This window comes from Notamacropus eugenii, chromosome 2, assembly GCF_028372415.1.
Source record: "Notamacropus eugenii isolate mMacEug1 chromosome 2, mMacEug1.pri_v2, whole genome shotgun sequence".
Taxonomy (NCBI): Eukaryota; Metazoa; Chordata; class Mammalia; order Diprotodontia; family Macropodidae; genus Notamacropus; species Notamacropus eugenii.
Window position 1 is genome coordinate 360506489 of NC_092873.1, and position 141392 is coordinate 360647880.

General features: G+C 45.6%; 4 protein-coding genes across 37 annotated transcripts in view; all 4 read left to right on the plus strand.

Annotated features, from left to right (window-relative positions):
• Nucleotides 1-8653: 8653 nt before the first annotated feature.
• Nucleotides 8654-42874, plus strand: MYCBPAP (MYCBP associated protein). 4 transcript variants are annotated; one of them, XM_072646633.1, is made up of 19 exons: nucleotides 8654-8832; nucleotides 24041-24168; nucleotides 24730-24886; nucleotides 25075-25181; nucleotides 25802-25985; nucleotides 26720-26835; nucleotides 30361-30502; nucleotides 30640-30755; nucleotides 30864-30976; nucleotides 32122-32233; nucleotides 33328-33517; nucleotides 33856-34043; nucleotides 34950-35096; nucleotides 35285-35674; nucleotides 36356-36477; nucleotides 38643-38758; nucleotides 39768-39889; nucleotides 40072-40254; nucleotides 42699-42874. In XM_072646633.1, exons 1-19 carry the CDS (start codon nucleotides 8790-8792, stop codon nucleotides 42819-42821), a joined length of 2799 nt encoding a protein of 932 aa, XP_072502734.1. In that variant the 5' UTR covers nucleotides 8654-8789; the 3' UTR covers nucleotides 42822-42874. The 4 variants fall into 4 exon arrangements, 3 of the variants coding, with proteins under 3 accessions (XP_072502734.1, XP_072502735.1, XP_072502736.1); XM_072646634.1 differs by lacking the exon at nucleotides 33328-33517 and having other exon boundaries at nucleotides 33903-34043; XM_072646635.1 differs by lacking the exons at nucleotides 40072-40254; nucleotides 42699-42874 and adding an exon at nucleotides 39192-39245 and having other exon boundaries at nucleotides 39768-39850.
• A 3147-nt stretch (nucleotides 42875-46021) lies between these two features.
• On the plus strand, nucleotides 46022-66475 carry EPN3 (epsin 3). Of its 15 annotated transcripts, XM_072646643.1 has the most exons (12): nucleotides 46031-46346; nucleotides 46514-46602; nucleotides 48269-48374; nucleotides 50358-51089; nucleotides 58640-58758; nucleotides 60516-60596; nucleotides 60948-61070; nucleotides 62707-62794; nucleotides 63184-63444; nucleotides 63760-63873; nucleotides 64895-65125; nucleotides 65651-66475. In XM_072646643.1, exons 4-12 carry the CDS (start codon nucleotides 50519-50521, stop codon nucleotides 65983-65985), a joined length of 1923 nt encoding a protein of 640 aa, XP_072502744.1. In that variant the 5' UTR covers nucleotides 46031-46346; nucleotides 46514-46602; nucleotides 48269-48374; nucleotides 50358-50518; the 3' UTR covers nucleotides 65986-66475. The 15 variants fall into 15 exon arrangements, with proteins under 15 accessions (XP_072502743.1, XP_072502744.1, XP_072502751.1 ...); XM_072646642.1 differs by lacking the exon at nucleotides 48269-48374 and having other exon boundaries at nucleotides 46022-46346; nucleotides 60513-60596; XM_072646649.1 differs by lacking the exon at nucleotides 48269-48374 and having other exon boundaries at nucleotides 46044-46346; nucleotides 63805-63873.
• Nucleotides 66476-73167: 6692 nt separating this feature from the next.
• SPATA20 (spermatogenesis associated 20) lies at nucleotides 73168-83881 on the plus strand. 2 transcript variants are annotated; one of them, XM_072646636.1, is made up of 16 exons: nucleotides 73168-73448; nucleotides 73639-73794; nucleotides 74187-74251; nucleotides 74935-75089; nucleotides 75190-75333; nucleotides 75580-75781; nucleotides 75973-76103; nucleotides 76187-76291; nucleotides 76600-76674; nucleotides 76783-76992; nucleotides 77881-78073; nucleotides 78971-79139; nucleotides 79719-79930; nucleotides 81783-81982; nucleotides 82659-82739; nucleotides 83467-83881. In XM_072646636.1, the coding sequence occupies exons 1-16, from the start codon at nucleotides 73372-73374 to the stop codon at nucleotides 83635-83637; spliced, it is 2346 nt and encodes a 781-aa protein (XP_072502737.1). In that variant the 5' UTR covers nucleotides 73168-73371; the 3' UTR covers nucleotides 83638-83881. The 2 variants fall into 2 exon arrangements, with proteins under 2 accessions (XP_072502737.1, XP_072502738.1); XM_072646637.1 differs by having other exon boundaries at nucleotides 73301-73448; nucleotides 73650-73794.
• Nucleotides 83882-96288: 12407 nt separating this feature from the next.
• LOC140528648 (voltage-dependent T-type calcium channel subunit alpha-1G-like) overlaps nucleotides 96289-141392 on the plus strand; it is a 107661-nt gene continuing 62557 nt past the window's right edge. For 3 of the 16 annotated variants that reach the window (XM_072646683.1, XM_072646687.1, XM_072646678.1), the window contains exons 1-13: nucleotides 96301-100668; nucleotides 100897-101030; nucleotides 102021-102118; nucleotides 104398-104557; nucleotides 104785-105085; nucleotides 105366-105458; nucleotides 107448-108240; nucleotides 110400-110770; nucleotides 132380-132531; nucleotides 134173-134358; nucleotides 135888-136002; nucleotides 136313-136468; nucleotides 141383-141392. The exon at nucleotides 141383-141392 is cut by the window's right edge and continues 59 nt beyond it. In XM_072646683.1, the coding sequence (XP_072502784.1) occupies nucleotides 100576-100668; nucleotides 100897-101030; nucleotides 102021-102118; nucleotides 104398-104557; nucleotides 104785-105085; nucleotides 105366-105458; nucleotides 107448-108240; nucleotides 110400-110770; nucleotides 132380-132531; nucleotides 134173-134358; nucleotides 135888-136002; nucleotides 136313-136468; nucleotides 141383-141392 (2662 nt within the window). In that variant the 5' untranslated portion in view covers nucleotides 96301-100575. Of the gene's footprint in view, nucleotides 100669-100896; nucleotides 101031-102020; nucleotides 102119-104397; nucleotides 104558-104784; nucleotides 105086-105365; nucleotides 105459-107447; nucleotides 108241-110399; nucleotides 110771-132379; nucleotides 132532-134172; nucleotides 134359-135887; nucleotides 136003-136312; nucleotides 136469-141382 lie in introns of all 16 variants that reach the window. The other 13 variants (XM_072646677.1, XM_072646679.1, XM_072646684.1 and 10 more) reach the window with 10 other exon arrangements.

A 141392-nucleotide genomic window follows, 5' to 3' on the forward strand; every position in this document is an offset into this window, starting at 1 on the left:
CTGTGGTGTTTTACACAGTTTGAGTGGTGGCTTGGGTCCCTGGTCCCTGTCTCCACATGGTGTACCTAGTCCACTTTGGGGAGTATGTCTACCTGTGGAACTAAGAGATGAACAAGGGGTAGGATTAAAAATAAACAAACAGGAAAAACAACAACAAACCTTTGCAAGGGAATTAAGGGTGAGTGTCATAGTATAGAAGACAAAATAGCCAGGCTTGTTGTTACAAAACTGTAATCCTAGTTACCAGGGATCTTTTGAGCTCAGAAACTTCTTAGCTGACATTCTATGCTGATCTGTGTTTGTACTAAGTTCAATATGGTTTAATATGGAGACCCTCCCAGGAAGTAGGGGGCTGCCAGGCTGCCAAAGGAGGAGTGAAATAACCCAAATAGGAAATAGAGTTGATCAAAACTCAAAGAGCGGGATCAGACCTGGCTATAGCCTCTGCACTTCCAACCTGGGCAACACAGGAAGATCCAGTGTTTAAAAAGAAAGAAGGGCAAGGAGAGAGAGACAGAGAGATAGAAAAAGATAGAGAGAAAGAGAGAGGAAGATAAGAAAAGGAAAGAAAGAAAGGAAAGAAAGGTCTAAGCCTGAGATAGTTGTTTACATAGGTACTGAATTGGATTGCTATTTAATCTAATCTAACCTTGTCTAACCCTTTCTAGGAGGATTCTCACTCCCTAACTCTGTTTACCAGGCCTTACCCTTACTCCTCACATCTTTCCCCTTGACAAATCCACACCCACCTATTTGTCAATAGGAACAATGGACTCTTGAAGAACTAATAGAGAAGCTGGGTTGGGAGGGATCATTGTCAGCAGTATATTAATATATCAAACAGCATGGAAGACTCTTGGTGGATGAGAGTCAAAGTAGGATGAAAGAAGAAAAGAAAACTAAAACAAGAGAAAATGCCACACCTTTGCAGCATCCTTAACAATCAGGGTCCTAGCCAAATTCTGATAGTGAAAGATGATTGATGGCAGTGGAGGGTAGTAAATTAAAAAAAGGTTCCCTAAGGCCCCTTGAGAGGTTGTAATGATGATGGACAAGGGCCTGTTGGGAGGACCTATGCTTTATTTAGAGAGTCTGGCATCTGGAAAGTGTCACTGATGTCATGCACAGGTTGTCCCTGGCAGGTGCTGCTGCAAACTGAGCTGTGAAGTAATAATATATGTCAGTATTCTTGGACACTCCAAGCCTTCTGCCAGCCTGGCAGGGCTATACTGCCTGAAGGGGCAATGCAAAGGAGAAAGCTGCTAGAGCTTGGTAATCACAGAACTCTAGAATGTCCAAGTTGGACTCAAAACCATGAGAAAGCACAAATAGATTAGTATATTAAAAATATATAGACAAAAGCAATTTTGGTAGAGGAGGGGACTCTCAATTGGATGGGAGGCTGCTGAGATAAGCTTTGTGTAGAATGGCAGCATGTGACGTGAGCTTTGAAGGAAGCTAGGGTTTCCGCAGGGCAACTAGATAGAATGCCAAGTCTAGTGTCAGGAAGAACTCTTCCTGAGTTCAAATCTGGCTTCAGACACTTCCTAGTGTTGCGATTCTGGACAGTTCACTTAAACCTATTTGCCTTACTTTTCTCCCCTATAAAATGAGCTGGAGAAGGAAATGGCAAACCAACATCTCTGCCAAGAAAATCCCAAATGGAGTCATGGGGAGTTGGACACAATTGAACAACAAGGAGGGTTTCTCTACAAGGAGAGGGCATTCTAGACACGGAGGGGTTTGTTGTAGTAGGAGAATTTCAAATAGGCCACTTTGGTGGAGAATAATAAAGCTTGGAAAGTAAGACTAGAATGAGACTTTGAAGGACTTTAATTGCCAAACAGACAATGGTATTGTATCTATGAGGCAATTAGGACTCACTGGAGCTTCTCGAACCAGGGTCAAATCTGTGCTTTAGGAATTTCACTTTGGTCGCTGTGTGGAGAATGACTCAGAGACGAGACACAGTGGGTACCTGGACTATTGCAATAGGCCAGACAAGAGAGGATGAGTTGAATCCTGGTAGTAAGTCTTTTGGGTAGCTAGGTGGTGCAGTGGATAGAGTGCCAGGCCACCAGTAAGAAAGACAAACCATTCCATTATCTCCTTGAAGAAGATCCCAAATGAGCTCAGGAAGAGTTGGACACAACTGAACAACAGTACAAGTCTTGCTTCTTGTTTCTCCCTCATGGTTTCCTTTGGTGATACTGCCTTTTGTTTCCTCACACTCCAATGCTACAATAAATGTGTGACATCATTAATGGGATACTCAATCTAATAGTGCATATCAAAACTTATCCATGCCTACCAACCTATGTGATTTTTATCCCTTCCCATAAGTTGACCATAGGGATCCTCCCAATGGGCTAGGGGCCTTCCTTGAATTCAGTTGATATTGTGTTCATACTAATAGAGCAAGTGTGCATTTAAGGTCCACTGCTTACCCCTTGCTTTCTTTATATGATCAGTCCATTTTTTTTTTGGCCAGTCATATGCTTCTCTGGTAATATCCTTTATTAAAATGTACTACTTTTCTTGCATGATTTCTTGTTTGTGATGAGTTGCAGCTTATTCACTCCCACCATAGTGCCTCTGAGAGAGTGGGCTAGAGTGTACCATGTTGGAGGAAATTCCACTGTGGTACCCACTGTCCTCATTGGTGGCTGCCCCTCTGAAACCACTATTTCAAGAGAGCCCTAACCACTATGCTTTACTTCACTCCCTATTCTCCTGGCCCACCCAACTCCAGTTCATATTCAAGTAAACTCCTGTATGGAGTGTATCAATTCACTCCTGTATGGCCTTACTACCTTCCCTGAGACTTTCCAGATCAAAATGCCTGGCCCTGGCCACCATTCCCTTAGGTCTGTCATCTCTCTGTTAGAATATAAGCTCCTTGAGGGCAAGGACTGACTTGATTTTGTATTTGTTTCTCCAGTAGATTGTCTTGACTTTTGTCTTACCACTTCGATGCGGTAAGATAACTTTGGAAGAGAGAGCGAAGCTGGTGACTTTGTGTAACTCTGCCTCACTTAAGTCCAAATTCACAAGCAAGTCAAGACATCACTCCTTGATGTCTTTGGTCCTTTTTGAAAATGGAGGATGAACAAATTTGTCTCTCCACGTCTTAGTCTAGTAAGTGCTTAATAAATGCTTATACATTCATTCACTCATTTAGATATTCAGAGATTATAGTATTCTAAGAATTTTGGTGTTAAAACGATAGCCCTTCGTTTCAGGAAGAAGTTTAACATGACAAAAAAATAATGCAATTTCCCCAAAACAATCCAGATCACCATCTCCTTCCTGTTCAATTCTGGGACCACTTTATTGTCCACATGCAGTGTCTGTACTAGAGATATACATGCATACATGTACACACACATATACATACAATGTACCTATACACATGCACATTATGTATGCATATACTTGTGCTTGAGCTGGCTTTAACCTGAATGAGAGGCATTGTTAAATTTTCAGGATGGGCATTTGTAGCTCGGAAATTGGCAAATGCTATAAAGCAAAGCATGATTTATTGTTTTCTTGATCGTCTAGACTTAAGAAAATGATGAAAAAATATTAATGACCTAGACTAAACTTAAAAATAGGTCTTGCCCACATTTTCATAGAGCTGGTTGTTAAACATTTACCAGCACACTACTGCATATACATATATATGCACACAAATACTGATATGTATGTATATTGAGAAAGAAAAATTATTCTGGTTATAAGCTCTAGAGTTGATCCATCTAACTGTATATCACAATCTAGAATATGCATTCTCAAATTCTTTTGAGTGATTATGGATCTCATTCAGAAGACTCCTCAGTGTTCTAGGAGGTGATGCTTTATAAAAAAAAAAAATCTAGTTCTCTGAAGTAGCTCATCAGCATAGCTGATTAGTATTACATTAAATCTATAAATTCACTTGTGCAATTTTGACATTTTAAATTCATTGTATGTTTGCATGAGCTATACTACTGATTATTTAGTTCTTCCTTTTATTTCTGTGAAAATTGTTTTTTTATTATTATTTTGTTTTCAGTGTTCTACAATCACTACCATATAACTTAGATTTTTTTCCCCCTCCCTCCCCCTGCTTTACCCCTCCCTCTCCCCTTGAGATGGCAAGATGGCATACAATTTTATATAGGTTCTACGCATATATTCCTATTAAATACATTTGCACCTTAGTCATGTTCCATAGAAGAATTAAAATGAATGAAATCATAAAACAAACCCAAATGTAATACAGAAGAAAATGATCTGCTACATTCTGCGATCGAATTCCATAGTTCTTTCTCTGAATGTGGAAGGCATTTTGCCTTAAGAGACCATTGGGAATATTTTAAGTCCTTGCATTGCAATGAAGTTCTAAGTCTACCAGAAAAAATCCTTGTGCACTGTGGTTCCTGCTATATATAAAGTTCTCCTGGTTCTGCTCCTTTCACTCAGCATCAGTCCATGTAAGTCTTTCCAGGCCTCTCTGAAGCCTTCCTGTTCATCATTTCTTACAGCAAAATAGTATTCTATTACATTCATATACCAAAATTTATTCAGCCATTCCCCAGTTGATGGGCATCCCCTTGATTTCCAGTTTTTGGCCACCACAAAGAGTGCTGCTATAAATATTTTTGTACATGTAGGATCCTTTCCCATTTTTATGATCTCTTGGGGATACAGTCCTAGAAGCGATATTGCTGGGTCAAAGAGTATGCACATTTTTGTAGCCCTTTGGGCATAGTTCCAAATTGCTCTCCAGAATGGCTGGATCAGCTCACAGTTCCACCAACAATGAATTAGTGTTCCAACTCTCCCACATCTTCTCCAACATTTATCATCATCTTGTTTTGTCGTGTTAGCTAATCTAATAGTGTGATGTGGTATCTCAGAGTGGTTTTGATTCGCAGCTCTGTAATCAATAGTGATTTAGAGCATTTTTTCATATGATAGATAGTTTTGATTTCTTCTTCTGAAAACTGCCTGCTGTGAAAATTGTTTCAGTAGGTTTTTATATATCTTGGTAGGTTAATGCTCATTTGTTATATTTTGTCATTATTATAAAAAAGCATTTATTTATCATTTTTACCTGCTTTTTGTTAGTTATACGTCAAAATGCAGATTATTTTTGTTTTTAATTTTAAGTTTTTATTTTATTTATTTATTTTTTATTAGTATATATATTTATATTTATTATTATATATATAATTTATTATTTTTATTTTAAGTTTTATCTTATATGCCTTCTGAATAGGAGGAAGTGAGCTGGAATGTATTTTGGAAATTGTCCAGTGATTCCAAGTTGCTTCTTGACACAAAAACATATTCTCCTAATGATGCTGAACAGTTGCAAAGATGCCATAATCTCAGAGAAAAAATCATGGACCACTAGAAACTCAATAGTGAGAATACACATTGGGTGCAGCTGGGTTAAAGCATTTTTAAAATTATGACCTATTCTCCAGACACGGTAGGAGATGCATGTGTTGTTGTTGAGTCATCTCAGTCTCTTCGTGACTCCATATGGGGTTTTCTTGGCAAAGATGTAGTTTACCATTTCCTTCTCCAGCTCCTTTAACAGATGAGGAAACTGAGGCAAACAGGGTTAAGTGACTTGCCTAGGGTCACACAGCTAATAAGTATCTGAAGCTGGACTTGTGTTAGGGGGTAAGCTTAGTTTCATGAGGACAGTCTCGGGCAGGTAAAAGTGAGGACCTCTAAACCTCAGAGTTCTCACGAGGCCCCCCCAGGGAACAGCTGGGGATTGAGGCGTGAAACATGGGCTATCTCGTGCATTTCCACCTCTTCTCAGTGGGAAACTTGCTGGGGAGAGCATCCCACCCTTGAGGTTGGTCCGTGGTCTGAGCACACCTGTTGTTAATTAGCTAGGGGCTGAGAGCCCGCACGGTATTCACTATTCACGTGCAAACTATGAGGCGGGAGAGCTTAAGTGGGGACGGGAAAGCCTGAAGGCGTTGTTTGCACTGAGGGGCCCTTAGAGGGCAGAGGGTCCCTCCCCTCTCCCACTCCCATCCTCTTGCTGTACGATCCTTGCCCCTTGGGAGGAGGAGGATTCCTCTCTCCTGGGGAAGAATTCACCCTGCACATGTAACTAAGACCCTGAATAAAGCCTAACCCTTGTTCGACTCTGAAAAGTCTCTTCTCTCAATACGTTTATCCGGTTGGCCACCGAAGACCAGTGAAAAGGTAAGACTCGGGTAGTCCATTGGCCTCTAGGCCAAACAGACTTGAACTCAAGAAGATGTTTTCCTGACTCCAAGCCCAGCCCTCTATCCACTGTGCTGCCTTGCTGCCCCTGATATATGTGTAATAGTGGCCATTTCTTGGAGCATGTGACCACCACCTCCCCTCAGATTCAAATGGAGACCACCTAGGGTCCCTGAGCCATTAGAGCCTTAGGAAGAACAGCTACTCTTCAACTCCAGCCTCAGCAGCTATCATCTAAACAAACCTTTGTGCACATATAATCTGACACCTGAATATGTCAGTATTGCAGCCTCCTGCAGCTGAAGAGGTTATGATAGTGGATAGCCCTACTTGGAAGTTGCTGTTAATGGGCATGGTGGGAATAATTTCTGCCTGTGTTTTCCCATAACATGGAGTAGGCTCACGTCTCCCCCCATCACCTTCCACTGCAACATGGACTAGTTCACTCTGTCCTTCCTGCAACAGGGTCACAAAAATTCTCATCCATGTGGGATCCAGACCTCCAAAACTCGGTGGATGTGTGAGACACAGTACCCTACTTGCTGACAAGATGCTGACAAGAGGCGAAGGAGGCCACATCTATGGAAGGTGGAGCTCAGTGCTCCTAGATCTTTGTTGTGTTAGGGCCAAGTAAACCTCCTTCTGTTCAGTGACATAGGAATGCTTCATTTCCTTTCATAATCGAACTTGAACTAAGAGAGTGCTGGCATGAGGGTATCTTTAACAGTGGGGTATGTCTTTAGTGTTTCTCCATTGTACACGACTCCCTTGTTTTATGAAAAACACAATGGAGGCCTAGAGAGAGTAAGTGAATTGCATAGCTAGCAGATGCCTGGGCCTGGGACTTAGTCCAGAGTTCTAACTGAATGAGAGGATTGGTGAGGGGAACTAGGGAAACCTGGAAAGGTGTTGCTGCCATATGCTAAGGCAGCACTGGTAAGTGTCCTGGGCCTCATTGCCCTAGAGCACAGAAAAGATGGATACAGATGGACATATTTGGAGGACTAGAATTGGCTAGTGTGGAATATGGGGATCCCCCAGAAAACACTGACTGACCCAGCACACAAAAGGTGGACCTGCAGCGGTGCAGTAGAAACATACTAGATATAGAGCTGTTGAGACTCTACCATTTACTGATTGTCCAGCAACGGACAACTTAACTTCTCTGGGCTTCAACTACAAAATTAGGGTTTGGGAGGTTTTTTTTGGTTATTTTTATTTCTTCCAGACCTGAGATTCTATGAAAGAGTACAAACCATTTAACCTCTGTGAGGATGTCATCTACCCCATGGAATTGTTTTGAGTGTTTTGTAGCTCTTGAAGTGATAAATCTTTGTTGAGTACTTCCTGATCGCTAAGCATTTCAGTGCCTTCCTTCTGTTGACTAAGCTAGCATTTACACAGCACCACTTTTTACCAATATTTTCTCACTTGGGCCTCACAACAGTTCTGGAAGATAGGGGCTTTTGTTTTCCCCCATTTTCATAGCTGGGGAAACTGAAGTAGAGATTAAGTGACTTGCCCAGGGTCGTGCAGCTAGCAGGCAAACACCTACCTCCTTGACCCCTGTCCCAGAGCCCCACCTGGTTGCCGTGGTCTCCCCGGCATCCTGTGGGTCACAGGTAGTTGTTTGCGTGCTGTCACCGTTAGACTGAGCTCCTTGATCGAAAGGGACGGTGAAATTAACGCTCTATGTCCCCACCACTTCGCACGTTGCCTGGTACATAGTGGGCGCTTACGAATGTTTATGGACTTAAGGATCATAAAAATGTCAGCTCGTTAATATGCAGATAAGGCAGAGTCCGAGTTCACAGCAAGTTGGATTTGGAGAAGACCTCAGTTCGAATCCCAGTTCTGCCACTTTTGGACTGAAGTCCAAAGGGGAGGGCGGGTTGCCTTTCCCCCAGGATCCCCGAGTTCTGTAAAATGCAGAAGGGTGGGGGTGGGGTGGGACTTGGACGGCCTCGGAGGCGGCCTCGGGGTCCGGGGATGCTGAGGTTCAAGCACCCCACCCAGGCCGGGGCGTCACGTACCCGCCTGGTGACGTCATCACGCACCCCGGCTCGCTGGCCCCCAGGCCATGGGCGCCCCTGCCGGGCAGCGAGTTCTGGGAGCTTCTTGGTGACGGGCCTCGGAGGCCGAGCTGCTACGGGGCGCCGGGGCTGAAGGCTCCGACCTAGGGCTTCTGGGAGGCGAGGTCCTGCTTGTGGGCAGGCTGGGCAGGCCCGCTGGCGGGCCGGGCGGGCCCGCTATTGGGCCGGACTGGGAGCGCGAGGAGGCTCTTGAAATCGTCAGCGTCGCGGCTGTCGGGTGAGGATGGCGTTCTCTCCTTTGGGGCCAGCAGTTGCCATGGAGGCTGCTGTTGCTGTGACGACGGCGGCTTCGGACTAGACTCGCGAACGCTGGCGCGGGCTCGAGCTCTGAGCTAGGTCTCGGCTGGACGTCCGCGTATCGCGCTCTAGTTCTTGGAAGCCAATAAATTAGTACGTGGGCCGGGGTCAGGGTTAAGATTAGGAAAAGGTGGGGGCGGGCTTCTCGGGGATCACGGAGTCATGAAGTCGCACAAGAAGGAACAGCGGACCAAAACTCCCCCGGGTAATACCTGGGGTTCTCTGGGAGGTGTGGTGCTTTAGGTACTTGACCTGGGGATGCACGTTCTGGGGGCCTGAGACTGGACGTGCAGCTCGAGGTTGGGGGTGCACATAGAGGAGAAGCTGAGCTTGAGCTGCAAGGTGCTGGTCTTGCCTGAGACTGGAGGTGTACTTGCGGGTGCACCTACTGGGTATTTGAGCGAAGAGTGGGACAGGTGCTGTAAGTTTCCGAGCCGAGGATGCCCATGCTGGGTGCCCGAGATTTAGGATGCAGATGCTGTAGATGTCTGAGAGGAAATGCACATGATGGGAGGTCTGAGATTAGGAGTACAGGTGCTGTGGATCCCCGACAGGGGCATGTGCGTGCTGGAGGGCTCATGCTGAGTGTATGGAATTGGTGGTGCAGATTCCGGGGAGTGTCTCATGTAGGGATATTCTTTCTGGGAGGACCCTGAGATGGAGGGTTCAGATGGATTTCTGAGCTGAGTATAACCCTGCTAGGTGCGTGAGATTAGAGGTTCAAATGCTGGGTTAGTACGCATGCTAAGGAAGAGGGGCTCAAGATAATAGGGAGCCTGAGTTTGGGGTTGCAGTTTCTGTGTTAGCCTAAGAAAATGCACGTAGGTTGTCTTGGGTAGAGATACTTTGGGAACCTGAGGTTAGAGGTTTAAGGTGCTGAAATTGGGAGTTACAGGTACTAAAGGTTTGTTGAGATTAGGAGACACTGGTTTTTTTAGGTGGTGCAAGTATTATTGGAGAGATAAGTTCATAACTAGTTTAGAGGTATGGTATTGGAGAGAATACTGGGGGAGTTGAGATAGGAAGGTTGTAAGTACTCAGAGGGAGTCTGAAATATGTATAGACTCCTCTCCCACCCCCACCCCCTAAGGTCAGTATTCTCAGGGTAAGGAGAGGGATACGTGACAGCATCTAATTATGTGATGAGTTGTTTGAAAGTGACCTCCTCTGATACAGGAGAATTTAGTGAAGGGCTGGAATAACCAGGAAAACGTTGTTTGGCACTGGACCTCAGAGAGGATGATGGTCAGTGAGAATAGCCTGTGATTCCTAGTTTATGGAGGAGACACTAAATATTCTTTCCTCAGGACCTCTTTCAGAGTTGAGGACAGCTGCATAGAAAGCAGCTCTTCACTAGTTCATTCCAGCCCTTGTTACCTGGTAATCCACATCTAATTACCCACAAATCATGGTTTTCTTCCAAGGCACTGTCCTGGGTCCTCTTCTCTCTTCCCTTTGTACTGTCTTACTCTATAATCTCATCAGCCCTTCTAGGTGTAGTTATAAACTCTATGGAGATGACTCCCAGATCTCTATTACCAACCCAAGTCCCTCTCCTGGGCTCCACTTGCTTTATGGACATCTGGATGTCCCATAGGCATTAAGCATCTCAAGTTCAATATGTCACTATCTTTTTTTGCCCTATGACTTTATCCTTCCATTCACTCAAGCTAGCAACCGTGGTATCATTCTCAACTCCTTACTCTCACCCCATAAACTTAAACTATGGCCCAAACGTGTCATTTTCACATTCACATCTGTCTTATCAGTTCTCTATTCTCTTCACTTGTTCAAAATGGGCTACCACCTCAGTTAGGGCATCTAGGTGCTACAGTGCATAGAGTGCTGAGGACCTTAAATCAGGAAGACCTAAGTTCAAATCTGGTCTTAAACACGAGCTATGTGACTGTGGACAAGTCACTTAACCTCAGTTTCCCCATCTGTAAAATGGGATAATAATAATAGCACCTACTCCCAGGGTTATCATGAGGATCAAATGAGATAATTGTAAAGTATTTAGCATAGTACCTGGCACATAGTAAGCACTATATAAATGCTATTTATTAGTATTTTTATTAAAGCTTTCATCACTTCTCACTTGAACTACTGCAATATTCTCCTTATTGGTATCCTTGCTTCAAGTTTCTCCCCATTACATATCTTTCACTCTGCTGTCAAAGTGATTTTTTTAAAATATAGGTCTGCTCTTGTCACCTCCCTCCCCATAAACCACAATGGTTGCCTGTTACCTCAAGGATAAAATATGTAGTTCTCTGGCATCTAACACCCTTCACAATTTGGTCCCAATTTCCTTCAGGAGACAGCTCAAATCTCTCCTTCTACAGGAGGCCTTTCCTAGTACCCTTACTTGTCAGTGCTTTCCACTCTTTTCCACTTCTTTCACAGGCTTTGTATAGATTTTATATGTCCCTCGTTACTTAAATGCTCTCTTGCCTATTTTAATTTGAAGGCAGGCACAGAGCAGGTTTTTTTTCTTTTCTTTTTTTAACATCTCCAGTGCTTTGCATGGTGCCTGGCACATAGGAAAGGGCTTGATAAATGCTTGTTGACTAACTGTAATAATTTCTTAATTGACCTTTTTGCTTCATCTTTGCCATCACCATCCTTTGCACAGCTACCAGAATAATCCTCATAACACATAAATCTGTCCATGACGCTCCTCTTCTCTAAAATATCCAAGTAAGGACATAGTCTCTAAAATATTTCGCTGAAATATCATATTGCCCTCATGATATTATCCAGGTTTCTTAGCTTGGCTTTGAAGTCACTCTGCAGTCTGGTTCCAGTCCACCTTACCAGGTTTATTTCACTCAGTCCCCTTCATTCATTCTGTGGGTCAGTCAAACAAGACTCCTCGTCATTGTCCTTGTTAACGCATCCTCATCATCAATTGCATTTCTATAACAACTGCTATGTACCAAGCACAGTGCCAAGTGTTTTTTTGCAAAATTTATCTCCTTTGATCCTCCCAAGAGTCCTGGGAGATAGGTGCTATTATTATCATCTCCATTTTACATTGGAGGAAACTGAGGCAATCAGAGGTTAAATGACTTTCCCAAGATCATACAGCTGTTAAGTGTTTGAGGTCACATTTGAACTCGGGTCTTTCTGACTCCAGGCCTAGCACTCTGTCCACTATGTGCCACCTAGCTACCTCATCTTTCACCTAGGTGCCTTTAAATAAGTCAGCCCTATTTTCTGGATTTTACTCTCTCTACACATTGACCTTTCAGATTCCTTCATCTTCCTTCAAGATTTATCTTCACTTTCTCTTTGGAGCCTCCTCTCAGCCCTTGGCCAACAGCATTTTCTTCCTGGTCAAATAGCATCAGCTAAGTGGTCTTGGGAGAGATTGCTAGGACCCGAATCAGGAAGACTTCAGCTCAAATGTGACCTTAGACACTTAATAGCTGTGTGAACTTGGGCAAGTCTCTTGACCACTGTCTGCCTCAATTTCCTTCTCTGTAAAAATAGGGATAATAATAGCACCTACATTAGGGTTTTGTGAGTATCAAATGAGATAATTGTAAAAGCACTTAGCACAGTGCCTGTTACATAGTATGTACAATATAAATGTTATCTGTCATCATCATTATTATTTCTTCCCCCCTTCAAATGTTCTGGGGACATATTGTTTGATCTCTCCTTGGCCCCATCACTTGTACTAAACTTGTCAGGCTACATGTCACCCTTTTTCCCTTACCCTCAAGGAGAACATAAACCCCCCCCCCCTTTTCTTAAATCTTCTGTGCCTTGCATTTTAGTAGGCACATAATATGTTTTTTTAAAATTTGTTGGAAAATTATTGAAATAGATCTCAGTGGGCGCCTGGGTTCTAGGCCTGGCTTAGTCAACAGCTAGCTGAGTAATCTTTGGCAAGCTGCTTTTCCCTTTCTGTGCCTCAGTTTCCTTCTCAATAAAATGAAAAGGTTTCTCTCCAAGTTACCTTATGTTTGCTTCACGTAGGTTTTACACGTTACTATACACATATATGTTGTCTCCCCTCTTAGAATGTAAGTTCCTTGAAGCCAGGGACTGTTTGGATTTTGTCTTTGAATATCTGGTACCTTGCATAGGTATATAATAAGCACTGATTGATTGACTAGTTGACTTTTAAAATCTCTTCTAGCTCTGACTTTACATCTCTGAGGGAGAAGCCCTGAAGTCTCTCTCTTCTCTCTTATTGTCTGTTGGGTTTTGAAAGATGATGAGGATTTAGTTGGGTGGAAGGAAAAAGACCAAGCTTTAACCAATTAGGTGAGTAATAACAGCAAAACAACTAGGTGATGCAGTGGATAGAGTGCCAGGTGGGGATTTGGGAAGACTCATCTCTCTGAGTTCAAATCTGGCCTCAGACACTTACTTCCTAGCTGTGTGACCCTGGGAAAGTCACTTAACCCTGTTTGCTTCGGTTCCCTCAGCTGTAAAATGAGCTGGAGAAGGAAATGGCAAACTACTCCAGTATCTTTGCCAAGAAAACCCCAAAAGGGGTTTTGAAGAGGTGAAAACAAGAAAAATGACTAAATAATGACAACAGAATAGCAAAGCATGCATTCATTCCACAAACATTTATATAAATTCTTACTGTAGGTAAACCACTGTACTAGAAACTAGGAATACAATTATATACGTGTGTATGTATGCATTTATAGAACATATATGTTATATATGATAGATAAAATATATAGAATATATACAATAGATAATATACATATTATCTTATAACTTAGTTATTTTATAATACACAGTATCATATAGTGTATACATTGTAATATAGAAGATATATTATATGTGTATTATATACATTATATATCTGTATATGTATAAATACAAAGTATTACATATTATACAACCAAACATAAAATATATCTTTTATATAAAATAGTTTTTAATATATTAAAAAATCAAACTGAACCCAAAACCTTTCTTCATCAGTCAATCTGTAGGTTCCACTTCCACCATTTTGCTGAAACATTTTTTTCATAGGCCACTGCTGACCAAGTTGTAGTTGTCAGATCCAAGGCAATTTCTCATCTTTTTTACTTCTTCATACCTTTTGACACTACATTTTTCTTGAAATTCCCCACTTCCCTTAGGTTCCCTGATACTCGACCATCACAATTTTCCTCTCTAACTACTCCTGTTTCTCCCAGTCCCTAAATCTAGTCATCTGTTAAGGTTCTGTCTTTAGTACTCTTCTGGCTATATACATTCTTACTCTTGAAGATCATCTATTCCTACATCATCACAACCATTACTTCAGTGTGAATGATTCCTAAATCTATCTCCAGCACTAACTGTTTTCCTTAGCTCCTATCCCATATTTCCAATTTCATGTTAAACATACTTGTGTGTATATCCTACTGGTAGCTCAAGCTCAGTGGGTTTAAGACTGATCTCATACACCCTCCCCCACAAATTTCCTCTTCCTGACATGTCTGTTTCTGTTCATGGCACCATTGATTTCCCATATAAGTTAAAAAATTCCTAGTCATCCTTAACTACTATTTTCCCCTTAGCTTTTATACCCAATTAATTGCTAAATCTTGTCCAACTCCAGACTAGCTTTTAGATGTCATGTATCTGCTTTCTAGTCCCACTGTTATTCCAGCCCTTTTCAGGCCGATTTTGCCCCTCATCTAGAAAAACTACCTCCTCCTAATTCTTTTCCCTAAATCTAGTCTCTTATCTCTGCTCTCCCATCCCCATGGATCTTATGTACAACTGCCATGTTAATTTGATCCCCCAACCTTTGATCATTAATTTGATCATGGGATTTGATTCATTAAATTGATCATTAATTCGATCATAGGGATAATAAATTTAGTGCTGGAAGGGACTTTAGAGTTCAGTTAGTCCAATCCCTCTCATTTTACAGATCAGGAAACCTGAGATACAGAAAAATGACTTGTCCAGGGTCACCCACCTAATGAGTGTACTAAGTGGGTTTTGAACCTGGCTAGGTCTTCCTGTTTCCTAGTTCAGTGTCCTAGCCTCCATACCAGGCACTTTACTGCTTAAAAAACCTTTAATGGTTACTCATTACTGACAGAAAAAAAATCCACTTTCCTTAGCTTGGCATTCAAGACCCTCCATGACTTAACCCCAGCCATTTGTTTCAGATTCTTCATTCATTGTATCCTATACTCCATCCAAACTGGACCACTCATTGTTTCTCCTATGTTATATGTGTCATCTACTTCTCTACCAACATTTCCCTGAAATACCCCTCTGCCCCATCCCTTATCTTTGAAAATAAATTTTTTTATTGATGCTTTTTGTTTATTAAAGCAGTCTTTTTTCAAAATTGTCTTCCCTAGAAGACTCAAAAAAGTTTTAAAATTTAAATTTAACTGTTAATTTAATTAAATTTAAATTTAAAATTTTTTAAAACTATAATAGACATATTTGTCAATGTATCTGTCAGTAAGCCAGTCAACAAGCATTAATTAGGCACTTAATTAGCAAGCGCTTAATAAAGTTCCTACTCTGTATTAGGTACTATCATCTATAATATTTCCACTGGAGAGGAGGAAGCTGTGCTTTATCTTCGCTCCTTGGGAACCAATATTGGTTGCTGAAATTCATCTGAATTTAGCTGCCTTTTAAGGTTCTTTTCCACAAAGTCATTGCTGTCACTTTGTGTATTTGTTTCTTGCTTTGGCTTTCTTTGTTCTTCATCAATTCATACAAGTCTTTCCATGTTTCTCTGAATTTCCCATATTTAGTAATTTTTGAAAGAATATTTATATCTTGTTTATCATCTTCAATTATATCCTTCCCCTTTCACCTCCCCATGGAGTCCTCTTTTTTTTAATAAAGACACAAAATAAAAAATGAGGGAAAAGCCAGATCAGTAAAATCGTGGAACACATAAATCTGTAATCATATGTTATTTCTCCATTCATTATATTCAGATATCACAGTCCGTTCAGTCTTTTTTCAGTAAACGGGCACCCACTTTGTTTCCAAATTTTTGCAGTCACACAACAGGATGCTCTGATTATTTTGGTGAACATGGCACCTTTCTGTCTTTGACCCTCTGGGCATACGAAAGGGTGGATCACTAGGTTAAAGAGTATAAATCTTTTCCTCCCTCTCCCCTTCACCCCATTTGCCCTGCTGAAGCACTCCGTGTGTGCGAAAACCCAGCTCAGGTACCACCTTTTTCCTTTACCTGCATCCCTCAACTGGAAGTAATGGCTTCCGCCTCTGAACTCGTTCCGCACTAAAGGATAACTAGGAATCCCGGCGTTCTAGGCAAATTCAGTTGCGGGGGGGAGGGGAAAGACACCCCTCCCCCCGGACCTCGAGCCCGGAATGTGTCTCTCCCTCTGGGTCCAGGCGGCAGACTGGGAGACAGCCCACTGGCCCAGCGGTGGGGTAAATTGGCCCCCGAGAAGGGCAGCGATGATTTTGGGATCCTCGGAGGAATGGATCGGTCTTGGGGCCAAGCTCGAGGACCAGGAGGTTTTGGCGGGGGCCAGAGGGGTACTCCTATCTGGGCAGTAGGAGAGCTATCCCCCTTTCTCAGTGGCCTGGTGTGACTTCCACAAGATTCGAGGGCCGTGCCCTTCTCCGGAGCCCTGGGGCCGGCACCGGGCTAGTTGCATCTGTGGACACCAGCAATATGTCGCCTCTATTGTTTTGTTGTTTGGTTGGTTTTGTTTTTTGTAAGGGCTTTATTTTATCACCACCCCTCCACCCCTCCACCTCTCCACTCCTCAAGTGGAACGCAAACTTCTGCAGAATAAATTTCAAAGCCTTATCTATGTTTGCATCACCATCCTTGTGTCTTTCACTGGCTTAATAAGTCTTTGTTGAGTGAATGGCAAATATACCTACGTATGTATGCAGATATAGGTGTATATATGTACATGCATGTGTATATGTATATGTGTAAATATGTGTATTTATTTACATATATAGAATATAGACATATACACATAGAATATGCAAAGCAAGTGGGAACACAGTACCCATTTTGATTCAATTAATATTTATCAAACTCCTACTCTATGAACAATACTGCTAGCTTTGGGGCAGGCTGGAGAATCATAATTTAGATAGGAGGGGTCCCTGCCTTCATTGAACTTCTAGTCTAGTGGCTATATGAAAAAAGAGAAAAGGTTAAGTGAGTCAGAATTGAGGTTTGAGGTGGTATTCTTAGAACTAGACTATGACATAGGAGAGTTAATCAACAAGCATTTATTAAATACCAACTGTTTGCCTAGGAGGTGCAAAAATGAAAGTGTCTGCCTTCAAAGAGTTTACATTCTATTAAGGAAGATGACTGACTGTACAACATTACACAAATAAATACATACAAAATATAGCAGTAGAGATATGACTTTTATGATCAGATAAATAATAGTGTAATTTCAACAAAAAACAGCAATAGTAATTTATTTGATCTTTCACCCCTTCCAGACTTACCTGTATATTTATAAAAAAGCTGATTGTCTGCTCTGAGGGAGAGGCCCTGTTGGAATTGTCCCAGTCAATGCCAAAACCCAAATACACTCGGGTGAACTGAGGAAGAAGCTCTAAAGGAAGCTAGAGATTCTAAGGGACAGAGCGAGGAAGGCATTCCAGGCATAGGGAACAATTTATACAAAGATGAGATGGAATGTCAGGTGGGAGAAACAGCAAGAAAGCATTTGTTGCACGCTGCCTGTTGACTTTTGTTGAGTTAGCAGTCCATTCAAATTTCCAGGACTTTTTTCTTCCTTCTTATCTTTTTTTCCAAAAGCTGCTCCTTCTGATTACCCAATTTCTGTCAAGGACACCACCACTGACCTAGCCAAAACTACTTCAAACCTCAGTTTCCAACTTGGACTCTTCTTTTTCCTCACTGTGCCCATCCCAGAAGTTGTGAATGTGTGTCAGATTCTCCTCTTGAGCTCTCTCATCTGACCCCTGCTTTCTGTCCCCTCTGCAGCCTCCCTAGCCCAGGTCCCCATTACCACCTGCCTAGACCATTGTGGAAGTTGACAACTGCACTTTGCATCCCATCTCTTGCCTCCTCTTATCCAGCCTTGACGCTGCTACCAAATTTATCTTTCTTATACATTGATGATCCTCATTTCTTTACTCAAACCATAAAGTTTCTCCCTGATGCCTACCAAATAAAATGGAAATGGCTTAGCTTGATGTTCAAAGCCCTGCACAATCTGGGCCTATTTCTTCCCTTTAGCAATGTCTTGGATCCCTCCTGGTGATCCAGCCATGTCCTGATCAATGTGAACAGTGAATCTGGAAGTCCCACAGGATTCAAATTTGCACCACATATTTCGATTAGACTAGAACCAGTTACTAAACTTCACATTTTTGTCATTTCAAATAGTGCAAATTCAAATACATGCAACTACCTCATAGAATTCCTTTTTTCATACTAATTGGAACTTAGCTATACTGTACATTCCACCATCCAACCAAACTGGACTACACAACCCTCCTTTTCATCTCTTCACGTTGAATTTCTATCCTTTCTTCAAGACTGAGCTCAAAGTCTATTTCCATGAATCCCTCCCAGATCCCCCCAATGGAAAAGATCCTTCCTTTGTCACACCTCGTAGAGAATTTGAATTCCTCTGATTTTAGCAGTTATTTGCCCATGTGTGTTGTCTTCCCTGGCAAGATGGAAGCCCTCCTAGAGCAGAAAGCATGTTTTCATTTTGATATCTGTACTTCCCCTGACACCTGACATAGTGCCTATTGTTTTTTCTACACTTAATAATAAAATATTCAACAATTGTTTAAAATATTTGTATGACTTTTCTCGCATTTTCACATACATTGTCATATTTGATTCTTTCAACAGTCTTTGAGGTAGTTGGGGAAGATTATTATCCCCATTTTATAGATGGTAATGAAATGATTTGCTAATGGTCACAGAGCCAATAAATAGGGGAGCCAGGACTCTTTCAAATCAATGAGTTGATGCTGGAGGCCTGCAAACTCATGACCTGCAAAATTATACAGTTCATCCTGAACCAGATTAAAGTGTAATTGGGAAGTGTTTCACAAAATGTATAAAAATACAATACCGCGTTTGTTGTCATTGTTGTTTAGTTGTTCTGGCTCTGTGTGACCCCGTGATTATTATATCCATGGTGTTTTCTTGACAAAGATGCTGGAGTGGTTTGCCATTTATTTTTCCAGTGTGTTCCCATTTTATAGAAGAGGAACTCAGGTAAATAGGGGCTAAAGGACCTGCCCAGGTTCACGCAGGCAAATTTGAACTTGTCTTCTTGGCTGCAGGCCTGATGCTTTATCCACTGCACCATCAAGCTGCCCCACAGTGGAACATAGATATGTGTTCCCTGAAGGAGTATTTTTTGCCTCTTTTTTTTATCCTCAGAGTTTAGCACAGTGCCTTGCACACAGTAGGTGCTTAATAAATGTTTCTTGACTGACTAACTGGTTTTCTAAGTCACTATGTGGCCTACAGGGATCCATTTCTATTTGGTTATGACACCATTACTCTGCCTTATGCTGCTTTGCTAAATCAAAGCTTTTAAAAAACAAATGAGATTGTGCCTTTATCACTATGAATTCAATCCAACAAGCATTTCTTCATTTGTTACTGCTGAAATGGACTGTATCTGAAATTAACACAGATAGTGAAGTTACTTGATATACCATGAAGGGCTGTCACCATCTTTAGCAAGACATATTAGTCCCTTTCATAACCACCTATTCATTGACATTGCTCTATTGGTCAAAATATCAATGATTTATACTTTAAACTGGACACATTCTTCTCCCTCCACTACCACAACTGCATTGTTTTGGGGAAGTGTAAAATAATTTTTTAAAGGATAAAAAGAAGAAATGTTTCAGGTTTATATTGTCTGCTTCCTCAGTTTTTAATGCTCTGGTCTCCTTCTGTTGCTCAATTTGTACATGCTCAGAGAATGTAAAATGTTTATATTAGTGAAGCAATTTAGTAGAAAAATTGACCACAAATAGAAGTGACTTCTGGATTATCTACACAGCTGTTTTCATCATCACTGAGAAGCAGTGTTCCATAGCATGTAAAGAGAGGAAGTTGGCCTCAAAGTCAAGAAGACCAGGGTTCCAGTGCTGCCTCTGATATATATTGACTGTATGACCCTGGGCAAGTCACCTAAGATCTGAGTGCTCTAGGCAGCTGTCTAAAACTCTGAGATGTAGAGAAGGTGCTGACTTGCAGTAGTAGAATTTCTTCATCTAGGAACCCTAGACTGGTTATCCTTCCTTCTTGAAGAGGACTAAAATGACATCACTATGTTGGGGTCAAAGTACGGTAGCTGATCAGACCAATATGAGCTCAAAAGGCTCTACCACAAGTCAAGCACAAATAGTCTGTATGATCATTTGGAGAGGGACATCTCACATTTCTTTTGGGTTATAGCAATTCTGCTTTGCTCATACAGCACAGCACCTTCTTTGATGCGGGCACACCAAGCTGGGCCAGCCTGTGCCAGTGTCTCCCACGTCTCCCAATTGATTCCAAAGTTCTTCAGAGAGACCTTGAGAATGTCTTTGAATCACTTTTTCTGACTTCCATGTGAATGCCTTCTTTATATGAGTTTTCCATAAAATAATAGTCTTTTAAGCAAACGTATTTTTGGCACTCAAACAATGTAGCCAGCCATTGGATTAATCCTAGATTAATGAAGTAAAGGTCCCATTTCTTTCTTACTTGTGCCTTTCTTACCTTAACATGTTTCTGACCTGTATTCTGCTCTTTTTTTCTATCTGAACAATCTGTGGGGGGGGAATTATGTAATAAACCTTTAAACCTATCTACCTACCTATCTGTCTCCCTATCTGCCTATCTATCTATCTATCTATCTATGTATCTATCTATCTATCTGTCTATCTATCTATTGTTGTTTATTCATTTTTCAGTCACGTCTAACTCTTCCTGACCCCTTTTGGGGTTTTCTTCACAAAGAATCTAGAGTGGTTTGCCATTTCCTTCTCCAACTCATTTGACAGATGGGAAAGGCAAACAGGGTTAAGTGACTCGCCCAGCATCACAGAACTTGGGAGTTTCTGAGGCCAGATTTGAACTCAGGAAGATGAGTCTTCCTGACTCCAGGCCTAACCTGCACCACTTAGCTGCCCTCTAGCTAGCTAGCTTTCTCTATGGAGAGATAGATATCAATACATAGATATAATTTTATTGATGCTCTTTTTTACATCACTCTCATTTCTTAATGACTTTCCATCCTCAGTAGAACCTTTCTTTGTACCAAAGAAGTAGAGTCTACATATTATACTTGCCTGAAAAATGCATGCTGCATGCTGCATTCTGCATCTGTAGTAGCTGAGGCTTGGCTTAATCTTTTGAAGTTGCTATTTGAAGTTGCTATTGGTCAATAAATCTGTTAGGATTCTGTGTCTTTCCATGTTGATTTCCTTCGTATTATTGTGTGATTTTTTTTCTTAATTCTGCTTACTTTACAGAAGTCCATGTAAATATCCCAATTTGTAAGTATCCCACACACTTTATTTACACAAGTTCATATAAGTATCCCCAAATATCCCTCAATTCTTCATAGCTCATTTTGTACTATATAATAACATCCCATTCATTTATATGTTGGAGGCAGCTAGGTGACACAGTGAATAGAGTGCTGGGCTTGGAGTCAGGAAGACCTGAGTTCAAATGGGGCCTCAGACACTTCCTAGATATGTGACCCTGGGTAAGTCACAGTTTCCTCATCTTTCAAATGAGCTGGACAAGGGAATGGCAAACCACTCCAGTATCTTTTCCAAGAAAACCCCAAATGGGATCACAAAGAGTCAGATACAACTGAAACGACTGAACAACATTTATATATCAATATTGCAACAGATTTGTTAAGCCCCTATTTCTGGTATGCATTGGGGATGCAAGGACAAAATAAAAAATAATTCCTATGCTTCATTTCTTTATTCTTCCTTTTCGTACCATTCCACAGAAACTTCTGTTTGCCTGAAAGCTGATCCTACCCTTAGACTTCACATACTGGAAGTAACCTCCACACCCCTTTCTCTGATTGGCCGGTTCCTCCCAGAAACTATATTTTAAAGGATGATACTTAGACCAACTGCATCTTCATTCCTCTCCAGATGGCACACCTGACTTTCTGGACTTTCTTTACCATTTCCTCCCCCAACCTCCTCTCTTCTTCCTCACTTTATCTCTCCCTCCCTCCATTCTTTCAATTTCCTTTTATATATTGTCTTCTCCCCTTAAAGCATGAACTCCTTGAGGGCAGGGACTGTCTTTATTTCTGCTTGTGCTGGTTTTCTCAGCAGTTGGCACAGTGCCTGACACATAGTAGATGTTTCCTAAAAGCTTGTTGATTTAACTTGACCTGCCCTCAAGGAGCTTATATTCTACTTGATTTCATCCTGTTGGATTCAGCTTATCAATACATTTTGGGAGCCAGTTTTGTCATCCAGAGTATTAACCATCTCTCCTCACTTTGTGTCATCCTCTAGTTGAATAAACCCACCATCTATGTTTTTATCCAATTTATTGGTTTAAAAAATTGGAAAGAATACATATATTTTGCTCTGTGTAGTACATGACTTAACACTTCTGTCTGGGCATGCATCTCCTCCCTCCATTTTTAGTTTTAAGCTCTCTTGATCACACCAGCAAGTCTCTGGGCAAATAACTTTCTTCCTAGTGTTCACCTAGGTATCACGTGGACTTGACCAAGTATAGAAAGGAGTAATTGAAGATACCTGAGCAGGAGAGAAACATAGTTAGAGTTGTGCATTAAGAAAATTAAGCAGTGGTTTATAGAATTGGTAAGAGTGAAAACTGGGGCAGAGAAACCATTGTCATAGGTTGCTGCCTTGTTCTCGAAGAAGACCATGACATCAGGAAGTTGATGTCATGACTTGCAAGTGAATTGAATTTAAGTGAGAGGGCTGTGCAAGGTCACCAGCCTCTCTTTCCTTTGGAGCCATCTGGGTCCAGTAGCAAGCTATAGACCAGGACAATTGGAGATGGCTTCCATCGTAATCTAGGCAAGATGATAATGAAGATTTGAATGAGACTGGTGGTGATATTTATATAGAAAGTGTTTTGCATGCATTATTTCCTTTTATCCTAACAATAGCTCTGTGAAATAGGTGCTGACATTTTTCTCCTTTTACAGATGAAGGAACTGAGGCTCTAAAGAGGCTGAGTTGTCCAAGATCACCCAAATAACTAATGTTTGAGGCAAGATTCAAACAAGTCCTTTTGTCTAACACTGTTTTCTCCAACCTCCCTCCTTTAGAAAGGGACAGACGGATTCAAAAGAAATTATGGAGACAAAAGTCATAAGATTTGGGGACAGGATACAGGTGGCAAAGGAGCAGTAAGAACCAAAAATGACGCGAGGTTCTGAATAGGGATTACTAGAAGAACTGTATTGCCACTTACAGAAATTGAAGGCAAGAAGAAGAGCAGGTTTTAGGGGAAAGGTGATAAGTTCAGTTTTAAGCATTTGACACTTTAGACTCCAACAGCGAGTGCAAAGAGAGATTCTGGCACATAGATGGAATCTGGAAAAGAGGTCAAGGCTAATGATATGTTGGGAATCATCTGGATAGAGTTGATAATTAAAGCTATGGGAATAGTCATAGAAAAAGAAAAGGGTTGAGGACAGAACCTTGACAGGGGGGAGGCATGGTTCCCATATCAGAAGAGTCAGAAAGAAGAGATAGCAGAGTGGACAGAGAATTTACTCCAGGAAAAGCCAAGACAGTTCTGTCTCAGAGAAACCAAAATGGTAGTTGGGTTTGCAGCAATATATGTGGCATATGAGGCAGCTAGGTGGCACAGTAGATAGAAGACTCCTCTTTCTGAGTTCAAATCTGGCCTCAGACATGTACTAGCTGTGTGATCCTGGGCAAGTCATTTAATCCTATTTGCCTCAGTTCCTCATCTATAAAATGGGCTAGAGAAGGAAATGGCAAACCACCCCAATATCTTTACCAAGAAAACCCCAAAGGGGTCACGAAGAGTCTGACCCAACTGGACAACAACAACAATAGCGTGCCATGACAAAGCCACGAATTTCCAGGCACTCATGTCCTTCTCCCATTCTTAGTTTTAAAGCCCCTTTTGACCAGATCAGCCAGTCTCTGGACAAACACTTGAGCTGCAACCTGCCAGACCATTAGACCTGGCGATTAACAAGTCATTGTTGACTCTTGAGAGAGCCAAATTATAGTATGTGAGGAGTGAGGGGGTGGTGGAGTGGAAGGAGAGAAGCTTCCTAGACCGCACCAGGTAGGCTGCTGTTATTAACACATGGAGGGGTTGTCCTTTCCTCCACAGAGTCCAATACAGCCCTCTCCTTTGGCACATCTGTATAATAATGTTTGCAAACAGATTATCTCTTGCCTTCCAGAGAAGAGACGAGCGAAGGTCACTGAACTCTTCACTCCTCCCATCCAGGAGGAACCTGAGCCTGTCAGCAATGTCCTGCAGGGAGATGATATCCTGGCTTTGGCCATTAAGGAGGAGGACTTAAAGAAGGTGGGGATCACACCGGGTGAGCTCTTACTTTAGAGTTGGCACTGGCATCTTTGGTTGGCACTTTTTTCCATACCTTGTGTAGTGGGTGGTTCTTTTTAAAACCGAACCATATCCACAATCATTCTTGGCCCACTCTTCATCGTGCATCCATTGTTGTCATTATCATCTTGACTCATCTACTTTAAGGGAAATACCAATTGCACACAGGCACTCATCATTTCAAATTCCAAAGGAACTCCTGAATTATATATGTTGACATCTGAGATTCTTGTAATAAAATGCTTCCTATGTAAGGAAAATAAAATGAAGTTGCTTGTGATCATACATTATATCTATGTAGGAACTGTTGTCTGAGGCTTGAAATACTTGAAAGAAACTCATTAATTTTTTCTATATCTCAGTGAAGGGTTTTAGAGACTATTCATTTTCATCTTTGTTATCTCCATTTCACATTGATATTCCAGCCCTCAGTAGTTTCACTGAGAAGGAGGTAAGAGTAGCCATTCTAGTATGTATGTGTGTATGTTCTTCCTCTGATCTTGTGGAATCTTGTTTCTTTAGCAACATATTCCCCGTCCTCCTGCCCTAGAGGAGAAAACTGTTACCCATCAAGTTTTCATTCGAAAGCATAAAATCCAAAAGGTCAAGAAGGCAAAGCATCACTTAATAGCTCGCCCTGCTACTCCTGAAGCAGCCGCAAAGCCCTTGGATTACTCTGGTAAGATCAGAATTTATCCCATCTCCAAATGCATAGGTCATCCTCAAAAACAAACTGTCCTCCTCTCAGATAGCAGGGGCGCTTTTCAGAATTTTCATGGGTGATAAAGGTCCATGTAGAGATGCTCTTGGTGATGAGTAGTTTTCAATAATTTCAGGGATTTTATCCTTCCTTTTTCCTTTTACCAGGGCCAGCAGAGGAAAGCTCTGATGGCAAAGAACAGATTCTCCCCCACAACATTTTGGGAACTCTCTATGACTTCAAGAGAATAGCAGTTGCCCGAGGAAACACTGAGGTATATTAATAAAGGGTTGTGCAGATATGGGAAATTACTCAAGGCTTTTGGTCGTCTGCCCTACCTCAGGCGTTTTTAGGCTGAAATCACCTTGAAGTGCCATCTGTCTTCCAGTCAGGGGCATGCTAGAGTCAACCTGAACTGGCTTGAGAGAGAGACCACTGTTAAATTACTTGAGAGAGAGAACATTGTTAAATTTTCAGTGGCAAGCTTTTACACCTCAAAGCTACAAATCAGGGCTTGATTTATTATTTTGGTTGTCTAGGCTTAAGAAATTGTTGGAGAAAATATTAATGGTGCATATTAAACCAAAAGTGTGTCGAGTATACATTTTTTCCCTTTTGGGGAATCTGTTGTTAAATATTTACCAGAATACCCCTGCTTACAGTGCTATATATCAGACAGATGCTTGGAGTAAGGGCAGCAGTAACTCTCTTCTGTCATATAGGAAGAACTGACTTTCATTCTGTCAATTGTCTGTCCAAGAAACCTAAAGATAAGTGTTCCCATGGAGGGGCAGATATTTTTAATGGATTGATCTGTATGAAAATTCCTGCTGATCCCCAGGATTTCCCCTATTCAAGGTAGTGGTGAGTGCAAGTGTCTCTTCTGTTCTCCAGTTAGCTGAAATGATCCCAGAAACCACCGGTGTGGACAGTGTCATCATTGCAGTACCAGAGGAGCCAAAGAAACAACCCAAAAAAGAGAAGGTAGATCTCTGGCTGCCACCTGCTCAGCATAAATCTCTGAAGAACTGGAAACGCAACATGACCCTGAGGAAGAAGCAGCAAGAAGTTCTAAGTGGTCAGTAAAGTATGGGAGCCTTAAGTCTGAACCTGTGTCCTACTGTGCTAACCTCCTGTCTAGAAAGTAGCTACTGACTGGTGGAGAAGGCCCTGGCCTTCACCCTTCACTAGCCATGGCTTCCTTAGGCTGCTCAACTCCTCTGAGCCTCAGCTTACTTATCTGTTAACAGGGGATAATGACATTTATACCAACTACCTTCCAGGGGCTAGTAATGACCAAGTGAGATAAGGGATCTAAAACACTTTGTAAACTATAAAGTGGGATATCATTATAAGCTGTTGCTATTCCTATTGATGATGCTAATTGTGGTGATGAGGTTATCCTCTCTGTCCACATCCCTTGAGCCTGGAACTGAGTTGGTTACTTCTGCTGCCGGAGTCTGTCCAGGAGTGTGCTGGAACCAGCTCAGGCCTTCTGCTTGTTATTTTTCAGTGTGAGCATTTACATTTTGGAAATCTACAAATTGGCACTTGACCTATTGTCTTATCAATGGTCTAGACTTAAGGAAATTATGGAGAAAATGTTAATAATGCAGGTTTAACTTAAAAGGTGTTTTCAGAGGGCCATTTTAAAAAAATTCACCAGCACACTGAGATCTGTCTCTTTCATAAGTCTGATAAATGTACTAACTTGGCTGTTTGTTTTGACTGCTATGGAAGGAAAAAATATGAGAGACCAATGGGGGTGGGCAGGTATGGAAGGAGGGGTGACATGTCTTTGTCTGTCAACAGAGCATCTGAAGAAACCAGTGAATCAGCTGCTCATGAATGCAGGGGAGGGCTTCAGACGGGTACAGGAAGAAAGAAGTCTGATTGAACGTTCCATTTCTGTTTTATATTATGGGAAGGTAAGAAAAGACACCTCCCACACACACACACATACTTTTCATGACTAATTTGCACAGTTCATTTTTGGGGGAAAAAGCATAGTTTGGACATTAGGGCAAATAATTTCATGTGGTAGAGAAAAACCTTGCTCCATTGCAAACCTTGGGAGTACCCAAGGGGCATCTTCTTAATAACAGCAATAATAAGCAATGAAGCACCTACCTTAAAGCAGCTAGGTCATGCAGTGGATAGAGCACTAGGCCCGGTGTCAGGAGGATCTGAGTTCGAATTTGACTTCGGTCACTTCCTAATTATGTGATCCTAGAAATGTTGCTTAACTCTGTTCGCTTCACTTTCTTCAGCTGTAAAATGAGCTGGAGAAGGAAATGGCAAACCACTCCAGCATCTTTGCCAAGAAAACCCCAAATAGGGTCTCGGAGAGTTGGACTATGATTCAGCAAGCACCTACCGTGTGTAAGGTGCTGCACAAGATACTAGAGATACAAGAACAAAACCAAAGACAGACCCTCACTTCAAGAAGGTTACATTCTGCTGGGGAAATACGTTGTTTCCATAAAGAACCATGCACTCTTCTCTTTCGGGAAGAGAGAGACAAGAGAGAGGAAGGGAGGGAGAGGGAGAGAGAGAACCATTCATTAGGAAGGTCAAGAAAGACTTCCCTGTAGGTGCTGGTACCTGAGTTTGGGTCTGAAGGAAGCTAAGAACTGTAAGAGGTAGAGGTGAAGAGGGAGAAAATTCCAGGCATAAGAAATAGCTTGTACCAATACATTTGTGGTGGGAAATGGATATTGAGTTTGGAAACAGCAAGGAAGCCAGTTTGGCTAGACTTTAGAATGTATAATAGAGAATAATCTGAAATAAGCCTAGAAAAGTAGTTTGGTGCCAGGTTGCAAAGGGATTTAAGTCCCAAGCCAAAGAATTTGTTTTAATCTATGCACTATAAGGGTTCACTGAAGCTTCTTGATCAGAGGAATGGCATAGACTTGCACTTTAGGAAGGTGTTTTTGGCTGCTGTATGGAGGATAGAACCAGGGAGAGAGTGGAAGAAGAGAAGGAGGCCATTACTATAGTCCAGTAGTGAAGTTATGAATGGTGTATGGGTAGACAGGAGGAGGTTGAAAGGAGAGATGTTGTAGAGGTGGAATTGGTAAGATTTAGTGAGGGAGGGAGAGGCAAGGGTTAAAGTTGACCCTCAAGGCTATGGTGCCCTCTCACAAGAAGTTTTGCCTGAGAGATGAATTTGGGGGGGGGGGGCAGGAATAACGAAGTTAATCCACTTTGAATATGTTGAGTTTAAGATGCCAATGGGACATCCTAGGTAAAAACATCCAGAAGTCATTTTTGGAGATTTTGGACTAGAGTGTAGGGGAGCTATTGGGACAGGTCATGTTGATTTGGGTATCATCTTCACAGAGATAATTGAACCCGAAGGAGTGGATGGAATCACCAAATCAGAGGGTGTAGACAGAGAAGGGCCCAGTACAGAGCCCGGAGAGACCCCTGTGGTTAAAGGGCAGGATGTGGATGATGATTCAGTAAAGGATACCGAACAGGAGTAGCTTTACAGGTAGGATGAGAAAACAGTGTCATGACAGCTAAGTAGGAGAGAGTCCCCAGGCAGAGAGGCATCAGAAGCTGCAAAGAAAGAGGTTCCCAAGGACGAGGGCAGTGAAAAGACCATTGGCTCTAGCAATTAAGAGGTAGATCCTTGTTAACCACAGAAAGGGCAGGCTCAGCATATTTTGGACTCAGATGCCAGACTGGGGAGGGTTTGAGAATAGAATGGAGGTGAGGACGAGCGAACAACAGTAGTAGAGGACTTTTTTTTTTTTTTTTAGAAGTTTAGCTCTCAAAAGGAGGAAAGATCTGGGATGATGACCTGAGGGGTGGCAAAGTTAAGTAAAGATTTTTTAAGGACAGAGGAGACCTGGGTGTGCTTGTCATCAGCAGAGAAAGAGACTGTAGAAAAGGAGAGACTGGAGATTTTGAAGTGGTAAGCTCCCAGAGGAAAGATGATCGAAAATATAAGGAAAAGCATTGATCTTGTCAAGGGCAGCAAAGGAGAGAGCGGGGCATGATTTAGGGGACAGTCATTGGTATTACTGAACCTTGAATTGGTACAAGAACTAAACCCTTTGGTGGCTCACTATTGTTCCTAGGTTAAACTAAAAACTCTTTACCTTGGCATTTACAGTTCTTTACAACCTGACTCTACACTACCTTTCGAGGCTCACTTCATATTATTCACTTCCTTCTTATTGCCACCTCTTACGTTCTCCAGCTTCCCTAACGACGCTTGTCAGAGGGGATTGCTTCATCCCCTCCAATGCCCACTAATGGGTCCAATCCAGTAGTTCTTATGGGAAACCTTTGCTGAGTCCCAGTGGTTAAAATGCTATCTCTCCTTAAAAGTGGCCATGTATGTCCTTATCTGTTTACATATTGTATTCCCCCCAGTACCATTGACATTCTTTGAGGAAGACCAGGATTTTTTCAATTTATCTTTGGATCTCCATTGCTTAGCATAGAGCTGTGCACATAGTAGGATCTTTTGAATAGATAGCTTTTCTATTATGTACAGCTTGAAGGGGGGGGGGGGAGAGGAGCACTTTGGGAATTAAGTGGCCCTGGGGGCATTGCCATAACTTTAAGGACATTCTCCATCCAAAAAAAAGCAAAGCTTTCTCGCTTTTCCAAGGACTCACCCAAACAGGTCAATGAACTTCTGACATCTAGAAGGGGAAACAAGCTAGCATTTATTCAGTGTCTGCTGTGTGCCAGGCCCTTTACTAAACACTTTTCTAAGTATTCTTTCTCATCTACCTCTGCACAATCCTTCCCATTGTTTAAAGATGTCAAGAAAAGCACATCCAAAGAAGTGACCTGCCAAGTGCTTTATAGACATCTCATTTGATAATAAAAATGTAACTTTCTTACTAAAATGTAAGAATTAAAAATATATATAAGTGCTTAAGTGCACTTTGAGTTGGTTTGGATTGGTTAATGAGGACTGAGGTGATTGAGTGATATCTTTAAAGTGGCCAAGGGGTCTCAGGTGACGGAAGACTTTGCATCATGAGAGAAGTCAGTTTCTATATCCTGAAAGCACAGAGGTGGACATAGCATTTCAAATAGTCTTTGAAGAAGCTAGGAAATACAAGTAGGGGAGATGAAAAGGAAACTCACTCCAGGGAGGGGGTGCAGCCTGTGCAAAGGCATAGCAGGGGACAGCCAATAGACAATTTGGTTGGAATGTAGGTAGTCCCCGAAGGGTACTCTTTCAGATCCTGATAATTCTGTATCTGTCCTAAATAATAGATCTCTCTGAAGTCTCTGTAAAAGTTAGAATTCCTTATCCCAGGAGGAAAAACATAAAAGATTTTTCCTGTGACATCACAAGGGATACTGTTTCATCAGAGAGAGGGTTTGTATGTACCAAATCAGATGTCCTTGACTTTCTGGGCTCCCCACATTGGTACCATTATGAGTTGGGGGGAGTTCAATCAATTTTTCTTATTTTCCAGGGCACTGAGGTTGATTGTGATTTCTGGAACCAGTCTGACTGTATTGGAGATGAACTAACAGGACTGGTGACTCAGTGGCCTTGTGGCTACCGACAGCCCATCATTCATGTAGGGAAGCCCCAGAGCATTCAGATGGAGTCAGGTAAGGAAAACTAACACCCTGTGAATGTAGTTTTCTTGGAGGTTCTACCAGTGATACTAGAGCTCTTTAGGAAGGGAAGGTGGGTGAAAAGATATGACTGGTCTTCATGTACTGAATGACCATGGCTTGCTCTTCAGGACTTCCATCCATGAAGGAGCCTTGGTTCCGTTTCACATGGGATAAGAGTCTCTTTTTGACTGACCGACGAAAGGAGCTCCGGTGCATCCTGAAGGAGTTGGACTTCAACCAGCCGGTAATGCTTCTGGACCTTTTGTGCCATTTTCAGTAGGAAGCCCCCAGTGAAATGCTTATGTCATTTTAGAAAAGGTGAACACATTCTCCATTTTTTTCCCCTTTTAAGGACATTGATGGCCTCGAAGTGGTTGGTAAAGGACATCCTTTCTCATCTGTCTCTGCAGAGCACTTTCCAATCCTTAAAGATGTCAAGGAAGATACATCTAATGAAGGGACTTCGTGAGTTGGTTTTAATGTCAAGGATGGGCGAATAATGTCCATTGTGGGACATCATCTCATGTAGTCTTTGTGTGTATTCCAGTGTTATAGTTCCTTCTAGAAATTGTGTTTGCATTCAGGGCCAGCCCACCCTACTAACTCTCTCTAGTACCATCACTTCTAAGCCTAGCCCTTTTCAGGTTTCTCTTTCAGCCATGTCTCTCACGCTATTGTATTCTGTAAGATGATTTTCTTGAACATCCCTTCATTAGTCATGATGAATAATTATCAAATCTCATTCTGCAAATTATCAATCATTCTGTAATTTGAAGACTTGGAGATTTTGGGAGTTTCCTCTGTTTGACTTTTGAAGCCCTTCACAGCCTGGCCCCTTCCTGCCTTTCCAGGCTTCTTACATTTCACTCTATGATCCAGTGACACTGGCCTTTTTTGCCAGACATTCCATCTCCTGACCCAGTGGCCTTTTCACTTGCTGTCCCCCATGTCTGGAAGGCTTGTCCTCTTACTGTCCCTGGCTTTCTTCAAGACTCCAATCCCACCACCTGGAGGAGGCTCTTCCTGGTCATCTCCCACTGCTAATACTTTCCCTCTGAGATTACCTCCCATTTGTATTCCGTAGATCTTGTGTGGACAGAGTTATTTGCATGTAATTTCTCCCATTGGAATGGAAGTTCCATGAGGGTAGGGAATATGTTTTTACATATTGTCTCACAATAATTAGAATTTATCTATAGTGCTTTAAGTTTTCTGAAACCTTTACAATCACTATTATATTATTGCATTTTATCTTCATAATAACCCCGGGGGGAGGTAGGTGCTATTATTAGCTCCATTTTTTAAATGAGTCAACTGGGGCAGACAAAGGTTAAGTGACAACTAGGGAGTATCTTGAGGCTTGATTTGAACTCAGGACTTCCTGTTTCCATTGTATCACCTAGCTATCACCAGTATTCAGAATGGGACCCAGCACATAGCAGGCATTTGATAAATTGCACTAAATTGATGCTGAGGATGCTATGTCTTAAGCATCTCCCAATATCATCCAGTTTTATCCTGATCTGAATGCCTCTGGCTGCCCTCTCTCCAGGTTCTGCAGAACAACATGAGCCCCCTTAAGAACAAAATGTCATTGATTTGTCTTCCAGAGATCCTTTAGCTGACTATCCCGATGTAGTTCCCATGCCCTTTCTTGGTCCTTCTTTGCTATTCTGTGGAAAACCAGCATGCTGGATCGACAGTAACCTACCACCAGGAGAGGTAAACTCTGTATATACCTCAGTGTACCTTTAAACCCAAACTGAGTCCTCCAGCTTAGCCTAGTCCACGGGAAAGGGTTGGGCCTTCCTACCCTGAAGGTGACTTGGACAAAATCACAAGGAGATGGCAATGTCCCATTTTAGTTTGGTCTGACCACACTTTCAGCTTTCATCCAAAAATGGCAACAGGACTAACTTGAACAAGAATGAAATGGAAGACTTTACTGTGGTCCTTAGAATCATAGCTTTAAATCTGTAAGGGAACTTGGAGTTTATCTAATCTAATCTGCTCATTTTCCAGATGAAGAAATCAAGGAGCAGGGAGTCTAAGTGCTTTGTTTAAGGCCCCACAGATAGTAATTGACAGAGCAGTGATTCCAACCCAGATCCTTGGATTCCAACCTCAGTGTTGTTTTCACCATCCCCCACCCCTACCCCAGCCCCATGTCCTACCCTTCTTACTTGCTGCTTTACCTCCAAGCAAGCATACAAGTCAGCCCTCCCTAAACAGGTATCTTTTCAGGGAAAAAGATTTCATAACATCCACCAGGAACTAAGAACCTTCACCAGTGGGAAGTTGTCAATTAGCACTAACTTCTAGCTTCTTAAAGAGGTCTGTTCACTGAATGGGCATTGTCTCACCCTAAGTGAGTTCCTGAGTGCATCCTGGGTCATCTCCAGTCATCCTGATTAATATCTGGTCCCTGGATTCAGATAGCTCTGGAGGAGAAGTGAGGATGGTGACCTGCACAACTCTCCCTCACTCAAAACAAAGTCAAGTGCAAGTCATGTCATCACTTTTCTGATAGTATAGTCTTCTTTGACAATGAAGGACGAATACAACCACAACAACTTCTAGCTACAGTTTAGAATCTATTTTGTCTCTTCTCCTTGTCAGTGACAACTCCTGGGGCAGTCACCATCAGAATTTTGCTTTCATAGTTCCCACTGCTCTGTTTGAGAGTAGAGTATTCCACTGGCGGAGCAGACTGACTTTCTTCTCTCCTTTCCCATAGAGGCAGATCAGCATCAATGCCCCCCTTCTGTCCCACAGAGGTAGATCAGCATCATAGCCATCCCCCTTCTCTCCCATAGAGGCAAATTGGCATTGCTGTCCGTTTAACCTTTGAGACTATGGAAGGGGAGAGAACATCTTCTGTCCTAACAGTCGTAAACAATGGCACCTCAGCAATTTGGTATGACTGGAGGCGGCTGCATCAGCCTGATACCTTTGAAGAGTTTAAGGAGAGCAGACGACAACGATTTTACTTTAATACCAAGGAAGGTGTGTGAGAGAAAATGGCCTTGGTCTTCCTGGACCAGATGGGTGTTGACCTCAGGCAGATCCCTGAAAGAAATCAAGGTGTAGTCATTGCCCAGCTTCCCTGAATCTGGTTTCTCTGTCCCTACACAAACTTTCTTTGAAAGAGAATATGCAGGTTACAGAGGCCAGAGGAAAGCTGACTTGGTATGGGGAGACTGGGCTTAAATCTTCAAGTGAGATGGTCCCTCCCAAGAGGGAGGAGTGCTCCAAGAGATGGAGGAGTGCTAGATCTGGGGGTACAGCTTCTGGGCTCAGCTAATTTAGACTTTGGGGAGACTTTGAGTCCCTGTCCTGTTCAGGTGTGATTCTTCCTGGGGAAACAAAGGAGTATATCTTCTTCTTCAAGTCTTCAAACGCAGGAATCTTCAGGGAAAGCTGGGAGTTTGGAACCCACCCAACATTGTTAGGGGGAGCTTTGCTGCAGGTCACTCTACGGGCTGTTGCCCTGAGCCAAGACGTTTTGAAGCCAGAAAGAAAGTCACTGGAGGTAAGGGACCTGGGAGTTTGGCAGCTGCAGAGGTTGGATAGATTACCCTCATGTCCTTCCTGGCTCGTATTAATGGTGATCCTATTACCCCTAGCCCAAAGGGGTGAGTTACTGATCTTTGAAAACAAGCAGCAACTTTCATTTAACAGAAAATCCTTTTTGTCCAAGGTCACAAGATCGTAAGTGTCAGTGGTGGGGATTGAACTCAGGTCCTTCAGGCACAGGGTCAGGGCTTTTTCTTTGTACTGACAGAAAAAGGGTATCTTTCAACCTTACTATGCGAAGTATTGTAGCCTGTTAGACTCTGAAGGAAGTTAGATTGGGTTTGAAAGAATCAGAAAAAAACCACACCACTTAATTGAATTACGATGGAAGATATTAACTATGATGTTCTTGCCATGCTTAGTGTCCTAACATTCATGCTATTGGGCATGTTATTTCTAGCTGGCCAGTGGAAAGGAGTAAGGAATGTTCACCAATCCCTTCCTAAGTCTGCAGATTTTAGTGAGCCTCCTATGCATTGGGAACTCCCAGTGAAGGTGATGGCCATGTGTATCGCAGGGAGAATAACATGTCTCTCTTGTAATAATAGCACTCAAATGGTGCTTTAAGGTTTTGTTTTTTTTTTAATTTATTTTTGCTTAGGATTTACAAAGCACTTGACGTATATTATCTTCTTTGAGCTCCACTTTTTAGGGTTGCTTGGGAATACCCAGTAGATTTTGCAACAGTAAGCAGCTGTGGGAGACTGTGGAGGGAAGGGGCAGACTTAGCAGAGAGGACTGGGTTGTGTTAGTGGGGATTTCACCTCCACCAGGCATCCACCCTACCATGGTTTATGGAAAGTCTGGAGAACAGAGAGAAGGGGAGTAAAAGGCTGCAAGTGCTCCCCCTTCCTTTCTTCAGGCCAATCTGGCTTCCCAAGAAGCTGTCACAATTGTGGAGGATGTGCTGAATGAGTTGCTGAGAGGGGTCTGGTCCCCACAGCGAGCCTCGTCCCCAGTTGATGCCTACCTCACTGAGGAAGATCTGTTCTGCTACAGGAACCCTCAGGTACGGGGTGACCCTGCAGCCAGCTGCAGGTGTGTAAGTGCCAGGGAGATGGCAAGGCAGCAGATGGTGCATGAGTCAACACCGAGTTAAGGCTGAGTTTGACTCTGGTTCCTAAGCTCTGACCCGTGTGTGTGTGTGTGTGTGTGTGTGTGTGTGTGTGTGTGTGTGATTCTTTATTTCTCTTATAGCTACATTATCAGCATCAGGTGATCCGAGAACTCCATGAACTGTGGAATGAATTCATGGTTCCCCCCGCACCGACCCCCCCTGAAGAGGAAGAAGCTGGCCCAGTCCCTGTGGAGGACGAAGTGATAGTCCCCAAGTTCCCCATGGGTTCTGATAAGAGCATCATGGGGGAGAAGACTAAAGGCACTGCAGGGGAAAGCCACAAGGGCTCAAAGGGGACTCCATCCAAGACTGAGTCCAAGGCACCTCTCCTGACCCGGAAGAGCACTATATTCAAGGTGATTGAAAGCCAGAAGGAACTGGAAGAGGAGGCTGTGGAGGCACCTGAGGAGTCAGACACAATGATTCCTGAGCACCCCAAGTGGAACCTTTGTGTGGATGACTTCAAAAAGGTATTGGTCTAGAAATGAACAGGCTGGGCACCAAAGGGGCTCTGAACAGCATCAGTGTGGTGCTCTCACCTAGGCTCACAGGCTTCCCAGATGAGCCTCATTCCTGGGCAGAGGGAGGTTCCCCTTCACAGGTGGGTTATAAGGGCAGCCCTGGGGGGACAGGGACAGAGGTCATAGAATGTCTGGGCTGCTTGGGACCATAGAGAGCATGTGGGGAAGCACCTTCATTTCTCAGAGGAAGAAACTAATCTCCAGAGAGGGGAACTGATGTCCAACGTCCCTCAGTAAATGGCACATCCTGGGCCTGATATTTGACTCTCATTACTCACAGTCCAGCAGGATGTGGGAGTTCTCCTGGAACTGTTGGCTTGACTTGCCAAGCTTTGGGTTATCTCTGAGGACAGATTTCCAGGATGCCACCAAAGACATAGACATCTTCAGCCTCCTGGTAGTAGTGGTGGGATGCCTATGAGACAAAACTAAGTATTCTTCCAAGAGCACTCCAATCTGTCCCCAGGGCCCAGATATAACCACACCATTCCTGGGGGAGAGGCATAAATGGAATCTCCTTCCTATGTGTGGAGTTGACATTAACAGTGTTCTGTGCCTTTCTGAGCCTCTAATGGGTACATCAGGACCTCCAGGACTCAGGCAGAGTTGCTGTCCTTTCGGACCCCTTAGGCAGTGTTGGATCTCCCTGAAGAGGAACAGAGAGAGGATGCACTTACCAGGCTCAACAAGGGGGCCCTGGAGCTATGCTTAGAGCAGAGACCACTGCAGTCAGACCTCCTGTACCAGATGTGGTATGTGCTCCCTGCCCCCCGCCTCCCTGGTGTAATACCTCATTTAAAAAAAAAAGTTTTATCAATGCCCAGACATTCCCCATCATACCACTCCCTTATTGAACCCTTCCTTGTAACAAAAAAACCCAAAAAAAACAAAAAACAGTGAAGCAAAACTGACCAATGAAATAAAAAGTGACTAGCAAAAGTATAAGCAGTATTCAGTTCCCATAACTTTCATCATCAGTTCTCTGGGGCCAGGATTGATCACTGTCATTAACCCAAACCCAGCTGCCTTAGAGGATTGGTCTTTTGCAACCTACTGTAGAGGCTAGAGCCCTGTACTTGGAGTCAGGAGTTCAGATCACACCTTTGATGCTTATTAGCTCTAGGTGACCCTGGGCAAGTCACATCACTTCTCTGACATTTGGTTTTCTTATCTCTAAAATGAGAATAATACAAGTGGTACCTACCTCAAAGTGTGGTTGTGAGGACGGCCCATCAGCATGTAGGTGAATGTCAGTTATTATTATGTTGTGTATATTTTGTGTGTGTATATATATATGTATATACATATGTATGTTATGTGTTTTCTTCTTGTTCCGCCTGCTTCTCTCTGCATTACTTCTGACAGATTTTCCGATGTTGAATTTTTCATCTTCATTGCTTCTTAGAAGACATCAATTTTCCATTGCATTAATACCGTTTGCTCATCTGTGCATCAGTCAATGGCTACCTGTTTCACTATGTTTTGTTCTGATTTATTGCTACCACAGAAAAGTGCTGCTAAGAATATTTTTGCATATATTTCATTTATTCTTTGAAATCTCCTTCACCCCACCCTGGGGAAACATGCCTAGTAGTATCTCATTTGTTTTTCCACAGGAAAAATCTCTTCCCCCTTTTTTCTCTGTTACAAAGCCCTGCCTCCCTAGTTCTGGGGCAGGAGTCTAGCCCCTTTGACTTAGGTTGGCAAAGAATGGCTCTTAACTAATTGTCCGTCCTTGGCTACCATACTTCCTTCTGTTGCCCTGATGACCTCTGGTGAGTAGACAACATTCTAGGGTTGCTCCTTCATTGTTTTTTTGATGGACAGAGGGACAGAGAGAGATTAAACTGGCATGCCATGAGACAGGGTGTTCCATGGAGTGCTACACTTATTTCTAAGTTGAATATGAGCTAAGTTTTTTAAATGGTATAATATCTTTACTGGGGAAAATGAACAATTCCAGGTAGCAAAATTTCCTCCCAGCAGAGTTATTCACTGAAACAACTCTTTGTAATTATTATACTTTAAGCCCCAATTCTTAGGGTCACCAAAGAAGCCATAGTCTATCTTTTTCCTCCTCAAACATTGTCTTGTCAGGTAAGTATGGGGAATGAGAACCAAGCCTTCCCAATTGGGACATCCTGTTTGTTGTGAGGGGTAGGACTGTCTGAGAAAATGGGCAGCTAGGTGGTACAATGATTAGAGTGTCTGATCTGGAGTCAAGAAGACCTGTGTTAAAACCCAGCCTCAGATACTTCCCAGCTGTGTGACCCTAAGCAAATCTCTTAACCCTGTTTGCCTCAGTTTCGTCATCTGTCAAGTGAGCTAGGGAAAGAAATGGCAAATCACTCCAGTATCTTTACCAAGAAAGCCTCAAATGGGGTCACAAAGAGTTAGACATGACTGAAATGGTTGAAAAATAAAACTGAGAAAATGGCCTTCCAGGTCCTCATATGAGAATGTATAGTCCAAGATCTATCCTTTTCTCTGTGACCAAAGGTAGTACAGGCCCTCTGGGACCTAAAGGACCTTTACAGGTACATGAAGATGCTGGGTGGCGAGGGTTAAATGGAGCCCCTCTGTCATCATTTCAGTGATGCTGCCCCTTGCCTGGTCTGTTGGGCTAGCATTAACCAGATTTCTACTCAAAACTGAGGTCAGTTTCACAATGAGATTATGGATGGAGTAGATCTCTAACCACCTTACCATGTGGGGTATGGGAGTCAGCACCGCTGAATTGCTGGTCTATCAAATTAGCTATAATGCATAGGACCTGACCACTGCTAGAAGGTAGTACCCCAGAATTGGGAGTGGAGAAGGCTACTGCTCCTCCAGGGTCTCTCTCCCAAACACATTGTAGGGTCTCTCTCCCAAACACATTGTAGCCTCCTGAAAGATGAATTTATTTGTTCTCTAGCTTCCAGCTGTGGCGTGATGTAATTGATGGTCTGGTGAGCCATTCCATGTGGCTGAAGTCTCTGTTAGGCCTGCCTGAGAAAGATACGGTTTATATACAGGCCCTAGAGGAACATGGTAAGATATGATTAGCACCATGGCTATCACTCCTATACTTCATTGTATAGGAACAGAAGGAGACACTGGATCCCCAGGATTTTTGTACCCTCTGTAGTTGAATCCCAGTTGAATTGAGCAGTTGTCTGGTCTAGAGCAGTGCATCTTCTCCCATCTGCCTCTTGGGGGGTACCGGAATTACCTAGCCGGGAGGGACTCCAGAACCCATCTCATCTGACTCCCTCATTTTTCAGAGAAGAGAAGATGAGGGAGGAGATGGGCCTATAGTTCAGTAAAACTAGATAGTGCTAACATGCTTTCCCATCTACTTTGCTGGTTTTTGTTGCTGTTTAGCCATTTCAATCAGGTGCAACACTCTGTGACCTCTTTGGGGGTTTTTCTTGGCAAAGATACTGCAGTGGTTTGTCACTTCCTTCTCCTGCTCATTTTACAGATGAGAAAACTCAGGCAGTCAGGATTAGGTGACTGGCCTAGTGTCACACAGCTAGTAAGTGTCTGCGGCTAGATTTCAACTCAGGAAGATGAGTCTTCCTGACTCCAGGTCAGGCACTCTGTTCGCAGCACCACCTTTTAAAAGAACTGATCCTGGGGAACAGCTAGTTCTAGGTGAATAAAGCACCAACCCTGGAGTCGAGAGGACCTGAATTCAAATGTGGCCTCACTCACTGGCTGGGTAAACCTGGGCAAGTCACTTAACCAAGATTGCCTCCCCCCTCCCCAAAAATGAATTAATCCTGTAACTCAACTAAGTAGGAAAGAGGAAGGATAGACTCAGGAAAGGAGGTGATATACAAACAGAAGTCATCAATAGACTTTAAAAAAAATTCTCATTTGGAACAAATGAGGTATTTTGCATATCAGTGCTACAGATTTCTTGTATCCAACTTCTTTACAGCAGAAATCTTGTGCCCCTAAGCAGGAAATACCCTTCAGCTTTAGAGCCAGTGGTCCCCTGCGGAATTGTGTGGAGCATGAGAAGGGTGTCACAGGAATATTTCCTCTTTAATAGAAGCAAAACCATCTGGGAAAATTGGAAAAGAAGAACGGAAACCTGCGGCCCAGGAAAAGAAGCAGAGCGGTGGGAAAGAAAAAGAGGAGAAGAAAGGAGGTGCAAAGTCACCAGGAAGAGAAGTGAGTCATAGAACTTCATAGAGTCTTTGGCCCAGGGGAGCACACTGGCTGGGGAAGATGGCAGGTGGCTGTGTCTCACACAGTGGACCTTTCTCCATGACAGCCACCATTCTCAGAGAGGCTGCTGAGGATGAGCCTGGCCTTTTTATTTATCTTAACAAAACGCTGGCTGCTTTTTCCAGGATCGTGCCAACAGCAGGAAGCACAAGGGAGGAAGAGAAGAGAAGAAATTACAGAAATCTCCAACTCGGGATGGGAAAGAAAGAACATCTCTGGAAGAATTACCTCGGGAGCAATCGGCCTCCCCCTTTGAACCGGTGGATCCTCTAATCCAAGAGAAGTATAACCAGAGGCTCTACATTGAGGTGAGGCTGGCAGAGACAGGCAGGCCCTCTTCTCCTTGGCCTCCCTACACCATCTCCTCTTCCTGTATCATCTTTTTTCTTTGCCCTTCCCCACTGCCTTTCCAGGGTCTGCTTTCTCATGATAATCCCATTTCTTGGTGGAGCACCATTATCAAGTTGGTTGAATTTCTCTAGAAAGTGAGGGTTTTTAAAGCTCCAGTGTGTGACTTATTTCAAAAGGGCCTACTCAAGATAGAACTTTTTTTTTAACTTGAAAATCAGGGAGTGAGCTAAGACCTCTTCTACTCCCAAATTCCTCCAGAATTCCTCTAGAATTAAAAAAAACCACAAACACAAAAACCATCTCTGCCAGCCAAGCACTTGTATTCTGTCAAGAAGAGATATAGGGGGAAACACACATACATGGAAAATGAAGTACAAAAACATGCACAAAGCAGTTTCTGGGACAGGGAAGGGTGGGGAGCAGGTCTACTCTGAAGAACAACAGGAAGGGGATTCCAGAGAACATAGAGGAAGGACATGGTAGAGTGGGATAGGAGTATGAGGGGGCATGGTAGCTAGGGAGTGGTGATTAGGGAAAGGAGCTTTGGCCTTAGGGAGCCTACAACCCAGAACTGTTGGGATCCTGGATGAAGCAGGTGAGATCTTGGTCCTACATGGCGATCAAGGCAGAGGTTGGTAGACTCCTAGGGTTTGGCTGATTATAGAGGCATGTTTGAAGTATCTACTGTACTGTGTCCTCAACCAATTCAGCTCTATTCCTTGGACTACGCCATTGGTTGAGTAGATTATCTCTTGAGTGTTGGGAAAGGCTTAAAGAGGGTGTTGGGTCCTGGACCAGTGACTGCTGTAGAGGAGATGATGAGTCCATGCAGGTTAAGTCCCTGGTCCTGCCTCTTGATCTGGGGAGACTTTTCAACCCATTTTTGAATTTCACGGGAATGATAAACGCCTCTCAGGGAAGAAGATTAACAAGAAAGGCGTGATACAAACTGAATGTCAGCCAGGGATCCCCAGAGGGCAGCGTTTCATCAGTCCAGAGGTGCCTGGCAGTTCTGGGCTGTCTGTCACCTTTGGTGTCACTGAGCTTTGATGTGTGCTCTACCTGTTAAGTATAGGGTTATTCCTAGAGCATGCCCAGTGTTAGCAAGGTTATGGAAAGATAAGGGGAGAGTGTGTGTGTGTGTGTGTGTGTGTGTGTGTGTATGTGTGTGTGTGTGTGTGTGTGTGTGTGTGTGTGTGTGTAGAGAGAGAGAAATGAGAGAGTGAGGGAGAGAGAGAAAAGTGGGAAGGAAGGAGGAAAGAGAAGGTGGAGACAGGGAAGAAGAAGAGAGAGAGAAAGAGAAGAAGAGAGGAGAGGAGAGAAAGAGAAAGAAAGAAAAAAGAAGAGAAGGATGTAAAACATTGTAGTCAGACACCTAGTTGGCACTAAGCATAAAATGCTGGACCTGTAATCAGGAAGACCTGAGTCCAAATCTAGACTCCAACACTAACTAGCTGTACCTGGCTGGACAGATCACTTAGCTCTTGTCTGCCTCGGTTTCCTTATCTATAAAATGGGGATAGTAACAACGTCTAACTCACAGAGTTGTCATGAGAATTAAATGAGATGATATATGTATCATGCTCAGCACAGTGCCTGGCACACAGTAGGTGCTTAATAAAGGTACATTCCCTTCCCTGGTTTCCCCTTTCCCCAAAGGTGATAGAGTCTTTGACTCTGTAGCCCCACTTTTTGGAAAAATACCCTAAGGAAATAACCTTAGAGAGAAAAATCAGTAATTGGTACAAAGATGTTCATTCTTGATGCCATCTGCAACAGCAACATATCGGAAATAAACATTTGCCCAACAATAATGGGACAGTTGAGCAAACAGAGGGAACCCAGGTCTCTCTGAACAAGTCTAATCCTCTGTCTACTGTGTCTTGTGTGTGCACGTGTATGCATGGAATATTAATTAAATTGGTATGAGTGGGTACTCTATCCATACATGAAGATGTGTTTATGCAACTGTTATTTTATATGTGTACCATCTATTTTTAAAGTTAATGCTATATTGAAATCAATTAGAGAAAGTTTAAATTCTAAACTAAGTATAAAACTTTAAAATAAGTGAAAATAGCAAAATACAACACAATAATACATAGAATATTGCAACCCCATAAAAAACTTACCTTCCTTAACAAAGACCAGAAGAGGATTTGGATGAATGGGAATTGAATTCATTAGGTTTTTGTTGTTGTTAATTTAATATGGAACAAGCAAAGCTGATGATGTTTTGTTAAAAACCAACCAACCAACCACCTTAGAAAGGGTCTTTTCATGTCCTCTGTTGCTCCTGGGGTGGCTGTCCCTCCCCTTCTCTGCACTATTTATTTCCCTTGCATTGGTGGCTTATTGGCTCCCAGGGAGAGTCTTTGATATGCTCTGCTGTCTCTTTCAGGTCTATGGACTGCTGGACTCCTTAGTGACTGACATGATGCTGCTATTTGATGAGCTTGAGACCTCCACAGCCACCCAGCAGGAAACTCTTGAGCCTCTTGAATCTTTCTCTTTTTCTGCCTGACTGTCTCTGAGCAGCCTTCAGGGAAATAAAAATAAATGTGTAGGCTTCCACAACTCCCACTGCTGCTATGCATCTCTGTAGATCTTGGAGGACTCAGGTCATTGGCAGTGTCCTCCCGCATCTTTCACCACACTCAGATCTCCCCAGGCATCAGCTGGTGCTCCCTTTCAGCTTGGTGCATCCTGTGGCAAGAGGGGAATGATGTAGCAGGAAGAAATTACCTCAGGGGTGACAAGTAGAAAAACTAGTTGATAGGGGACTGGTTGGGACATTGAGAAAGAGTCATCCCTGTTTCATCTTTTCCATCCTGGAGCTTTCCTTCAGGCTTCCCAAGCCCATGGAGCTCGAGGCTGGCTTTGTGAAGCTCCTCCTCTGCATCTTGTTGTCAAAAGCCATCATCTGGGAGGTTTGGGCAGTGGATCGTGGCAGGGCAGATCAAAAGTTACACTTCCCTCACCTGACTCTGCTTTAATGCTGTTCTACATCAATTGTGTGTGTGTGTGTGTGTTTGTGAGTGTGTGTGTGTGTGTGTGTATGTAATGGGGGGTATCTTTGTTAAAGCACATATGTAGTTAGCCCACCCTAATTGGGATAACTGGAGCTGCAAACCATTTGGGGTAAATCATCCTCACCCATTCTCCCCAAACCCCAAGACCATATACAGTCCTTTTGTTTAGTTGCATATCAGATACTTCCTACAGATACTTCCTAGCTGTGTGTCCCCAGGCAAGTCACTTAACCTCTCCCTGCCTCTGTTTCCTCTGTTGTAACTTGGGAATGATAACAGCCGTTACATCTTAGGTTTGTTGTGGGGAATCAAGTGAATTGGCATATATAAAGTGCTTTGTTAATCTTAAAGTGCTAGCTATATTAATGTTAACTATTATTATTATACTACCTAATATGGAGCCCTAGATTCAAATTTTCTTCCCCACTTACTTAGTCTCAATGAATTTTAATTTTCCTCTCTATCAAATTTTGGGTATAATTTCTGTTCCATCCCTCAAAAGGAAGAGATGAAATGTGGGTGCTGCTTAAAGTCCTTTGAAAGGAAGGGGGTGTGTGATCCTAAAGTATCTATTGTAATTATTGGGGCAGCTGGATGTTGGTGCAGTGGATAGAGCATCAGTGCAGGAGTCAGGAGGACCTGAGTTCAAATCTCACCTCAGACACTTGACACTCACTAGCTGTATGACCTTGGGCAAGTCACTTAACCCCAATTGCCTCGCGCTGGATCATCTCCAGTCATCCTGATGAATATCTGGTCATTGGATTCAGATGGCTCTGGAGGAGAAGTGAGGCTGGTGACCTACACAGCCCTCCCTCACTGAAAACAAAGTCAAGTGCAAGTCATGTCATCATTTCTCTGATGGCCTGGTCTTCTTTGGCAACAAAGGACGAACACACACATCGTAATTATTATTATCAGCGATGATGATGATGAAAGTGATAGTGATGTCCTGAGCCTTGCTCCATGACGTGTGAGCCAAAGGAGCAGCAGTGACCCTAGGCAGTTTGGGGTGTTAGGTAGAGGTTTTGAGCTTAGATAATAATGAGGTGCACTTATTTAGTACAGGGTGCAGGGCATAGGCAGAGAAGAGAGGAGAAACTTCAACCTTAGTTACAGGTTTCTGCCTTCTCACAACCTTTGGTCACCTGAGGTTTATGATGACTCTTTCATCAGCGTCACCACTGTCCATCTTTTACAGATGGGAAAATCAAGGCTCGGGCTAATAGGGATAAGGACTTGGAACTGTGATTTCATTTACTTCCAGGTAAGGAAATTCCCTCTGTCACTGGTGGTCAGCATCTTCTCTGCAACTTAGAGTCTTAAGAGAATGGCCTAGAGTAAGTCTCGACAACAGTAAGTGGCTTGTCCAGGTTGTTGTTCAATTCTGTTCGACTCATCATGATCCCATTTGGGGTTTTCTTGGCAGAGATACTGGAATGGTTTGCCATTTCCTTCTCCATGTCATTTTACAGATGAGGAAACTGAGGCAAACAGGGTTAAGTGACTTGTCCAGGGTCACACAGCTGGTAAGTGTCAGAGGGTGAATTTGAACTCAGGAATATGAATCTCCTTGATTCCAGGCCTGGCACTCTATCTACTATGTCACCTAGCTGCCTGAATATATAGTAGCAATTCTGAGGTAGAACTTAAACCCACATCTCTAACCACTGAACCATGAACCTCTTTATCAAGCTCAGATAACAAAACCTTGAGTCATAACTTGCAGTTTTGTCACTAGTAATTAAAATTAGTGGTAGCTAGGTGGAGAAGGAACTGAGTACAAATCTGACCTCAGACACTTACTAGCTATATGACCCTGGGGAAGTGACTTTGACCTCAATTTCCTCATCTGTAAAACAAGGATAGTAATAGTCCCTACTTCCTTTCCTTCCCTCCTCCCTTCCCTCCTTCCCTTCCTTCTTTCCTTCCTTCCCTTCTTCCTTTCTTCCCTCCCTCCTTTTTTCCATCTGTAAAGTAAGGATAATAATAGCACCTACTTACAGGGTGGTTGTGTGGCTAAAATTTTAATGTTGATAAAGCTCTTTGCCAACTTTAAAGTGCTGTACAAATGGTAACCAGTTGTTACCAAAGATCAAAACAAGAGGTGATGTGACATGGAAAAGTGTCTGGCAAAATATAAGCTCCTTGAGGGAAGGGACTGACTCATTTTTGTCTATGCCTGGAGCCCACCATAGTGTCATAAGCACTCAGTAGGTGCTTAATAAATATTCATTGAATTTAACTGGCCCTTGGACTTCCCAAATTCCTTCATCTTCCAATCCAGGTAGGTCTCTTTTAAAATATGAGATTGAATTCTAAGGGTGCTCTTTAGGTTTTCATGGGGACAGAATCTGTCTCTGTCTCAGTTGAGGACTGAAGACAGGCAGCAGGAGCCTACTACCATCAACATGCCTGAGAGTTGTCTTGTTGCCTTGGCAGGTTTGTTATCCTTTTTTTCTTCCTATACCAGCAGAGCTGGACAGCCAAAAGGGATCTGTGTTTGCATTTCCTTCAGCCACTTTGCTTAGTGGAGTGTCGAGCAAAAGGTTAATGCCTACCCATCATGGGCTATCAATTAAGTGATGGCCAAGTCTGCACTGCTCTTTGGGGCATCAGGCACTCTGAGAGTGTTGTGATGCCCTGTGGGCAGGAAGGGGTTAATGAGCCCTGCTGATTCCTCCTGTGTCCTGTTACTGCTGAGGCAGACCTGCCCAGCCAGCTGAGCAACTTTCCCACAGGGTACAGGAGGCAGAACTGCTCCCCAGTTTCTGATGTCTTGGGACCCCTGTTCATTTTCTGATATGGAGGGGTCTGCCCCTTATGGGCAGCATGGGTTACCGGAGGGCAGTATTGGATGGATCTGAAGATACTGGGATTGTCCCGTTCCCAATCTGCTGGGACTAGCAGGTCACTGCAGAGCCTATTCTCTGGCTTCTGAGCTGAGCTAAGGCTCCCAACGCTGCCACCACCCCTGCTGCTTCTTATGTAGAGGAAGGCTGCACCAAAGGTCAAAGGTAAGCACTGCTGTCTCTCTTTGGAAGGGCAGGGGGGAGGGAGAGGTCTAGGAGAGATGCCCCTAGGCCCAAAACTGAGCCCCCGGTGTTAACTCTCCCACAAATGGGGAAGGGGAAGGCAGGAGAGGAATATTTCAAACTGTAGCCAATCCTTACTAACCTATCAGGGCTGGGGCTTGGAGCTCAGGGCCGAAGTTTCAAGATGGAGTGACTGAGGCTGGCTAGTGGAGATCCCATCACCAGAAACTCCAGTGCTGTGAGTATGGCTCAGACACTTTTTTAAGTTGCTTGGTTCACATTCTGCTTACCCAGCCCCTAATAATGTGTTTCTAAGACACTCAAGCAGCAGTCTCCCCATTCCTCCTCCTGTGGTATAGAAAACTGATCAGAGCTGTGATCTATCTCTCTTACCCCCATCATGTCATTTTCTCTCATCTGCCATTAGCTGTGCCTGGTACTCAGTAGGAGCTTAATTAATACTGATTGATTGATTCATGGTCAAATTGGGAATTGACTTATAGGGATCTTGGAGGAAAAAAGACACAATCCAGAATGTGTGGCCCAGTTGGGCCTGGATCACATACTTCAGAAGGCTCAAGGTCAACCTGGGACAGTAGGGTGGAGTTTATTTGGCTTTTTGTTTTTGCTTTTTTTTATTCCTATTTCCCCTGCCCCCACCCTTGAGCTCTGCTGGTTATGGAAGATCTTAGTAGAACCCCTGCTCCCTTGGGGGAGTGAAGAATGATAACGTACCCCTCCCCAAAAGCGTCTTTCATTTTTCTTTGCAGTTCTTGGACAGCAGGGGGAGAAATCCAGTATGCCTCTTATCTTCCCCTCTCCATCCATCTCTCCCTTTAACCTCCATCTCTTTTCTCCTCTGGATACTTCCCCACACTACCCCAACACATCTCTGGCCCTCTCTCATTATGCTCTTGGCTTGTGCCTGCCCCGTTCTCACCCTGTACCCTGTACTCCTTCTCCCACTCTCGTGCCCTCCTCCACCCCATCTGTGCCAGGAAGCCTGGGTGCTGGGTTGTGTCCTCTCCACCTGACAAGCCCTGGCTCAAGGTCACTGCAGTAATTCCATACAAGACTGGCTGGTGCTGCTGCTGCCGCCTTATCGGCTGCCTGGTTTCTATTTCACTCCCCTTTATTCCTGGGCATATTGTGTTCGATAAAACTCTTTGCTTTTAACACTACTGGCAGCACTCCCAGCCTTCTCCCTCTCGCTCTCCCTCCTCCCTCCCTTCATCTCTCTGCCTCATTTTTTTCTCTCTGCTGCACTGGCATCCTTTCTTCCCCTATAATACTGATCCCTTTAAACTTCTCAGAAGTTGAGGAATATGAGAAAAGGACCCAGGTACCCTTCCACCTAAGTTCCCTTCCTCTCCCCAAATAGAGACTGATGGAGACAGTATCTCTTTCATATATACTCTGTCCCTATAATCTGAGGAGGACTTCTCCTTGGGGGAGAACCTGGGAAAGATCCAGCTGAACTCCCAGGCCAGCTTTCTCCTCCTGAGGTTGGGCAGGCATCATATTGGCATTTCCTGAGCCAAGCTGGGAGAAAGAAAAGCCCCCTAAGTCCAGTCTGGGCTTGCTCCCTCTCCATGCATGGCACAGTGCCTGGGGCAAGAGGGTGAGGGTGGCCCTGCCACAGGCTGGGCTCCTTTGTGGAGCTATGATGCCCAACTGGCTTGACTGGTTTTCATCGATGGCCCTCAGCAGTTGCGTGCATTTTGGGGGCGGGTTTTGGTATAAAATTTTTTCCCATATTTATTCCACCATCTCATCCGCCCAGCTGGGAGGTGAGGACAGGCTGCTTCTGACTCACCCACAGTTGGGGGAGGGAGGGAATAGGACAAGTTGTAGCAGCTGAGCTTCCCCTCAGAAGCTACCCCCTACACACTTCCCTCCCCAAGGACACGGCTCCTGCTCCAACAGTCCAGTGTCTATCGACTCAGTGGCTGGTCGGGAGGTCAAGAAGAGGTGGATGTGAACTCAGTGGGATTCTCCTGGAACCTCAAGGTCAGGTCTGGGGATCCAAGGGAGCTGTTCAGGAGGCTGCAGAGAGGGAGAAGGCAAGAGTGGAGGTGGGGGAGCAGGTATAAAGTAGAGTCAGTGCTGGGGAAAGCTCAGGCAGACTCTGGAGTTGCCTGCCTTCCGGACCAGTAGGAAGGCTGCTGGGGGACCAGGCTTGACTGTAATGAGGAATGTTTTCACAATGGTGTGGTTAAGATAGGAGACTGAGCTCAACCTATTGGAGCTTGAGGAGATCCTGTGGAAAAGGTGTCTATTAATCCATCAAGGCCCCAGAATAACCCTTGGGATGGTCTGTATTCCTACTTTGGGAGCCATAGTAGAGAATATCCCAACCAGAGTGAGTGAGTGGGTGAGTGTGTGTGTGTGTGTGTGTGTGTGTGTGTGTGTGTGTACTCATACATGCACATGCGTGTCCTCACGCATGTTGGAAGAAGAGTGAGGAGGAGGAGATTATCTACATTCTATAATGGAAGGGACTGGATTTGAAGTTCAGTGACTTGAGTTTAAATCCCAACTCTCTTTATTACTTTGGCAAATCATCCCTCTCTCTGTGGGCCTCATTTTTTTTATCTGTTAAATCAAGGGGTAGGGTGGTTGGACTAGATGACCTCTAAAGTCCTTTCCAGCTCTAAATCCTATGAGAATGATTTCCCCTCAGTTTTAATGCCAAGAGCACCATATCGGGATGTTGCTGGCACTGGGGTTCTTCTATATTTCTTTCCATTGGGTCCAGGCTGCCCTCTCTAGATCTGGTACTTTGGGAATGCATAAAATAAAATAGATGGGGTTACAAATATTAGTGAAAATGAAGATGGGATTTTTTTTCCCCAATCAAATGCATGGACTCCAGCTTAAGAACCTTCAGACTAGAGGATCAAGTATACCGAAGATTATTCATCAGCAGATATCTGGATTTAGTTAGAAAACGTTTTTTAGCACTTACCTGTATAACCTTGGGCAAGTCACTTAGCTTCTTAGGATGGCCACATCCATCTGTAAAATGAGAAGCTAGACCATATGACCTCTAGGGTCCCTTCCAGCCCGATCATCTATGATCCTTTTATTTTCTAGTGTGAGAGAGGTAGTGAGGTGTAGAAGGTGCAATGACCTGGAAGTCAGGACACCTCAGTTTCAGTTCCAGTTTTGCTGATGAATAGCTGAGTGACCTTGGCCAAGCTCCTTCGCCTTCTGGGCCTCAGTTTCTTCATCTTTAAAATGAGTGGGTTGGACTAGGTCCCTTCTGACCCTAATGATCTGTGACTGTGAAGAGTTTACTTTGTGCCCAGCCCTGTACAAAGACCTAAAAGCAAAACAACCAATGACACTGTCCCTGCTTTCAAGGAGATGACAGTTTCATGGGGCTACCGGTTGGGGTAGGGAGTGGGGGACAACTAGACCAACCTAATGAGGCAACCAGATAGTAATTACATGCTGACCTGTCGGGGTGCCCAAGATAAGGATTGAAGGAGTTCAGAGAAGGGAGAAGTCAGTGGGAGCTGGAGTAGTCGGGGGGAGGCTTGAGCTTGGTCTTGAAGGATGAGTGAGATTTGGAAAAGGGAAGGGAAGGAGGGAGGTCCTTGAAGGTGGAGGTGGAGGGTTGAGAGGGCTCTGGAATGAGGACTGTTTCCAAGTTAAGTACTTCCTTTGTGCTGAGAAAAATAAATAAAGAATTAACCATTACATTTATCTGGCTCTGATGTAGTTGAAGGAATACAGTAATTGAAGCCAAAAACCCTGGGTTCAAGTGACTGGGCAGCTTGGTGGTGCAGTGGGTAGAGCACTGGCTCTGGAGTCAGGAGAATCTGAGTTGAAATTTGGCCTCAGACATTTACTCTAGCTGTGTGACCCTGGACAAGTCACTTGACCCCAATTGCCCTCCCCTCCCCCCAACATGTGTGATGAAAGCTCACCAGGGGCCTGGGATATTGTCCCTAGAGTTCTGACCATTAAGTTTCCCACTTTTTTCAGATTCATGAAGAGCCCTCCACAGCAACAGTCCCTTTCCTACTGAGACCAGCATTCTCTGTTCACGGATTTCTTGGGGCCAGAGCCTGTGAACATTAATCCCTTGCCCTTAGTGCTTTCTTTCTGGCTGGGGCAGGGGACACCCATCCCCAGTGCCCCCAGCCATGACGACCTCAGCTCTGAGGCGGCAGGTAAAGAATATTGTGCACAATTATTCAGAAGCAGAAATTAAGGTACGTGAAGCAACCAGCAATGATCCCTGGGGACCTCCAAGCTCTCTCATGTCAGAGATCGCTGACCTGACTTTCAACACAGTGGCCTTCGCAGAGGTCATGGGCATGATCTGGAGGCGACTCAATGACAGCGGGAAGAATTGGCGCCACGTGTACAAGGCTCTGACCCTGTTGGACTATTTGCTGAAGACTGGCTCTGATAAAGTGGCCCACCAGTGTCGAGAGAACCTCTATACCATCCAGACCCTCAAGGACTTCCAGTACGTGGATCGAGATGGAAAGGATCAGGGCATCAATGTTCGGGAGAAGGTTAAGCAAGTGATGGGACTGCTGAAAGATGAGGAACGACTGAAACAGGAACGGACCCATGCGCTCAAGACAAAGGAGCGCATGGCCCTAGAGGGTTCTGGCATCGGCAGCGGGCAGCTGAGCTATGGTCGTCGCTCCTCTCACTATGGGGATGAGTTCAGTCGGACCAGAGGATCTCCTTCTTCTTACAACTGTGAGTGAGGGGTCAGGCTTGGCAAGGAGATGGGATGGGGAGGGGGGAACCTTGAAATGAGGGCTTTGACCAGGTCAAGGCCTCTATAATGGGAAAAAAATAATGTGAAAGTAACACCAGCTATAGGTACCATTAGTTGATTTCCAAGGGGATGGATACAGCAGCAATAGCTCACACCTGGCTTATACCCAACTTCCTATAGGCCAACATAAAATCAGGCTGACACAACTCATTAATGAACCAGGAAGGGACTATATTATGTAATCTTGCCATCAAGTGGTGCTCTGTTCCAGCCATGGGCCCAGGGAGAGAGGGGAGTTGGTTTTTCCAGTTTATATGACAAATCTCTCTCTCCTTTTCTTGACTGGACAAGTTTATTCACTCTTGGTAACTGCTTTTCAAAATTAAGTCTAGAGGAAGAAAAATGGTATATCACTCTGAATTATGAGAATTATAGAATCTCTATCCCTTGTCTTTGAGATTTCCTTCAATAGGCCTAAACCTGTATATGTATATTACCCAAGCAATCAACACTGCACTCACATGGTTTATTTAAATATAGTCAAGTAGCCAGGCATGTGCTACACATTTGGAGGTGGAGACTGATGGATTGCTTGAGCTTGGGAGTTCTGAGCTGCAGTAGGCTAAAACCAATGGTGTGTCTATGCTGTCTAGTCTACATATGATAGACTCCTGGGGACAAGTACTACCAGACTGTCTAAGGAGGAGTAAAATGGCCCAGGTCAGAAACAAAGTCAGGACTTCAGTGATGGTCAACATTGGGATCAACCCGCTAGTGGCTGCTACCTTTCAAGCCTGAGCCAGGTTGGGAGATTCCATTAAAAAAAAACAAACATTGATCATAACAGTAAAATAATAACAAACAACTGCCAAGTGCCCCCACCCATAGAGTACTTCATACATTCATTTTCCTCTCACAAACATCCTCCCAGTCTATAGATCATAAGAAAAGGGAAGGGATTTCATGTTTAGATCCCACCGGCAGTAACTCTGCCCAACCATGGAGAACTGGGAAAGCACTGGATAGACCTGGGTCTAGTCTCATGGCCTGATTTCACCAACATTCACAATTAATTTTATGGTAGCTGCCAAGCCATTTTCTTCCCATGACCAGTGGTCTGCCTTGTCACATCTCTACCCTTGGTCTCCATCCTGGAGTCTCGGCTGCCATGGCAGTTTTCCAAGAACTGTTTCAACTCTCTTTTTGGCACTCCCAGCTTGAGAGGCAGCAGCTTAGTGGCAACAGAAGGCAATAGTGAGCAAGTCCTGGTGTCAGCCACCTGTCCCACCAGCAGCTCTTAATTTTTGTTTCTCTGTTCTCAGCTGTATGGAAGTGGTCGGGGGTAAGGGGGGAAGAAAAGGCTGACTAGAAGTCTCTTTCAAGGGCAGAAAAAAGAGGAACTGGGAATATTGGGATCTGTGTACCTACATACAATTCCCTCCATTCTCAGGTGTCTCACTAATCTAATTCTCTTTTCTGTGAGTGCTGGACCTCCCTGTAGATCTCCAGTGGTTTGAAATGTCATTGTAAAAACATTCATTACAAATAATATTCACATAAAACAGGGAGAGGGTTTGGAGTCATCAAGGCCTAGGTTCAAGTTTTACCTCTGACGTATATTAGCTATATATGACTATAGACAACTTCTTAAGTTGCAGGTGAGTTGCTAATCTGAATCCTTGGAGGAAACAGCAATGAAACCACAGGTCTAGACATAATTATATGTAGCTGTGGTGTGGTATAAAGAGCACAGTACATGGAGTTTAAAAAAAAGGAAAGAAAAAAGTTTTTTAAAAAATAAGACCTATAGTTGAGTTCCAGATCTGATACTAGTTGTATGATCTTTGGATTCATTCAACTTCTCTGAACCTCAGTTTCTTCATCTGAAAAATGGAGATAACAATACTTAATACTACAGCTTGGGCAGTTATGTGAAAAGCACTTTGTAAACCCTAAAGTGTTGTAGTTGTTATTATCTATCACCTTGCAGTGCTTAAAAAATATTTGTTGAATTGAATCAAAACATTTACATCAGTCGGTCATCAAGCATTTAGTTTGTGCCAGACACTATGCTTGGCCCTAGGTAGAAAAAGATAAAAGTGATGTAGTCCCTGCCCTCAGGGAGCTTAAATCCTAATGTGGGATGAACCAAAACCACAATGATAAAGCAGATAAAGGATCACTTTGAGTGGAAAGGGCCTGGGGGTGGGGAGTGTGGAGAAAGAATCAGGAAAGACTTACACACAGATGGTGGTGCTTAAGGTGAGGTTAAAAACAGCAAGATATGGCAACTGGCTGAATCTGTGGGGTGAGTGAGAGTGAAGAACTGAGGGTAAGATCAAGGTTGTGAACAGGGGTGTCTAGAAGAATGAGAAATTCATAAGCATGGAATAGGGAGATATGTTGTATATCATGTACCTTTGGGACACACAGTTAGAAATGTCCAGCAATTGTTTGGTAATGCAGGACTAGTGTGTGTTTATCCTTCATTGCCAAAGAAGACCATGCCATCACAGGAATGATGACATGACTTGCACTTGACTTTGTTTTGAGGGAGGGAGGGCTGTGCAGGTCACCAGCCTCACTTCTCCTCCAGAGCCATCTGAATCTGACTGGAGATGACTCAAGATGAGGCAATTGAGGTTAAGTGACTTGCCCAAGGTCACACAGCTAGTGAGTATCAAGTGTCTGAGGTGAGATTTGAACTCAGATCCTCCTGACTCCTCCTGCGCTGGTGCTCTATCCACTGCACCACCTAGCTGCCCCTTAATGCAGGACTGCAGCTCAGGAGAGAGACTAGGGCTGGATATATAGATTTAAGAATGATCCAGATAGAGATAATTAAACCTGAGGGAGCTAATGAAGTTATCTAGTGAGAAAAATAGAGAAGAGAGAAAGCCCAGGACTGAGCCTTGGGGTATATCCCCCTTTGGGGATCATGATGAAGATAAGAGCCAGCAAAAGAAACTGAGAATTGGATTTAGAGGTAGGAGAACAAAGAGGAAGCAGGATCCCAGAACCCAGAGAGGCAAGTATTCAAGAAGAGAGGGAGGTTAACAGTGTCAGATACTGCGGAGAGGTTAAGAAGGATGAGGATTGAAAACAGTACATTAGATTTGGCAGTTAAGAGGCTATTGGTAACTCTGGAGAGAGAACATCTCCCCTTGGGTGATAAATTTGGAAGCCATATTGCAGAGGATTTAGAAAAGAGTCAAGAGATGAAGTACAGATGACCAGTATGTATGCAGTTTTTTCTTTTAAAAAATAGTATTTTATTTTTTCCAATTTTATATATAATGATAATTTTAAACATTCTTTTTTAAGTAAAACTTCGAATTTCACATTTTCTTCCTTCCTCCCTATCCTCCTTCCTTCCTAAAATGGTAAGCAATTTTATATAGATTACACATGTGTATACAGCTTTTGCAAGGAGTTTGGCTAAGAAAGGGAGGAAGGATATAGGATAATACCTGAAGAACAGAGTAGGATCTAGTGAAGGGTTTTTTTTAAAGGATGGGGGAGATGATCATATTTGTAGGTGGGGGGAGGAGCCAGTAGATAGAAAGATATTGGAGATTGGCAAAGGGAAATGATAGTGGGGACAGTATGCTGGAAAAAATGAGATGAGATGGGATTGAGGGTACAATGAGGGTACATATAAAAACATACTTACTGGCTACGTGTCCCTGGGCAAGTTACTTAACCCTGTTTGCCTCAGTTTGCCTCATCTGTAAAATGAGCTGGAGAAGGAAATGGTAAACTGCTCTAGTATTTCTGCCAAGAAAACCCCAAATGAGATCATGCAGAGTCAGATGTGACTGAAACAACTAAATAACAACAGTAACAATAAAAGTTGTGACAAGGAAACGGACTCTGTCCCTGAAACTGAAGTAAACAAGGACATTCTAGGGGATGTGAGATGAGGAGAAGGGGAATAAGAGGGAACTTATTTCAAATCTTAATTTTCTCTGTAAAGTATAAGGTGAAGTCCGCAGCCGACAGTGTGAGAAGATGGGGGTGGTGTAGTGTGGGATAGTGAGAAGAGAAGGTTTGGAATGGCTCTGGTGGTGAGCAGGACAGAACAGATTAGGGAGAAGTAAATAAGATTGTCTTAGTTCAATGAAGGCTTATTTGAGATGAGATAACATAAATTTGCAGTGGGATCCCATTACTACAGTTCCATATTATCTCATTGGTCCTCACAACAGTCTTGTGCAGGAGGAAGAACATGGTATTATCTTCCTCAACTCAAAGATAAAACTGAGATCAAGGTAAGCTGCTAGCTCATGGCCACATGGCTAGTGAGTGGTAGTGTCAGGCTTAGATCCCAAGTCTTCTGACTTTTTTCTATTATGCCATCACGTCTCCCTGAAAAACTAATTGTTATAATAGCAAAAAAAATAGTAATTCATCAAGCAGAAAGATATCTAAAAGAAGGCTATGGCTGAATATGTTAAGAGATTCACTGGCATTCTGAAATCAAAGTGTAAATGGGAAGAATATATTTGAAGCAGTTAACAATTATTCAATATCAGTCTTAATGTACACTTTTGGAACTATGAAAATGGATCACAACAGATCTGAAAAATATCCCAACAAAAGCCCATTAATGGAACCTGGGGTGCAACTCCCCAAGGCAGTTACTGAAAATAACACTTCTTCATCAAAAGAAAAAAAAGGAGAAAGAAGACTGACAGGCTTGCTTTGAGCACATGAGAAATTGGTCAGAAACTCATAGAAATATTTTTGGAATAAGCAGATGTGATGTCACTGAGCAACAGTAAAGTCTTATAACAGGTATTTACCACTGGATTTGTGGAATGCAACCAAAAGTGGTTTCTCTCAAGAAGTCTATGAAGCTGCTAAGGTCCAAGAATGGAAATATAAAGACCTTTTATAAACAATATCTCCATAAATTTGCCAACCACTTTCTGACAAAGAATCAAAGAAGCATCAGAAAAGTGGCCAAGTGATAGGGATTAGATTTTAGAAATGGACAGGTGGAGTGGTATTAATTCAGTATGGCGTTATTGCCACTCCAGAAATTACAGAAGAGTTACACTTAAGAAATATGACCAATATCACTCATTCAAGGAAACAGTCCCTGCCAACTGTAAAAAAAAAAAGAAAAAAAGAAAAAAGAAAAATAGCACCTACCTGGTGACTAGAATAATGTTGAGAAAGCAGTGTAAGAGAAATGGCTGAGTCAGGAAGGTTTATTGTTAGAAACGAAGGGGTTTATACGAGTGATTCAGGATCAGATCATCACCACGAAAACTTATAGCAAGGTTACTCTTAAGAAGCCCAGATATATTGAGTAATGCAGATTATATGATGCATTAACAGAAATGGCAACCTATCACTGAAGGTTGAAAAAATGTATCATCTACTAGCTACCTAGAAAGATACAGCCAGGAAGCTAGATTTATATATCAGAAGCTTCCTTTTATTCTATTTATAAAGGGGGATATGGTTCCCCTTCCCTCCTAGCTCAACTGATGTAATCACAGGTGAAAAGGTGTTAATATCCAATGATGCCTTTACAAAGTATGAACACCTTTCTCTGAATGAAATGGAAAAGGGAACTCCATTGGCTGAAGGAAGATGGACACATCCCCTAGGTGACCCTTAAAAGATAATTTATCACTTCAAATGAAGGAAGAACTCAGCCCATGAGAGGGAATCGCTGAGGGGGGTGGGTCTTCCTATCTCCCTCCATCCCCTCAACCTCTACTTTGGTTTCTGCTAGCAAAAATACTAGCCCTGAGGGAATCACTCCAGTCAGTTCAAAAAGCAAAGGCTAAAATTCCTGCCTGGTAGGTAACCAGCCTCAGAATTGCAGTCTTGAGAGAGCACAATTTCTACCAATACCAGGTACCTGTTCTTTCCAAAAGAACACAGTAGTATCACAGCTGAGAACTGCAGCTGAACCTAAAGCTGGGAAAGGTAGAGGTGATAGTTGCCCAGAAGGAGCTAGCCCTGAATGTCCACCTGTGAGCAGCAAGGCTAGCCCAATAGTGGTGTACAGAGGTAGGGTTATCAGGGAGCAGCATAAGGGCAGGACAAGAAGCGGGAAGGCTTGAAACCCTTCACAAATGCCTCGGCTTCTTTGCATATTCCCTAGGTATGTGCCTTAACACCAGTGTGCTCTGGGCTCATCCTCCCAACAGAGACTGTACATATTTGTGGGAAAGTGCTCCCCCTACTGGCAGGGGAGAGGAAGTTTTGTAACTATTCTTACTATACCATCTGAGTAAATGCCATCACTTTTAAGTTAATTTTATCTTCATTTCTATAAACAGAGTTAATTTTGCCTGTAGGGGAAATCACAGCAGTTGGAATAGAGTTTTAGATAGGTGACTTCACAGAGATATACCCCCTTGAATCCAAAGTGGCAGTGGCCCAAGGGAGGCCAACCTCTGAGTGTGAATGTCAGTTTAGGGACGTTATACTTTTTTAACAAGACAAATCTCCATTCTAACAAATTCAAGCCTCCAAAAGAGAGAAGAATAAAATATGTTGAGAAATCAACCAATAAACTATAGTGAACCTGGAGCATCTTAACAGACAGAACAGTGGCCCCCCAACCTCCAGGATCTAACACTGATCCATAAAAACTAGAACAATGTTTTTAATGGGTGTCATTATACTCATGATCTCCAAACTATATGGAATAAAAAACTTTTAAAGCATAGAGAACTAGCTGAAGAAATTAAAACCACATGGGATCAGGATGAGGCACAGATCATCTCTGCCATCCAATCAGTCACTGGAGTTGACCTGAAGATGCTTTCTACAGAGGATGAGCTTGTACCCCAATACTCATTCAATTATATGCCTAATTGTCAGTAGAACACAGATGGTAAAAGAATAGCAGGATACCAACTTTTCTCGATTTTTTTTTCCTATTGAAACTTGTTCCAAGAAAGATGATAACAGCATTATAATAGAGGGCATCTATATAGTGCTTTCAATTTACTATTGCCTTTGATTCCCATAGCAACTGTCTGAAGTAGGTACTTCTGTTGTTGTTCAGTCATATTAATCACATCTGACTCTGTGAATCTGGGTTTTTCTTGGCAAAGATACCGGAGTGGTTTGCCATTTTCTTCACCAGCTTATTTAACAGATGAGGAAACTGAGGCAAACAGGGTCAAGTGACTTGCCCAGGGTCACACAGCTAGTTTCTGAGGCCAGATTTGAACTCAGGAAGATGAATGAGTCTCCTTGACTTCAGGCTCACTACACCACCTAGCTTGCTGCCCCAAGGTAGGTACTACCAATATTATTACCTCTGTTTTACAAATAAGGCAAGTCAGGCACAGAGATTAAGTGACCTGCTGGTGATCACACGGCTAATAAGTGTGGGAGATGGGATTTGATCCCAGGTCTCACATGATTTCAAGTCTGACACTGTGGAGTCTCCCTCACCTACCCACACTCAAGATGTACTACTTCAAGATATACCTTCAACATTTTGAATATAAGAAGGATTTGGGGAGTCTGAAATCTTTATTTCCTATTCCAGCCTCATCCTCATCTCCTCGATTCACCTCTGACCTGGAGCAAGCTAGACCTCAGACAACAGGAGAAGAGGAGCTACAGCTGCAGCTGGCCCTGGCCATGAGCCGGGAAGAGGCAGAGAAGGTAATGTTATCATGGGTTCAATAGGATTTGATATGTGTGTGTGAAGGGAATATAAACAGGAGCTAAGGGAGACTGAGGCTCTGCCCTGAAGCAATAAGAACAGCATCTCTCTGGCAGATGCAGTGAGAAAGTACCTGCTTTACAGGAGTAAAAGCAACTCCCCCTCCCCCCCAGCCCCTCCACTTAGAGTCCTGAGGCCACTAGGCACTATGTTGTTATAGTCAGAGGGTGACCATCACAGATGGAACCAGGTTAGGTCCATGTGTTTTCTGGACTGGAGTAGTCCCAACCCCATGCCCCCAACCCCAAATGTGCTCAGTGAGTGCCCATCTGCCTGATTCCTTCTGCTCTTCTGTTCTTTGGCTTATAGACTTTTCCTGAAGAGGAAGTTTTGTAGCTGTTCTAACTATGCCACTTGAGTAAATGCCATCACTTTTAAGTTAATTTTGTGGCTAGAGCCATCCTGAAGTGCTAAAGGGCTAAAGGACTCTCGTCCTCCCTAGCTTCGATTTGAACCACCCAAGGACAGAACCCTAGCAACCTCATGCTTGTTTGTCTCTGCAAGCTTCTCTCTGCCTGTCATCATGACTCTAAAGGACTCGTGGGGGCAAACCTATAGGGACAGAGGGAGAGGCACATGGGGTACCTCCCTGGGCTGTAGGCTTCTCCCTCTCTGGGCACAGATAAGGTGGGGCAAAGGCCCTAGGGCACATCTCCTCTCTAAGAAGACCACAAGGGCAGACAACTCCAGCATCTTTTGGGTGACCCTTCTCCCCCATCCTCACCCCAACGCTTCGCATTCTCTTTGCAGACCCCACCTGACAAAGCTGAGCACACTCAGGTACAGTGTGGAATGGCTTTCCCAGGCTGGGCCACCACATACCCAGCAAGGTTTCTGATGTACTCCATAGAAAGTGGAAGATTTAAGGGGTGAGAAGGGAGCATTTTGACACATAAAACTTGCAAATGTATGCAAAATAATGTGCAAATACACTTTTTTCCCTCTTTCCATTAGCCAGTTGACATCACAGGACTGTAGCCCAGTTCCTCCTCTGTCCTCTTCCCTTTCCCAATTTCCCTTTGCCCTAATATAACCTGTCTCAAATCCCCTCTGCCCCTCAAAGGCTATTTCTCCTCTACTCTCCCTGTGCCCTGTTTCCTTTTTCTGCCCATCTTTTTTCTCTCCCCTCTCCAGGTTCCCTGGATACCATATTTCCTACCCTTTTAGCCATTTTTCCTTTTGTACCATATCTCACCCTGCCTCATCACTTTCCCACCATCCCCCACCTTCCTCCTTCCCCAGCTCTCACCTTCTTCCTGCACCCTATCTCACTCTGCCCTATCTCTTTTGGCTTTCCTCCCCCAGCCTCATCTGTCCTTTACCACTGCCCCACCTCCTTTCTGCTTTCTCTTCCCAGATCTCCTACCCCACGGGTGGGGATCCTCCAGCCTTGAGGCCACATGTGGTCTTCTAGGTCCTTGGGTGGAGCCTTTTGACTGAGTCCAAGTTTACAGAACAAATCCTTTTGTTAAGGGGATTTGTTCTGTGAAGTTTGGACTCAGTCAAAGGGCCACACTTGAGGCCCTAGAGGGCTATATGCGGCCTTGAGGCTACAGGTCCTACCCTCTGTCCTTCCTCTCTTTATCCATTCCCTGCCTGACCCATCCCCAAGACCGAAAACTGAAAGGGTGGGGGAAGGTGAGCTGAGCCAAGGAGGGGAGCCCCATTTCATTCTCTTCTCCTTCATCCCCAGCAGCCGGTCCCTCCAGCCTCCCACAGGGACGAGGATCTGCAGCTGCAGCTGGCGCTGCGCCTGAGCCAGCAGGAGCATGAGAAGGTAGCAGAGCCCCCAGATCCTACTCTGGGACTAGTGCTGGTGCTGGTGCTTCTGGGCACTAACAGGGCTCCTCTCTGCAGCTCCTTCTCACTCCTGTCTGGCTACTTAACCACTTTGTCACCTAGCCTGGATTTTCCCCTGCTACCCCTCCCTGCCCTCACCTCCCCACTCCCACCCCTACTTTCTCTTCGTGTCTGCAGGCTCCTGGTGGATCCTCTGGGGAGCTGTGCGTTCTCCTTAGCCTAACATTGGATGTCCTGGGTTCTAGGGCCCTGGGTCCCAGGGTCCCCATGGCTCCCAAACTTAGCTGGTTGCTCCCCCTGCTCCACCACCAATCTGTCCCAACTGCAGGAGGTGAGGTCCTGGAGGGGAGATGACTCCCCCTTACACAAAGGCCCTGGGGGCCATAGTCGTCTGGACCAGGACCCTGAAAGAGACGAGGAAAAGGAAGGAGAGAAACTGAAAACCAGCCAGGTTTGTGAAGGGATGGAGACTTATGGAGGGGAGGAAGCATGTTGGGAGTGGGGAATAAGGAATTGAGGGACAAAGGAATACAGCATTCATGAGGGACCAGAAGGGTCAGGTGCCATGCCTTAGATATGACAGAGCTGACTGCCTCAGGCTCTATCCAGGCTCTGGGGGTGCTGTGTTAGCTATGGTCTAATGGAGAGGACCCTCAGCTGACTGAGCCCTAGTCCAGATTCAGCTCATTGTGTAACCTTAGACATTGACCCACTCTGGGCCTCTCCATGTCTTCTATAGTAAAATGAGAAGGTTGAACCAGAAGACCGCTGAGCCCCATTCTAGCCATAGCATATATGACCCTCGAGGTCTGCGATGCTATTGGATTGGGTTGGTGACAATCAAGAGGACAGTAGGTAGAAAAAAGAAATATCAGTCAGTTGGAGGTTGGGGGATGGGGCATGTGTTTCTGTACATAATAAGTTAAGGCAATGTTAGGGTTTCTTCCTGCCTGGCAACAGTGATGCCTCCCCAAGTCTTCCTCTGGCTGAGCTAGAACTTTTTGTGAATCTTCTCCCCTTGAGGCCAGCTTTGATGCTTGTTTCAACCAGATTCTTCCCTCATATGAAAATGTTAAAATAAGGGGCTTCTGGCTATGACTTTCCCTGAAGCCTAAACCTGTCTGGGGATGTCCTGGGTGATCAGTAAGCATTTATTAAGTGTCCATTGTGTGCTATTCCCTTGGGATGCAAAAACCAAAAAGGAAACAGTCCCTACGCTTAAGGAACTTATATTATATAAGGGCAACAACATACAAAAATATGTGTATATGTGTGTGTGTGTGAAAAATATTTTAAAAGTGCAGGGACAGACAGGTGGTGCAGTGGATAGAGCACCAGCCCTGGTATAAGAAGGACCTAAGTTCAAATCAGGTCTCGAACACTTACTAGCTACGTGACCCTGGGCAAGTCACAAAACCCCAATTGTCTATATACATATAGTATGTATATATGTGTACATATATGTTTGTGTATATCTGCATGTGTATATATGTATGTATATATATATACATTACATATATAAATGCATTGTAATGGAGGGGGAGGCACTAGCAGCTGGGGGTGGGGGGCTAGAGTGGGAGGCAGTGTTTTCCAAGCTTAGGGGTTGGAGATGTGTTACCATATACGTGGCCCAACAGGAAGACTAGTTTGGCTGCATGGTAGAGAATGTGAAAGGGAATGATGCATAATGATGGGTGAGCGTCTTAGAGTCAAGACTAGTCATGCATGTCTCAGTGGAAAGAGCCCTGGATCTGTTAGACAAGTCATTCCGCCTCTCTGGGCCTCAATTTCCCTCCTTAGGAAATGAGGGGGTTAGACTAGATGATTTTTTCCAGCTCTAGGACCTATGACCTTAAGATCCTTCTGCCTTCCCCCACTGATGGGAAGGGGGAGGATGAAAACAGAGGGGACAGAACAGGAAAGGGTTGGGAGCTACTCGTCCACCAGAAGGTACAGTCCAGGTGTTTAATAAAATAGTGGAATTGAATGAGTAAGAGAGGTTGAGGTTCTGTGGTTCTACCCCCAACTAGAGCTGACAACTCCCACCCCAGGGTGCTCCAACATGTCTCCACTGTCCTTCTTCGTAGTCCTCCATCCTGGACCTTGCTGATATCTTTGGACCAGGACCAGCTCCACCTTCCATGCACAGCTCTGCTGACCCGTGGGATATCCCAGGTGGGGTGGTCATATCCTGGGGGAGACACACATACCCCTCTCCTCTAGGATCTAGAGATAATCCCTCCCTCCATAGCTAGTCTCTGGGTAGACCTCTCCCCATTTTCCTCTTTTAGCTCTCATTCTCTGTTTTCCTTTTCTTCTTTCCTCCCTCTCCTAACGACCTTCCCTGATAGGAATCTAAGTGATCAGAAGGGAGACAGAAGGCTCCAGATTTCCCACCTAGTGTCTCAGTTTCCCCATCCATGATCGGTTACCATATCCTTTCTGATAAGGAAGGTGACCAGGAGAGTAATGAGGGAGGGAGTAGGAATGAGATGTGGGATGGAGGGAAGTAACAGAGGGTGAGGATAGAAAACGATAATGTGTCAGTGTTGTTTTCATTTTAGGCCTCAGGCCAACTGTGGAGCCTGCTGGCTCCTCTTGGGGACCCTCTGCAGACCCTTGGTCTCCAGCTCCCTCTGGGGATCCTCTGTCCCGTAGCCAGCCTTGGGACTTGCCCTCTATGCTCTCATCTTCGGAGCCCTGGAGACGGACACCTGGACCACCCCTTTCCATGGATCCCTGGGTGAAGGATTCCCCCCACCACAAACCCTCTGGCACAGGGACAGATGCCTGGGGAGCTACCTTGGACACTCCCAGAACACCCAGTAAGTGAAAACCTATCGTTCTCCTAAACCATCCAGTCTGAAGATGGGGGGTGGGATGAGGTAGAGAGGGATTGTGACTCCTGGCTCCATCCCTGATCCCAGAGACTTGGTTCCTAGGGTTTAAATCTCTTTGCCTTCAGTGAGTGAGGGGTCTCTAGGGTGAGGGATGGGAAGAAGGGGTATAGATTGAGTCCTCTCCAGGACAGATCTTATTCCCACCCCCAGAAAGGAGAATACCTCATTCATTTCTTGGGAGAAGCAGACCCATTTGTCCTCTTCCTCCCTATCTGTCCATCTGCCCCTCCCCCACAACAGCAGCTCTAGGTGGTTCAGCCTTTGACTTATTTGCCAAACTTCCAGAATCAACAGAAGCCAGAGAGGGGTCTGAGAATGCCCAGGCCCTCCCCTCCATGCGATCTGGCAGCCCTGGTAAGCTAAAGGAGAGCAGCTGGGTATATGTGGTGGTGGAGGGCTCTAGGAAATGAAGGAATGGGATGGAGAGGGGAGAGGAGGGGAAGGTGAGGCCCAGCTGATAGCAGTGGAGTATTGATGGGTGTGGCCAGACAACTTGGGTGAAAGATGCCCGGCGGGCCTCTCGCCTTGCCCAGAGTTCTATTTGCTAGCAAACTGAACTCTGGCAATCCCCAAGCCCCACCCGGACCCCTTATCTCAGACACCCAATTTTTGGACACTCTCATCCCTCCCCTTATGGGAGGCATTGTGTTGTAGTGGAAAGGGTTCTTGATTTAGAGTTAGAGGACCTGGGGTTAAATCAGGGCTCTGGCACTAAGCCTCAGTTTCCTCATCTAAAAAATAGGGATAATAATAGAACCTACCTCACAGAGTTGCTATGAAAATCAAATGAGAGAATACATATAAAGTGCTTTGCAAACCTTAAAATGTTATATAAATGCTAGTTTTGATGCTTTGAGGGAATCCAGATGGCAAAGTGAATAGAGTATATGTTTATGTATATTATATTACGTATGTATGTATGCATGCATGCATGCATGCACGTGTATGCAAAATATTAAAAATGTGGGGGACACTAGGTGGCACTGGCCTGGAGTCAGGAGGACTTGAGTTCAAATCTCATCTCAGACCCATACTAGCCGTGTGACCCTGGACAAGTTGTTTAACCCTGCTTGCTTCAGTTTCCTCAAATGTAAAATGATCTGGAGAAGGGAATGGCAAACAAACCACTCCAGTATCTTTGCCAAGAAAACCCCAAATAGGGTCACAGAGTCAGACATGACTGAAACAACTGAATAACATCTATAATTATGATGATGAGACAAGTCACTTAAGCTCTCTTAACCCCAGTTTTTTTCATCTATAGACTAAAGGGATTGAATTAGATGCTCTGAGGCCTCAGCTAGCCCTAATCCATGATGCTGCAGTTCTGCCATCTCTTTCCCTTAGCATCTGACCTCTCCTTACTTTTTTTTAGACCTAGACCTTTTTGGAGAGCCTCTCCCTAGCTCCAAGCAGAATGGCACCAAGGAGTCAGATGCATTTGACCTGGGAGGACTTGGTGGAGCATTGACTCAGGCAGGCAAAGATGGTCGAGCTTGCCAGACCCCTGAGTCCTTCCTGGGACCTTCAGCCTCCTCCTTGGTCAACCTGGATTCACTAGTGGTGGCTCCACAACCAATGAAGACAAGAAACCCATTCCTTTCAGGTAGAGTAGAGAGAAAACGATACTTCCTCCTCCTCTCCCCTCCAACTTTCCATGCCAGTCATTTGTCACCCTCTACCCCCAGATTCATACTTTGAGACGTTGACACTTTGGACATGGGATGGGAGAGGTGAGGGAAAGGCAGGGGAGCTCCCCTGGTATTTGGCCAGTGGATGGAAGAAGGGCTTCCCTTCTTCCCTTCTACATATTATGTAGGTAGGGAGTAGTTTACCTTGGGTGTGGCAGTCAAGGAAATGGGGAACAACTCAGCATCCTCTCAGTTTCAATACCCTGAGGAAACAGTTCAGTCACCTTACCCTAGTTTCTTCTCAGCTTTTCCCTTACCCCCTTGGCAAATCAAAGTCTGCATTTCCAGTCTACTCGTGGTCTTTGTGCCAATACCACACACACACAAACACAAACACACACACACACACACACAAATTAAATTCAAGTCTTAATCTATAATTTCCCCACCTCAACTTCTAGGCCTCTCAGTTTCCTGATCTATTTTCTCTTCTCCAACAGGTCTCAGTGCCCCGTCCCCCACCAACCCATTCAGTTTGGGTGATCAGTGCAAGCCAACGCTCAACCAGATGCGGACAGGATCTCCAGGGCCCAGTCTGGCCTCTTCAGTGCCTATGGGTGCTCCTGTAGGCTCCATGACTTACAGCGCCTCTCTGCCTCTCCCACTCAGCAGCGTTCCTGCAGGAATGAACCTTCCTGCCTCTGTCAGTGTCTTCCCTCAGACTGGCACCTTCCCTCAGATACCTGGGACCTTGCCCCAGCCCCTGCTCCCCATGTCTGGTTCAGTGGGACCTCTGAACCCCTCTTCTCAGGCAGGCACCAACCCTTTCCTTTGAACTCTGCCCTCCTTTGCTCAGCTCTCACTTCTGGCACCTTCTTCCTTTCTTCCTGGAAACCATTTCCATGTCTCTTCCCCTTGCTTATCTGCCTCTATGCCCTGGTCAGCCGCTGGCAGCTGACCAGAGCTTTTCCCATCCCCTGCTTAAGGGGCTGGGGCAGTGGACAGGGGCACTGCCCCCACCCCACTTAGGTCAGTATGAATGTTACCTGGATGCTTGGTTCCCTGTCCTGACTCAGGAGTGGGAGAGGGTCTTGGGAACTCAGGGAAAGGACATCATAGGAGCCAGCATCCCTCAGGTTTTGTTTGGGCTGGAGGAGTGGCTTTCTAGGCTCCAGCTAACCCTTGAAAGGGCTCATGTATGTATGTGTGGAGGGCTCCAACACCACAAGTACTGTAGTGCATAGCACAGAAGAAACCTGGTGACCAGAAGCCTTCTGGAGCCGTGGCAATGGTCCCAGAATAAATACCTGAACTAGCACAAGAGAGCCAAGTTGTGCTTGTGCCCTTCTTAATGGTGGTGAGCAGGTCTATGGGGAATGTCTCTCCATGAAAAGGGAGGGGGGCAAGGCAGGAGCATTCCTTCCTTGGATCCCTCCCCAGCACCCATCTCCCCAAACCCCTAGAGGCAGGAAGGGGAGGGGACCAGGCTCCCAAACGTAGAGGTCAGCTCTTAGGTAAACTGGGCATGTCTCTCTTAGAAAGCTTAACCCACAGAGATGCTTGACCTGGGTGGGGTCGCTAGTTGCCTAGGGCCTGAACTTCACTTTCTAATTCATAGGGATTCTTAGAATGAAAAGAAACTTCAGATTATTAGAGGTAAAGACCTTGGGAGATGGATAGGGTAGAATCACTGCAAGAAAAGCAGAAGGCATTCTCCCCCATTCCAAGCAGAACTACTGGGGAGCTAGATATGGACACCAGAAAACTTGAAAGGCTTATCACGTGAAGATTCTCCCCTCAAAGTACATGGAAACCTGTCCATATCTACTCCTCTTGGGTGACTCTGGTCCGCATCCTGCCGTAAATCCTCCGTTTATCCATTCATTATGCTGGAGGATTGCCTCTAACTCAATATATTTCATAGCTAACTATTCAGTTATGTTATTCATTCAACAGGTATTTATTAAGTGACTGCTCTGTGCCAGGCACAGGCAACTCTGCTAGTTTCTGGGAAAAATACAAAGAAAAAAACCACTTGAAACATTCCTTGTTCTCAAGGAGTTTTCTCCCTTTGGTGGTGAGGCGAGGAAGGGGGGAGGGGGACAAATTGCACACAAATAAGTACTTACAATATATCTGTATATCTGTATCTATATCTGTATGTAATTTGGGGAGGGGAACAACATATACAGAGATAAGGAATTACAATATAGCCTTATGTAATTTGGGGGCAACAATGTATACACAGATAAGTACTTACGGTGATCTACATATACATATATGTAACTGGGGGAAAGTACACACACATTAATTACAATATATCTATATGATATAGACATATATGTAATTTGAGGGGGGAACAAAGGGCACGGATAACTAACTACAATATATCTATATATACATATACATGTAATTTGGGGGAACAAAATGTACATAGATTCATTACTATATTTGTATATAGAGATACATATGTAATTTAGGGGGTAATAAAGTGTCCACAGATCAGTAATTACAATATGTCTATATACACATACATATGTAATTTAGCAGGGAACAAGATATACACAAATAAGTAATTACAATGTATATCTATATATACATACACATGAGGGAGGGGAAGAATTAAGGATGGGCCTTAAAGGGTGTGAAGGAGTCTAAGAGAGGAAGACGAGGAGGGAGAGCATTGCAGGCACAGGGCCCAGCTTGCCCAAAGCTATGGTATCAGATGACGGAATTTTGTGTGTGAAAAATAATAGCAAGTCAGGTAGGTAGGGTGGTCTATAAAGTTGGCTGCCTCCTTTCCCAGTTTGGTCTCTTGTGTGCCACTTGTCACCGTGCAGTCCTCACTGGGTACCTGGCATAGCCTAGCTAGACTCATTGTCCTTTGGTCTGCCCACAGTTTGGAGTCTTTGGTCACCATGGCCATGTTCTAAGCTTCACAGCCACATGGCATCACTAGTAATGTTTCTTCATAGCATTGAACTGCCTGGGATAATTTGCATAATGCAATTTTTCACACATGATCCAACCCATTCTCTTATTCAAATCTTGGCCCAGCCTGCCATCCAGTTGCAGGACTGTATAAGATGTGTGTCATGATGAACTAACTCAATGACCTGTCCATTTAGCAGCATGGGTAACATGCGTCCTTTAGCCACATAAACCAGCAAAATACCAAGGGTGGTAAATGCTTTAGGAGTTCATGGATCCTGAGCTGGAATGTCAAATGTCATCTCATCCAACATCACAGAGGATTTGAACTCAGGCCCTGTGACTCCAGAGCCAGTGTTCTTTCTACTACAATAGGAAAGGGCACTAAGGGGCTCCAAAAATGAGAAAAGTTTCATGAAGGAAAATGAAACCTGAGCTTGGCTTTGAAGGGCAGGGAGGTCAGACCCAAAGAATAGCCACTGAAGGACTTAGAGGCAGGTTTCTAGCCGACTGCCTCAGGAGCTCTCTTTGGCCCCACGTCCTTTTAGCACAGATTTGAGTGAATGCCTAGAAAGCATGCTTGTATGAAATTTGTAGATAACAGTTGAGAAAAAGTTGGGAATGATAGTTATCGTGGGGAAAGAGTCAGAATACAAAGAGAAGGTGACATTAAAATGGAGACTTTTATCTAAATAAGATGAAATTGAATACATCTATAGAGTTACTACCATCTTATCATTGTAGTAGCTGATAGTATTTTCAAGTTAGCAGAGGCTAAAGCAAAGATCATCAGACCCAGATCTGCTGGACTGGAGCACTCTCAATACAGCTGGACATGTGCTCCATTCTCACAGATGACAAAACTGAGGTTCAGAGAAATTCGGTCATTTGCTCATTGTCACATAGCTTGTCAGTGCCAGAGGCTGAATGCAAACCCAGACTCCCAGTCCAGGATTCTACTATTCTGTGATGAGATGAATGTCAAGTCTCACACGTGTGTGTGTGTGTGTGTGTGCGTATGTTTTAAATGAACTTCACAAATGCAAGATAGTGTTGATGAGTCTAGACATCTGAAAAAAGATGGGCTTTCATAAAAAGATAAACAGTTTGGTTTCAGTGAAACCTGGGAATATTTGTGTTAACTGATTCAGAGGGAGGATTCATACAATTACAACACTGTAAAAACAAGCAATTTGAAAGACTTAAAAAACCTGCTTGATGAAATGTCCAATCACATGACTCCAGAGAACTGATGATAAAGCTTACTACCCCATCTCCTAATAGAAAAGTGGCATACTCAGAGTGCAAAATTAGACATATTTTTTGGAAGTAGCCAATATGGGAACTTGTTACAAAGATTTTGTTTTTCCTCCTTTGATGGGAGGGCATGGAAAGGGAAGAAAATCAATTTTTGTTATTTAAAAAAAATAAAATGTAATTGTAAAAGATTTGAGACTTTTAGCTTAGTGTGAGTTCTCAGGATGATATGACAGTCAAAAAAAATGCCATCTTAGGCTACATTGTGAGGAATCATGTGCAGGATTAGGAAAGTGCTGTCACCCACTCTACTTTTCCCTATCTGAAGATTATGTTCAATTTTGGGTGCCACTCTACTTTGCCCTAGTCAGACCACATCTAAATATTGAGTTCACAGTTTGGGGTGTCATATTTTAGGAAGGATTTGACTAGCTGGAGAGCATCTAAAGAGGGGTGACTAGGCTGGAGAAGTTGCTTTGAGACTGTGCCAGGTAGAAAGAGCTGGGGTTCTTTTGCCCAGAGAGGAAGTTTTACGGGCAATATCCTATCTTCAAGTAGCTGAAGGGCTGGCCTGTGGAAAACAATTAGATTTCTTCTTAGAAACAATGTGGGAGAAGGAATTGCGCAGAGACATATTTGGGCTCAGTGTAAGGAAAAAGTTCTTAATTAGAACTTTCAGTTTCATGTCTCTCTCTAAATCTGGAGTCCTATGATATATCTCCAGATATATCTCCATCTTCCTCCATTGATCTATATTAGTCTAGTCTTTTTCCCTTGGGTGAGGCACAGATGTAGGCAATAAAGACACTGGGCTTTCCCTCCCAAACTTGGCTATGTGTCCCTGATCAGGTGCCAGACTACATTGGTAGAAAGAAGGAGTTCCCTATATCAGTGAAAGTAGGGGCTTAGTCTCTGTCCCTGTAGACTCAAATGGACCACTTCAGAAAGTGGAACTTCAAGGTAGTTTTTGAGCACATGGTAGATGGAATTCTGCATCAGAATTTTTGTTGAACTCTATGGTCTCTGAGGTCATTTCCAGCTTCCAGATTCTGTGGTTTGGATAGTGGAGGAGAAGGGGCTAGACATTCAGGGAGAGGTAGGAAAAAAGCAAGGGGTCACTTGCTTTCCCTCCCCCCTCCTTTCTTCAGTCTCTTACTTTCCCCATCTAAGGATCAGTTTACTCCCATTTAAAACGAGGCCTTTGACTAAATGACCGTTCCCAACTAGAAATCCTAGAATCCTACAATTTCCCTGTGACCTGACCCTCTGGCACCCAGTTAAGGCTGGTCCAACCACAACTGTGTTCTGGAGGCTTCCAATGAGAGGCAGTGACGTATCATTTGACTTGCAGTCACTCGGACGTCCTGGGTTCCAGTCCTGGCTCTGGCACTTACTGCTCGCATGACCTTGGGCGAGTCACCTAATTCTTCTGGGTTTCAGGTTCTTCAGATGACCCCCTGGGATCCTTGGAATGTGTTCCGTTCTGCTCATAGTCTCCTTTCTTCAGCCCCTCCCATCCCGCCCGTAATCCCACTCTTGGCCACCGGAGGGAGCGCGGACACCAGAGATGGACGCTCCCCCGAACAATCTCTCCACCCTGTCTGGGAGCCCAGGCGGATGACCCGGCCCCGGCCCGAAGCTGGCTCCAGTGTCCCAAGGCGGGGGGAGGTGAATGATTGGTAACTGTTGGTGACGGCGTAGACCCCAGCCTCAGCTCCGAGGCCAGATCTTGGAAGCTGGAAGTTCTGTCCACGGAATGCACAGCCCCAGGGCACTGGAGGGGCAGAGTCCAGCAGCGCTGTCTGGCTCTAGGGACCGGGTCCTAGTCCCTTGGCTCGGTCTCCTTGTCCGAGGCCCAGACAGCTGATCGGGATCCCCGCTGGGCCAGGTACCCCTTTCCTTAACCTAGGGCAGCCATGCTTCGTGATGTCCGTAGCCTCCTGGGCCGCTGCATCCCGCAGCTCCTGGAGGGGCCAGGGCTGGACTTCTCCGCAGGAACCTGCAGGTATCCTCAGGGACGCTTCAGGGGAGGGGAAACTGCTCCTCGTGGCCAGCACCCTCTGGCTGCAGGATGGCCCCAGGTTAAATTACTCCACTGCTGGGTCCTTTCCACCCCGCAACTGTCTGGTGCATTGTTTCCCACCAAGATCCATCTCCCCTCCCACCCCTTTTCATGCTCATCCTAACCATTCCATCCCGAACTCCCAGCCATGTAGGTCCATAATCTCGTGGGCATTTAGAGGTCCTAGTCTGATCTGAGACCCCTTGGGACCCCAACTAGAAGGCTCCCTCCTCTAGGGTCCTTAAAAATTGGCACAGGATTTATGGTTGGAAGGGACTTTCAGAATCATCTACCGGCATACCTCGTTTTATTGCACTTGGCTTTATTGTGCTTTGAAGATATTGCAGTGTTTTGTTTTGGGTTTTTTTTTTTTTTTTAACAAATTGAAGGTTTGTGGCAACCCAGCTTTGAGCAAGTCTATCTGCACCATTTTCCCAACAGCATGTGCTCACATTATGTCTTTGTGAGGCATTCTGGTAATTCTCACAAGATTTCAAACTTTTCCATTATTATATCATGATAATCTGTGATCAGTGATCTTTGATGTCATTACTGTAATCATTTGGGCGTCCCCCAAACCACACCCGTATAAGATAGCAAACTTAATCATTGTGTGTATTCCACCTGCTCCATCTACTATTTTTTCCCTCTCTATTCCCTGAGACATAATATTAAAATTAGGACAATTCATAACCCTCCAGTGGCCTCTAAGTGTTCAAGTGAAAGGAAGGGTCGATGGATTGGCAGACTTCATTGTCTTATTTTAAGAAACTGCCACAGTCACCCTAAACTTTAGCAACCACCACCCTGATCAGTCAGCAGCCATCAACATCATGGCAAGACCTCCAGCAACGGAAAAATTACAACTTGCTGAAGACTCAGATGGATAGCATTTTTTGGCAATAAGATATTTTTAATTAAGGTATGTACAGTTTTTAGACATAATGCTATTGTATGCCTCATAGACTATAGTATTGTATAAACATAATTTTTATATTCACTGGAAAACCAAAAAATGTATGTGTCTCACTTTATTGTGATATGTGGTGGTGTGGAACCGAACCCACAATATCTTGGAAGTATGCCTGTCATCCCAACCCTTCATTTTACATCTGAAGAAACTGAGGCTGAGCCAGAGAAAGAAAGTGACTTATCCAAGGTCATTTGGTTAGTAAATAGTAGAATCAGGAGAACAAACCCCCAATCTAGAGCTCTTTTCTAGTTTCCCTAGAACTATAAGTGGTGCTCCTTTAGGATAGCCTCTTAGCCTGATCTTTTCTTCTTGCTTTTGGGGTACCTCACAATTGCCACTATCCAAATCCCCCTTCTATTAATCATTCTCAGATTTTGAGTTCCCTTCCCTCTCAAAGTCTCTGTTCCTTTTCCCTCTCAAAGTCTATGTTCCCATAATCTGTCTCCAGGCTATTCATCTTCCTCCGTTCATCTGTACTAGTCTATCCTTCTTCCCCTGGGTGGAATGGGGGATTGGAAAGGAGATATAAATGTAGGGATGTTCCTGCCAGCACTGACTCTCCTGCTGTATATGATCATGGGTTCATAGATCTCAAGCTAGAAAGGGTCCTCAGAGTCCTCCCCATCTAGTCCAAGCCCCTCACTTTATAGTTGAGGAAACTAAGAACACCAAAGGTGTTCATTAGACACACAGGTAGTAAGCATCAGAAGCAGAATGTGAACCCTGGTCTTGTGATTCCATAGCCACTTGTACCATGATGATTATTAAGGACTGTCTGTCCTGTGTTCTGTTCTGTTCTGAGTGTTCCTGGGGGAAAACATGCATCTCTAGTCAAGAGATCCAATGCAATATGGGGGAGAATCTCCCTCTGGGAAGGGGGAGGGAATAGAATCCCTGAGTTCTACCCATTGTGACAACTCTTGTCTCAGAAGTCACCATCCCTACCTACCATCTGGGATGAAGCTGTAAGGAGCCTAGCCTAGAAAAGAGAGCCCCTCATGAGTCATCTTTCCTCACCCCTTCAAAAACACAAGGGGACTTCTAAAAACCAAGGCTTACTGACAGGTCTAGAAAGGTGAGTCTAGTTTGTAGTAGCAGAACAGGGCTAGCCTGGGAGCTCAGTGGGGAAGAAAAAGGGACCTGAATGTGGGGAGGGGTTTAGGAGTACACTGTTGAACATTTCCTAGCCTTTATTGCTTGTTCTTTCCTTGAATCCCCCCAATTTATATTTTTTCACTCTGTTGACTAATGAGTACTTTGGTCAGGGGCACATCAGTAAGTGGTCCTAGTGCTATGGCCACTGGAGCAAAGGATCATCGACAAAGCCAGACTCAGACCCAGACCCAGCTTCAGATGCCCAACCGTCTGATCCATGAGAAGTCACCTTACTTATTACAACATGCCTATAACCCTGTGGACTGGTGAGAGCTCCTGTTGCCTCCTCCCCTCAAATCCCCACAACTCCCCTCACCCCACCTCATGTATGAGTGAAGGGCTCATTTTAAGCTTCTTCTACCCCTCAATCCTAAAACTTTCTTCCTCTCTCTTTCATCCAGTGCACTGGTGAGAGAAGCCCCTTCTTCACCCCTCCCCACCAGCACATATACTCTTCTCCTTAATTTTTGTCGCATTACTTCCAACTTCACAGAGGGTAGGAGAAAATTGGCCCATTTCCTGTTCTCTGACATTGTCTATCTTTTCTACACTCTACCACAAGTCATGATCATTCCCACCCCACCATGGACTGTTCAATGACATCTCTTCTACCTGAGGCCTAAGATTCATTGTCCCTCTTTCTCCAATTTGTCTCTAGGTTCCCATGGGGGCAAGAAGCTTTTGATAAAGCCAAGGAAGAAAACAAACCAATTTTTCTTTCAGGTAATATCCTTCCCCATTCTCTCCTTTAGACTTGACTGGGAAATGGTCCATTCTAGACTCTAGAGTAGAGAGTGATGACTATACCAAGATGTCTCTTAGGCTAAGTTGCCCTGACAAGTCATTGGTTTGAGCCAGCAGCTGGGAGGACATCAATCTTCTATCCTGTCCAGTGGGATTGTGGTTAGCTATCAATGTGAACTATACTTGACTCTCCCACCTGACAACCCATGATTGATTCTCTTAGATTATTCTCCTCATCTAAGCCCTTGCTACCCACTAACCCTGGCCAACACTCATCAATTCCTCCACTTTGGCTCCTCATGGCTTCCATTGATCCCCTCTAACAAATCCTAAATGGACCTTTAGATTGCTTTTACATTTCTGACCACCCACTATTTCCCCTTATTCCCAGTAGAATGGAAGATGCTTGAAGGCACAGACTGTTTCATTTTTGTCTTTGTATCTCTAGCACTTAGCAGAGTCTGGCACATAACAAGTGCTTAATAAACATTGCATTGGATTGAATGCGGTCCAATGTGGCTAGTCCTTACCGACTATCCTCTCTGGTCAGTCCTCACTGATCTCCCTATTACAACTGTATAGGGGGATCTGGTCAGTCCCCTTCTGGACAGCCCTTAATGACCACTGCCACACATACATACACTGTCTGGTCATGGATCTAGTTGGCTATTCAACTTGTCACTGGTGTCATGTGATGGAGGAGGAATCATTTCGGAATAAGGAGATCGGACAGATACTCAGCGAGGACTTTGTGAGTGTGAAGGTAGATCGAGAAGAGCGTCCTGATGTGGACAAAGTGTACATGACCTTTGTGCAGGTGAGAGGCCTAGGAGTGGATCTCTTGAGAGGCCAGAGAGACAGAGGTGGGGAGGTTACTGAAGGCAACCCCCTACTTCTCTGCTCATCTACTTCCCTAGGCCACCAGCACTGGTGGGGGCTGGCCTATGAATGTGTGGCTGACCCCTGACCTCCAACCATTTGTGGGAGGGACATATTTCCCCCCTGAGGATGGACTAACACGTGTCGGTTTTCGAACTGTCCTCCTGAGGATTCGTGATCAGGTAGACTCATGATATATGTAGGATAGAGGGTGGCAGGCAGGGGAGGGCTACGAAGGTAGAATAAAGAGTGTGATTGAATGAGTTGGGTGGGTACATGTGGGGAAGGCAAAGAGAGATGGATAGTATGGCACAAGAGGAGTTTTGAGAGGGAGGATAGGGAAAAGGTTGGACATAGAAAAAAGGGAGGTTCGTGAGGACAGGCTCTTTCACTCCATATAATCATTCCCTGGGTTCCTTCCCAAACAGTGGAAACAAAACAAAGCAATGCTATTAGAAAACAGCCAACGGGTCACAGCCTCCCTGTTGGCCAGGTCTGAGATTACTGTGGGAGACCGAGAGCTACCCCCCTCTGCCTTAGCCGTCAGTCAACGGTGTTTCCAGCAGCTAGAAGAGGTCTATGATGAAGAGCATGGTGGTTTTGCTGAGGCCCCCAAATTCCCCACGCCTGGTCAGTGGTTCCCATCCCCTTTCCCCTTCCATTTGACATTTATCTACCTCCTGTCCTCCCCAAGATGTTCAGTGGCCCACTTTTGGTTCTGGGCCCATCCTACCTCCCAATGGGCCCTCCAACCAGTAGGGATCTTGACCTTCTTCATGACTGAGCCCAACCTCTCATGTCTGAGCCCCCTCTCCCTGCAGTGATCTTAAGCTTCCTGTTTTCTTATTGGGCCACTCATCGAATGACCTCTGATGGTTTTCGAGCCCAGCAAATGGCTATGCATTCACTAAAGATGATGGCAAATGGAGGCATCCGGGACCATGTGGGACAGGTAAGGAGAAGCAGTTGGGCAAGGATGAGTGGATCAAGTGAACTTATCTATGTTCTGAAACCTAATGTCTTTCTTGGGGTTAGGGTTTTCATCGCTACTCCACTGACCGCCAGTGGCACATCCCTCACTTTGAGAAGATGCTCTATGATCAGGCCCAGCTGGCAGTAGCCTACACACAGGCCTTCCAGGTAGCCCCTGACATCCTATTCCCATAGATATGCCCAAAGACTTCCAGGTGATCTGTGATTTACCTACTTCATGCACCAGATGTTGAGGCAAAGTTTGAAGCTTTTGGATATCTTAGTGGCCCTCCCCCATTTTCCAAGGCCATCCAGGTCACCCCAATCTTCAGTCTCTTGAACAGCCCCCAGCAAGTCTCCCTGAAGGGACACCAAAGCCATGATGTCATCCTTTTGATCTGTGTGAATTTTCCCTGCTTTCCGCAAGATATCAACAACTCCCTCTCTGCACCACCCTCCCCATCCCTCCTCTGTAGATCACTGGAGATGAATTATTTTCTGATGTTGCCAAAGGCATCCTACAGTATGTGAGCCAGAACTTGAGCCACCCGGTGAGTGGACATGGGAGGGTATGGACTGGGACAATGGAAGCCTCTCCTGCCCTGTTCCCCAAGACACAGACTTGTGACGCCATCCCCACCCCATCTGTCTCCCCATAGTCTGGAGGCTTCTACAGTGCAGAGGATGCAGATTCTGTGCCTGAGGGGGAGGTGAAGCCCAAGGAGGGAGCCTATTACCTGTGGACAGTGAATGAGATCAAAGACCTACTTCCAGAGCCTGTGGAAGGTGCTACTGAGCCGCTGACTCTTGGTCAACTCTTCATGAAGCATTATGGGGTTACAGAAACAGGCAACATCGGAAGTACCCAGGTGAAGGTCCCAGAGTGTGTGTGTGCATATGTGTGTATGTATGTGTGTATGTGTGCGTGCGTGTGTGTGTTGTGAACTTGGCAATTCATGTCTAATGTGGGCACAGCTTAGGAAGCAACAGGGAGGGTCACAGACTAGAATATTATAGATGACATGAATAAGGGATAGTCAAAATGGAGGACCCATGAGAGGGTACCACTGAAGGAGATCATGAGTGGACATGGATGAAAGGGTCATGATTAGGGAATCTCTGGAGGGCATGAGTAAATGTGACCATGAGGATACAGGTAAAAGGAAATCATGGGAGCATAAGTGAGAGTACTCCAGAGGGGCACAGGTAAATGGAGAAACAAGTGAAAGGATCATGGGGACATAGGGAAAATGAGGTCATGGTAGGCACAGGTAAGGAGACCATGGAGGGTGCAGATGAGGTGGCTAATAGGGGACACAGGCAAGAGAATTGTGAAGGACACAATTGAGAGGGCCATAGGTGAAAGAGACTTAGAAGTCTAGGGGTGGAAGGTGACTGTACTATGGCTGTGCTTTGACTTTGGGCCCCTCAGGGAAACCTCTAAATACCAAGGTACATAGACTTAGAGTCCAAGTCAACATGCAGATGATATGGGTTGGGGCAACAGGGTCCTTTTCTCTCCCAATTCCAAAGACAGAGTTGTGATGAGATGCCCACCCTCACCCACAGTTTGGCTGCTTCCATGGTATAGAGGATACAGAATCTTTACCTGATGGGGAGGGAGATGAAGCCAGGGAGAGAGCTAAACTTGTGGACAGTGGATGGGATCCAAGAGCCCTAAAGGCCGAGGCATGTCTATAGGCCTAGAGTCTCAGTCAGGGTGAGACTATCCCAGAACTGATGTGCTTGTCCCTTAGGACCCCCATGGAGAACTGCAGGGCCAGAATGTGCTGACAGTGAGATACTCAATGGATCTCACTGCTGCTCGATTTGGTCTGGAAGCGGAGACTGTGCGGACACTGCTAGATACTGGGCGTGAGAAGCTCATACAGATCCGAAAACATCGGTCTCGGCCCCGATTGGACATCAAGATGCTTGCTGCCTGGAATGGTAGGGAAAGGCAGCCCTTGTACCTCTGAGACTGGGTGGGGGTGGAAGTGGGAGTGGGAAGAAGCAGGCTCCCAGAATGCTGGCTCCTTGGAATGGGGATAGCTCTTGATCACTTTACCTGGTTCACTAATAGCAGAGAGAATGGCTGAATCCCTGTGGCTTCCTTCCAGGGCAAGAAGGAGTAGACAGAATGAGGGGATTAGAAATGGGATGATGAGGCTTATGAAGGCATAAATGTCAAAGCTAAAAGAGACATACATAGAATACCTCCTAGTCCAACCCCCTCATTTTGCAAATGGGGATGCAGAGACCCAAAAAGAGGAACTTTGGCTGTTAACAGTTGCTGTTATCCCTTCCACATCTCAGGAGCTAGGGGCACAATGCCTCCCACAATCTGGAAAATCTGCATAAATTTTTTGCCCTCTCTTCATAACAGATAATAAGTCTGAATTTTTTCATTTTCTTTTATGGGGTGTTTACAATACCTTATTGTCAAATTTGGGTTAAGTATTTGGTCATAGGCTCTGTGTTATATGCATGTCATCTGCAGCTTCTGTGAAACTCCCCCCAAATTCTCATTTAATTTCTTATGCTGAGCATCAATATATCAAAACTGCGATGGGTAAAGTCATGATGTGGAAGGGATAACTGTAGAAAGTGTGGTAGAGTAGAATGAATGTTGGACTTGGAAGTATGAGCACATGGGTCTGATTTCTAGCTTGGTTACTTCCCCATGTCACCTCTATGTGTCAGTTTCCTTATTGATACAATGAAGGCATTAGATAAGATGACTTTTAAGGTTCCTTTCAGTTCTAAATCTGTGATCCTTATGATTCCTCCATCCCCAACAAACCTCTCTCCCTCACATCTTCCTTCCTTCCCTTTTTCTCCTTTCAGGATTGATGGTATCTGGCTTTGCAATAGCAGGGGCTGTCCTGGGCAAAGAGGAGCTGATCAGTCAGGCCATTGATGGAGCCAAGTTTCTGAAGAGGCACCTGTTTGATGTCAGTAGTGGACGACTTCTTCGGGGGTGCTATGCAGCCATTGGGGGAATAGTGGAGCAGAGGTAAGGGTCCAAACAGAGAAAGGGCTTGGGTCCTCCACAGAGTGATGGGTAGGGGCAAAGTTTGGGGTAGAGAAGGAGCTCAGATGGGCAGTACCAGGAGTGTGGGGAAGATTCCAAGAATATGGAGGGGTTTGGAGGAATTTTACTTTCATCTGGTCTCTCTTAGAGGATGGGAATAGAGCTGGACATATTGGGAAAGGGAAAACATGTTAATATCTTCCTCCACTGTCCCAAGAAATAATTGGGGCATGTTCTTCCTAGAGCACAGGTTTTTAATCTGGGTTCCACAAAAGGAGTAGATTTCAGGGGTTTAATGATCTTGGGTGGGGGAAAAAGATTACATCTTTATTTTTGCCATTCTCTAAATTTAGCATTTCCTTTCATTATGAATTATTTTTACAAATTTTATTCGGAGAAAAGTCCGTAGACCTTACCAGACCATTAAAAGAGTCCATGGCACAAAGTCAAGAACCCCTGCCCTTGAGCATGCTAATTGGTCATTCCCTCACAACCTTATTGTTGCCTCCCCTCCTTCCTATCTCTCTTACCCATTTCTCATCTTCTCTCTCATCCCCTTAGTTCGTCACAGTTCTGGGGCTTCCTAGAAGACTATGCCTTTGTGATCCGGGGTTTGTTGGACTTGTATGAAGCTTCCAGGGAATCCGCATGGCTGGAATGGGCACTGAGGTTGCAGGAAATGCAGGACAGACTCTTCTGGGACAGTCAAGGAGGCGGCTATTTCTGCAGCGAGGCCGAACTGGGGGGCAACCTCCCTCTTCGGCTCAAAGATGGTCAGTAAGGGGAAGTGCAGGGAAAGCCAACCAGGAGAGTCCCTGGAGGATTTTTCCCTGAAAAGGCTGTGCCATAGAGTAGAGAGAGCTTTGGGCTTGGAGAGATACGATCAGGAGAGATCTGGATTGGATCCTTCCTCCAGTGACTGGAGAAGCACTTAATCCCGCCAAATCTTGGCAGTAAAATGGGGATAATTCATAATTATATCAGTAGTCCTTGCCCCCAAGGGCTATTGGCAATATTGAATAGGATAATGTTTGCATGGGGTTTCAGAAACTTCCAAGCCCTTAATACACATTGGTCATTCCATCTATATAAGATAACAGCTACCAAAGGCAATGCAGTGGGATGGAGAGGAGGGCTGATCTTAAGGTCAGAAAGACTCCACTTCTGACCCAGCCTGGCTTGGGAACCCTGAGCAGCCCCTGCCACACATCTCAGTGCTCTAGGCGACTAAGACTCAAACTGTACAGAAGGCACCAACCTATATGTGTACAGCGAGTTTCCCCGCCCCAGAGTTCCCTATACCAATATGATACAGGCTTAGTCCCTATTCCTATCCCACCTTCTTATAGGAAAATATATGTGTGTGTATGTGTATGCATGTATATGTATACATATACACATATATACATGATAGATATAGATACATAAGCATATATAGATCTCTATATGGGTTATATATGTATATAGACATAAATATGGAGATATAGATACATATACACCTGTATGTGTGTATATAAGTGTATGTATATTTCTGTGTGTATATGTATATATATGCATATGAAATAAATTAATGCAATCCTTGGTAATTAGGGCAGAGTCAGAATGTTGCTGGCTGTCACAGTCATGGCTATTAGCATACACACACAAATACACAAAGACATCCCTATCTCCTAAACTCACAAACAGATGGGGCATAGGCACAACTACAGATATGCATGTATGCACACAGACACACATGCTTGTAGACATCCACAGATACAGATACAAAAACATACAAATGTACACACAGGCACATAGGTACACATAGCTAAATAACATACATCTATGTGCAAATATACAAATAATCATGTGCTAATGGACACAAAGGCATATAAGAAAGTCTCAGAGACAGGAGAAAGGTCACAAGTGTGTGTGTGTGTGTGTGTGTGTGTGTGTGTGTGTGTGTGTGTGTATTGTCCTGTAAGAAGGTATGAATGAATAAAATATAATTTTTGGTGATTGTTGTTCAGTCATTTAGTCATGTTCACCTCTGTGACCCTGTGAGCCTTATCACAGCAATATTGTTCATGAGGTTTTCTTGGCAAAGATACTGGAATGCTTTGCAATTTTGTTCTTCAGTAGATTAAGGCAAACAGAGGTTAAGTGACTTGCCTAGGATCACACAGCTAGTAAGTATCTGAGTTGCATTTGAACTCAGGACATCCTGACATCAGGCCTGGTACTCTATCCACTAAGTCACCTAACTGCCTTATACACACACACACACACACGCACACACACACACACACACACGTCATATATATACACACATATTTCCTATAAGAAGGTGGAAATATATATATACATATATAATACACATACACACATACATATATATACATGTAGTCCTATAAGAAGTTGGGAATATTTTCCTTGTGATTTCATACCTGGGGATACATTCAGATTAAGGTATACACCTTTGAAAGAGGTCACAGATATACCCCTACCCCATCTTCCTTCTTTTCCCCTCTCGATGCCTTTGCTCCCAGACTCCGTGCAAATGGCACTGCTAGGGAGGGGACCAGTCCCAGGTCCCTTTCCAGGGTTCCATGACAGGTCCTTTCTCCTTCCTTTCCATTCTCCCAGATCAGGATGGCTCAGAGCCCAGTGCTAACTCGGTGTCTGCCCATAACCTACTGCGGATTCATGGTTACACTGGCCGAAGGGACTGGATGGATAAATGTGTCAAGCTGCTGACTGCCTTCTCTGATCGGCTTCGGAGAGTTCCTGTGGCACTGCCAGAGATGGTCCGGGCTCTGAACATCCAGCAGCAGACAATGAAGCAGGTGGGCGTGGGATACTGAAAATAAGGAGATCTGGCTGTCAAGGTCAGAGAAGCTAGGGATTCCTTTGGGAAACTCTGAGTCCAGGAAGCCCAGGAGGGAAGGAGTCAAAGGGGCGTAAGGAGGGGCATACCCAAGAGACAAGCCTGGACCCCTCTCCCATCTCTGAGAATTTCATGTATGCCTTTGCCTTCACATGATTGCTTGTATTTTTGAACATGTATGTATGTTATTTAGGTACGTATACTTATGTGCCTGTGTGTATTTTTGTATCTGCCCCCTGAATGTCTACAAGTGTGTGTGTCTGGTGCATATATGCATCTCTGTAGTTATGCCTGACCCCCATTTGTTCATGAGTTTAGGGTATGGTATGTCTACATGTATCTGTGTGTGTGCTCATAGCCATGGCTGTAACAGCCAGCAGCATTTTGGCTCCGCCCTAATTACCAAGGATTGCATTAGTTTACAATCAAAGCAACTGGGCCAGACTGTCCTCATTCTTGGCTTTTTTCCCTTTGCTTTAATGGACCTTGGGAATCCTCTCTTGAGGCCTGACCTCAGTGGGAAGGGGAAGGAAAGAGAACCACAGCCAGAGAACAAGGGAATAGCAACATAAGAATTTCAAATGGGGTCTTGGGCCTTCAAGATCACCAGGTGATTCACTGCATACTCTCCACAGATTGTCATCTGTGGGAGCCCCCAGAGTCAAGATACCAAGGCTTTGATCGACTGTGTCCACTCAATCTATGTGCCCAACAAAGTAAGCCTAATAGTCTCCTTTCAACCTCATTTTCCATTAAACACCACCAGCCTAGCCATAGGAAATCTCATTTTCTGGTCTCATCAAGTTTTTTGGGGGGGAGAGGTGGCAGAGGGGAACATATGATCTCTCAACTATAGGGAACACATCATGAAGAAACTCCCTTTATCTATGTAGTTCAATAGCTTTTCTGCAATTTAGAGCCTTAGAAAATGGCCTGAGATTCAGAAAGGTTAGTTAAGTGACTTGCCCTGGATCACAGAGCAAATATGTATCTGAGACTGGATATTCACCCAGCTCTTCCCCAAGTCCAGGGTCAGCTCTCTATCCAGTAGACTTGAAGCTTTTCCCTATCAAACCTAGTAGGGGAGAAATAAGAAATAAACCTGAGATTACTGGTGAATGAATGAGTTGTTGCTCATGGAATTAACAATGCCTCCTCTGTGGGGATCTCCAGTGAGTCCCTGCCCCATTCTGGGCCTCAGTTTCCTCATTTTTCCATTGAGTTCATTGGACTAGGTCATCTCTAAGGTCCTTTTCTAGCTTGGATTCCCCTCTGATCTTGTGATGGGGTGAGATGGAGATAGAGGCTGAAACATGGACTAGTTAGGACCTTCTCCCCCAGCCAGCATCTCCTGTTCCTTCTGAGCTCTGTCCCTCCTTACATCAGGTTCCACTGACTCACTCCAGAATTTCTCCCCCATCCCTTGCTTTTCCTCTGTCCCAGGTGCTAATCCTCTATGATGGAGAACCTTCCAGCTTCCTTGCTCGACAGTTACCATTCCTGACCAGGCTTCAGAAGGTAGAGAGCCAGGCCACAGCTTACGTATGTGAAAATCAGGCTTATTCCTTGCCTGTCACAGAGCCTGCTGAACTTCGAAAACTGTTACTCCTGTGACTGACTGATCTCTGATCATGGGCCTTTGGGGCTCTAGGAGGGGTCTTTGAGCATCCAGTCTATAGATGAACCCAGAAGGAGGGGGCAGTCAAAAGCGGGGCACTGACTCATCAGGAGCCCTGCATCATCTATTAACCCATGGTGACCTCACAGAGTCATGGGTGATTCTCCTTCCTAATCCCCCCCTACCCTGTTGACCCTAAGGTGACCCCAAAGATTCCATGGAATAAACCCCTGGGCCCCACCAGTTTTCTGCAGTGACCTTGGGAACAACTTGGGAAAGAGGAGGAGGGAGGGTGTAGTTTAGAATCCTGGTCCCTGCCCCTGAGAGTACAGGGAGATTCCAAGTCCATTGACACCCCCATCCCAACCCATGGGGGTGAACCACTTGAGTTTACATTCCACACACTCATTTACTTACCCTACTGCTTCCTCTTCCTCTTAGGATTTACCTCCCTTAGTTATTCATACATCCAGTCGTCAAGTCACAGAATACTAAGGTTGAAAAGGGACCCCAGAGGTCTGAGGATTTAGAACTGGAAGGCACCTAGTCCCTCTGAACTTTCCAGTGATAGGAAATTCCCTAAGCTCCCAAGATAGCGCATTCCATTTGGGGTCAGCTCTGATTCCTAGGAGGTTTTTCCTTCTATCAAGCAGAAATCTCTGCCTTCCAATAACTTCTGCCCACTGCCCTTAGCTCTGACCTCTAAAGACATGTAGAACAGGACTAGAGTCTCTTCCATTCCTGTCTGATGCTCCTCAACACTTACTGTGACTACAAGTCGGGGCAAACACAGACTGGGTGGACAAAACCAAGCCCAGCCCAGGAAAAATGACAAAATCAGCAGAAGCATAATGCGGACTCAGGTGTCCCAGGTCCTGGAATTTATACTCTGGAAACTCTAAAAGGAACATAGAGCCTGGGCACCATGGCATATTGCATGAAACACTGGTTTTGATGTCAGAAGATGTGTGTTCACATCTTCATTCCACCATTTACTACCTGCATGACCGGGCAAGTCCTCTAAATTCTCTTAGCTTCTGTTTGCTCATCTATGAAGCAAAGGCGTTGGATGAAATAGATCCCTTTCAACTCCAAAGCTATAATCCTATGACCCAGGAGCCCAGGAAGGGGAGGGGTTCATGGAAAAAGTATTTCTCCCTTTCAGCCTTCCTTCTACCACCACCATCACCACCACCACTACTACCAGAAGGCTGTGGGAGCCTCAGGCTGGGACAGAAGAAGGGAAGAGGGACTTGTTCTGTTTCAGTTTCACATTGGAACTGACTAGGGGTAGAGGGGAGGTACTTAAGTGAGAATATCCTTAATCATCTCCCCAGGGGAGCAGAGCATCTCCCCTCTCTCCTTTTCATCCTTAGGTTACTCTCTCATGAGTGGAGTCTTGGCTTTGAACTCAGGGTGGCTAGGGGGTTGGAGAAGAGGGGAAAAGCACACCTGGCATAGAATATGACAAAAAGGATAGGGACAAAGGGATGTATGGCCCTGGGGAACTTCACCTATTATCCTTCCAGCAAATCCTTCCTCCCTCCCCCCCTTCATTCTGTACTCTTGTGGACCTGAGAAAGTAGAGGTCCATTCTTAACATACTTCTCTTTTTTTCTGACCCAAGGCTTCAATGACCATCGTCTTAGGAACCAGATGGGGGTGAGCAAAAGGGCCCTGAGAGTAGAGAGGGAAGGAGTGCTTGGCTCTTATTCAAGAAAAGAGCTCATAAGCCTTCGGTAAAGGGTTTAGGAAGGTAATCTGTGCCTAACCTCCCATTTCTTTGTAGTTCGATGAATTGGAGAGAGGGGAAGAATAAGATATCCTTATAGAACCCTTTATTTTTTAAAAACTGAATGGCAACCTCATTTGCATGTGGCTTGGTGCATTATGGGAAGTGTCCAAATCCTTTCAAGCTGCTGGAAAGGAGGAATCTTAATGAGCTCAGCAACCAACATGTTTCTTTCCCCCAAAAGCTTTCTTTCTGCCCTGACTTGACCAACCTGAGATATAGCTTATCCCATTTGCCTTCACCTAACTCAGCCCCATCTTTTCATTCTCAGATCCCCCTCTGATCTGATCTAATATTCCACATTCAAGAAGTCCTCTTCTGGTGTCTAGCCTCCTGTTTCAGTGTGAATGCATTATTCTTTTAGTCTGTGGTCCTTACCTGCTTTCTAGTATTGAACAAGTCTTTTCTTTCCCCTCTCCCCTCTCCTCCTCACTCATACTCCCAATACTCTATGCCAGCCTCCACATCATGATGAAAAGCAAGAATCCACATTGATTTGTGGTCAGAAGACTACAGATCCTAGTGTAACCTAGGAAAAGTCACTTCACTATTCTGAGTGTCCCTTATTTTCCTTGGAAAATCAAGGAGTTGGGCTATGTACTAATTCTCTGGAAAGCCCTAGGTGCCTTTCTGAACCCCTTCCTGGGAATTAGGAATAGATGATAAGCGACCCATGGGGAAGGAAGACAGAGACTGGGAAATGGCTTATCAGTGTGGCACAGTAGGAGAAACATTTACTTTGAGGTCTAAGACTTGATTTTGAACAGCAAACTGTGCCACACAAACTTGCTGAGTATCACATCAGTCCTCTGGATCTCACTTTCTTCTGTAAAACAAGGAACTTTGACGAAATTATCTCTAGAATCTTGATCTCAAAGTTCAATGATTCTTATGATTTCTAAACATTGTGTGACCTCTTACCTCCCCTCCTTTCTTCTCTTCCCTATTTTCTCCTTTCTTTTTCTCTCCTCTCCCCTCCCCCACCAGACCAGAGAGGGGAGAATCATAGAATTTTAGACATAGAAGGGTCCTCAGAGGTTGAGTATTTCCTGTAAACAGCCCAAGATGGGATAACAAGAAGGAACAGGGGTTGGGGAACCAGGTGCAGAACACCAGGAATTTCCAGATAAGAGAGAGTAGGAGGGAGTTCTGGAGGAAAGACAGTTGCTGAGTAGCTGGGTGGGGGCAGCTGCAGCCTAAGTTCTCTGTTGGATTGATTTGTGATCAGCTTCTCCCATTTATCTGATTGCCAACTTGCCTCTTTCCAATTTACTTTGAACTCCAGAGGCCCTGTGTTGATGTTAGGAAAAAGGGAAGGAGAGTGGGGTGTGTCAATAGAGGAGTGTTAGCTGAGTTAAGGCAAAAGGAGAAATAGACAAGAGACAGGGTGAGAGGGCAAAGAAAAGACTGGGTTTTCCCTGGAGAGAGTATAGGTGAAGACTAACACAGATGGTCACTGGGGTTGGAGGGGATGTCATTGTTCTGCCTGGGCATCTGGCCCATGGCGCTGACCACTGAGCCCATCTGGAGGGGATTAGGGTTCTGGCCAGCATGGTCAGCTATCCCCTTTCTGGCCAGAGTCTACTCTTATGTTGCCAGGAAATGCAGAAGGATGGCTGAAAGGAGGTCTCCAGTAGAGAAACGGGCAGAGTAGACAGTAGAAACCATGAAAGCATATATCTAGTGCATGTCTCACGCACCTGCCATATGGAGTTCTGCTTGGCATACCTCTAGTGAATGCCCTCTGAGTCCCCCAGGGCACAGATCTTGGCGATAAGCAGAGTTTGGGAAAAGCTGTTTCTTCTCTGCTAAAGCCTCAGGGAAACATAAAATTCAGCACCCTTCACCACCTGCTTCTAAATGTCTTTTCCCTTTCATTGCCTCCCTTTCTCTTCTTGGGCACTAACAGCTCTCATTTGAAATGCTATCGACATTGCACTTTCTATAGGGTTTCTACAAAATTTCTTCAGGAAGAAATCTGAAGGATATTCAAAGTATAAGGGACAGTTTAAGCAAAAGTAGGGAGGAGAGAAAGCATAAGATTGCCTGGGAGATAGAGAATGAATGGTCTGGTTTGAACTAGGCTGGACCATAGTATAGTGAGAGGCATATGGAAGAAGCTGATCTGGAAAGGTAGGTTGGAGGCAATTTGTGGAGGCCAAAGAATCTGGAATATATTGAGTAGACAATGGAAAGCTGTTGAAGGTTTTTGAGGGAGGTCATGATGTAATTAGAAGCATTTGGAAAATTAATCTGTGCTGTGTAAGAGGGGTTGGAGAAGGGGACACTGGAGACAAGCACTGCTCATGGATCTCTAGCTTGGCAATTCAGATTTCAAGTAGGAGAGATATTTAAGCATAAGGTTCCTTCAGTTCATCAATTCACACATTTGGGGGAGCTGTCTACTCCAGCTCTGCCTCTACCACCACCCCCAAGTTCATGTCAGCCCACCTGCAGGGAAAATACCACTCTAACTGTATTTCTAGTCAGAGCTGAATGAATCTACAGGGAAATTTAAGGTCTAGAGGCTTATCATTTCCTGGGAGAGAGTATGAGAAAGCCAAGTGTCAGGAGACTGTTGTCCTTTACACCGATCAATAATTATGGATATTGAAGGAAGGTATTTCAGAGCAAGTCCCATGGAGGAAAGGAGAAGGGGGACAAGATAGTTCCACAGACCAAAGGCTGGGGAAGCAAGTAAGATGTCCAACTGGAGTTCACTAATCAGGCTTTTTCCTTCCTGATTTTTGTTAGGGATATTTATTAGCTGTGAACTATGCTTGCAACAAGGACAATGGTGATAATGATGGGGAGAAAGAAGAGGGTGGGTGGTGACTAGAAATTCCCAGAGAACTCTACCTCTCTTGGACTTGGAGCTTCTTTAAAGAAGGTAAAGATCCCTATCTGAGTTTTCCATTAGAGGCTGGGAAATGTTTCTCCTTGCTGTGTGTCCTTGAGCAAATAGACTCTCTGGGGCTCAGTTTCTTCATCTATAAAAGGAAGGATTAAGCTAAGATCTTTGATTAAGCTAAGATCTCTAATACTCTTATGTATGAGTCTTAAGACTCTCTTTTTGTTAAATTGGGGGTTGCACTAGATGATCTTAGAGCTCTCCTACTCTGTCATTCTCTTTGTCTTCCTGAGCTTGTCGCAGGACCTGGGAACTCTAGGTATGGTTGGTAAGGCTGAAAAGCGGTGGGTGGGATAGGAAGGGACAGGTAAGGACGGCGAATAGATTTAGGTGGGGGCGAATAATAGCTAAGTTTCCTCCCTGCCAAGTCGCCTTGCATGGCCCAGGTCACATCTGTACTGGATCTCCCCTTCTCTCCTCTTCATCGTGTCCCCCCACCCCACCCGGTGCCCCCAAAGACGGGCCTACCTACCCGAGGGAGCTGCTGAGAATCGGGGCGCAGGGCGAGAGCGGCGACCACTGCAGGAGGGAAGGAGGTAGGCAGAGAGACCAAAAAGGGAGGGAGGGAGGAAAGAAGGGAGGAAGGAAGCTAACGGCCAAAGTTACCCTCCCCCGGGCGCCGCTGCTCTAAAAGGAAAGGTGTCAGCCTCGTCTCCTAAATCAGAAATAATCATCTCCATAAAGAATGACATCCTCCTCCCACCCCCAGTGCCGGGTTGAGTTTAAGACTCTCGGTCCCTCGGAAAGCTGAGCAGCTGCTCGCTCTCTGCCTGGGAGAGAGGGAGAGACTGGGGATCTGCTCATTAGCATTAAGTTTAAATGAGTCTGTCCTCGTTTGCATACTTCTGTAGAGCTGGATTTCTGCGGAAGGGCAACTGGGGAGCCGATGGCGCAGACGCCCTGCCCTCAGCTCAGTTCCCTGCCCCCCCCAACCCCACCCTTGGCGGGAGCCGAAGCCTTCTCCCGGATGCGACCCTGAGTGAGGGATGCGGGAGTCTGTCTGTCTGTCTGAGTGGGTGGCACTGCTTCATACAACCGGGAAAATAGGAGAGTCACAGGGGACGCCTGAGGTCATGCGCTCCATTCCTCTGCCTCCCGACAGTGCCTTTTTTCCCTGGCATGGCTCGAGAGGTGGTGACTCGACTCCACTCTGGTACCTTTCCCTCTCCGTGACGTTCAGGAAGTGCTTCCCAGTGTCTAACCCTTAATTCTCAACACGCTGCAATCGTAACGCATTTCCCTCCGTAGTCCCGACAGCTTCCTGTGGGAAGGGGCTAGAGTCGAATGGTTTGTAGGGGAAGCAACTGGGTACAGAGGCCGGGGGAGAGGATGAGGGAAGAACCCGAAGTTGCCGCAGAAGGGGGCTTTTACTTGCCCCTCCCCCTGTCCAGGGTGCTGGGACTAGGATACCAGCCGCCGCCGGTCGCCGCGTCTGGGTGCAGGGTTGAAGAAAGAGGAGAAGACCACCTTGTCTGAGCGCGTGGCTGAGATGGAGCGGGCGACATTCGGACTCCCAGTTGGGCAGACCCAGCTCCACTTTGTTACCCCTGGTCTTATTTCTCTCCGGCTTCTCTTGAGGGAACCAAGAACTGTCCAGTATTGGCCCCTTTCCTCCGACTCCCCTTTCCCCATTCTCTGCTTTCGAACTGCCCCCATTCTATCGAGGGAGAAACTGAGGCACGATGCGACACTTTGTGGGGAGGGAGGGGGCTGTGGTGGAAAAATACTTCCTTAGTTACAGAAGCTGGCCTGGACCCCAGGCATCTCTAGTTTCCTCCTAGCTCCACATACGTTCATTAATAGCAAGAGTCCTGAAGTCCCCTGCCTCAGGGGTCGCATACCATCTTCTAACTCTTCAGGAGTCCAAGAAGGCTTCCGTCTTTATCTCCCGGGTGCTGAAGTTCTTCAGAGCAGATCAGGGTTAGTTCTCCCACTCCAGGCAAAAAAACGAAAAACAAAAACCCATCTGCTTTGTAAAGTAAAGCCCCTCACCGACCGAGACAAGAAGTCCTGTCACCCTGTGTGGCGGGCGCGGTGGTCCTAAGGGAGCTCGGGCATGTGGCAGAATAGATCGCTCTGTAGCTGCTTCTTCCTAGGTCAGTTTAAAAACGGTGGGATTAGAGGGGACACAGGGTCATGGTCAGAGGCAGATGTAGAGGGGCTGGATATTGCCCCAGGAAGACCGAGGAGGCAACGCCCACCTCATGGGTCCTGGTCTGGCTATTTTTCCTTTCTCTAGCCCCCCACAGCACCCCAAACCGCACACCCTGTATCTAACCGCAAGCCCCTCCCTCGAACCTCAGGACTGCCTTAGCCCCTCGGTCAATCCAGGCCCCACCCCCAGCCCTTCCTCCTGCATTAGGCCCCACCTAACTGTCTCGCCTCTCCATCCTTCAGTTCAGGATAACCAGGTCTTGGAGTTGCCACTTTAAAAAAAGATCCAGGTTTTCGTGTTGGGCCCTACTGCATGGGCTGCCCCTTCGGAACCCCAGAGCTCCGCCTTCCACCTCCACCTCTGGGTTCCTTGGATTGATTTAAATTCTCAGTCTCCCTCCCTCATCACTTAGGCTGCAATTCTTTCCCTAGCCCACCTCAATTTGGGGTGCTGGAAAGCCAGGGACTCGGAGCCACAGAAGGCTCTAATTGTCCAAGATCAAATGGGCAGTAGACCCCAGGGGCAAGCCCTCTAATTCCCTAGGGGCTCCCTATAAGGGAGTCCTCGAGGCCCCAGAAGCCAATAGGAAAAGGGGTTCGACCACTGTGGCACTATGATTGGTTTCTCACATTCCAGAGCGGCCGGAGCGGGGGGGGGGGGGGGGGGGGGAGAGGGGGAGGAAGGGAAAAAAGGGCGGTCCCAGGCGTCCGGGCTGGAACCGGATTCCAGCTGTGGTTCTTTCCCACCCCCCCCCCCCCTCCCCGCCTCCTGCCCGCCTGCCTCAGCTTCAGTCCAATAAGAGGGCGGAGTGAGGCCGGCGGCACGTCTGGATTGGCTGAAAGACTGGCTTGGGAGGGGCGGGGCCCGGGGCTTGAAGTTGGAGTGAGGGATCCAGCTGTGCTGTGCGCTGGGCTCAAAGCTTTAGCTCCAAGCTCTGGTCCGAGGAGGGAGGTAGTGGCGCCGGCAACAGCAACAGCAAAGGCAGCGGCAGCCGCGGCAGCAGCAGCGAAAGCTGCAGCAGCCGCATCTCCGCCCCCGGCCCTGCCCAGGACGGCCCCCTACTATCTCTCCGCCCCACCCGGACTGCTAAGCTTGTGGGGGGAGGAGAAAGGAACCTCTCCTCGCTCCCCCAGCAAACCCCCCAACCCAGGAGAGTTCTCCCTCCCTTTCCCCCACCAACACCACAACTGGCAACCCGCTGGGGCGATGCTGGCTGTTTAGACTCTGCCCTCATTGCTCCAGGGAAGAGGGGGCACCCCCCCACCGTGGTCCCCAGCCCTAAGCCAGTCTTCCCCTGATCTTCTACATTCCCTAATGCTGCAGTGAGTGGTCGCTGAGTCGGGCGCCCAGCACCTGGACGCGAAGCAAAGAAGCCTGAACAAAGTGAGGAGGAGCCGGCAGGGGGGCGGGAGGGGGAAGCCGAGGCCCAGGGGAAGCGGGGACCGGGCCAGGAGGGGCCCGCCGAGGGCCAGGAGCTCGACAGCGGATTCAGGGCCCCCGGCGGGCAGCATGCCCCTGGGGGCGGCGGGAATTGGGCTGAACTGGCCAGCCCGGGGGCACAGCCTCCGCCCTAGAGCCCCCCGGATGCGTCCTCCCAGGGGTCCTCCGGTTCTGTGAGGACCCCCGTCACCCGCAGGGGGTACCGCTTGCCCCTCTTCAGAATTGGGGCTCAAGCTGGCGGGAGGATGGACGAAGAGGAAGATGGAGCCAATGCCGAAGAGTTCGGGCAGCCCAAGACCTTGGTGCGGCTCAACGACCTGTCAGGAGCAGGGGGCCTGTCGGGACCCGGGCCGGGACCGGGACCAGGGCCGGGGCCGGGGCCAGGGCCAGGGCCAGGAGACAAAGACCCAGGCAGTACGGACTCGGAGCCGGAGGGACTGCCCTATCCTGCGCTCGCCCCAGTGGTTTTCTTCTACCTGAGCCAGGAGAGTCGCCCCAGGAGCTGGTGCCTTCGCCTGGTCTGTAACCCATATCCTTCGGGGTACCGCAGCGGAGAAATGGGTGGGTGGGTGGGACAGGTAAGCAAGCAGGGAGAGGAACAGCTTTGGGGGGGGGGGTAGGTGGGAAATAAATCACAGGTGAAGAGAAGACAGGTGAGACTGGAGGGAAGAGAGAATTGGTCAAGGCGGGGGTAACTGTTAGAATAAGGGGGAAGGGGAGAAGCAGGTAAGACCAGGACATCAGAGTAGAGACAGCCACCACCACCTCAGCCCCTCTAGAGGGGTGAAAATCGGAGCTGAACTGCTAGAGAGGGGGAGACTTGGGCAGGGGGAGGGGGCGAGTGAAGAACGTGCGCCGACCGTTCGGCAGCTGGATGCTCTCCAGATGTGGGGAGGGGTGAGGAGGATCATTGCCCTCCAGATGTAGGGAGATGCAGAAGCTATTGATTTCCGTGGCCGATAGGGGCTGGATTTGCTTTTTTAAGTTGAAAGGGGGGGGGGGGGGGGGAGAGCAAGCAGAGAAGCAGGGAATGGGGGGAGGGGAGCTGTAATCTGCTCTTTCTTTCTTGCCATCTCCCCCACTTCAAAGTTTGCTACAGGATCTGGGTTCTGTCCTTCCCACTTCGACCCTGATGCTCAGGTTTCTCTGACCAAATAGGAGCTGTGTGTGTGTGTGGGGGGGGGGGGTTGTTTCTAAGTCCCCCTCGCCATTTACTCCCACCCCTCACTCCCCCGCAGCGGGCTGGAGGCACAACAAGGAGATTCCGGCGGCGGCTGATGTCAGGGGCTGAGAATGAGAACAAGATGTGCAGGGTGGGGAGGGGGGCAGTTGTGCCCCCAAAGCTAGAGCTGAGCCCCTGGCGGGAACTGAGCCTATTTGGAGATCAAATCTGAGCTCCCCGAAGTTATCCGCCCTCTTTTTCTTATTTCAGGGTGTGGGGATGCTTAAATGCGAGGAGTTTGAATTGGATCTCCAGCGGGAGGGTGTGTGTATGAAGGGATAGACAGTTGGGGAACTGCTCTGTAAAAAGGGAAGGATCGAGCGAGTCAGAGCCTCCCCCACCCCACCCCCGACTGCTTTCTTTCAATGAAAGCTTCAGAAGGCAGAATATGACCAACCCCCTAAAAATGAGGGTTGTAGAGAGTAAGGGCATGAGTGTGGTTTTCCGTCTCTCCCCCTCCCCTCCTTAGAAGAGATTCAGGTTGGCCCTTGTCCGTGTCTGGCTCGGCCGATCTGATTAGGAAGCTCCTACCCAAAGTAGAAAAGAATTATCATCACCTTCCCCCCCCCCCCCTTCAATTTAATCTCCAGGGTTGGTGGGGGTGCCTCCTCTCACTCTCGAAATAACTAGATCGGCTTCCCCAGAGAAACCCTGTTCCCCCCTCACTCCGCCCCCCACCCCTGTTCCCTTTCTCCCTCTCTGGATGCCTCCTGTTCAGATTCAGGCACAAAGCACTTCCCTGGAACGGGACCTGTTTTGGTGGTAGTGGTGCTGGTAGTGGTGGTTGATGTTGTTGGATTTTCTTCGGAGGGGAGACAGACTCCTTGAGATATGGGATATCTTGACTGCTTCTCTCCTGTCTTTGTTCATGCCCCAGGGGCTTCTTGGGACCTTGGAATCTGGGGTAACCAGGTCTTTCCCCCTTTTGAGATTCCTGTTACCTATTCCCGGTCCCTGGAGCTATGAGAGAAGGGAGGGAGGGAGGAGTGTGTGCCCAGACCACCCTTCACCCCTCTGCAGTTAAGCTCCCACCATTCCCAGAATCCTGCTCTCCTAGCTTTTCCCTTTCTCTTCTACGCAGAACTGGGAACCTGGGTTCCTGGTCTCCCTAGCCCCCAATCTGCTTTTCCCCCTTAAACTCAGATGGCACTAACATCCCCCTAAACCACATGAACCCACAGGCACCTCACCGAGTCTGCTCTGCAGTCATAAGTACCTCCTGGGTTGTATCTTTTTTCCACTTCCTTTCCAAACCCCAGAATGAGAGAAATGGGTGGGGGGAATACATTGTGAGATTTAGATAGCTGTTTAGATTTGGGTATTCTAAGGTCTGTAGCCCCGCCCTATGTTTTTATGCCTCAGTTTCTTCCCTTCTAATAGACTGAGAAATGGAGGTAAATGTAATCATAATTCCCCCCCCCCACACACACACACACGCACAGTCCAGGGAGATGGATCCTAAGCTAGAGGAGCCAGCTCCTATAAACCATGAATAGGAAAAGGTAACAGCTCCCTTCGTCTTTGCTACGGGGGAATAGAGAGAACAAAGGATACTTTTTCCACCCCTCCTAACTTACCCCATAAATTGAGCTGTTGTTGTTTTTTTGAGGGGGAGGGGTTGTTTCTATCTGCCCATTATCCTTTTATCCCCAACAATACATTCGCTGTGTGTTTGTGCACAGGATCCACAGGGGAGGGGGTCAATGGTCATAATTTACCAATCTCCAAATTGGGTATCTTTGGTAGGAATTGGGGGAGAGGTCAGAATGAGTGGGAGAAGTGGAGGTTATTTCAGAGGGAAATTTGGAGTTCTGCCTGGTCTGAAGTCTGTTTCTGGAGGGCTGGGAACGGGGCATCTCTTGGGAAAATTGTGGCTAGTGGGGCAGTCAGGCCTGGGAGGTAAAGGGAAGTTAAGAACAATGCTGCATCGACTCCCCCCTCCCTCCTTCACACACACACACACACACACACACACACACACACACACACACACACACACACACACACACAGCAAACCCACAGTTTAAGGTTTGAGGAAAATGTGCATTTTGCATATTTGCCAGAGACTCTGAATTAAATCCCCATCCTCAATATTTCTTTCCTCCTTCTTACTCTGCATGTACAGAATCTCACTCAGCCCTATAGCACTCATTTATGCCTTCTACCCCACCCCCTACTCTCTACTTCCCCCACTTCAGGCTAAGAAGGGAGCCAGACCCCTTCTCTGTATGTCACTCTTTACCACTCCCTCCACCCACCAAGGCCAACCCCCCAAAGAGGCCTTGTTTCTTGGAGAAGAAACCTGCCCAAGGCCCCATCTGGGATGTAGGGGGTGGGGTGAGGAAAGGCAATAAGGAAGGGTATGAGGGATGGGGCCTGGCATTATATGTGTGGGGAGGGGGGGTGTCAGAAGGCATTTCTATGCTATTCCGATTGAATCCCTGACCCTTGAGGCATAGGTGCCTGTTTTCTCTTCACTAATGTGTACTTTTCGGTTGGGTGTATTTTCCCTTCTTGTGTTCCTCCTTCCTAACTCTTCCCCCCCACCCCCCACCCCCAGCCAAAGGAGATCCTGAGCATTCCCTCTCCTGGCTGTTATGTCACATCTGGAAGTTTGTGTAGGAGTTCCTCCAAGCTCAGAGCCCAGCACAGCTTTTTCTCATTTAGAAATCATAGGCTGGCATTTGGGATCCAGGGAGGGGGAGTGGGAGAGCAGGGCTGGAGGGGGGAATGGGGAGCCTGCCAGGAGGAGGAGGCCTGAGCGGCAGGAGCCCTAATGACTTCCAGAAGTGAGTGTGAGTGTGTGACTGTGCGTCATTGTGCGTGTCTGAGTGTGTGTCTGGTGGGAGGGGGAGGGCAAGAGATCTATGGATTTTTTTCCCCTTAGAGGGTCTTTGATTTCCTGCCTTACCTGTCTCCTTCTCACCAGGGACTAGGATGTGAAGAATGGGGCTTTACAGCATGTCATATATCCCTAATCTCTGTCCTGATCCCCCCCCCAAAGAAATTGGGGAGTTGAGCACTTTCTGTCTTTTCTCTTGATTCTATCTCTCAATTTCAGGTCCATGGATGCTGCAGGGAGTGGGGTATGAAAGAAAGACTCCGGGTGCTGGGGAAAGGCTAGGGGTGGGAGAAGCTTGGGATGAGGTCCACAGAGGAGGCGGGGTGGAATAGGTCTCTTACTTCAGATCTGCCATATAGACTTCTCGCATTAGAGATACCCCCTTCCCCTTCCCTTCCCACAGCTGGGGACTCCCCAGCTACTCTTACTCGTGGCCCCAGTTGGAGCCAGTCCTAGGATTCCCCCCTCCCCACACCCCTCCAGCTGCTCAGGCTCCAGCTCTTCACCCCACCCTGCTGGCCTCAGCCAGGATGGCGACAGACACAACCGCTCACACACAGGCACTCACAAGAAACACACACACATACACACACACACACAGAGATATGCTTGCACACATACAGGCATAAACCTTCTCTCTCTCACACACACATGCACATGCACGCATATACAGTCATGGATGCTTGAATAAGATTTCTGGCCCCCTTTCCCTCCCAAAGATTCCAGTAGGCCTGCTGTCTCTTCTTCTCTGTGTCTCTGTATCTATGTCTCTGGGTGGAGCTAGCTGTCTTTCTCGGCATTTTTTTTTCAGTTCAGCTAGAAATCTCTTTCCCCATACACCCACACACTGGAAAGGGGAGAAAGACACAAGTAGTGTATATATTTGCGGTAGGGGGAAGGCAGTGGCATCCGACCTAGGGGCTCTACTAGGGCTATGGATCTCTGCAACCTTACTTGGGTGACAATTCCCTTCCTAACCACCCTGAAGTCTGAAGCTTTCTATTATGGTTGTTCTTTGCTCTTAGAGAGATTGGGGAGCTTTTGTGCCCAGGTGATTATGGAAATTGCTAGAACCCTGGGGGCTCTCTCCCTCTTGTGTGCCCCCCTCTTCTTCCCTCGTGGCTGGGCAAGGTAAGGTTATGTAGGATGAGTTCAAAAACCCTGTGGGGAGGCTCTCCCAGGAAAGGAGGATGGAAATGAGGTGTTTCTCCTGTCTCTCCTTTCTTCCTCTAGATTGTGGGGAGGAGGGAGGCTGGACCGATGGTGTGAGGGAGAGAGCTCCTCCAGTTTCCCTTCCCCCCTCCTTTCGGAGCCACTCCAGCCGGGAGAGTCACCATAGCAACAGTGGCCATGTGACTGCACAGGTCTCTCCCAGTCACTATGGCAACCAGTGTCCCCTGTTCCCTTGGTTGCTATAGGATATGTCACATGGTTCCTCCCCCCTCCCCATCTGCTAACCTGTGTTTCCCCCCACCTTCCTACTTTTCCTTCCCCACTAGAGAATGGGAGAGCAGCCTTAGGGGAAGGGGGTCACCTCGATTACCATGGCAACAAATCAACACCAGCCTAGTGACACATCCTACTATTGCTATGGCAACACAAGGAACATCATACTGTGATATGGAGCTCTGTTCCCATAGAAATGAGCCCCACCCTGGGATGGGGGAAAGAAGGACACCCAACTGGGAGTCCAGCACTGCTGGGCTCAGTCCAGTCAGTGGTTACACTGACCTGGGGACAACCTAGCATATTCCATCTCCAATTTCTTAGTGCCTCAGTTTCTCTTCTGTTTACTTTAGTAAATTTGAGACTAGTCTGGTGGGGGAGGAAGAAACAGAAAAGGGGATAGACTAAGCTTTCTGAAGATGTCTTCTGGGCAGACCTCTAAAGGCACTTTAGAAGATGTTTCCACAGTTGAATGATCTTGAATAGGTCATTTCCTTTCTTTGACCTCATTTTCCATGTCTGTCAAATGAAGAGGCTGGGTGCGGTTCCTTGAAGCTCTACTATGTGTACAGTTGAGAGAAGGGGGGTGTTACCTCTAGTCAAGATGTCAGGCCCCTGGCTCAGAAATTTTTGGGGGGGAAGGGGAGCTCCACAGAGGAGGGACAGCACTGTCCTTGCTCCTTCTACTTACACCTCTCCCCCATAAATATTTACACCTTTGGTCATGAAAATGTGATGTATGTGTTTGTTAGCTCGCATATGATTTTATATTTAGAGCTAGAAGGAACCTTAGAGATCATTGATATAGCTTCATGGATCTCATTAAGCTCCTTCCCTATTGTACCTCCCCAGTCCTACACTAGGCTGGAGTGGGTGAGAGGTAGATAGTCTGCTTCCCATAATCACTCTCTTCTTTAAGAGTCTGGTAAAGTGAGACTCTCCTGGCTTGAGCTGGAGACAAATAAGTTATCCTAATTACCTGGATCTGGAAGCACCCTCCTGCCTGCCCAACAGCTTTTGGGGGTTGATTGGAAGAAATTTTTGATGGTCTTACTTTCTACCCATCCCAGCCTGGGAAACACAATTATTTCCTCATCACCACTGTAAGGAGGTGGGGTGGGGTAAGCTTGAGAGAAGATACCACTTTGGGTCCCCAGTGGGTGTGTGAAGGGGGAATTTATTCATTCAACAAACCATTGATACTTGAACTTATTCTGCACAAGTCACTGTGGGGGTGGGGGTGGAGATGGGGTGAGGTTCAAAAAAGAATAAGACAGGATCCCTGCCCTCTAGGAGTTTAAAATCTAGTAGGGAAAATGAGACAGGAACTCATATAGTTATACTCCAGGCAGAGTATGGCCAATGTTGTAAGAGAAGCATAAGCAAAGTGCTATGGGAGTCATCCTGCCAAGCTGTGTGTGTGTTATATGCTCCATCCGGCTCCTTTTCCAAACAGTCACCCACCACCCACTCTCATTCAGGTAAACCCTGGTTGGGCTTCCCAAGGCACTCCCACACCCTCTTTCCTAGCTTAGAAGCCTTAGCTTTGAATTCTTGCTTCCACCCTCACTCTCCTGGGGAAAGCCACGGGGGAGGACCACCTCCTGTGTAGGGCAGTAGAGGGGACAGTCCCAGGGAAAGAAGGGCGTGACATCTTCTGGGCTCTGACCTCCTTCCCAGAAGACTCCAGGGAGAGGTTGAACAGGCGTGGGGGCGAAGGGAAGTCGGGAGTCCAGAGCTTCTAGGAAGCCTGGCAGCTCACCCTGCACCCCCGCGCTTCAGCACCCCCTCCCCCGCCCCATGAACTCTGGCTGACCCCTGCTCTGGGACTGAGATCCACCAGCTTCGGCTTTACTCAAAGAAAAGGTTCCATGGAAACAGAGCACTCTTTCCTGTCTTTTCCTCACTGCCTGTTTCCCCCCCGACCCCAACCCCTAATCTTCTGACAGTTAACTATTGGAAAATCATTCTTGTTTGGACATAATGGGAAGGGGCATCGCTGGTGCCAGAGGTTTGGGGATTAGGGGCTGGAAGAGAGAGACGAGAAACTGCTGAGACCAAGATAGGCAGACATGAGCTAGACCCAGAATTGAAGGTAGGGAGGACAGGGAAATATTAGTGAACGCTAGGGCTAAGCTCGGAGGGATGGTTGGCCCTGCAGAACCGCTTAGCCAGATGTTGTTGCCTCCTTCTCCATCACTGATTATTATGCACAGTTTCGCCGTCGGGGAACCGGTTCTAGCCCTCAACGGGTGCACTTTGCGCAGTAAGGCGGCGGGGAGAGATCTCCAACCCCGCCTCCCTGCGGGTTTGTTTCATTCTCCTTCACTCCTCCCAACCTATATTCTCAATATCCCCCACCCCGGCCTTTTCTCTGTCTTCCAAGGACAGAGACATTTAACCTATAAAACATGGCAAAAAAGGATCTCCGAGGTTTGGGGTCTGGGTCACGTGGCTTTCTGAGATTCTGGGGGTAAAATTACAGAACCCTGCAGAGGTTGTTCCAGACGTCTCCTCCTGCTTCACAGGACAGCCCTCCCTCAGTCTGAGCCTGGAGGGCAAAGAGGAGGGTTCAACGAAGTGGGAAAGACCCCCAAGCCATTCCCCAACCCCTCAAGAACCTGCCCCCAGTGACAGTTTGCCGAGCCCACGCTGCGCCTTGCGTCAGGCAGGGAGCAGGAGAGTATGATGGAGTGTTTGACTGTGCATAACTATATGTGTGTGGTCAGTTTGCTGCTGGTGCCTGAGGGCAGGAGTCTGTCTGACCTATAACCCTGAAATTCCCCACTCCTTGGCTTGGCTCTACCAGGCCACAGGGGGCCGAGGTGGGACTGGGCTGGACTGGATCTAGAATCTGGAGCGCTCAGTGAGAAGGTCTACGCTGGCCCATTTCTCAGACCATCTGTCCAACCACACCGGATTTTCTCCATAGTAGGTCTGTCTTTTTCTGTCTCACATCTTTCTGCTGGGTAGCCATTGCATCTTGGGTTTTTTTTTTCTCTCTCACATACATGGGCCGGAGTGAGTGGGTAGCACAGAGAGAGGAAGTGGGGGAGTGAAGTTAAATTTGCACCCGTGACCCGTTGCAACCTTGACCGCTACCGAACCTGGTTCGAACGGGTCAGCATGCTGGTTATCCTGCTGAACTGCGTGACGCTGGGCATGTTTCAGCCCTGCGAGGACATCGCCTGCGATTCCCAGCGCTGCCGGATCTTGCAGGTGTGTTAGTGATGGGGAGGGGGTCAGCGGTCGCGGGGCATCTGGGAGGTCAGCTCTTAGGTTCCAAATTTCTGCTCTGGGTGTACCAGAGTCCCCCAAGGCTGTAGCACCATTGCCCCCTCCGGGAGCAGGCCTCCTCTACCCCCACTCCGCCCCCACCCCGTGGCCTCTCCTCAGTTCTACCCCTTCCCCATTCAGAGTTGACCCCAGCCCCCTCCCCACTCTCAGGCCTTTGACGACTTCATCTTCGCCTTCTTCGCTGTGGAGATGGTGGTGAAGATGGTTGCCTTGGGCATTTTTGGAAAGAAGTGTTACTTGGGAGACACCTGGAACAGGCTGGATTTTTTCATCGTCATTGCAGGGTGAGTGTCATCAGTTCTAGAAACTCTTTGTTCTTCTGGTTCCCAGGTTCAAGGCCAATTGATGGAGTAACTCCTGCTGTTTCCTGATACTCTCCCCAGGCTTAGAGTCTGGGGTGAACTATGTCCCTTGTTTCTTTCTCCCCTTTGTTTCTTTAACTTGACTTAGTGATTTTCCATCCTCTCTGAGAGTGGTATAGAAACACCACCTCACACCCACTTGGACAGGCAGAGGTTGGGCACTGGGGATGTCACCAAGGAATTACATTCCTATCCCAGGGCTCTAAGTTTCTCTCTGTATATATTTATCCTAAAAAAAAAAAAAAAAAAAAAGGAGGGGGAGCAATGTGACTTTAGTAGATGGGGAGCTGTCCTCCTAGCAAGGAAGATCTAAGTTCAAGTCCTGACTGACTTAGCTTGACTGTGGAACACTGGGCAAAATCACTTAACCTCTTAGTGTTCTACGAAACTCTATAAGACTACAAATTTCAGAGGTGTCAACCTACACTGATGGAACAAGTTCCCTATGCTAGTGAAATCACAGATCCTATCTCTTATCCCTACATGGATCCTCAACTTTGGGACTGTTCTGTCTGTCCCTAACAAATCACCAATATTAATTTGGGATGGGACCATAATTGTCATTGCATCCAAAGAGGGAAATAATCTCCCCCATCTCCTGAGGGAGAGAAGGGAATGAGCCTTGTATTGTTTCTAGCTACTTGTATAGTAGGGAAAGCACTGCTCTAAGAGGTAGGAAAGGATGATTCTGGTCCCAGATCCACCCCTGCTGTACTGCATTGGACAAGTCTCTATCTCTCTGTGCCTCCATTCCCTCATCTGTAAAACAAGGAGAGTTGGACTAGCCAATCTCTCAAGACACTTTTAGCTCTGTCATATTATCATTCTAACCTTTCCCCTAATCTGAACTTCCAGTGGACCTGAGTATTCTGATCTCTTGGTGTCCCCTGAATATTGGCCTTTCTCTTACAGGATGCTCGAATACTCCTTGGATCTTCAGAATGTCAGTTTCTCTGCTGTTCGGACAGTCAGAGTATTACGGCCTCTTCGAGCAATTAACCGAGTCCCCAGTGAGTGATCCTTTTCTTGGGGCAAGTAGGCAGAAGATGAAATAAGGCCCCTCCCTTACCCCTCCCCCAAAAGTACCTGCCCCTCCATTCCAGAAGATGGGGGGGAGACACAGAACCAACTGTGTGTGTATATGTGTGTCTATTGGGGGCAAATCAAAAGAATTCAGTAAGGCTGTGGTGAAACTTGAAATCTGCCTCTGGGGCTATGACAATTGATCTCTTGCGGGGTGGTGATCTGCTTGAGAGAGAGAGAGAGAGAATGAAAGTGGAAGGATGGGGGTAGGGGTATAGAGAACATGTGGAAATCTCTACAATACCTCTCCTCCAGATTTTTGGGTCAAATTCAAGAAGATGCACTGCTGTCCCTTTCCTCTTTTTCCCTCTCCATGTCTCATTAGCTTGGAAGGGGATAAGGTTCAAAGCTATAGCAGCAGTCCCCAATCTGGGTTGCTCTTGAACCCCACCCCCACCCCTTGCCTGTGACTTTCCTTTAGTTCTCCAGTGGTAGTCCCCTTTGACTGTGGCCTCCTTCCTCCTCCCTCACCCCATTTGGAACATTCACCAGAGCCATTATCTAAATTAAACCAGAGATGGGAAAGCTTTGGAGTATGGGGCCAGAGCAGCCTTGGCAGCCTCAATTCACTGCCTTCCCCCTTGAATTTCTCCATCCCCCAACATAGGCCCCGAGTCCTGGTCCTGGGTCGCTGTATAGGTGAACTAGTATGTAGATGGGCCTAGTCATACTGGGTGGGAGAGAAGGTAGGGGTAGAGGGGGGATGGTGTGATGTGCTTCTAGATGGTTGTGTCAGAGTCCTGGTGTGTGTCTGGGTGATGACAGCTACATGTGACAGTGTGTGTGTGCCAATGTTTCTCTGGGTGGTTCAGTGTTAAGTGCCTGGGGGAGTTGAATGTTAAACGTGTCTCCAGGTGTTCTGCTGTGTTGGTGTTAACAGTAGCTCCAGACGTCTGAGGTATAGCATCCCCCACTTTCATCCCCCACCTCAAGTGACGGATGGCTTATTTACTGGCCTCTGTCTAACCACCAATGTAATTCCCTTAATGCAAACCCTGAAGAATTGATCTCTGCTGCTGTGCGGTGGATTTGGGAGAGGGGGGAGGCAATGAAGAAGACTGGGGGTGGGGGTAGACTTTGTACAGGGGAGGCTGGCTGCAGTCACATGGATAGACCAATTCTGTTAATTGTTTGTGGAGAGGGAAACACGGGAGGCCTAACTTCTATAAAAGGTCTGGGCAGTAAGGAAGGAATCTAAGGAAGGGTCAGGGCAGATTGCGACCATATAAAAAAGCAGTCTGATTAAGTCATAAACCTGCAAGAGGAAGAGAGGAGAGCCTTCCTTTGATGGGGTGGGTGAGAGTCAGAGAGATGAAAAATCAGTGATTTGAGGGAGAAGGGATAGCAGATGAAATGTCAGTCTTAAATCAATTTTGTGAATGTCAAGTTTATATCTCCGTTGATTCATCCTGATTACAGCATCAGGACTCTAAATCAGTGGAATCTAAAGGGGTGTATCCTGGGAATGATTGGCTGAAACCTGGAGGAAAAGGGAGAGGAGATACTGGAGCAGGTTTGACTTAGGCAGTTATAGACAGCATGGAGACAGTGGTGGTAGTAAGCCTCCATCCTACCTTGTTTCCTGCCTCTATTTCCCTACTGATCCAACTCAGAGGCATTTGGAATGGCCAGACAATTCTGACAGAGAAGGGGAGAAGAGGAATGAGTGGGGTTTATACCCTGGCAAGTAAGGAGGATTTAGAGGGAAGGGAAGGAATTTTAGAGTCTAAAGAGAACCCCAGGTGAAAAGTAATTATGAATCATTTGGCTATTGTTCCAACTAGGTGGTGCAGTAGATAGAGGCTAGGCTTGGAGTCAAGCAGACCCAAGTTCAAATCTAGCCTCAGACACTTACCAGATGTATGACCCTGGAGAAGTCACTTAACCACTATCTATCTCAGTTTCCTCAACTATAAAATAGAGATAATAGCTTTGCAGGGTTGTTGTCAGGATCTGGTGAGATAATATTTGTAAAGTACTTAGCACAGTGCTTGGTAGACAATTTCTCCCCTCAAAAGAAAAAGAAATGGGCCCCCAATCCTTTTCCCCTCAGAGTCTCAGCCCAAGGTAGGCTGGATTTGACTGGCCTAGAAAGTCCTTGATTAAATTCTGTCTCTGGATGCTTAACCTACTGTACCAATTCTGGGGCCTCCCTGCTGCCTCCCCCCTTTCTGCCCCCACAGTGCAGCCTCTACCCACCCTCTAGGTATGCGGATTCTGGTCACCTTGCTGCTAGACACCTTGCCCATGTTGGGCAATGTTCTTCTTCTCTGTTTCTTCGTCTTCTTCATCTTTGGCATTGTGGGGGTTCAGCTCTGGGCTGGGCTCCTTCGAAACCGATGCTTCCTTCCAGAGAATTTCAGCATGTGAGTATAGGGATGGTTAGGGTACCTGGGAGATGGTAGGGGGAGACTCCTGGGAACTAGGGGTTTTCATCTTTTTTCCTGCACATCCTCACTCCCTGTCTCTGCTAGCTTCCAGAACCCCAATTTTTCCATAGTATAACCCTTCACACACCAGCTCTAGGGAGGATACCTCTGGCATCCTTCCCTACTCCCCTAGCCTCATCCCTGATTCCCTCCCCACCCCACAGCCCTCTGAGCGTGGACCTAGAACGCTACTATCAGACTGAGAATGAGGATGAGAGCCCTTTCATCTGCTCCCAGCCCCGGGAGAATGGGATGCGTTCCTGTCGAAGTGTCCCTACACTTCGAGGAGAAGGGGGTGGTGGTCCTCCTTGTGTCCTTGACTATGACGCCTACAACAGCTCTAGTAATACTACATGTGTCAACTGGAACCAATATTACACCAACTGCTCCGCTGGTGAGCACAACCCTTTCAAGGGAGCCATCAACTTCGACAATATCGGCTATGCCTGGATCGCCATCTTTCAGGTGTGTGTGTGTGTGTATGTGTGTGTGTGTGTGTGTGTTTGGAAACAGGCAGGTTGGGGACCTGGATTCCAGAACCTCAGACCCCTAAGATGCCCTCTGAATTCAGGCCCCAGGATTCAGATCCTAGCTCAGAGGCTTCTTCTTAGGGTTGTGGATATAGACCCCTACAAAGATGACTCCAGACTGTGTGTGGACCACAGTGAGTCTTCCTCCCCATGCTCCTCTTCACGCATAGCATGAGCTCCCAAGAGATGACTCAAGGCCTGTTCATCTTCCCCAGGTCATCACGCTCGAGGGCTGGGTAGACATCATGTACTTTGTGATGGATGCTCATTCCTTCTACAACTTCATCTACTTCATTCTTCTCATCATTGTGAGTGACTCCTCTGGTTGGGATGGGAAGGCATGGGTCCTGGGGCTGGGTAATCCTTGGGAGAGGGGGAAGGATGGGGTTGGGCAGGAGACCTGACAGTGTTTCCTAGAAGGGAAGGGTCACTCCCTCTGAATCCTCCCATCCCCCAGCTCTAGTGCAGAGGTCCTAAACTTTTCTTGAATTGTGGTCCCCATTGGCAGTCTCATGAAGCCTATGGATCCCTTTGCAGTATAATAATTCATTGCCTACATTCATGATTGGAAAAAATGTTAAATTTCAATCAGATATCAGTGAAAATAAAGGTGTAATTTTTTCCCCATCCAAGTTGAGTCACTCTCTAAAATCTATCCATGAACACCTTGTCAGGGTCAAGGAGAGGGTCTGCGGACTCCAGGTCAAGAACTGCTCCTCTGAAGAAAGATAAAGGACAGAAAAACACAGAGAAAGGCAGAAACAGATACCATTCTTAACATCCCAGACAAGTGCCAGGGGAAAAAAACTGAGAGAGAGAAAGACAGAGACAGAGACAGAGACAGAGTGAGAGAGAGAGAGAAAGAGAGAGAGAGAGAGAGAGAGAGAGAGAGAGAGAGAGAGAGAGAGAGCGCTAGAGTGACAGACATGGACAGATGGACAGATAGAATAGAACCAGTGACAGATACTGAGACCCTGAGTGAGGAGGAGACATCCCAGAGGTTAAACCCTCTTTCCCTCATCTCTGTCAAGTATTCAAAAGAGTGCCCAGCCTGGCCAGAGACATCTCACCATTGAGCCAATTCAGTTGTTGTCTTCATTCTGGAATGAGAGATCACAATGAAAGGGAAGAAATGTTTTACACTCTTCCGTAATTTTGTGATTGCTTAAGGTTAAAGATTGGCAGGGGAGAGGGTCTAGGTGCGGGAGGCTGGGCAGACAGGTGGAAGAGCCAGTTTCTATTCTCCCACACCCACCCATGACAACTCTCTCAAAACAGTGCCCTGAAATACATTAATGAGACTAATTATCATAATTATCAAGACATACTCTTGGGAGAAAAATCTGCTTTGTCATCATGAATATTCATGTTCTTCATTCTGAGTAGTTTTCCCAGTTGTGGCCATCCCAGATTTCTGGTGAAACTGAGGCACGGAAGGGAGGGACATGAGATAGGAAACCTGACGCCTCAGTGGGGTGGGGCTGGTTATGGCTCAGGTGAGACATGACAGATCTTGGAGTAAGATGCATGGGAACTGTGGTGGGCAATCCCAGGCTGGGCTAGAAAGGAAAAGGGAGATGAGATTCTGGCATTTTTAGGTCCCCTTCTGTATTCCCGCTAGCTGACCTGTCCCTCAGGCCTCTCCCCATCACCCAGGGGAGGGCCATTCATCTTGTTCCGTAGCTTATCTCTAGGGTCCCACCCAACTTGGAAATGCTATGATTGTATGATTCCATGTAGCTCCACCATATTTCCTCCTCCCCAGCCCAGCCCTGGGAGGGTCACTGAGTTCATGCTTTCCCCCTTCCCATAACTCGTCCCTTCTATTTCTTCCCTCCTCCCTATTTATTCCTTTTGATGCAGTGAAAAGAACATTGGATTCAGAGTGGGAAGGTTTATGTCCTGGCTCTACTATGCATGTGACCTTGGGCCAGACACTTAATTCTTCTTGGTGTCAGTTTCTTCATCTGGATGATCTCCTGTGGTGGTGTGAAATCAAGAAGACCTGAATTCAAATCTGGTCTCAGATAATTCTGTGATCCTGGGCTAATCACTTAATATTTGTTTGCCTCAGTTTCTTTAATTATAAAATGGGGGATAATAATAGCTCCTACTTTACAAGGTCGTTGTGAGAATCAAAGGAAAAATATTTGTTTAGAAAAAAACACCAAATACTTAGTATAGTGCCTAGCACATAGAAGACTCTATAGAAATGCTTATTCCCTCCCTATGTCCCTTTTAGCTCTAAGTCCTTATACTATGATTTCTACTCTCCCCTGAAACCTCCCTCCCCTCAGGTGGGCTCCTTCTTCATGATCAACCTGTGCCTGGTGGTGATTGCCACACAGTTCTCAGAGACCAAGCAGAGAGAGAGTCAGCTAATGAAGGAGCAGCGGGTTCGATTCCTGTCCAATGCCAGCACGTTAGCCAGCTTCTCTGAACCAGGCAGCTGCTATGAGGAGCTGCTCAAGTACCTCGTGTACATTCTTCGGAAAGCTGCCCGGAGACTGGCCCAGGTCTCCAGAGTGGTAGGGGCTCGAGCTGGCCTCCTAGCCAGTCCTGGGGGCCGAGGAATTTCTGAGACTCAGCCTGCCGGAAGTGGGAGCTGCCCCCGTTCCCGCCGCCATCGCCCATCCATCCATCACCTGGTTCACCATCATCACCATCATCATCACCATTACCACTTGGGCAATGGGACACTGAGAACTCCACATGCCAACCCAGAGATCGGTGATGGCGATGCCAATGAGACACGTCGGCTCATGCTGCCTCCACCCCCCACCAGTGCCCATCCTGGGGGTTCTCCTGGGGGTTCTGAATCTGTACATAGCTTCTATCATGCTGACTGCCACCTAGAGCCCCTGCGCTGCCAAGCATCCTCTCCCAGGTCCTCTCCTGAGGGTCCGGATAGGAATGTGGGGAGAGGAAAGGTATACCCCACCATGCACTCCAGATCCCCACCCAAGGTGCTAAAGGAAAAGGCACTGGTGGAGGCAGCCCCTGCCTCTGGGCCCCCCACTCTCACAAACCTCAACATCCCACCTGGACCTTATAGTTCCATGCACAAGCTACTGGAGACACAAAGCACAGGTGAGCATTTTGGAGGTAGGGGCTGGCTGGGAATTGGGTATGTCTTTGAAATTGCCTTTGATGCTGGGTTCTAATGGTGGAGACAGAGAAAGGAGGGGGTGCCTAGTCTGGCTGATGGAAGAAGCTTTGTCCCTATCCTTTGGGATTGCTCAGGATAATGGAGAAAACACCATTCCTCCCCCTCAGAGAACTCTCCCCATCCGGTAGGGGAAGGAGGGCATACAGAGAGGTGATAGACTTAAAACTTAAAAAGTGAAATGCTATATAAACAAGTGTCAATTAACAGCTGTGATGCAAATTGGCCATGGTTTAGTGGAAAGACCAATGCATTTCAAATCAGAGGACCTGTGTTAGAATCCCAACATTGCTGCTAACTACCTCCTTGTGGGATCCTGTGCAAGTGAGCCCTCCTCTCTGGGCTTCCATTTCCTCTGTAAAATGAGTGGTTGTTAAAAGTCTCTACTTGCTCTGAAGCTACATCTTACAAATGCTAAGGGAAGACAAAGTAGTAATCAGGGAAGCTTATTAGAGAAGGTGTTTTGTGCTAGATGGTCCCTTCTACTTGCCTGTCTCAGTGACATGGCCAGTGATCCAATGTCCACTTGGCAAAAAGCCGGTATAGAGTTGACTTTTCCATTCATCACTCTGGTAATGAGATATGCAAATGGTGTCCAGCATCAAGGCTGAGGAGCTTCTGATCTTTGGGTCCTGGAAATACTCACCTCCTAAAGGAAGTGGCTTTTGATGCTGCATCCTTAGACTTGAGGAATCCAGGGGCTAGAATTATAAACAAAATCAACCTATTGTTTATCTTTAGCAGGAAGCTAAGTGGTATAGTGGATACAGCACTGGTCCTGGAGTCAGGAAGACCTGAGTTCAAATACTTTTACTAGCTGTATGATACTGGCCAAGTCATTTATTCTATATTTGTCTCAATTTTCTCAACTGTATAAAAGGTAGATAATAATAGCATCTCCTTCCCAGGGTTGTTGTGAGGATCAAATGAGATAATATCTGTAAAGCACTAGGCACAGTGCCTGGCACATAGTAAGTGTTAAATAGATACTTGTTTCCTCCTTCCCTCTTTTTCTTTCTCCCTCCCTCCCTTCCTTCTTTCCTTTCTCCCTTCCTTCTTCCTTTCTCCCTTCCTTCCTTCTTTCCTTCTCTTCTCCTTCTCTCCCTCCATCCTTTCTTCTTTCTTTCCTTCTTCTCTCCTCCCTCCCTCCTTTCTTCTTTTCTCCATCTTTTCTTCTTTCCTCCCTTCCTCCTTCCTTCTGTCTCTCCTTATCCCTCTCTCCCTCCTTCCTTCTTCTCTCTTTTTCTTCCTTCCTTCCTTCCTCCCTCCTTCCTTCTTTCCTTTTCCTTCTCTCCCTTCCTCCTTCTTTCCTTTCTCCTTTCTTCCCTTCTTCCTTCCTTCCTTCTTTCCCTTTTTTCTCCTCCTTAATGACTAAGCTGCTCTTCCTAACCCCACACCTTTGAGTCCAAGAGAAAGATACTTAGGCATCATCTGGGATGGGGTTGAGACAACAATGGAGGGTTTTCATCTGCTGGCAAAGGTGGAACCAAGAGCCTTCTTCTTAAACAGCTTTAACGGTGTCCTAGGCTTCAGCAAAAACAAACAAAACAAAACAAAACAAAACAAACAAACATGGATGGTGAACTGAAAAGTCATCCTCATTGTAAACTAAACAAATAAGACAGAGATACTCTTCACAAAGAAAATGCTATAGCCAGCATTCCACAGTCCTTGCTATTGTCCAGTTCCGTTAAAATAGTCTTTTCACCTAATTTTCATATTCTAATGAGTCATGAGGATGGGAGTTGTTGAGGAGTTGATGATGCATGGTATATTGGAAAGAACATTAGACTAGGAGTCAGGAGACCTGACATTGCCACAGATTAGCTGTGTGATGCTGGTCAAGTCACTTCCCATCTCTCAGCCTCAGTTTCCTCTTCTGTAATTGAGAGAACTGAATGACAGAATCTGTAGCGCCCAATCCAGCTCCAATATTTTAAAATTCCTGATAACTTGAGACCATCTGTACTTCTTAATATTTGTCTGTTTCTGGGTTTCTTTTACTTTTGTTTTTATTTATTTACAAAGGCTGGGCTCCTGGTCCAGGGGGCAGCTCTCTGACTTCTGACCTCCTGTGTTCTAGGTTCCTGTCAAGGTTCCTGCAGGATTTCCAGCCCCTGTGGGAAGGCAGATAGTGGGGCCTCTGGTCCAGATAACTGTCCCTACTGTACTCCAACACAGGCAGGAGAAACTGAGCTGATGGACCCAGAGCTGCTTGACTCAGATAGTGAGGGCATCTATGAGTTCACACAGGATACCCAGCATGGTGACCACCGGGACCCCCACTGGGGAGCAAGCCAGGGCCAGGGCCAAGAGCCCAGCCCCTTGATAGCCTTCTGGACACTGGTCTGTGAAACTTTTCGGAAGATTGTGGACAGTAAATACTTTGGCCGCGGGATAATGATAGCTATCCTTATCAATACCCTCAGCATGGGCATCGAGTATCACGAACAGGTATAGACGGGAAGGTCCCTTCCTCTTCCCCTCCTTTTCCCTTCCCCTCCTTTTTCCTTCCCCTTTCCTCTCTACCCTGCTTTCCCTGGGGTGGGGGGTGGGGGATGGGGGTGGGGAGAGGAGGCTGGGGTTGACCAATTTCTTTCTACCCACACCTGGATGATTTAATTTATCCTGCTTTCAGTTTCTCACACAATAGAGTGGATGGAGAAACAACTGGGATTCAGGAAGCCTTGTTTCTAGACCAAGGGCTCTTAGCCTGGGTCCTTAAAATGAACTTAAAGTGGGAAAAAAACACGATGATTGATTTCTTTTGTAACCCTATATATTTTATTTGATACATTTAAAAATGTGATTCTGAGAAGGGGTCTACAGGTTTCACCAGACTGCCCAGAGTGAATGTGACACAAAAAAAGTTAAGACCCTCTGTTGTTATTATTGTTGAGTTGTTTCAGTCGTATCTGACTCTTCATGATCCCATTTGGGATTTTCTTGGCAAAGATACTGGATTGGTTTGCCATTTCCTTCTCCAGCTCATTTTACAGATGAGGAAACTGAGGCAAACAGGGATAAGTGACTTGCCCAGGGTCACACAGCTAGAATGTGTCCAAGGTCAGGTTTGAACTCAGGGAGATGAGTCTTCCTGACTCCTTGCTTGACTCTCTGTGCACTTTGGCGCCACCTACCTGCTCCAAGTCTAGCTGTACAATCTTGGGCAAGTAAATTAACTTCGAAGCCTAAGTTTCTTTATCTGTAAGGCAGGGGTAACCCTATCTTGTCTGCCTATCTCAGAAGGCTGGCGCGAGGATCAAATGATATGTAAAAGGCATCAAGAAACTGCAAAGTTCTGTACAAATGTAAGCGAGTATATTTAGCTTCTGAATGACTGTTTTGTGAAGAGTGCAGAGAGGAGATGCAGCATATGTTGTAGTGAAGGAGCACACAATACTGGGAGTCCGGAGACCCATATTCAGATCCTGTCTCTGAGACTTACTAGCTGGTTGTTGATTGATTGACTAATAGGCAGTAGAAGTTTATTTTTCCCAGAAATAAAAGAGATGAAAAGACCAAAATCAAAAACACTCCAAAAAACCAAAACCAACCCAACTTACTGACTGAATAATCTTGGATAATTATTTTAAGCAGCCTGAACCTCGTGAGATTTCAGTTCAACTCAGTTCAATTTTTAAAAATAATCAATTAATTTAAAATAGCAATTCATTAATTAATTTAAAAATATTAAAGGCCTATTCTGTGGGAGGTACAAAATCCCAAACAATTCCAGTCTACTGGGGGAGTGGAACAGATATAATGTGTACATAGATAAATAAATACAAGGTAATTTGAAGATAACTAGATCATAGATATAGACCTAAAAAAGGGACTTCAAAGGTTATCTAATTTAACCTCCTCATTTTATAGATAAAGAAAATGAAGAGCAGGAACATGATTTGCCCAAGGTCATACAGGTAGTAAAGTTAAAAAGTGCATCAGGAAAGGCATAATAAAAGAGATGATAATTTATATAGGATTTTAAAGTTTGCAAAGCACTCAAATATTATTTTAGTTTAGCCTCATAGCATCCTACCTGGAAGGCAGATGCTGCTATTATCCCCATATTACAGAAGAGAAAAGTGAGGCAGATAGAGAGTAGGTGACTTGCTCAGGATCACACAGTTAGAGATGGCTTATTTAGATATGGAGAATAACCTGTGTGAAGAGGCCTGGAGGCTAGAAGTGGAATATTGAATTCAGGAACAATTAATTAGTCCTGGCTGGCTGGAATACAGATTATATGAAAGCAGGGTGTAATCTGGAATGGAGGAGTAATTTGAAAGTGGGTTGGTGCCAAAAGGTTGAGGAGTTTAGGTTTTTTCTGGAGGCAATGGAGAGCCATTAAAGATCTTTGATCCTGGTCTGATACATGTACAAAGACCTATAATTCAAAATAATACATGATAAGCACATTAGAGAGACACAGACAAAGTGTAATGAAAAGTCAAAAGTGGGAAAGGTTATTACCAATGGAAGCATTTCTCGCTATTGTATTCCTTCTTTTTCCATATTCTCTTCTCTCCTAGCTTCTTATGACATCATACACTCCTGCTTCTCCTTCTATATCTCTACTTAGCTCTTTTCTGTCTCTGATGGTTCCTTCAGTCAACTGATCAATTAAGAAGCACCCACTAAGTGCCAGGCAGGAAGGGCAGTGCGGTGTAGTAGACAGATACCTGACTTTGCAAAGAGGAAGATCTGGGCTCAAGTATTTCTTCTGATACATACTGGCTGTGCAAGTCACTTAATCTTTCTGTGTCTCAGTTCCCTCAACTGTAAAATGAGGGTATTGGACTTCCTCATAGCCATTAAAGTTTTCTAGAGGAACCATTTGAGCCAGGCTTAAAAGTTGTATAGGCATTCAATAGGGTTGGGATGGAGGGTGAAGAGAAGAGGAGAGAATTTCAGGCAGGAGCTAGATTTTAGAAGTCATCAAGTCCAATTCCCTCATTTTACAGATGAGGAAACTGAGACTGAATGAAGTTAAGCGACCTGCTCAAGATCTCATAGCTAGTACTAAAGTAGGATTTGAACTCAGATCTTCCTGAGTCCAAGTCCAGCACTCTATCCACTTTTCCACAGATTGTGAATAAAGGCATGGAGGTGGAAAAATATGGGTCGTGAAATTAGGACAGTGAATAGTCCAATTTGACTGAAGTATACTGCAGGCTAAGGAGAAGCATGAGAGAAGGATGGAAAGGTAGTTGGCACCATTGAAGAGTTCGGTCAGATCTACATATAAGTCTAGCTGGGACATGAAGGATTTTTGGTTGGAAGGGTGATGAGGAGGAATTATACTAGTATGTGGGCTGTAGGAATTGGAGAAAAAGAAATGTATATGAGAAACATTAGAATCTACAGCACGTGGCAACTGATTAGATATTATCAGTAAGGGGATGAAAAGAGTCAATAATAATCACCAAGGTCTATAATTTTGGAATCTGACTGAACCAGTAGAGTCAGAAAGTCCACTTTCTGGTTTTTGGGGAAAGGGAACCAGTTTGCCTTTGGACATGGTCCAATCAATTTGCAATCATTTATTAAGCCCCTACTGTACTCTGCTAGGAGCTGATGATACAAATACAAAAGTGAGAAAATCCTGCTTTCAAGGAAATTCACTGCTCAAGGAGGATTTGAGTTTGAGGTCTGATGGGGCATCCTATGGGCAGTTGAACATATGGGTCTGGAGCTTGGGAGAAAGGTTAAAATTAGATATATAAATTTGTGAGTCATCTACCTGGTACTATGGTTGAAACTGTGCCAGGCTAGTAAATATACTGAATACGGTGAAAGTATTGTGGTTGTGTTTGTCCTTTGTTTTCAAAGGCCATGACATCAGAGAAAAGCTGATGTGACTTGTACTTGACTTTGTTTTGAGTGAAGGAAGGCTGTACAAGGTCACCAGCCTCACTTTCTCTTCCTGAGCCATCTGGAACAAGTGAGCAGATATTAATCAGAATAACTGGAGATGGCCCAGGATGCAATGGGAGACCTTGGCCTTTTTTGGTTAAGGCCTTTTCAGGTACTCACTTAGAGTGAGGTAATGCCTATTCAGTGAATAGACCTCTTTAAGAAGTAGTCAGGGAAGGACCCCTTTAATCAGGAAAAGAAAAAAATAATAATGAAAATAAGTTAATCAGGCTGGGAGGGAAAGAGAAACAGTTACTATTGATAATCACTCTGAGCCAGGAGGGTCCAGAAAACAGCCATTAAATGGAACTTGGACAAGGACTGACCCAACATTAGGGGACACCCACCTTAAGGCGTCAGGAAATGTATATGTGTTTTTGTTGCTGCTGTGCCAGTCACTTAACCTTGTTTGTCTCAGTTTTCTTATCTGTCAAATGAATTGGAAAAGGAAATGGCAAACCACCAGCTGTGTGATCTTGGGCAAGTCACTAACCCTGTTTGCCTCAGTTTCTTCATCTGTCAAGTAATCTGGAGAAGGAAATGACAAACCCTTGCAAGATCTTTGCCAAGAAAACCCCAAATGGGGTCATGGAAAGTCGGATTCAATTGAAACAACTGAACCACAACAAAAACATTGCTGCCTCTGGAGAGATTATAAACTCCTCCAGGGGAGAAACTTGCTTCGCTTTTGTCTTTGTATTTCCAGCATCTAGTCCAATTCCTGGCATATAGGGGATAGGCATAAAGAACTGATTCTATGATTCCTTTGGCATTTGGAATTCCTGGATGAGTCAATTCTCTCCCACAATGCAGGATAACATGTTCTTTGCAACTTAGATCCACAGAGAGTTGCTTAGAGCACGGAGAGGTTACCTAACTTGACCAGGGTCACACAGCCAGAGGTACATAGCATCATGAACTTAGAAGGGACCTTTTGTTGTTGGATCATTTCAGTCCTGTCCGACTCTTCATGAGCCTATTGGGCTCATGGTTTGTCATTTCCTTCTCCAGCTCATTTGACAGATGTAGAAACTGAGGCAAGCATGGTTAAATGACTTGTCCAGGCTCACATAGCTAATGAGTGCCTGAGGTGGGATTTGAATTTAGGAAGATTAATAATCTTCGATATTCTAAGGCCAGGGTTCTATCCAGCTGCCCCTGGAAGGGGCCTTGGTGACCATGAAGTCCAATACCTTCATTTTACAGATGAGGGAACTGAGACACAGAAAGATTAAGTGCCTTGCACAAGCCAGTATGTGTCAGAAGAAATACTTGAGCCCTGATATTCCTCTTTGCAAGGCCAAGTCTCTATCCACCATACTATACTACCCTTCCTCCCTGGCACTTAGTAGGTGCTTCTTAATTGGGCAGTTGACTGAAGAAACTATTGGAGACAGAAAAAGGGTTAGAGATTTAGGAGGAAAACTAGGCAAGGCCAGGCCTCTATCCACTATACTACATTGCCCTTCCTGCCTGGCACTTAGTAGGTGCTTCTTAATTGGTTGATTGACTGAAAGAACTGTCAAAGAGGTGATTAGAGATGTAGGAGGAGAACCAGAGGAACATAGTGTCATAAGAAGCTAAGGTAGAAGAGAACGTGGAGAAAGAAGGAGTACAATAATGAGAAATGCTGAGTGAAATGAGCAGAACCAGCAGAACATTGTACAGAGTATCAGCCACAGTGTGCAAGGATTGTTTCTGATAGACCTAGCACTTCATAGCAATGCAAGTACCTAAAACATTCCCAAAAGACTCTTGAGGCAAAATGCCATCCACATCCAGAGAAAGAACTATGGAATTGGAAGGCAAAATGAAGCAGAATATTTTCTCTTGTATTGTTTTGTTTTGTTTTTTCTCATGGTTTCTCCCATTGATTTTGATTCTTCTATGCAACCATAACTAATATGAAAATGTGGTGAATAAGAATGTATTGTAGAACCCATATAAGATTACATACCATCTCGGGGAGGGAGGAGAAAAGGAGGGGGAGAAAATCTAAGACTTATGGAAGTGATTGAAAACAAATAAATTAATTAAAAAAAACAAAAAATAGTGAGAGATGCTTCAGAGAGGTCAAGGAAGATGGAGGCTCAAGATAAGGCATTGGATGTGGCCATGAGGCAGTCAATAATGGTATCTAAGAAATCAGTTACAATAGAGTGGTGTGAAAAGAAGGAAACCAGATTGTAAATGGAAGAGTGTAGGTGGGAGAGGAGTTGGTGGTAGAGGCCTATATACAACTTTTTCATGGAGTTTAGTGGTGAAGGGAAAGAGAGAGCTGGGCTGCTGTCAAGAAGAGCCTTGATTATTTAATGTTGATTTATTATTGATACTCCCTGAGCATGTTTGTCAACTGAGTGGAGAAGGAGATATAGCAGATAGGAGAAGAAAGTGGGAATGGCTGATGGGGCAAGGCTTTGGAAGACAGGATGTAGAAGAGTCTCAAGGATACAAGCAGGGGAATTAGCATAACTGAGAAATAGGACTACCTTTTCATTGGTGATTGTAGGGAAGGAGAAGAGTATGGGTAGCAATAATTAGAAGTTTTGGGGAATGGGGAAGGGACCAAGTAGCTTCTGGAGGATGACCTCAGTCTTCTCAGTGAAGTAGGAGGCTAAGTCATCTTCGGTAAATGTGGTGGGTAGGAGTGTAGCTGAAGCTTGAGGAGAGAGGAAAAGTTTGAAATAGCCACTCTGTGGAATGAACTAGGGAGCTGATAAGAATAGAGCAGGATTGCTGAGCGGCAATGAGGGCCCAGCTGTAAGTCTGTGCACTAAAAATGTACAGTGGAAATATCATCTGAATTTCAGACCTTTCTCAGCAGCTTCGTGCCTGTGTTCCTGTAAGCAAAGCGCCACAAAGATCAGAGTTGGGTGTGATTGATCAGGGGTGGACTCTTGGAGACTGGAGGAGGCTGGGTTTAAAACAAATTTTTAAAAGTTTTATTGATGCCCTTGTTTTTATATCACCATTATTTCTAGACATGACCTCTGTTCTCAGGGAACATTCCCTTATAACAAAGACAATCATTAAGCAGAATCAGCACAAGAATTGTGTCTGACAGTGTATGTATGCAATGTCCTGCACCTATCATCCCCCACCTCTCTAAGGAAAAGAGGGAGGTGCATTTCCGAATATCTTTTCCAACCCATCATTTTACAGATTGGGAAACTGAAGCCAGAAAAGTAAACTAATTTGCCCAGGATTATACCATACAGATAGCAAATAGTACAGCCAGGATGTGAGCTTGAGTCTTTGGATTCTAAATTGGAATTAAGGAAAAGGAAAACTATAGATTGATAGAGAGGAAATGGAAACCTTAATGTCAGGGTGAAACTTGATGGAGCTGTCACCTGGAAAGGCTTTTTTAAAATTTGTGGCAAAAACAAAATATCATTTTAATGTTGGAGGCATGGAGTGTTAGGAACACAGCATTTTATGGGAGTGCAGGAGCCCTATTTGAGCTACCAAACACAAGTACTAGGCTCAAGGTATCCACTCAGTAAATACTTTCTAATAATTGAAGGAATGAATGATGAATAAATAAATTTGCGTGTGAGAGCGAGACAGACAAAGAGGGAGAGACAGACAAAGACAGAGAAAAAGAGACAGAGACAGAGAGAAAGAGATATAGAAAGAAGCAGAAAGAGAGAGAGAGAATATTTAATTGAGGGAATGGTAGACATTTTGGTGATAGAATCCCCAAAACCTTACCTATCTGAAGAAACGGGAAGAGGTCTGACAAATCTGAGGTAGCTATTGTAGGCCAAGCTTTGGTGCCCAGATTCACAGGCCCATTTGGGGCTGTTAGAGGATGAGATAATGGGCTTAAAGCAGCTAGCCTCTGCTATGGGTTTCTTTAAATCAGAGTTATCTTGTCCTACAGGGCTTTTGAAAAACAACCCATGTTATAGCGATGGCTTTTTCTTTATATAAAAGTTGTTTCCACACTCTCTGTGACAAAGAAAAACAATTGAACAAAAACGTTGGCTATAGACTACATTCGGTGCCACCTGATAAGCATTTATTCCTGCTGTGTGCCAGGTCTTGTGTTAGGTGCTGAAGATACAAAGAAAAAAAAAACCCAGTACTTCCCCTCAAGGTGATTATATCCTATAGGGGAACCAATTGAGTATGTAGAAAATTAAATAGAAGGGTTTGGTTTTTTGAGCAGACTTGTGATTTCATTGGTATAAGGAACTCCTAGTGAAGAAAAATCCTTCTACCAATGCTGGTTGTCACCTGCTCTGCAACTTACCATCTCTGGGAATTGCCTAGGGTATTAAGAGGTTCCACAACATGATCACTTACGCAACCAGTATGTATTTTTTTTTTGTCTAGGGGACGCAATCAGAGTTAAGTAAGTTGGCCAGGGTCACACAATTAGTATCTGAAGCCAGATTTGAGCTCAAGTCCTCTTGACTCCAGAGTTGGCGCTCTATCCACTATGTCACTTAGCTGCCCCAGCCAGCGGGTATTAAAAGCAACGTTGGAACCCAGGTCTTCCTGATTTTAGGACCAACTCTCTATCCACTATCACATGCCATAAACACAACATACATGAAGCAATTTCCCAGGGGGAGGGCTCTAACCCTTGGAAGGAATCAGGGTAGGCTTCCTGGAGGAGGCCACACTTGAGTATGGCTTTTAATCAGCAAGCATTGATTGATCATCCATTATATGCCAAGTACCTTCATAGGCAATGAGGATCTAAAGGCAAACATGAAACAAATAGTCATTGCCCTCAAGAATTTTACATTCTCATGGAAGAGATAGTAAGCTGTACTTGTATGCATACATATATGTGCATGCAAAGTAAATGCAGAGGAATATAAGGTAGATGAGGGAGGAGTGTATTTGGAGTGAGGGGGAGGGGGGCTAGGGAAGGCTTCATGGGAAGTAAGTTAGAGAGAAGAAGGTGAAGTTAGAGGAAATTCCAGGCATGGAGGACAATTGCCTTGAAATGGGGGATAGAATGTTGTGTGTGGAGAACAGCAGGTAGGCCCACTTGGCTGACCCATAGAGGACAAAAAGTAGTGATGTACCATAAGCTTCTGTGCTCCTCTCCTTCTCCATGTTCTCCTACCTTTTCAGGCTGTGGTCAGAGATTCATGGTCATCTCTCTTTCTGACCTCTTCCTTTACCCTCCAGCATTATGGAGGTATGAGGGGCTAGCTCAGGATTCTAGGTTAGAGCTAGACTTGATTAAAAGACAAAAAAAAAAAAAGATATTGGTAACTTATCCTAGAGCCAATGAAGTTTCTAGCTTGGGGACTGACATGGTTAGACCTCTACTTTAGAAATCTGGCAGTTTTGTGGAGAATGGATTGGAGAGGAGAAATACTTGAAGCAGGAAGACCAATTAGGAATCTGTTGTAGTATCCCAGGTGAGAGAAAAGAATGAGGTTTTGTTAAGTGCCTACTGTGTGCCAGGCCACATGCTAAGAGCTTTACCTCCCAACAACCTTCTGAGGTATGTACTATTATTATCTCCATTTTACAGCTGAGAAAACTGAAGCAGACAGAAGTTAAGTGATTTGCTAGTAAGTGTCTGAGACTGGATTTGAACTCAGGTTTTCCTAACTCCAAGCCCAGTGTTTCATTCACTTCACCACCACCTAGCTGTGAGAGGCTGTAAGAGATCGAACTGAAAATGTATACAATATTCTTCCTAGTAGTGCCTCATTTCTCTGCTGTTAGGGAGGAGGTGTTTCATTCCTGAATTTTTATTGATTTTCCATTTACTCAGAATGTATCTCCCCTTTAGTGATCTTTTCATTTATTCAGGGCTCTTTTCTGAGAGCTTGTCTCAGAGTGTTTGGGGTAGGGGAAGAGAAGGGTGGGGTGTGTGTGTGTGTGTGTGTGTGTGTGTGTGTGTGTGTGTGTGTGTGTGTGTGTTAGGCATGGAGGAAAATATGGTTTCTCCTCTCAGGGATCCCCATAATCAGGAATGTTGGACATGAGCAAAGCTTTCATTGGCCTTCCCAAATGTCTTTCTTGGCTGACTGTTTGGAAAGGGAGTGAGGGTTGCTGAAGGGTGCTTCACTTTATGAGTAGTCTTTCTAGTTAACTCACTTGCTTATTTAATAAATATTTCTGCTGAAGAATTTCCCTTCCCTGGTTTCCTGGAGGGTTTGGTGGTAGAAGGATACTCTGGTAATATGTTTAACATGATATCAGGTCTCTAGGCAGCTGGATGGTCAGTTACCTTGCCTGCCTTGCCCATGGCCAACGACAGACCGAGTTAATTTTGACCTCATTGGCCTATGTTTGACCTTTCTTGGCTGAGGCTCTATGTCCTATGGGTTAGGTTGCAGTGGTGATGGTTGCGGGTGATGGTTTGCTACATGGCCCCCTTTTATATCCTCAGAACAGCTGTAGGCCTGATTAGGTGGAAGTTGGGGAGGGGGACCCAGAAAATGCAAAGTTGATTGGGGTCCATGTCCCCTTCCGTGATTTTGATGTCCAAAGAATTGAAGAATAGATAGTAAGAGGAGGGGTAGAAAGTAGAAAGGAAGGGACAATGGGACGAGATTGGGGAGGGGGTTGGCCGTGTCCCGGGCGTCGGGCGCCTCACTAGTGGTGACGCAGACACCGCAGACGGCTTGGAAAGAGAATCGAGACCCCGAGCCAGCCGCAGTCCCGCAGTCCCCCGGTGCCAGGCGGCAGGGAAGGTGGGAGGGGGAGGGGTCAGGCGGGGCTGGCGAGCCTAACTGGGGAAAGGAGGAGGGAGAGAGGAGGGCAGGAAAGCAGAATGTGCCTCCACTTGACCCCGGGGCTCTCATCCAGCCGCTGCTCAGTCTGGATTGACTAGGGGAACGGAGGGGCGCCCCATGGGGAAAAGGGAAGGAGGAGGGGGAATGTCGGATCGCGATAATCGAGAGACAGCACCACAGACCCTAAATCAACACAGCCCTAGTTAGAGACGGAAGCCTCTGCGTCTATTGGAATATCAGTTCGATTATGAATGGGGACAGAAGTCTGGCACCCCACGCCCAGCCGCTCTGCTTCTCTGTGCTCTCTCCCGTCTTAGCCCCTATCCTCTCGAAGCCTCCCCAGCCAGTCTCTATTGCACCCCCTCAAGCCTGTCCCCTTAGGGCAGCCCTCCAGCTCGGTTCCCAGTTCCTCTCCTAAATTCCTTCTGACTTTTTTGGGGGTAGTCTTTCCCTAAAATCAGGGATTATTAATCTAGGGTCCATGCGTAGATTTCAGGAGTTCCGAGAATTTAGATAGGTGGGGGATTGCATCTTTATTTCAATAGAATTTCCTTTGTTACCCTATGCATTTTATTTTATGCTTTTAAAAGCATCCCTCCGTGCGGGGGTTTGAAGGCTCCATCAGACTGTCAAAGAGGTCCATGGCACTAGAAAAGTTGAGATCCTCTGCCCTAAACCTGATGCCCCCACACCGCTCCATCCTGTATCTTTCCAACTCCAGTATCTGTCTTGATGCCCAGCTTCCCTTCCTTATTTCTTTTCCTCCCCTCTTCAACATTCCCCCACTCCACCCCTCCCCCCACCTTCATTCCCATTCGGTTCTCAAGATTCTTTGGGATCAGAGGAACTAGATGCCTCCTCCCTCCTTTAGGGAGGTGGGGGGGGCGGGGCGAGGAAGGGGGGGTTGGTCATTGCGTCGAGGTACAGGGAGTAGAAGGAAGGGGGAAGGGCAAACACGAAATCAGGCCTGACTGTTAACGGAGGCTTGTGCTCACTGGCTGTGCCAGCGGGTGGGAGAAAGAGTGTGCAGCGGGCGGTGGGTGTGTTGTGTCTGGGTGCATGTGCCCGCGTGGGTGAATATACACACATCCAGAACTCTGCCAGGTTGTCATCACCCCTGTGGGCACCCACCCCCTAAGTGCCAGGAAGAGATTCTCCCACTTTACTTGGGGGTGGAAAGGGGGGTGTTTCCTGCGTTTCCCTCCTTGTAGGTAGAGAGACTTTGAAGGCAGGACAGGAGACTCGGGGGGTGGGTGGGAGGGGAATGGGCCTCCTAAATTCTTCCCCTTCTTTTCTTTCTTTGTGTTTTTCCTCTGCCACATTCTCCTCCCCAGCCTTGGGGAGGACTTATGACCTTCCATCATCCTGACTTGGTCCCTGGCACTCCTGGGTTATGTAGAAGCCAGTGCTGGGATATGGCTAGTTTACATATAATAGGTTGCTAAATAGTTTTTGAATGAGTGAATGAATGAACAAATAAGGTAAGGTGGGGCAGGTCCTTTGGACTGGGTCCTGTTGGTGATGACTATTTTCCTCTACTAAGATGAATATGAATGACATTGAATAAGGGAAAATGCAATTAGGAAAGATTTCAAGTAGATACACAGAAGGACTTTTGTACCGCTGTGGAATGGAGTGACAGAGTTTGGGTACAGCACCTCCCCTCCCTCAATTTCATTAAGAAATGGAAGGAAGGATCAGAAATGGAGGCAGTAGCCTGACCTAAGTGACTTCCTTTCCATCCTGTATGACAAGGGAGTTTCTCCTGAGGCTGCAGTGCCAGTCCTCTCGCTAGAGCCCTGACATTGTACCAACACCTGGCTGTTGAAGTGAAAACAGGCAGAAGTGGGAAGGAGTCCCTTGGGCAGACCAGGCAGAGCAGCTGCATGACTCCTCAAGCTTAGAACTCAAAAGAAAGCAGGCGGATCTCTGGGTAGGTCCTAAAAGCAGCAGCTACAAAATCATCACTGCAGCATAAATGGCCCTTGCCATCTGGCCCTACTTATGACAAGGTGAGAAAGAAAGTGAAAAGGGGTAGTAGGGAAGAGACCCAGGAATGGGGGCTACAGAGAATGATCGAGAAACACTTGAAGAGGGAGGGAGAGACAAAGGCATGAAGTGAATGAGAACCACACACAAGGAGGCATCCACACACACACACACACACACACACACAGATACTGGAAGACAGAAATGCGGGCACACACACAGTGCCAAAGAAAGAGAGAAAATGGACATGTGCAATAGATACCAGGAAAGACAAAGGAAAAACAGAAAGAATACAGATTCAAAGCCTGGAAACTGGGGAGTACTTGTTTTTTAAACTGTGGACTGCAGACTGTTTTTGTTCATGGATATCTGAAATCTAAGTAAGAAAGGACCTTGTCCTCCTGGGGAAGTAACAGAATATGGTAGAAAAAATACTGTCTCTCGAGTCACTCTGTTACAGCTAGGTAATCTTGGGTGAGATACTTCACCTCTGGCGTCTCAAGTTTCCCCATCTGTAAAATAAATGAGTTGGACTACATGGTTCCTAAAGCTCCTTCTAGCTCTCATCGTTCATCCTGTAAGTTTGGGATCGAGGGAAAAAGGGAGAGAGAATGGTATTGAGGGAGAAGAAGTAGAGTATTTCAGTTCCTTTATTGTGAAGCAGATTGATATAGCAGGGAAAGAGCACTGAATTTCCGGTTGGAGGACTGGGGTTTGAATTGTCTCCAGGCTTGTTGTCTGTGTAACCAAGGGTAGGCTATATCACCTTCCTAGGCTTCAAGTTTCCTCAATGATCAACTGAGGGAGCTGGATTGACCTCTTTATTGGCCTCTGATCCTATGCTTTCTGTAATAAGGTACCATGCAATCTTGCCCTAGGAAAAGAAGCCAATTCCCTTGGGTCTCCTCTTCCCTCCCCTATGCCCAAGAATTTCATTTTATCTTTGATTCCTTTCTCCTAGTCTATGGCCACACATTCATTCCCTATCATTATAAAGTGCCCAACCAATCCACCCTGTTCTTTGACGTGCTGTTGAAGAGCTGCTATTCCTTCCATCCACTTCTCTGTCCCCATGACCCAAACTCCCTCCCCTTGTTAGACTGCTTTATCCAAGCCTGGCCTTGCTTGCATTCCTTCCCTCCCAAGCTCCCCTCCTCCTCTCCTTGAATCTCTGTGTATCAGTGACACTGTCAAGTCAGTCAGTCAACAAGCATTTATGAAGTGTTTGCTATGTGCGGGGCTCTGGCAAAATAAAGACAAAAACATGATCCCTGCCTTCAAGAAATTCACATTCTAATGGGGGAAGACAACCTGCGTATAACTGTACACAAAAGATACATTGATATCGATAGAGTGAAAATGAAATGGTAGTTTCCAAGGGAAGGTACTAGGTGAGGGACGAAAGGAGAACTGAAAAAGGCCTCTTGTAGAAGGTGGGGTGTGAGTTTGGAAGGAAGTAAGGAGGTAGAAATGAGAGAGGAAAGACTTCCAGACATAGGAGAGAGCCAATAAAGAGGCTGAGAATCAAGAGAGAGAGTGCTGTGTGTGTGTGTGTATGTGTGTGTGTGTGTGTGTGTGGCTTAGGAACCGAGTGTCCAGTCTCTGCCCTCAGGGAGCTCGCTTTCTAGCTGGGGGAAACCACATGTGTGTAAATGACTGGGTACCCAATGAATGCAAGGCAATGTCCTGAGAAGGCTGGAGCCCTGGGGCACTGGACAGGAAGAACAGGGGTATGGGCAGATGGAGAGGAAGGGACTGTCAGAGTAACTGCTGCTATAGGAATGAATAACAGCCATCACCAGCAGAGGCTATAAGTGATGAAGAGAGAGTGATGACGTTTGGAGCCTAAGAATTTTTTCTTTTCTCCTGGTCTCTGCCCCCCCCCCCTTTTCTAAGCCCATTTGTCTGATGTCTGGGCTAGGGTGAGAGAAAGCCTGGTGAAAGGCAAAGAACAGAGCTGAGGGGGTAGGAAATACTTTGCCTTCCTCACCTTAATTCTATTTCTGTCTCTGCTACTTGGGGTAGGGGTCTAACTCTAGTCCTGAAACAGAGACAAGTATGGCTGGGGGAGGGGAAACATGGCTGGGAGAGCTCAGGCCCATACTTCTCCAGGGCTGCATGGGTTCCTTAGGTGGAAGCCAGATGGATGGGCAGGCAGACAGGTGGCAGACAGGCAAACAGATGGACAGGCAGCCTGGTGGACAGATAAGCCGACATAGCCCCAGACCACTCAACCTCATCTCTCAGAGATGATCAGTGTCACTGCCAGACACATGTCGGGACAGAGTTTCTATTTATAAGTGAATGAGGTTGGCTGTTCTAAGAGGGGAAGGGCCCCCAGGAGGGGGATGAGGAGCCAGGGGAAGAAGGTGATGATTAGTCTAGGCCCTAGGTTGGTAGGCAGGGGAGTAGGGGGATGGTGGGAGAGGACAGGCCCTGAAAGGGAAGCAGTCCCCAGACATCCAATGGCACTAGAAAAGTGGGGGGAGGGGACTGCTTTTAATGTGTTAGATATCAGCTGAGTGAGCATTCTTGTTCAGCTAGGGACTCTCTAGGGACTCAGAATATGCTCAGGTATAATGAAGCCCATGGGCTCTCCCTAGAAGGTTCACCTGATTCAGGCTGCACCAGTTCCCCTCTCCACATTAACTCAAGCGTTATCTTCCTGGTAGCTGGGAGATCAGTGAGAAGAGGGGCTTATAGATAAAGAAAAATGTTGGGGTCTTAGTTCCAACAGAGTTCACACAAGAGTAGGGAATGATGAATGGGGAATGATTTGGGATCAAGGGATAACAAATGGGAATTGAGGACATTACAGAAGGGGAGTGGTACTTAATGAGGGCAGATGTATAATACTCTATGCCAATATCCATTGCCCAGTCTACACTCTTGATATCTGGGTCTCATCATGCCACACCACTGTCCTGATGCTAGTCCAAACCTTTCTTATGTCATGCCTGGACTAATCTCATGCTAATCTATTCTGCACAGTGCTACTAGCTTGCTCTCCCCCAAACATCAATTGGGTCATGTTATTCTTGTATTAAAAAATCTTTAATAATTCCCCATCACCTGAAGAATAAACTCCAAATTCCTAAGCCTGCCATTCAAGGTCCTTCACAATCTGACCTCAGTTTACCTTTTAAGCCTTATCTCCCACTACTCCTACTAGACCTAGGACATTTTAACTCAGGACCAAACCATCCCTTATAACTCCCTTGCTCCTGGAAGTACCACATGCTGCCCATTCATCTGTGAATTCTATTGGAGCAGAGAACCCAACATTCTTCTTTCTCCACCTGTGTTCCTCTCTCACCACCTGTCTCCAGGAAGCTGGTGAAGTCCTTGATTAGTGAGAGAGAAGGGAGTTAGTGTACCCTGCACTATATGGGATTCTAAGGAAACCCCTGGGAGAGACCAGAGGCATACATTACACCTACACATATCCTCTTGGCCCAGTCCACAGAGTTTTCTTTCTCCTCTGAATTCCTGGCATATTTTCTTCTGATAATGGCCAGTATTTGTATGATGCTTTATGGTGCACAAAGCAGTTTACATATGTAATCTCATTTGATCCTTACAACTCTGTGAGATAGGTCCTGTTATTATCCCCATTTCACCATGGAGAAAGCTTAAACTAACAGAGGAAGCATTATCCCCATTTTACAGTTAAAAAACTGAGGTCAAGGAAGATAAGTGACTTGCCCAGGATCACACAACTATTAAGTGTCTGAGGGAGAATTCTAACTCAGATACTCAATCCACTGTGCCACTTAACTGCCAAATTAATATACTTGCTATCTCCCTGCAGGCCTCTTTCCTTGCTTTGCCTGCACTGTGCCAGGAATGTCCTCCCCTTTGATCCAAGTTCTCCCCTTGTTCAAGAGATGTTCAAGTGTTCTTTCCTTTCTTGCCTTCTCTTTCTTTTCTCCTCTGAACTCCTAGAGTGAATTATTTATGTCTTTCAGCTGGCATTTACTTTGCATTATTTGTTTCCTTTGAATGTACTTGTCCCATCTCCCTCACTAACTTGTAAGCACCCTGAGGGCAAGGACTCACACAAAAGTGTTTCTCCGGTGGCTTGTACAGAGTAGGCACTCTAAGTGTTTGTTGATGGTTGTTGTCTAGTCATTTTTTAATCCTATCTGACTCTTTGTGACCTCATTTGGGGTTTTCTTAGCAAAGATCCTGGAGTCCTTCTCCAGCTCATTTTACAGATGAGGAAACTGAGTCAAACAGGGTTAAGTGACTTGCCCGGGGTTTCACAGCTAGTAAGTGCCTGAGGCCAGATTTTAACTGAGGGAGTCTTCCTGACTATAGACCTGGTATCCTATTTACCTCACCACTTCATTGCTTCATTCATTGTTAATGGCAAAGGCCAAAGGGGGTATTACCACTATGAAAAAATTGAGTGTCTAGAGCCCTTCCTATATGTCCTCTGGTGGAAAGAGCCATAGATTTGGAATCAGGAAGATGTGGGTTTGGATCCTACCTCTTATATTTACTGGATATGTGACCCTGTACCAGTCACTTCAGTTTCCTTAGCGATAGTTTTCTCGTCTGAAAAATGGGGGTGGTGATACTTGAAGCATCTACTTCACAGGGTTATTATGAGGAAAGCATTTTGTAAGTCTTAAAGAGAGATTGCATAGTGGATAGAAATCGGACTTCCAAATCAAAAAGGCCTGGGTTCCAGTCCTGCTTCAGGCACATATGGTCTGTGTGCTTTAGGCAAGGGATCAAACTTCCCAGGGCTCTCAGACAACTTTCCCAGACTATAAATTGCAGAGAAGTTGCAATCTGCACTGACAAAGGGAGTTCCCTCACCCTGGAGTTTTCATACCAATGAAATCACAGATTTAGCATCCATTTCTATCCAAAAGAATAATCCAAATAGGAATTTGTTGCTGTCTTGGGTGGGCATGGAGGGAGTTTGTCTATTTTTTACCTTCATGTGTATTTCTATCACTTAAATACTTAGCCTTAGGCAGATAGGGGTGAGAGAAACTGAAGTGCTCATTGTCCATGACCAGGAAGAGAACTGGGCACTCTTTCAAGACTTTATCCCCAAGTCCATCATTTTGAAGTTCCGTCTCTCTAAAGCCTTAGCATCTGGACACAGACAGAAGCTGGATAACAGAAACAACTGCCCTGATAACAGTGGAAAGGGTCACTGAGGGGGAATTGTGCCCAGAACTGTGCTAACCTGTCCAGAGGCAAGAGAAAAGAGCCCTGCCTTCTTGCCAGGTCCATAGTTGTCAGAAAGGTAGGTAGAAGGAAGAATTTTGGAAAAATGAAAAGGGTAGTTTCATGGGAGCGATGGCTGCTGCAGACCTCCCTCCTCCCCCTCCCGGGACAGCTGGCTTACTCTGTTTTGTGCTTTGTGCCCTCGCTCTGCCTTTTCAGAACTTTCCCAGGCTCATATTTACAGCCTTGTCTCTCCAGGGGGAGGGTGATTCCTTCGCTTGTACCCCAGTGGAGACCAAGTCCAAGAGGGAAAAAGAGAGTTGTTCCAAGTCTGTTCAGGGTGTCATAGGTTCACAACCTGAACATCAACTTACAGAGGTCCCTGTAGTAGACAGAATGCTGGACTTAGAGTCAGAAAGACCTGAGTTCAGATTCTATTCTGGGCCAGTCACTTAACCTCTATGACCTCAGTTTCTCTGTCTGTAAAATGGGGGAGGGGGATTGCCCTCAGTAGCCTCCAAGGACCCTTCCACTTTCCAATTTATAATCCTATAAAATAATCCTTTTTGCGAGGTAATACAGAGGGCCACCTGCGCAGTGATGGCTAGCAGAACCATAACTAGCGATTGCTGCATCCAGGGCAAGGATGGGAGAGGATCACCTAGAGACCTACCTGGGATATCACGGGTTTTCCTCCCTGTTAAAGACCTGGCCACTGTTTGACGACATGAAGTGGGAGAGAGGGGGGAGCTGCCCTAGAGGAAAAGGAAATGAACGTTGGGATGAGCCTACTGCTACAGAAGCCAGCTGGGCCAAGGAGAAGGGGCACCAATGGATGATGTTAATGGTCATCTCAAAAACTTCCCACCCTCAGACAAAGCCTTGGTTCCCATCCTAATTACAGTTCTCCTGTCTGGGTGTGTCTCCATCCTTTGAGCAATCTATGTTTCCTTGGGGAAATATCATGGCCCTCTGGGGGAAGAGTCCTGTTATCCTATCACCAAGATAGGACTTTTTGATGTGTATATAAGTACAGATATTCATCCTCAGGAAGGGAACTGAAAAACTGGAGAAAAGCTATAGAAGGAAGTATGTGTGTGTGTGTGTGTGTGTGTGTGTGTGTGTGTGTTCATGCATTTACACTGCAAGAAGATGGCTAAAAGAGATAAAAAATGGAGCAGGCCAGGAGACCACCTTGCTGGAAATTTGTCTGAGCAGCTGAGCAAGGGGAGAGAACAGTGTAATACTTTCCTTCCTCGTATTGCCCTAAAGCCTTCAGTCCCATGGCTCTGACAAGCCATCAAAATTCTCATTGTCATCCTGACCCTCCTTTAACTAAGAGACCGATTTACTGTTTAACTAGGTCAGGTTAATACTGCTCCCACCCCTACTATGTGGAGCATAGAAAGCAGCCAAGATATGTCTGGTATAACTGCCCCTTTGCTTCAGTCATCCCCAAGTCCTAGAAGAGAGTTAATCCTCCTCCAGGTTGTTGAGTTTCTCTTCATTTCCCCCCTTCCTTACTCCAAAGAACACAGGTTAGACACTGGCCTAAGAGCTAGAAACATTTCTCCTTCTGAGTAGTCTGTGATGATCAAGGAACAAAATAAACAGAGCTCCCAAAATATCACTTTTTTCCCCAGCATTATCATTAGGGTCGGGGAGAAGACCCTTTCAGGATGGAGGTTGGAGGAGTCCTAAAATGAAGGACCCTAAGATTGTCTTACCCTTTCTGCTTCCCCCCAAGCCGGATACACAGGTGGTAGGCATTTTGTTGTATCTGTTCGTGACCAGAGTTGGACATGAGCTCTCTCTATTTTGGAGAGGGTCAGATCAGGCATCTGGGGAGACAGGTGGTCTGATCTACAGGACAGTGCTTAGATGGGCACCTGATTAGATAAACATAAACTGGCATTTTTATAGCAACTTTAGGGTTTGCAGAGTATTTTATATACATAAACTCATTTGATCCTCCCAGTAATTCTATAAGGTTACTAACCATAGTACATGGAACTATGTATGTAAAAGTATCCCCATTTTATAAATGAGGAGAAGTGAATTAACTTGACCACGCATAATTACATAATTAATGGCAAGAGCAGAAGTCAAACTTAGGTCTCCCTGACTGTAGATCCAGCCCTGGCTAATTCATATTTTTAAAACAATTAGGATTAAGTGACTTGTCCAGGGTCACACATCTAGTAAGTGTCTGAGGGCACATTTGAACTCAGGTCTTCCTGACTCCAGGGCTAGTGCTCTATCCACTATACCACCTACTTGTCTCCTGATTCAGATTTGGTGGCTACACATGTTCAGTGGTTGTTGACTCAGTGGAGATCCTGGCTGAATGAAGTAGCCAGTTACGTGGGTCACTGGTCAGAAAGGAGAGATATTTAGATAAATAGCTTTTTAGTGGTTCTGTGATGTCTTAGAGTTGAGAAAACACCTGAGTTTGAAGTCTGCTTCTGCTTTCTGTCTCTGTGACTGGACAAGTTACCTTACCTCGCTCATTTTCCTCATCTGTAAAATGGGGGTAATAATATCTTTATTAGCTAATTCAAAAAGCTGTTGAGAGGATCAAAAATGATAATATGTGCAAGGTGAATTGAAAACCTTAAATAATTCTACAAAACTTAAAACAGATATCAGGTATTATTACTATGAGGTGATCAACATTTAAAAGGGCAGATGATGGGACTGGGAAGTTTGTTAGTTGTTTACTGCTTAGGTGGGATGGCCAAATAGACAGAATGACTGATTTATTAGGTTGGCAGGTAGATGGGACTGGTCATAAGTTCTTCTAATGAGATGGAAATTCTCATTCCCCATGAATGTAGAGGACAGGGTTTCATCTCTTTTTTTTTTTTTTTAACAAATATGGCAACTGAGGTATAGAGAGGAAGTGTAAGTGACTTACTCAGATTCACCCAGTAAGTAGATAGGTTTGGGGGCAAAGAACAGGACATAGGTGTCCAGATTTTTAGTCTCAGGTCTGTGCCTTCTTATGCCATCCCCTTCTTCTTTTTGCTTGGAGGAAGCGTATGTGTGACTATCTATGTGTGAGTGTTTGGAAAGAGGAAAATGTGGTCTACAGTTGGCCAAGAAAACTCTGCCAAATCCACATAGTAATTGTAGACCACGTGTGAGTCCGGGTGTTTGCGCACGCGTGGATGCTCAAGGAGGCATGATGCTGAGTGCAAGTCCACAGAGATTATCCTTCGACTTCTAAATAGCATCAAAATAGCTCTGGCCTGTGCCCATGGAACTAATGCTGCAGCACTAGGGAAAGCCAAAACTCTGGGGGAATAAGATGAGGATGGGCCCAAAGCATTCTAGCACAAGAACCCACATGGAGTAAGGTCTAAAATTGGGTCTGGCCCTCAGTGGTTCAGAAGCAGGTGCATGGGGATGGGGACGAGCTTGGGAGGGGAAGACTGGGAATATTAGTTGACTCCTCTCTGAGACAGTTGCCTTCGTCCGTGTGAGGGTGCTCCTAGAGCCCTTGTGGAGGAGGATATTGTATTCTCCCACACCTACCAATCTCAGGACTCTGGAAATGGGGGTATCTCCTTGATTTTATTGACTTTAATCACAGCCAAAGATGGCAAATATGGCAGCAACCAGGAACTGTAAAATTACTTGTTTATTTGCGGGGGGAGGTGGAGGCAATCAGGAATTAAGTGACTTGCCCAGGGTTGCACAGCTAGTTAATGTTTGAGGCTATATTTGAACTCCTGACTCCGGGGCTGGTGCTCTATCCACTGTGCCACCTAGCTGCCCTAGGAACTGTAAAGTTTTTCAATGAAGTTTTCTTGACTACTTTTTTATTTTTATTATTGGGGGGGAGACCACTAGACTTTTGATTTCATGGTAATTGGGAGCTCCCAGCTCTACAGTATATAATGTTAAAGAGTTGTGTGGGCACTGAAAGGTTAACTAACATGATCACACAGTCAATATATAGCAGAGACTGAATTTGAACCTTTCCAGACTCAGAAGTCATCTTTTTATCCACTACACCGGGAGGTGTCCTAATGTCCCCTGAGTTAAGACTCAGAGGAGGTTTGGAGAGGAAGGCTAACTCAGAGGAGATGTGATGAGGAGACTCAACTCCTCTGAGAGACCCTGGTGGAGAAGTCAGTTCCCCAGCTTCCTCATCTGCAAAGGGAGATGACAATCTTAAATCCACGCTGTGACTGCCCCTGATCTTATCCCCTTTTCTTCTCCTTTCCCCTACCTCTCCCACTTCCAGCCTGAAGAACTCACCAATGCCCTGGAGATTAGCAACATTGTCTTCACCAGCCTCTTCGCCTTGGAGATGCTGCTGAAGCTGCTGGTGTACGGCCCCTTTGGCTACATAAAGAACCCTTACAACATTTTCGATGGAGTCATTGTGGTAATTAGGTAAGTCCTGCGTTCTCCCAACAGGCCTCCTTAGCAGAGGCCAGAGGACTCGGGGAGGGAAAAGATTGACTTGGGAAGAAGCTGGGGGCCTGGATTTAGCTGGGAAGAAGGCTGTCATCAAGCTGTACTCCCCTCCCACACTAAAGGTTAGACAGATGGGAGGTGGATGGTTTAATAGACAGATTACACTTCCTACCACACTGGAAGTCAGGAAAGTGGCATTTCTTAGCTATGTGACCTTGGGCAAGTCACTTCATTTCCATCTGTATAATGACATGGTTGGGATTAGATGGTCAGTGCTCCATCTGGGACTATTTTATATTCTTCTTGTCAAGTCATTTACTTTTTCTGGAGATAATGTCAGAGGGCTGCCACGTCACCAGTCATCAATAATAGCTTCCTTTCCTCTTCTGTCTTATGCTTTTCCACTTACTTGAAAGTCTCAGTTTTTCTGTCTCTCTCCATTACCACCTACCATCCTGTATGTCAGTCAACTAGCATTTACTGAGCACCTACTGTATGCCAGGTACTAGAAATACAAAGAAAGGCAAAAAACCAAACCAAAACAAACAAGAGAAAAAACAGTCCCTCTTCTCAAAGTTCCTAGTTTAATGGCGAGAGACAAAATGTAAAAACAAAACAAAACAAAAAAAACCTATGTACAAATAAAACAGAGACAGCATAAATTGGGGGTACTCTCAGAGAGAAGGCACTTAGATTAAGGAGGATCATGCAAGGCTTCTTGCAGAAGGTGGAATGTTAGCTGAAACTTGAAGGAAGCCAAGAAGGTTAGAAGGGGGATAGTGTTCCAAGCAATGTGTGCCCTAGAATACATCTCAGCTCCTTAGCTCCAGCACACCCCTTTCTGTCATCTTCCCTCCATTCCAAGCCCTTCTGTCCATCCTACCCATTCGAGTTGGGGGGAAGCAAATGGATACTTGGATACAAGTATTGGAGAGAGGGAGCAGCCCATTTTGTAAACTGCTTAAAACTCTTGTGGGTGCTCCTAGGAATTCGGTCTGGGGTTTCCAAATCATTGCTGCATCCTAGCCCAGGCTTGGGGCCAGGAGAGAAAGCTTTATTACTTTTTTCTGGTTGTCTTTAGATTTCATTAGAGGAGAACAAAGCAAATATTTCATAACCTGATGCTGTTCCATAGGTTCAATGGGGAGGAGGATAGGGAGTTAGGAGGGGCAGGAGGAGTCCTGTTGGCTGCAGTAATGGGGCCTCTGTCTGGGAAAAAAGATGGGAATAATCACAGACATAAGGTTGTTATTCGGAATACCATCATTCCTGAAGTAGTTTGAAGGCCACAAGGTGAGGTAGAAAGTATCTCAGTGCCTCAATCTCTGTGGAAATTAATCTCTCTCCACTGTGGATCAGAGGCAGCTGCTCCCATTAAGGAGGGAAAGAACACTTCAATCCCCATCCCAGGAGATGGAGCATATGTGAGGAAATGGAAGACAGGTTAAAGATAAGTGGAGAGGGACAGGGGTAGTTCTCCATAGTTCTGATCCAGTCACATTGACAGAGAAGTTTCCTTTAGGGTCCATCCAGGTTTGTTAAGCAGGGCCTAATACTGTGCCTTCCTCCCTTTATCTCTTCCTCTCTGTTCCAACTTCCCTGCTTCTCATCACATAGCGTGTGGGAGATTGTGGGCCAGCAAGGTGGAGGTCTGTCTGTACTTCGGACCTTCCGGCTGATGAGGGTGCTGAAACTGGTCCGTTTCCTGCCTGCTCTGCAGCGACAGTTGGTGGTCCTCATGAAGACCATGGACAATGTGGCTACTTTCTGCATGCTACTTATGCTCTTCATCTTCATCTTCAGGTGAGGAGGGGATAAGGTGGGACCTGACCCTTCTGTGCAGGGTTCCAAGTCAAGGTAATGTAATTGACCTTTAAAAAAATTTTTTTTTCAGTTAACAAACATTTATTTTTTCTACCTAGCAACCCTCCTCCCTGCTCTGAGAAAGAAAAAAATAACAACAAAACACTTGTAACAAATATGCACAGTCAAGCAAAACAAATTCCCACATAGGCCATGTCTAAAAATGGATCTCATTCTGCATGCTGAGCCTATCACCTCTCTGTCAGGAGTTGGGTAGCATGCCTCATCATCTCTTCTCTGGATTCATGGCGGTTGGTCATTGTGTTGATCAGAGTTCTTAAGTGTATTTTTTTTCTTTTTTTACAAAGTAACTGACCTTTTAGAAGCACCTCAAAAAAAGGGCTTGGACCTTGAGTATTTTCCAGTTCTTTCTAAACCAGAGAAATTCTTCACCTTTTTTGCACCATGGATCCCTTTTGCAATCTGGTGAAGCTTTTAAATATATAAAATACCTACGATTACAAAGGAAGCTAATTATATTGAAATAGTTATCTCTATGTATTTTCAAAAGCTCACATGCCCCAGGTTAAGAATCTTAGCTCTAAGCTCTGAGGGTTGAAGAATGGGGACGAGAAGCATCCTAGATTCTCAGGGACAGGACAGGGTATCAAAAGGGAACGGTGGGGAGGCCCTGCATTAGCTTTTCCCTGTGGGAGCTGGCCGAGTTATTCCCTTGCTTTACACATCTCCTAAAGGAGAACTGGATGGAAGAGAAGCCAGCCACAGCCGACATCTGGCATGATCACTGGCCCAGGGATTCTGTCACTGGGGAGAAGGGATGCCTGACTTGACTCAGCCCAACTGAGGGTGGTAGAGTTCAGCATATGGGTTCCTGCTGGGAAGCTGCAAGTGGGGAAAGGGAGGAGGCACAGAGGGGGTTCCAAGCATCTGATATTCTCCACCAATCTGCCAGGTCACAGATTCTTTTCCTCTTCACATCTTCCTCACTTACTTGACTTTTTTTCTCTCCCTATCATTCACACCTTCAAGCTTAGGATCGAACAACAGCACGATGGTAGTTTGCTCTCAGGTCCAGTTTGAAACCCCTAAGAACTCAGAGAGCTCTAGAAAGGGGGCCTGCCTACCCACAGGCACTTCTACTCCATGGTTTTATGCCCAAAGGTTTTTTTGGGTGAATCCAAAAAGATTGGTTCAAGCACAACTCCAGTTTTGTGTTCCTTTCTCCCTCTCCTTTGACCATAGCCTAGGTTGGCTGTCTGGGCAGTAACCTAGAACCAAACAGAGCTTCCCCACTGTATCCCCCCTGAATCTGCAGGGTAGAGTGTTGGAGCAGTCTGCTCTCTGGGGCTGGGAAAAAGTGATTTTAAGAATGTACCTGCTGTAATCAGAGAGAATCTGAGCTAAAGAAGAGAAAGCAACAAAATAGGGTTCCCCTCTTCCCCTCTGTCAGGGGAAGGGGGAAGCAGGAAACTGAATACTTTACCCTCCCTCCGATCTTTTATGTTTAGCATCCTGGGCATGCATCTCTTCGGCTGCAAGTTTGCATCTGAGAGAGATGGGGACACACTGCCTGATCGGAAGAATTTTGACTCCTTGCTTTGGGCCATTGTCACTGTCTTCCAGGTATATGGGTCAATAGGACTTTGAGGGTGGGTCCTGATCCTAAGATCCCAAGAGTGGATGACAAGGAGAGGCTTTGAAAGGCTTCTGGAGTCAGAAGCTGGAAGCACACAACTGTGTCACTCAGGGCAAGTCAAGGAAATTCTCTCGACCTCAGTTTTCTCATCTGCAAAATGGAGCTAATAATAGCACCTACCTTCCAGGGTTGTTGTGAGGATCAAGTGAGACCACCTATGTATAGAGTAACCTCAAAGCTCTCTATAAATGCTAGCTTTTGTCATTTTGATTTCCTAACCTCTGATCCCCATGGTAGATCCTAACTCAAGAGGATTGGAACAAGGTCCTCTACAATGGCATGGCTTCTACATCCTCCTGGGCAGCTCTTTACTTCATTGCGCTAATGACTTTCGGCAACTATGTCCTCTTCAATCTACTCGTGGCTATCCTGGTTGAAGGCTTCCAGACTGAGGTAACCCACCCGGACATTACCATCTGTCCACTTAAGAACAAAATGATCCTTCACTAGAAGTACTAGAATGAAGCGATCCAGCAACCCAGTTCTCCTGGGCTCAGCTTCCAGACCAAAATAACTCCCTCCTCTAGGGTTCTCTTCTGCATGAATGTAATCCATCAGCATTCTTCCTGTCTCTTATCCCTTCCAAACAGAAGTCACCTCTCTCTCCCGTAATGACCCCCCCTTTACTCCACAACTAGTGCTGTCACCCCTCTATAAAGCACAGAACCCCTACCTGATAGTTTTCAGACCCAAGCAAGCCGGAGGCAATGCACCCCCTTCTGGATCAAAGTAGCCCCTTCTCTACCCCCACCCCCAGTAACAGAAGACTCTGAGTTCTCTGACAAAGTGGGTTAGGGGGGATTAGAAGAAGGTTTTGAGGAAGGGTGCGTGGGGGAAGGACGGGAGGGTTCCTGGAAGCATCTTATCCTGAGTCATTCCGGAGAAATGTTGGGGGGTGGGGGTGGTGTGTGGCATTTCAGTTGTTAAAGGATGGAGTGGAATTGGCCACCTCCCTATCAAACCAGTTAGTCATTTCCCAGGATGAGAAAATAAAAGTTGAGTTGGAAATAGATGATTTCTCAGAACTCTTCCAGCCCTTGCCACTCCTCAGGGACCCTTTTCTGGGTGCATACAGTTTAGGCTACGTTTTCCTCCCCCGAAACGACCTGTTTTCTTTGGGGAAATCTTGCGAGGTGAAGGTGGATAACAACATAATGTCTTGATCTGGAGGGTTCGACCATTACCTGGGACAAAATAAGGGTTCATCAGCCACCTTTTGCCCCTCTTCCTCCTCTCCAACCGTGCCTCAGAGACCATGGCCTCGGGGAGGGGGTGATACAGACCCACTGAGATATGAGTCCAGTTAGAGACCTCTAGAATGGAAATGAGCGTCTATTCCCAGATCGTGCCTCTGCCTCCGTTGTCACCCTCCCAGTCATCGATTAATATTGGTTTATCCAGCCTTAACTGAGGTCTGGTCCAGTGTCTTTCAGAAGGCCCCCTTAGCAAGGCCACGCCCCCGCCCTCATTTTTCTTCTCCTGCCTCTGTTTTCCTTCCCTCCCCCTTCCTCCCTGATGCTCCTTCTTCGGGGTCCCGCTGCGCGCCTGGAAAAACCTCCTGGTTGGGCGTCGAAAAGCTGTCGGGCCAATTCTTTCCCGGTGACCGGGATGGAAACTCCCGCTGCGGCTGGGCTATAAATACCCGGCGGGGTGGGAGGGGATAGTAGAGATGGGTGTGTGAGGTGGGGGGAAAGAATCTCTTTTCCTTCTGGGTTCCCAGAACCTTGGGGAGGCCGATTCCCAGCAGGACAGAATTGGGGACAGAGAGGGGATAAACTGGGCCTGGCAGCCGCCTCACCTTGGCTATTCTATCTGTAGCTATCCATTTATCTTCCCCATCTCTCTGGCTCAGAACAAAGGCTGCTGGGGGGGAGTGGGGGAAGGCGGAGAGGAAGAGAGAGAGACAGAGAGACAGAGACAGAGACAGAGACAAAGACAGAGAGAAAGGAGGGCGTCCAGAAGAGAAGCCTGACCGTGAGCCAAAGCTTCTTTTAGGTAGTTAGCAGCCTTGTCGTGGTGCTCCCAACCCCAGAGAGGCAATAACTCCCTAATGGAAGAGAAGTTGAGAGGAATTTACTGTTTGGCTTCTGGGGCAAGAATGGGCCCACGCCCTTGCCCCCAGGGCACGAACTCTGCCTTTGGTAGGCACTATATACCTTTTTTAAAAATGGACTTGGATTGTTGCGTTGATGCGGCATTCCTCCTCCCTTTTTAGACTGGCTGTTACAAACCCAGAATGCTTTGGCTTCTTCCCAGGCCGTGGGGGGTGACTGGAAGGGGGACACTTCCCTATTCGAAGTCTGAGGCCAGGGCAGCCCTTTTCCTACTTTTGCAAAGGAGATCCAGACAGTATCAGGGATCTAAGGTTTCCCCCGGGAGCCTTCCCACCTAATGAAGAGAAAATGGGAAACTTGCCTGCTTTCTCTCCTATCTTCCTCCCTCTCTCAGGTGCTGCCATATGAATATCCCACTTTCCAAGTTTACAACCCACATGCACCCCTCTCCTGTCTGTGCAGGTCACTGACTCCCCCACTGCCACCCCCGCAGAAGAGGCCTCTCCCTGCTCCCCACCCCCACTGTCCCTTTCAGCAAACACCTTGTTAATGTGAGTGCAGCTGTGCTGGGCTCCTGGTTGCTAAGCAGCAGCAGAGTCTGAAAGAGGACAGAGCCGACTGGGGCTCCTCATACCCTAGGGTGGGGTGACCCTAGTCCTGTTGGGTGGATGGTGGGTCATTCTAGAGCTCGGTGATGGTGGTTGGGCGGGAGTGGGGGGGGGGGGGGAGGGTGCGCGATGGAGGAAGGAGGTGGAGTAACCATGGCATTTAAATGCAGTAAATGATCCCAGTTAGCTAAGCCAGCCCAGGAGGCTGCCTTGGTACAGGGGTGAGGAAACACGACTGCCTCAAACAATGTAACCCTCTTTAGGACAGGCCTGTCTAGGGGAGAAAGAAGGAGAGGGTATCCTACAGATTCTACAGTCTGGAATTTGGAAGTCTTGGTTTTTTCCTAGCCAGTAATGTCCAGACTGTCCGCCTGGAAGAGAGACTTTGCACCAAGACTCTTACTGATGTTTTCCCTCCCAGAGAAGTCTTAGATCCCACCCTATTTACTCTTCCTATGGATTAAGTAAATTCACAGGCTGCAGGTTCAGATGATGGGAGGAATTAAATCTCCCCTTCCCACTATAGAGTTTGGGACCTGCCTTATACCTGGACAATGGAATATCCATTCCCCAAAGTTGGGAGTGAAGTTCAGGACTGGAAGATATAGTGGAAAGTGTTCTGAATGGATATGAAAAACCTGGGTTCAGATCCTGCTTCTGATGCTTACCACCTGAGCCTCTGTAAAATGAAGGGTCCCTAACTGATTTTTTTTTTGTCAGCCACTGCTTTGGTAGTCTGGGAAAACCTATGTAGTTCCTTGTCACAATTATTTTTATATGCATAAAATAAATTACAAAGGAAACCAATTCTATTGAAATATGATTTTCTATTGAAAAATACCCCAAGGTTAAGAACCCTGAATTAGATGGATTAAATGGCCTCTGAGGTCCCACATCCTTTTGATAACTGAGGTTTGGGGCTAGAGGCCTCTCTCAGGGGCAGGTGCATCTACACACCTTCAGCCCCCTTATTCCCTGCTCATTTTGGCATCTTCTTTATGTGAACAGTAAAGGTTAAGTCACATCAGTGAGGCTGGGATGTTATTCATCTCAGCCCTAATTCTCCTTCCGAAGGAAATGGTAGGGTAGCTAGGTGGTATAGTGGATAGAGCACTGGCCTTAGAATCTGGAGGACCTGAGTTCAAATGTGCCTTTGATACTTACTAGCTGTGTTACCTGGGTAAGTCACCCAATTGCTTCAAAAAAAAAAAGAGGGAGAGAAGTAAATGGTTTTTAGATCCCAAGTTTCCATTAAAAAAAAAAAAGCCACATATTAGCAGCAAAGATCTGAGAACCTGTTTCCCAACTGCCATTTTGGTGGATTAAGTTAGAAATAGACTTCCTGACTGCAGAAGGAGGGAAGTATTCTAGTTGTCTCCTACCTTCAGTGTACAGGGTGAGCTTGTGCCGAACAAATTTCTCTGCGATGGTGGTTTGCTGGTCAGTGAGAGGCACTCGCATTCCAGTACTATGTGTTTGTTACTCATGTACATAGGTTCATTAAATTCTCAGGCGGAAGGCCTGTTATTAAACCATTATTTGCTATGAAGGGATATTATTACCATGTCATATTGTCACATTCCCTCTTAAAGGGGTCACTTTTAGAGACCCTTCGTTGAAGCAGTTTAGTTCAAGGGTAGGAGACAAGAGGCCTCTTCTTTGTCTCTCTGCTCTTTAGCTGCCTTACCTCCCCCACTACACACACACACACACACACACACACACACACACACACACACAAACACACACACACACACACAAACACACACACACACCCCTATTCCAATCCAACTCCCTTGACTCTGGGTCCTAGTCCTGGACCTGTCACTATTAGTGTGACCTTAACAAGTCATTTCATTTCTTGGGGCCTCTGTTTTCTCATCTGTAAAATAAAAGGATTTGATTAGATCAGAAGTGGGGAACCTGTGGCCCTCTAAGTCCTCACTTGCAACCTTTAGACTGAATCCAAACTTCACAGAACAAATCCCCTTAATAAAAGGATTTGCTCTATAATGCTTGGACTCTGTCAAAAAGTCACACCCAAGGACCTTCTGTGAAGTTTGGATTCAGTCAAAGGGTAGCACTTGAGGACATAGAGGGCCACATGTGACCTTGAGGTCACAGGTTCCCCACCCCTTGACCAGATCATAGATTTTGAGGTGAATGGAACCTTGAACTCTGTGTGCTTTAGCGTTCTCATTTTACTTATGAGGATGCTGAGACCCAAAGGAGAAGCAGTAACACTGGGATTTTAACCAGCAAAATGATTTCAATCCCTTCTATGTCTAAAATCGTGTAATTCTACTTTGGCCCCTATTTTCCTGGCTTTTTGTCCTTGCCTCATTGGTCTCTACTTCTGTTCCTGCCCCTCACCTTCATGGCTTTACCTCTCACTCCTCTTTCCTTTTAACCCAGGAACCTGAGGGGGCGTTCATCTTGAACCCCAGTATGATCCCTGTTTTGCCCTTCCCCACCACACACTCCCTCTAGTCTAAACCATGCACCCTGCCCCAGTGTCTCTCATTTTTCACCATGCTTTCACAAGGAGGTGATTTTCCCTCCTTACTATCCATTCTCAATTCGGATATTTGAAATCCTGCGCAACTGTGACCAGTGCCCACCCTGCCTCCCCCCTCTCCCTGTAGGAAATCAGCA

Excerpts from the sequence above, each read along its gene's own strand:
- MYCBPAP (XM_072646633.1), top strand. The coding sequence starts at position 8,790 with ATGAAGTCGCACAAGAAGGAACAGCGGACCAAAACTCCCCCGG. Across the intron at positions 35,675-36,355 it reads GTGTGGATGACTTCAAAAAG|GCAGTGTTGGATCTCCCTGA; the intron begins GTATTGGTCTAG and ends CGGACCCCTTAG. Across the intron at positions 39,890-40,071 it reads CAAAGTCACCAGGAAGAGAA|GATCGTGCCAACAGCAGGAA; the intron begins GTGAGTCATAGA and ends TGCTTTTTCCAG.
- EPN3 (XM_072646640.1), top strand. The coding sequence starts at position 50,519 with ATGACGACCTCAGCTCTGAGGCGGCAGGTAAAGAATATTGTGCACAAT. Across the intron at positions 51,090-58,639 it reads ATCTCCTTCTTCTTACAACT|CCTCATCCTCATCTCCTCGA; the intron begins GTGAGTGAGGGG and ends TTCCTATTCCAG. Across the intron at positions 58,759-59,569 it reads GCCGGGAAGAGGCAGAGAAG|ACCCCACCTGACAAAGCTGA; the intron begins GTAATGTTATCA and ends TTCTCTTTGCAG.
- SPATA20 (XM_072646636.1), top strand. The coding sequence starts at position 73,372 with ATGAGTCATCTTTCCTCACCCCTTCAAAAACACAAGGGGACTTCTAAA. Across the intron at positions 75,782-75,972 it reads CCCCAAATTCCCCACGCCTG|TGATCTTAAGCTTCCTGTTT; the intron begins GTCAGTGGTTCC and ends CTCTCCCTGCAG. Across the intron at positions 82,740-83,466 it reads CAATCTATGTGCCCAACAAA|GTGCTAATCCTCTATGATGG; the intron begins GTAAGCCTAATA and ends CCTCTGTCCCAG.